The sequence below is a fragment of the Talpa europaea genome, assembly GCF_964194135.1.
Source record: "Talpa europaea genome assembly, chromosome: 15".
In the NCBI taxonomy this organism is placed as follows: Eukaryota; Metazoa; Chordata; class Mammalia; order Eulipotyphla; family Talpidae; genus Talpa; species Talpa europaea.
Genome location: NC_140083.1, coordinates 60,059,396 through 60,183,590, shown reverse-complemented (window position 1 = coordinate 60,183,590; position 124,195 = coordinate 60,059,396). Strand labels below are relative to the sequence as shown.

The 124,195-nt window shown below is 36.5% G+C and overlaps 1 protein-coding gene across 3 annotated transcripts; it reads right to left on the bottom strand.

Annotated features, from left to right (window-relative positions):
* Positions 1-2,574: 2,574 nt before the first annotated feature.
* On the bottom strand, positions 2,575-62,978 carry EPS8 (EGFR pathway substrate 8, signaling adaptor; the record flags this gene model as incomplete). Of its 3 annotated transcripts, none has more annotated exons than XM_084255375.1 (21): positions 2,575-2,688; positions 4,279-4,408; positions 5,238-5,418; positions 12,839-13,061; positions 22,250-22,393; positions 23,201-23,309; positions 25,035-25,165; positions 29,649-29,832; positions 32,534-32,682; positions 39,631-39,705; positions 40,027-40,115; positions 41,278-41,404; positions 42,997-43,070; positions 46,236-46,372; positions 46,903-46,985; positions 49,396-49,545; positions 51,823-51,984; positions 53,591-53,658; positions 54,980-55,030; positions 61,097-61,173; positions 62,908-62,966. In XM_084255375.1, the coding sequence occupies 21 exons, from the start codon at positions 62,964-62,966 to the stop codon at positions 2,575-2,577; spliced, it is 2,517 nt and encodes an 838-aa protein (XP_084111501.1). The 3 variants fall into 3 exon arrangements, with proteins under 3 accessions (XP_084111501.1, XP_084111502.1, XP_084111503.1); XM_084255376.1 differs by lacking the exon at positions 54,980-55,030 and adding an exon at positions 21,183-21,218; XM_084255377.1 differs by lacking the exon at positions 54,980-55,030 and having other exon boundaries at positions 62,908-62,978.
* Positions 62,979-124,195: the final 61,217 nt, after the last annotated feature.

Here is a 124,195-nt window from a genome sequence, read left to right as displayed (position 1 = left end):
CCAGTGGGTTCTAGTTCTGTTTTGTGTGTCCCCACATTCTCAGAAACAGCTTTATGGGGCCCTCTCAAATTCAAGTGCCAGGTAGCTGACAAATGCCTCAGAAGTCAGGTATAATGTGTTGGAAAGAATGAGAAATAAAAGGTGAGAGACTTCTTATCCCTCATGATTTTGGGAAAATTAGCCCCAAGGAAGCTAAGTCTCCTCATCTATAAAATTCCACTCATATGACAAATATAATTTATGTGGAAGCACTAAGTAATCAAGTGCTATACAGATTTTTTTTAATAACGATAGCCAATTGTTATCAGGTAATAAAAGGAAAAGATGATGAAATAAAAGAGGTAGGTGGAAAGAAGAGAAAACACTTTTGAAAAAAGCACTCTAGAGTAGTTTCTACACTCAGAAATATGCTGGTGCATTTTTGGTATCCCAAGACCAATTTCCAATGGTGGTGTGGACAGGACTTCCCCTCACCAACAAGCAATTCTCAGACACCAGCAAGAGGCCTGAGAATTGAACACAATTCTGATAATTACCTACCCACAATAAAAGGCCCAATTTCCCAAGACAGCCCTTTACCTCAGACACAGGCCTCAAGCCTCAGGCAGTTACCTGTGCTACTGTCCAACTGGCTGCAGACTGTAAATTTCCAGGGTGCCCTCCTCAGACTTCAGGTCTCCATAGAAGCCTAGATTACTGTCCATGCTATTGGCTGCAGTTCCCAGAATAATCTTCTTAGGTTTGATTAATCTGCTAGAATGGCACACAGAACTCAGGAATCACTATTAATTACAAAGGTCATGATTCCAAGGCCCGGGGGGAAGAGATGCAAAGAATGATGTATGGAAAAAGGGCACTGAATTTTATGCCCTCCACGTGCATTATTCTTTCCCCAAATCTCCACGTGTTCACCAACCCAGCAGCTCTCCAAAGCCCTTCTTTTTGAACCTTTATGAAGGATTCACTATGTAACATGGCTGATTAAGTCACTGTTAAGGGCAAATGAAATCAACTTCCAGATCTTCTCTCCTCCCAAGAGGTCAGAGGGCAGGAATGAAAGTTCCAACTTCTAATCACGGGGTCAGTTCTTCAGGAAACCACACCCCGCACCACCACCACCCTCAGGTGCTAGTCCAAAGTTACCCAATTCACATAACAAAGACCTTTAACACTCTCTACACTTAAATCTCAAGATTTTGGGAGCTGTGAGTCAGGAACTGAGGATAAAAATCAAATGTGTATGAAAAAAATATATTGTGGTCACTCTAAATGATGACTAAATATGTCCTATAAATCAAATATCACAAGTAGCAATCAGTTAAAAGTGGTCTTTTTCCCATTCCACCCATCCCGGATCCCCAGTCCACATGCCAAAAATCCCTTTTGTCAATGAGACAGCGGCCATTTAATAACATACAGCAAATACTGTTTATTGCAGACTTTTTAGCTGACTTGTGAAAAAGGCACTATGAAAATTAATGAATCTAGATAATCTCTCTAAATGGATTTATGTTAAAATATACACCATTCTTACATAACATCTATTTTATATATGTGAAATAATATAACATTTAATGACAAAAATCGTGTTCCAAAAATAACATTTGTTGAAGGTTAAGCATCTTTCTCTATCTAGAATCTTTCACAGGATTAAAATATGTGTAAATTAAGTGTTTCTTATTATTACCAGAAAAACTTGACACAGATAAACACATAAAATGGCCCCAATTTCCTTTTAACTACTTAAATCACTATTTGGAACTGAGGCTTTCATTAAGCAAAATACTGTAACGCACGCCAATGCAGGTGACTTCCTGTGACAAATTTTCAATGTATATGACCTCTTTACCACTTGTGCTTTCCAATATATAAGAACACGGTATAGATACTAAGCAGAATATAAATGAAATCAAAATACAAGCTTTACAAGGAATCGTGGTCAACAGAGCCATGACAAGTAAAATGCCTTGGGAACACTTCATGGGTTTGTATTTGTATGTTCAAGGCCTTGTTGTATCATACAGTTCATTAAATGGTTTAGTTTTTAAAAATCTGTTGGCATTAAGAACTCTAAATAAATCCAAACTTTCTATCACTGAGTATGTGAAAGAGGAAACCCAAGTAAGCAGAGGCAAGTCTCAAGTAAGCTATACCCTGATTATAGACACCACAGTCAAAACTGTGGTCACAGGCAAAACTGAAATCACTTAGATATTGAATCATGGGCCAGATCTTTCTTTTGGTGCAGGAAATAAATCTGCCACTGTCAAAAATGCCTGCTTATCCACTGAGGTGGAAAGGAAATAATTAACCCAATAAAAGAAATCTTATCTTGGAAAAGTATGAAAAATATTGCCCAAGGTCAAAAAATTGTATTTAAAAATTGTCAGCTTTAATAAAAATCATGGGCCCAGAAGCAAGTTCTCTGCTTACTTATTAGTTTGTACTGTCTCTTTATGGCAATAAATTAAGTATACCAAGAAATAAGAATCTGACATTCCCTTCATGGCTTCTTAAAACAAAGCACGTTGGAATAATGCCAAGAATAATGGAGTTCAAAAACAAATAAACAAATTAGTGACTGCTTCCCTCATCAAAAGATTCCACTCCTGAATCACTAGCAGCAGCACTGATTTTCTCCTGTCGCCTCCGCATGATTTCTTGCAACTCGGAGCTGCCACTGTTATCCTGAAAAATAAATATGGTTCAGACAAACTGGTTGCTGGTGTGTAGGCTGCAAATCATATCACAAAATGGCTCAGGGTGACATTCCCTTGTGTTTTTCTTCTACTATCTCTTGGGGAATGTGTGACATTTCTGGATTTCACAAACATCACATTTATAATTTTTATATTTATAAAGTGTCTTAAGGCAAATTCATTCACACAACTGATAAATCAGTGATGCATGTAGAATGAAGTGTGTTCCCTGAGAGAAAGAAGAATGCAATGGGGTGCTACATTATCAAGCAATCCTCTTTTGGTATAGAAACACACTCATCTGCATTTGGGGGATTCTAAATCAGGCTCTAAAATCAGACACTGAGTTTCCCTCCATATGGATCTGAACCTCCCACATCCCATTAACTCTTCTTTCCATGTCCCATCTCCGATGCCTGTGTGCTGTCCTTATTCCACTCTCATCAGTGGAAGCCTCTGGCAACATAAGTGAGTAACACTGATCTAGATGCAAGAGAAGGGTGTGGTGTGAAGGCAGGTGGGGCAGGTGAAGGACCTCAGTTAATCCACCTCTGCCTCAATGTACACCCAGAGAAATAGAGACCAGGAGGATGGAGGAGGGGAAAGTCAATGACTATAATAATTAGTCTTAGGAATATGGAACTTTCCATCATATCTTTAAGAAGCAATGTATGCATTCTCAATAAAATTAGAATGCATAATGGTAACAAAAGTGCCTAGCAAAAGATAAAACCTTATTTACTGTCAATATACAATGGCAATCAATGTCAAGGAAACATTTCCAGGGTGAAGGTCATTTCTCTTGACTCAGAGCAGTTACAGGGTTGTATGCATGAAGCTATTTTACTGTTGTTTAACTGCTAATTTATAATATACCTGCTAGAGATAATTAAGTAGTAATCTCCAACCAAAGTCTATATTCTTTCATTTCAGCCCAAGTATAATTTGCATGAAAGCTAAAAGCTGTGTGTAACCACCGAAAACTACTACCTTGCTTTGCCCATTTTAGGGAGAGGAGACTAGCGCAAGGTTATCTCATCTAAAAAATATTTACTTCCCTGCTTTCACACGGATACTTTCACTCAATAATTACCCTTCTGGGCTTCCTATTTTTGATGATCCCTACCTAGCATTTGTCCTCTGATTATTTAGATGTATAACTAGAACTGAGACTCACACAGTCAAGGTTTTATGACCTATCATCTCTAATGTACTAGAATCTCTAAACTAAGGACAGGCAGAAGAGTTCCAGACACTTAACACATGTTTATGCTCTTAAAAGTGAAGGTCCATTATTGTGTCAAAGTTAGAATTCCTAAAGCAACACTAAACACCTATAAAAAGAACATTTGGCTTTTCATTCCATTTCTCAAAGTACTTGCTCAAGCTTCATGTTACAAGAGCATTTACAATAAATAAATCTTGCAAATGGTCATTGATGGTGTCTAGTGACAAATTACAAAAGCTGAAACAAATACAGTTTTTCATGAAAGTGAAGTTGACCAATGTGGACAAAAACAGTTAACTAATTACACACTCTTAATTAATGCAGAAAACAGTACAGATTAACTTATCATACCTCTAATGCAGCTTTTTGTACAGTAATTTGGCTAAAGACTCGAGCCCCTTCAGGGCAGACTGTCCTCAGCTCATCTTTATTGAGAGAGAAAAGTTGCGCACCATTTAATACTCCAAGACTAGTGACAGTCCTAAAATAGAAAAATACAAGGAAAAAAGAGAGCATTAAAAATACCACCTGGAAAAAGAGAAAAATGTCTGGTCTGGCTCTGACTCTTTTGCAAGAGGTCTGCATGCTGGAACCGCTATGTATTCAGAACAGAGGCTAGGACCTTTCCTGAGGATGACTTCATAATCAGGCTGAGTGATTATGAATTATGGAAAAGAAGACAATTGATTATTATATGGTACTAATTACTAGAAATGTGGTGTTTCACAGAAGGACTAGGTAACTTTCTAGTTAACCAGGCAACAGACTAGTCAGTGTAGCTCAGTTTTTCAGTCATGCTGGGTGAGTTTATCATATGGCAAATTCTCCTGACTGCACATTGATCAAACAGTTCACTGGATCAAGTAACACATAAGATGTTTTGATTACAGGTATATTGACTCCTGACCATGGGTTTACCAAAGGAAAGGTTCTATTAGATATCTAGTTTTTTATTTGCCTGAGAATCTCTAGCCTGCAGCAGAAGAAAAGATTATGCTATAGAGCCTCTATGGTCTGGAAAGTGTAAGCAGCCCATCATCCTAGCCCCGTTGAAGCATGATGGGAGAGAATGAAAGCTATCAAGCTTCAAAACTGCTGAGAGTTCGGTTGGGATGAAAAGACAGCGCCACCTGAAAATCAGGTTAAATGATAGTTCTTTTTGCATCTTCCAATTCTTCTATCATTACCTGAGTGAGGTACAAAGCAACTGTAGACTGACATTTTTTGAGTCATTTGTAACATTTTAGCAATTAAGTTGCAAACAATGCAAGTTTTTCACACATAATTGTAAAGTGTTCTGTGACACTTACACAGGGTTGAAACCTTTTGACTGTAACCATGTCTTCACATCCTCTGGTGTGGAGTCGTAAGTGATGTTGATAACTGACATGTTCTGCCGTGGCACATGGAACTTCTTCTGAGCAGCGCTCCGGCCAATGGTCAGTCTGTGGATGAGCTCATCCTGTACCTCTTCCATCTGAGATTTCCTCCCTAGACACCAACACAGATTAGTTTCATTGTGAAAATTACCTAACACTTTGCCACTATCTCTGGATTCCCAATGCAAATAACCCTTTGACCCCAGCTGGACTTAAAATCTATATATCTACCATCTTTCCTCACTTTCATCCTTACCCAGTATAAATTCCATGATCAATTATTAATATCACTTCCTGGCTCGTCTCCTCTCTCTCCATTGTACTCACTTGGAAAAACCCCATCCCTTATCAAATCTGACTTTCTGCTTATTCTATGCCTGCACCTGCCTCCTGAGTATAACACAACAACACTGAATGATCTCATGTTAAATTCATAAGTATGAACCTCAACTGGGCTGTTCATGCTCCCTGACAATCACACCATACATCCTTAGGCTGGTGGTTCTCTACCAGAAAAAAATTTGTCCCCAGGGGAAAACTGGCAATGACTGGGATGTCACAACTTGGGGATGTCATAACACACACAGGCTAGTCTCCTACAACAGAGGATTCTCCAGGCCCACATGTCAACAGGGCTCAGCTTGAGAAATCCTGCCTCTTGACAAGGTAATAGCCCACCGACCCAGGCAACATCTTCTTTCTCTGCAAAACACCATCTATTCCTCAGTTCTTAGCCTGAGCTGGCGATCTTACGATCCTAATTTCTGAATAAAATAAACAAGTTAGGAGAGACCCTCCATAAGTTCCCCTAGCAGTTCTTACCAACCCGCACTACCCTTCCTCCTGCCCTCCCCACCACTGCATCTGAAATGCATCTTCCATGCTCCTAAAGCCAGCGCTCCAGATATGCACTAGACCTATATCCTCAGCCCACTTAAATAAATACCTTGGCAGTGATTTCTCTTCTATTATCCTATGTTACTAATTTTCCTCTTATACTGAATCAGTTCATCAGCACAAAAACATGCTATTATTTCATTATTATTTCCCCCACCTTAAAGCCAGTCCTTTCTTGCCCCCAAGTCACCTCTCAGCTGTCTATTTCTCCTATTCCCTTTTGGCAAAACGGGGAAAGCTGTTTATATTTGCTAACTTCAATTTCCTCTCTCCAATTCTCTCTTTAATCCATTGCAGTTAGGCTTTTGGTCCCATCCCTCTACCACGTCATGCTAGACCCCAATGGTCAAGTCCCAGTCCTTGTCTCATTTAATCTACCAGCAACATCTGAAAAAGAAACAGATATGTTGACTCCTGACCATGGGTTTACTAAAGGAAAGGTTCTATTAGATATCTAGTTTTTTATTTGCCTGAGAATCTCTAGCCTGCAGCAGAAGAAAAGATTATGCTATAGAACCTCTATGGTCTGGAAAGTGTAAGCAGCCCATCATCCTAGATCCAGTGAAGCATGATGGGGGAGAATGAAAGCTATCAAGCTTCAAAACTGCTGAATTTGACAATATTTGCTTATATTGTCTAAAAAATGTAAAAAATGATAAATGTTAAAATTTAAAAAATCTAAAAAAAATAAAATTAAGTTTTCACTATAAAAATTTTATTTATTTATTTATTAAAAAAAAAAAAAAACACTGCTGAGTTTGGTTGGGATGAAAAGACAGTGCTGCCTGATTTTCCTCCTGTCTCACTGGCCTCTCCTCCTTTTCTGAGTTTGCTCATCTCCTAGGTACCATTGAAGGGCTCCAGGGCACTGTCCTGGGACCTCTTCCCCACCTGCACTGGCTCCATCAAGAAGCACTGTGACTGGTCTCATGGTTTTAAATGCCATTTAAAAGCTATGACTGTGCAATCATTTCTCCAGTCCATGCTGTTTCCTAGAACTCAAGGTCCATACATGTCAACTATGCACTTGACATACTCATTTACATGTCTACTAGAGATCTCTATAACACATGTCAAGTCTGAATGACTTCCTGATGCTTGCTTTTCTGTTAGAATTCCCACCTTAGTTCATGGTGATTCTATTTTTCCAGTTCTTCTGGCAAAACATCATGAAGCTAAGCTCTATTCCCCTTTATTCTCTACTACATCCAACCCATCAGCAAATTGTCAGTCCCCACCCCCCCAAAAAAAAATAACCCTCAGATCTAACTACTTCACTCTCTCTTTCCTGTTACCAGCCTAGTCACAGTCTCCCTGTTTCTCCAACATGCCATTCCTTGCTCTTCATTCCTGTTTCAGAACAATAGTCAAATTACTCCCAAGAAAGGTGACTACATGCCCTCTGCCCCTCTCCAGCCCTGCTACTCTAGCTCACGGTGGTTTCCTTGGTGCATTTCAATGTGAGAACTTCTGCCTCAAATGCTCTTCACATAACTACATGGTTCACTTTCCCCAACTTGAGATCCCTCCCTACTATTTCCAGTGCAACCCCTTCCCATAATGTATTCCCTATTCACAAGGCTTTATTAGCCCCCATACTACTTATCACCCCCTACATTCTCTAACAACTGATTATCTTCTTTCATTAAAATGAATGCCTGAGGAGCCAATGAATTTTAGCCTGTTCTGTTTACTTTACTTGGACTACCTGGAAAAGTATAGAGCTTCAATCAATAGTCTTTGAATAATGAATGAGAGAGGCATTCTTCTGTTTTTTTCACTGAGAGACTTTGAAAAGCATCATGCACAAAGCCCTAACATAACTAGCTAGGAAAATGGAGGCCAAAGAGGAGAAATGTCCTGTTAAAACCACATTGTTCATCTGTAATCTGTAGCAGAATTTAGCTAGATCTGTGTTTTTAACACTCAATTCACAGCTATTTTACAGCCAAAGTAATTCAAAACTACTTTTGATCCACTGACTAAATCACCTACTATCCCTCTTCCCTACCCATTTTATACATAGGGTAAAGATGTACATATAAACTTTTATGTATAAGAAAAATAGTACAGAAATGAACATACAAGAAAGGGAGGATGCATGAAGGTGTGCATACACACACAAATATATTAACGTAATTGCATATCACCTTTAAGTATTAAGCACAATGAACTAAAAAAATATCTAATTAACTAACTTGGCAAGCAGCAATGCTGTGGTCACTCAGGGAGATTTTTGTGACCAATATTCAAAGAATTTTTTTTCAAGGAGTTTCTGAAAGTGGGAAATCAGTGAAAGTAGGAAATAATAAGATAGTGTATTTCAGCCTAATTTTTTTAATGCCTGAAACATTCAGGGAACCTTTTGAGAGGAGGTCAGAAGGAAGAGAAATGAGAGAAAAAGAGAGAGGGGGAATGAGGAGGCAGAGAGAATAAGGCAGGATACTGATTGCCAGATCTAAGTAATATCCACACGTGCATTTCATCAGTTAAGTCTTTTTAACCACTATATCATACTGCCGAAGACCATGAGTACATCTCAAAGGAAAACAACAAAAAAGTATCATCATGCTGCTCTCACCACATCATTTGCTTATCTACTGATTTACCTAGTGAATAATCACCTCTAGTCCCCAGCACAGTCGCCTTCTGTGAGGACAGAAACCTTTGCTCAAGTACCGCTAGGTTTGGGTTTCTATTCTCAATGTTCTAGCACACAACAAACCAGACAAACTTTATACCTCTTTCTAAAATAAGACTGATCACAAAAGATCAGACACAAATGAAAGGACTAATGTTTCAAAGGAAATAAATGAGAATCAACCAAAGTATCTTCAAACATGGTAAGAAGAGACCCTTTTGGAACCCTGATGTTCTGAGCTGTGTTTTTTTTTTTTTTTTAAAGATTTATCTATCTATCTATCTATCTATCTATCTATCTATCTATCTATCTATCTATCTATCGATCTATCTATCATCTATCTATCTATTTATTTATTTATACAAGCACTGGGTACAGTCAGAAGTGCGGGAGGGTGAGAGAATTCACCAGAGCCAGGGCGGGGAGCAGAGCAGGCAGAAGGACCGAAGTACACTGCTGAGGGGAGCAGCAAGTAGCAGGAGAGGTCTGCGCGCCATGTGAGACCCTCCTCTGGTGGCTGGGGAGCAGCCAGGGATCGAACTGGTGCTGCAGAGGCTGCGGGCAGCTTCGCAACCCAGCGCTCAACCGTTGCGCCACCGGGGAGGCCCTGAGCTGTGTTTTTTAACTTTCAGTTCACAGCTATTTTAGCTAGTTCACTTAATCTTTGAATAAATGAATGAGGAATGCATTCTGCTGAACAGCTTATGTGACATACGGCTGCAAGCAGCTAGGCAACAGGCCATTATGCTTCAGCCACAGGCGTCTGCTTTTCCTATCTGCTGTGTATTAATCACACATGTTGACCCTTGCTCCTTGTTCATGGCTATTTGGTAACATTTCTATGAGTGAGCACTCATTTTACAGTCCTTTAATTATTCTCAGCAGTCTACACAGTAAGTGTAGAATGTAGTCAGCATAAGTAGCCATATTTTGAAAGAAATCCAGTTACCAATAAACTTGTATATCTAGTTCTAAAAGACTATAGAGAAACTCCAGCATTCATTCAGAAAAAAAATATTTTCCAAAAATGTACTCAAGAGAAAGCTATCAAAAAAATCCTATTTTGGGCCTCCCTGGTGGCACATGGGTTAAAGACACAGCACTATTAAGCTATTGCCAGCCAGGGTAACATCCCCGCCAGGGAGCTAACCCACATGGTACAGCAGACCTCTCCTGTCTCACCCACTGCTCCCCTCAGCAACGTATTTCATTAGATCTGCCTATTTTGCTCCCCATTCTGTCTCTGGAGAATCCTCTCACCCCCTACACCTCTGGCCTACATCCCAGTTCTTATGTGCATAAATAAAACAAATCTTTAAAAAAAGAAAATCTTATTTTATAAAAAAAAAACTCTTAAAGTTTATGCTATAATTCTGAGATATCTTTTAAAAACTTTATGTAAATAATAAAAAATAGAATTCTCTTAAGGAAACAAGTATGTGTGTTAATCTGGGGAGAGATGTTCATATTTTATATACCAATGTCATCCTTGTACTTGAGGAAACAAATTTGAAAGTGATGAGTCGCAATTATCAGGAGAGTTCTCTATCTTTAAAGTATTCTAACTATGCCTCTTTCCCATTCTGTTATTCTTAGTTTCTTAGACTAGGACAAAGAACAAACTGTCCCAACCCACAGACTGTTCCAGATGGGAACAGGGTGCCTATGAACTCTGATCCTAGGGATGGAAAAAGAAGGGACACTGTGTCAAAGATTACTATGCTGGTATATCAAAGGAGGAAATGTTACAAACTTATGGTAAGAAGGAAGGAAAAAAAAAATAGTCATTTTTAAGAGGGAAATGTTCCTTAGGGAAATAAAAAAAAAATATTTATAGGACTTCCTCTTCTCAAAACTATGTCTTTGGCACCTTTGAAAAAAATCAAAGTATCTTTTTTTTAAAAAAGAATTTTACATTTAGTAGCATATTATTTGTACACATTCACATTCTCACACAAACACAGAGTTTTTACTGCATAGAAAGACTTAGCTGTTTTCCTAAAACTTCCTTTTTCCGTTTTTTTTTTTTTTTTTTTGTAAGATCAAGATGTGGATAAGAAGATGATTTTAATTGCTTAGACTTTGGGAGAGGAAGTATAAAATAAGCTTACACTTATTACAGTTAGTCATAATTTCCAGAACTGAGTAGTCATAGTTTTACTGTCTTTTTTCAATTTTTCAATTTATGATGACCACACTGAATAAATAACATCGTAACTATGATGACTTATTGAGATGAGAAAACAGGGAAAAATGAAAGATAAAAGATTCAATGATTGTAAACTCAAATCTCAAACATCCATTCTCAGCTATAAATTTAGTAATTTAATACATGTATTTGGTGTTAGAGATGAGATTTGATATGGAAGAGTGTTTAGGAGGCACTCCTTTTCCCACAATATAGACTGAACAAAACAGAAACAGATTGATCAACTGCAGGTAAAGTATGTTTATATGGAGGAAAAAACCCAGAACTGGGCCTCCCCTGGTGGTGCAGGTGGTTGAGCGCCACACTGTGAACCTGTCCACAGCCTCTGCAGCACCGGTTCGATCCCAGCCAGCCAGCCAGGTTCCTACATGGCCTGACAGACCTCTCCTGTTGCACCCACTGCTCCCCTCAGCAGTGTATTTTGTCAATCTGCCTGTTCTGTTCCCCACTCTGTCTCTGGTGAATCCTCTCACCCTCCCGCATATCTGGCCTATACCCTGGTTCTTGTATAAATAAATAAATAAATCTTTAAAAAAAAAAAAGCAACAAAAAACCCAGAAGTGAGCCCTCAGAGAGGCCCATATTGAAAAAATGAAAGAGATCATTTTCATACACACACACAGAGCACAAGAGATACCCTTTATATACTTCTTATATTGAGGAAAAAGATTCCTTGGTCAGTATTCACAGAATTTTTATATATCAAGTATAGGCAGACCACAGTAACTTCACAGCAGTTTAAAATCATAATTTGAAGTTTAAACAGACAAGCCAAATTCTGTAAGGTAAAGCATAATAAAAATTAGAATTAACCTAAGTTTTCATTGATATATGCTCTTATTCCCAATACTAATAAGGCTAAAACAGAATTGGCCATGCTTATTTACTTGTAGCTTATTTAAATCTGGTTTTAATAAAACCATTCATATAAAAAATTTAAGTTTAAAATATGAAGTTGAAGTCTAAATCACATGAAATCTGAATATGGAGGGCAATGAAACTGTTACTGGCAGGGATTATACTGAGCTAGTGTGACTAAGTATGTACATGAGAATAACAAATATGAAGAGGAGGAGCAGGAAAAGGGAGGTGATTTGACAGTAGCAAATATTTATTCACTGCTTAAAATGTATCATGCTGGTCAAAGCCAATCAGGGTTTCTCAACCTCGCCACCATAGTTATTTTGGGCCAGATAAATCTGATTGGGAACTATTTGCTTACTGTGAGGCATCACTAAACATCCCTGGCTTCTACCCATTAGATGCCATTAGCATCCTCCCATATGTGATCAAAACATGTCTCTAGACAATACCAAATATCCCTGGAGGAGAGGGGGAAATTCACTCCAGTCAGAGAACAACTGGTCTAATCATCTCATTAAATCCTCACAATTACTCTAAAGCACACCCATCTTTCATACCTTGAAATATAGATAGGATTATTAAATTGGTGAAAGCCTGAACCAGTAAGTGATGTTTCCCTACACAAACTGAAGTACGTCTGGTTCCAGAGTCTGCAATCAACCACCCCGATATACTGAAATGTATATAGAGATGCACACAGTAGGGCATAAAAAGAACTTGTTTCATAGAACTACTTGGACTTGAAAAGTCAAGTGAAACCCTTGCAATCTATGAGGTACCATGCAAGTATAAAAAACTACTATCTATGTTTAATCACCTTTAATGTGACTGGACTCAGTCATAAACACTGTTCTACTAAGCTGTGCTTTTAGTCAGTGCTTGGAAGAAATTGCATGTTTTTTGCCTCCCTGGGAAACTTACGGTCCACGGGAAGTTGCTTGTGTCTCTGGCTATCACGTGCAATGCTGCCACCACTGTCACTGGAGCTGCTGTTCTGACGGGTCACATTTGCCGGGACCTTCGGCACAGGCACAGGTGCTGGAGTAGAGGGCGGAAGAGGGACAGGAACAGGAGCTGGTGTCGGAGGAGGTGATGGAGCCAAAGGGGTATCAGTAGGTCTGGGACCATACTCCATCCTTTGTTTCTATAAACAGACAAATAAATAATTTGAAATTTAAGAATAATAAACCTAGGCCAGGAAAACAAATTATACTTTGACATGCTGGTGTTGGCCATTTATTTGTAAACTTGCTTGCAAATCCATAGTATAGTATGTGTATGTAAGTACACATACACCTCCAATTTAATATGGTATAAGAATCATTAAATACTCTTTTAAATAGGCTAAGTATTTAAAACCAAAATGTAACTTAAGGAGTGCTAAGTATCTATCAATAGCAAACAGCTGTATGTAGTAACAAATGCCAAGAAAACTAAATTAAGGCTTGGAGTCACCCAAGACCAAGGTAGGACTAAAGATGCCTGATCATAATTCCAATAACAAGGATTTCTAACATAATTTTAGTTACCCCTTATTTTAAGTGTACACTATATTCAAAATGTTTAATTCTGCTGTTTCCAAGAAATCCATTAAGAAGAGGGGTGGCAGTTCTCTAAATAAAGCACTTTGCTTTAAAAAAGCAAATAATTTTAAACTGTTTGTAAAAACTTTTCAAGTCATAAGCCTTCTGCCATCACCTTAATGCTTATGCATGAAAAGTTGAAATTCTTGCTAAAATGGGAATGTTATAGGGTAGATGGTGGTGACAATAATGATAGGACTTTTATTAAATTTGTATGACTGCAATTCACATACATATAGTAGAAATGACATTGTAGGGATTCATATTTTTAAAGGAGGATGTGATAGAATACACAGTAGTTTTTAAAATTCTACATCAACCATATGTATGCATTTTCCCTATTAAACAACACAAAATAGGGGCCTCCCTAGTGGTTTAAGGGTTAAGTCTCAGTGCTATCACTGATGGCCTGAGTTTGATTCCCAGCCAGGGAGCTAACCCACATGGCACAGCAGAACTCTCCCATCACACCCGCTGCTCCCCTCAGCAGTATATTTCAGTAGATCCACCTGTTCTGCTCCCCACTCTTCTCTGGTGAATCCTCTCACCCTGTACCTCTGGCCTACACCCCAATTCTTCTATGCATAAATGAATCTTAAAAAAATAAACAACACAAAATAGTTAAAACTTTAAGCAAAATACTTTTGAATAACAGATAACTGCATCATAACAAACTCCAAATTCTCAAAAGGCACTTTGGGGGATTGACAGGGGTTACTGATAGGATTAAAGATATAGAGCAATGACTCATAATCTAGGTTAAGTTTAGATACAGCACTGACACAATTTTAATTATCCTAAAGGTCAGGATTAGCAAGATAAAATTCAAAAAGCTGGCCTTTTGGTAATCTGGTCCTTTGGTTAAAAAAGTATTTATTTTTAATTTCTAAATTGGCCCAAATATAAGTGTGGAGTGATTATAAGAAGCCTCCCCAATTTCCACAGAGATCAAAAACATAATACACACCACACAGACATACACCTGTTAATTAAATCATCACTCTAAATCAGCACATCCACTGACATCACAGTGGCCCCCATGGGAAATAATACTGTGAAAATCAGCTGGGTGGGGAGCCCTGGGACTTATAAAGCTACCAGGCAGCAACCCATGGGTGGAGAATGATGAAAGGGTGTTGAGCAAACTTGGAAGTAGAACTGAGAGAAGCATCTGTAAAGTTGCTGGATATTGGCGGGAAGAGGTGGAGGTAGAAGGAGCAGAGAGAAAGGAAAAGAACAAGTACAGGGGCTAAGATCCAGAGAACAAGCTGTGACACAGATGGGAAAGAATCAGACTGCTACCCCTTCCCCAAACATTCAAGGCCTAGAAACATTTCTAATACACTCAATAAGCTTATTGGTTTTATCGCTATAGTAATTATTATCCCCTACAAAACAATGTTCCTATATTTGGGCCAATAAAACATCTAAAGCTATCAAAATACAGCAAACATTCACACACAGTACTTAGCACACACCAAAGTTATCTGAACTGGATATACAGTGTTTCCTGGGCATGAATTTGCTTGGCACATCATTTCACGAACTGTTAGTGAAAGCTCACAGGAGGATTTCAAGAGTCAGACTTTACTGTTTTTGAAGCTTAAGCAAAAAATGCTATCCATTCCACATTCCACAATATGATTCATACTTTTTCCCTCTCATAAAAACAAGAACAGCTAGTGTTTTGCTACCCATCCAATAATACTGTGAAAAAATGAATGAAACACACGTGTCATTGTCACATTCAAGCCTGAAGACAGGCTCACCAAATCATCTATCTGTGCCTGCTCTCTGTCACCTGTCATTGCTATAAAATGCAACATTACCAGTGTAATATATATTTGATTCCAGTAAACAGAAAGCATATGAACAATTTTTATAAATTATGTCACTTGCGTATTTCCCTCTTTCCTTGACCCCCTCTTCCTGCCTCATGCTTCCAGTCTCTGCAGTGAGCAGCAGGTAAAAGACCCTCCTTGAATCATTTCAGTCTGTCCTGAAATGGCAACCAAGGCAGCTTTTCCATGGAAACTGATCTGTCATTCCTGCTGTGGAGGAGAGAGAATGAGCACTGACTGTGAAATCACTCCTCTATCCTCTCCCTCTCTTCTTCACTCCCCTTTACCTACACCCAATATCTGCTCTTTCCTTGAGACTTCTGGCTCTTGTGAGAGATAGAAACTGTGAAGGGAAGAGTAGTCACTGGGTGGTAGGTCCACAGCATTTGACTAGTGGGTGGGTTAAAGCTTCTGTGCAGCAAAAGGGACATTAACCAAAACAAGAGACACCCCACTGATTGGGGAAAAAAATCTTTGCACAACTTCTGGTTGGAGTGAGGAATCCTCAACTTACGAGAAGTCATGCTGAGAGGAACTGCACCCTGATCTTTCTTCTTCTGAACTGAGAATGCTGAAGCTCCAAAAAAAAATCCTGACCAACTCTCCCAGTTGGCCTGGGATTTTCCTCAGTATTCTTGAGACTTCTTGAGACTTTCTCAGTATTTGCTGGACTATCAGGAACATGAAAATTCCACCCTACAGGCCTTTTGGTTGAGAGCAAGCTGGGATGATATGCCACCTATGTGTGGACCTACTTCTGTACAGTGACTGTCGCTTCCAAACTTCTGTCTTTTATTTTCCACAAATATATTTAAAGGTGTTTTTTTTTAAACTTTTTCTCTTTCTGAAAAAAATAAGAATTACAAGACCCCATGGCAAACAGACTTTCCTATTGACAATTAAATCAGAATGAGACACTTTCCTTTGGTCACTAAAGCTGAATAGAAATTCTCAAGGATTAAAGAAAGTTATTTAGAGGTAAGGTCCTGACTCATGCAAGATAATGCTTCAGAAGGGGAAATGATGCAAGCAAACCCAACATGGTGATTAAAATTGAATTGTTCTCAAAAAAAATGTAACCTACATAGTGTTTTTCCCCTCTAAATTTTGTCTCTTTTGAACTCTGCAGTGAAAACCAGGCACAGCTGGAACATTTGGAGGGTGTTAAGTCCAGAGACTGAATCCAAAAAAATTATATTAAAAAGAAGTGCCACAAGGGAACAAATGTGGGTTACCTCTGACAGCTCGCCCAGTAATTGCTATTAGGAAAATGGAGCAAACCAAATCAAATGAGAAAACGAACACAGGAGATGGAACTAAAATAATAACAATTATAATTCACATCCAACATCAGAAAACATGAGCAAATTAGATTTTGACAGTAAAATTACCCACCCCCAAATCAACCAGTGAAGGAGCTTACAAATATAATTCATTTCCGTCACTCTGATCTAGCCATGGACAATGAATTATATACAATCACATTACAGTATAAACACTTTAGAGTATTTCAGTAACTATTTGTGCAGTCAGAGCACTGTGTTTTCAAAATATTAAGATTAGGTTTATCTTATTCTTATGACCTATTAAGACGACAACCAGAGCACATTCAATGAAGACTAATTCTTTATTTAAGTTGATCTTACAAAAGGAGATCTGTATCCTGTGTATTTTTGTGAGCTTCAGTTTTGAACTTGTAAACAATCCAAACAAATATTTTATGATCCTGTATATGTGTGTGTTAGGCAGTAATAATACATAAATAAAGGGGGGGATAAGAGTAGGTATTATTCACATTATCATAAGATTATTTGAGAAAATGTCAACATAAAGCAAAATGAACAGCAGCCATCTTTGTCTCAACACTATGTCTCTGATTTATGGATCAATAGAATGTTCTGAGAGTAACTTAAAAAAAAGGAATTTTAGAGAACTGAATATTATCATGCAGTTGGTCTGCTAGAGTGAATATGAAGGCATCTTTAGTAAAATAGTCACTGTCCAGCAATATCTGGATATCTGAATTGATCTTGAAAGAACATTCACAGCATGGGACAAAATGAGTAGTGCCAGAGGTTTGTTTAGTGGTCACCTGTAGAGAGTATTTCTACTTCTAATGCAGGACTATTGAATACATGTGTAGAAAAGAACAAAATTTTATATCCACCCTGGATTGTGTGGCTAATTCCCATCTCGCAGCTGAACAAATTGGAGCACAGAAAAATAAAATGATTTCTTTAAGATCACACAGCTAGTTAGTAGAACTGGGACAAAAATCCTTCTCTACTAATGCCTATGCTGGATCTTTTATAGTATCCCAGCACCTCCTGCTAGGAAATAAAGACGACAGGAAACTTTCTCTTAAATTGCAGGATCTTAATGAGCAGACATTCACAAAAATGTGTGCCTTCATAGAGTAAGACCAGCTACGATAATAAGAAGCACATAGACTCAGTAACAAATAAAAGACTTCTTGTAGTGGAATCTTTGAGTATATCAGAAATAAGGGCAGGGGAGGGGCTGGTTTCTGCTCTCAACACAAAGCCTGAGAATCTACATTGGCAGAGAGTAATGCTAGCAGATGAAGAATCACAGTGCTTCTGAATCAAATCAAAAGAAATATCAGGGAACTTTACATGGAAAGCAGATTCCAGGTGGGGAGAAAGCACCCTGGATGTCCATCTGTTGCCTTGCTCAAAACTACAAAGCCCTGGAATGCTCTACCACATGATTTTCATCCAAAGAGATGACATTTATCTTCATCTATCCATAATCTCTCAAAAGCATTTACTTCCTTTTCCCTGTGGTCTCATTTAGTCTTGTTTTATGTTTCCTATCTTTCATAAATGTTTTACTACCTCCTTTTATTTTTAAAACTTTGCAGATGTCATGAGGGAAACACAATAGGTGGGAATGGCTGTCTTTATGAAGCTGTTAAAAAAATCACTCTAAATGTGAGGATATTAAATGGTGTGGACTCTCAGGGATGTCAGGTGGTGATTTGACATCTATCTGTGACTGCTGCCAGGTACCAGCATCCCCGCCAGCTGATGAGAACCTCTAAACACAAGTAGGCGACCAGGCAAGGGCTGCTCTTATGCCCTCCACCCAGGAACTGCCACCATTTACACTACTTCTTTTTTTATTATTATAAATTTTATTTTTATATTCCCCATACAATTATGACCCCCTTATTTTGACCCCAATCCCTCCCCTCCCTGCCCCCCACCCGCCATAGAGTGTCTCTGGTTCATAGTTATTTGTTGATTTTGATTTTTACTTTCTTATAGTTATTCTTTTTCCTGGACTATTACTCAGCATTCAAAAAAGATAAACACATGCAATTTGCTGCAACATGGATGGCGCTGGAAGGGATCATGCTCAGCGAAATAAGCCAGAAAGAAAAAGAAAAATACTAGATGGTCTCACTCATAGCATTTACACTACTTCTTTACAGGAAAACTAAGTATACAAAAATAAAAGGCACAGCTGTGAGAACTGAAAACTATTTGTGACTTGATGTTTCATGGAAATAGTTTATATCTAATTCCCTTAGTTAACTAACTCCCTCATTTAACATAACAAGATGTCTACTTTCTAAGTAAATCATATAACTTGGGTTATTTTCCTAAATGATTAAGAAAATGAAAGAATTGATGAAATGCAAGGAATGGATGTATATAGGAAAAATCAAACTTGGGGGATGGGGGCCGATCAGATCAACTTTTATCAAAAGACAGGACAATGCAAGCAAAAGCTATTCTTAGAAAATGACACTTTAAGCAATCACACAATGAAAACAGTCTGTCTACAACATGAGATGACCTTCTTTTCTAAACATTATTCCCCACAATAGTTGAGTACATCGGAGTACATGCTCCGATTCCCACAGACCTGGATCCCAATCCTGGCTTAATGCAGCTGTGTGACTAAGGGCAACTTCCTCCTCTGTATCTCAGTTTCCTCACACACCAAGTGTGCCCACTTTCTTGGGTTGTTGTGGGCAATAACTGAATTAGTATTGGTGAATGGCCTAAATAATGCCTGGCACAGCAGGAGCACTGATTTGGGACTGTATTATCACTGCTACTGTAAATGTGAAACACAAGCAATGAATGAATCATCAGACACCTTTCTTCAATATAGTACAGTGGTGGAAAGTGTTTCTCTTAGAAGTTTTTCTTAATTTCTTCAAAATTTGGTATCACTGGATGGAAGACACAGGGTTGAAAGAGGGTGCCGGCCATTACTAATGAGAGCAGGTCTCAGTTTCTAACTCTAAGCACAGAGGGAAGTCCAAAGTCAATGCAGACATCTTAGAGCTTGGGCTGTAGACATAGGCCTTTAGGGAGATCTGCTCAGTCTTTTTTTTTTTTTTTTTTCATCAAGTGTGAGATGTAATAAATTCTGGAGGTGAAGACATAAAACTGCTATTCATATGTTTATAATCCAGTGTTTCTGTGAGGGCTAGGGTGTGTGGCTCACAGGCATCTTCATAAAATGGTGGCAGAATTTTTCTTCAGATATTTTAGATAAAGGTATCTGGTTACACTGCTGCAGACATAAAATTATTGGCATAAACTTCCAAGGATGCTTTTTTTCTTTTTTCTATCTTACTCTATCCATTCGTCGTGTGTGTGTGTGTGTGTGTGTGTGTGTGTGTGCGCGCGCGCGCGCATGAGAGAGAGAGAGATTGAGAGAGAGATTAAGACAGACAGACAGACAGACAGACAGACAGAAGAGACTTTGAGAATAGGAGTCCTTTTAGGTTAGTTTTTCTGCCAGATAGAACACTGTCAAGTTTGCTTATTAAAATTTTGTAAGACTTTGGTGGTTTGTTAGGCTCATTGCCATGTTTTCAAGAAGTAACAAAAATAGATTATTTTTAACACCTTTAAATGTAGGGTCCTCAACTGAAACACTTACACACTCAACTTTTATATATATCTTTGCATATAGTCATTGCATTCAGAGTTGCATCCAGAAAATTCCATGACAGACACTGTTAAAAGAATTCAAAAGAAACTGTCCAAACAGGCAATTCTACAAGTTTCAATTTACATAAAGTAGCAAAAAAAAAACGACAACAACAACAACAAACTCCCATAACTTGTAAGGACTTAAAAATGTTCTCAGTTGTGCCAAAATTGACAAAAATGTAAGGTGAGGCTCTGTCCAAGAAAGGAGGAATAGTTTGTTCTCAAAAGGTACTCTGTCTACCTATGTATTGATAGTTTTGGTTCAATTTTAGACAGAAGCAAACTTTAAACAGAAATGTCAACTTAGGCTCAATTAGGGGATCAAAATTGAAGAAAAGGTAACAGAGCAATAAACAGGAAAAGAGAGGTAAAATTCCTTAGAAAATCTCAGGTGGGGGTAACACTTAAAGTTGACATTATTTTAAGTTCTGGGTATCTTATTTTAATGATGTTTGCCTATTTCTGGCAATCATACACATAGTTAAAAACAAACTCGGAAAATTGGTTTTTAACAGCTAAAATATCAACTCTTGGCTTCTGCTAGTATAGCAAGGGATGTCTTTTGCCAACAGTTCTTATAGATTATCGTGAATTAAATGTTAAAAATAATCTATACATCTTACAGGGACTATGCTCTAACATTGATTATGCACAAATTCCAAGTGTATGCTCGTTCATGCTGATATAAGGCATTCAGTTAAAATCTCCATTGGAAACAACATGAAAAATGGACACTGATAAACTAGAGAAGCCTATATTGTATCAGTAGCCAAACTCAAAATTAGAAAAAAAAAAAGGAAAGAAAAATGTATAGGTACGAAAGTTCACTTCAAAAATCCACGGGAAACAGAATAGACCATACCTTGAATAACTCAAATTCCTTCTTTGGCATCAACAGCTAATGACAAATGATGAACATAAAATAAGTCCATGACAGATATTCATATCACGTCAGTGAAAACACAGCACAGCAAACAGCCCTACCACTTTAAATTATAAGGATATAGCAATTACACACTGATTTTAATAAGACCAAAATCACCTTGGATAAACGCAGGTCCTGTATGAGGCTTGAATGCCCTGAGGAACCAAAAACATGGTCCCAGCAGCTCTCTAGGCTTGGACAATCAGTATTTTATTGAGCTAGAGCTGGTATGAAAGTTAACTATTTCACTGTATATTTTATGTGGCTTCTATTCAAATTTATGATATTAACATGGGGTAAGACATGATCTTTTACTCAAGATTCTGAAAATTAAAAATAATTCTCTCTGGAGGCAGGAGAATGAAGCCACAACAGCATTTCTACATGGGATAGTCCATCCAGTCTGTCTCTACTGGTAGATCTAACTAGAGAGACTATCACAGGCCAAAAATTTTAAGAATTAATAGTAAATTCAGATATTTGGATGAATGCATGAACCAGGGTCACTGAAATACTGAAAATGTGAAAAGAATTACTCACTATTCGATAGAGAAAAAGTCTCTACCTACCATATATCATAAGTTTTCATCTTAAAATGAAGATAGGGAAAATATTATGGTCTTACTGAATAAAATACTCTTGTGTTAGTACAAGTATAAGGTTCATTAATGGCAGGACATTTAAAAGAATGAGGGCAAAGTCTGTGAAGATGAACTCTGAATAGTCCACCTACTATCTCAGCGCCATTCTCTATCAAGAGGAAACCATTCGATAGGTAGGCTATGAGTGAAGAGGCAGAAATACGATTTCTCCAAGTACTGGACCAAAACAAGATTCAAACAGTCACTTACTGGATCTCATCTATGCACCTAAACATCCTAGAAAAAGCTGTACAGCCAATTAAGTCTTAATATAGCTAATACACAAATGGCACGAAAATCCCATTTAAGAGTGATGACTGAAACTCTGTAAAAATTAAATTTTCCTTAAAAATCCATAATTACCTGTATGGTATGAGTATAAGGTGGATCAGCACGCCCTAACCCAGATTCTGGAGGTCTCACAATATCCAAAATGTTATTTGGCACAAATCCAGAGTCTCCATTTGCATTTCGAACTTTCCACCATTGCTTCCTGTCATCAAGAATCTATCAGCATGCAAGAAAACAAAGGCATCATTTCTTTCAATCTATGAAAGAAACTCAATTTTCATTCTTGGACCAAGAAACTGTCTTCACATCTAATAAGTTGATGTGTCATCACTATCTTGGGGGTAGAAATTCTTAAGCATTACAATTTCTAGTACAACAGAACAGGATCAGTGCCAATACTGTAAATCTACCCAAAGCCCAGCCTATTTCCAAGAATGTCTTACTATTTATATTATAATAAGTACTTAAAAGTAACTAAAATGCATCCCTTGGAAAAGTTTATTTTACCTTTGCCAAACAAAAGAAAAGCACAAAAAACTTTTTTTTTTTTAAGAAACCATTGTGACCATCCTTATTATATATATAAGAAAATGAACTCTCAGTAAAAACCTAAGAAAGAGATATGGTGGGTCACACTAGATTATTCCCCAAGCCATTACTCACTCACTGCTGATTACATTTCTTAGAGAGTGCTAAGATAGAAAAAAATCTTATTAAAATATGATGCATCTACATCTGAATAGAAAACTAATCTTGATTCCAAAATTGTTAAGAATCCAGAAAAAAAGAAGAAAGCAAGTCAAAGAAATACAGCCTCATCCTACCCCACAAAAATATAAACAAGCAGATTAAGCAGTAAGGTATAGCTATATATAATATGCTACCTCCTAGGTAAAATAAAAAATACTGAGGAATAATTTCTCAGTGACCTCAGCATTTTTTTGAGGACGGTTTAGGTATCTACCCAAAGAGAAATACAATAAAACTATTTTATTATGAGTAAAAAAGGTAAAATCCTATTACCTCTAAGATATCATCCTTTACAACTGACAGCTCACTGTGGTTCCTTGCCTTAAATTCATACCTGGATTTAGCATATTTCTTGGGCTGTGTTTGGAGTGGCTCATAATTTCTATAAAATGAAAGAAAAAAATATTTTTGGTTAGCTCTTCTCAAGGGATTGAAAAAAAAAGAAGTGAACATTAAGGGTGAAACATTAAGGCAAGTCAATTCCTATCAGAGAATATTCTGACATTATTCAGTTCTTTATTAAATCAATAAAATAAATCTACAAATACTGGGTAACCACAATGCACTAGGTGTGGTCTTAAGATAGAATATGATAAAAGTTTTCTAGCATCAATATGTACTATAACTCTGAACACACATAAGAAATGTACTCAAGTGGTTTTCTAGTCATTCAGCTGTGAAAAACCATCCCTTTTTACTGGAGTGATGGGAAAAAAAGAAAGGTAAGAATTACTAATCTGATTTCTAGAATATTACCATCTAAAACAGAAGAAAACAAAAAAGAAAAAGAAAATATTAGTAACAAATTAGCCCAGAAAAATTTCAGTGGAATAATTTTAAACTTTAAAACTGATTTTTACATTTACTGAAAATTGAATCTATAATGAAAACTTACTTCATATGCTGGTGTTTTCCAAAATGTGTTATTCATTGCTGACTTCTTTTTATATAAAATTTAATACGCTACTGGGACCCTTAGAGTAATACCACTGTCACTATTCCTGACAAAAAAAACATTTTTAATTCCATCTATTTCCGATTCTACTAAGAGTATATAAACAATAAGTAGAGGGCATACAGTACTGGTGCTGACAGGTTTTCAAGTAGGTCACTATGATAAACTTTTCTATTCCATAGGGCTTCCCCGGTGGCACAGCGGATTCAGCGCCACACTGTGAAGGTGCCTGCAGCCTCTGCAAAGCGGGTTCGATTTCCAGCCGGCCATGGAGAAACCCACATGGTGTACAGACCTCTCCTGCCTCGCCCACTGCTCTCCTCAGCAGTGTCTTTGGTCCATCTGCCTGTTCTGCTCCCCACTCTGTCTCTGGTGAATTCTCTCACCCTCCTGCACCTCTGACTTGTACCCCAGTTCTTGTATAAATAAATCTTAAAAAAAAGAAAGAAACTACCTACTCCAATTCATCTAAGGGGTCATTTTCCCACATCACTGTTACCAATATTGCACCCCCTTCTCTTTCTTGCATATATACATGGTTTGGCCTCTGTATAAACCTTAATTGTAGTCACTAGACAACAAAATGAAAAAATGAATCTATTATAATTCCCTTATTTCTCCCCCTATCAAAATTCTCCACCTTTGCTTTTGATGAATTTTCTAAGAGTGAAAATATTAGAAAATGTAAACTGGAAAGTGAAAATAAAATAAGGTGGAAAATAACCCACTGACTGTTTAAATATTTAGTTTATGTTCTTTGAAATATTTCTATAAAGGAAGGATTGTCTGTTTTTGTTGGGGAAGAGAAAGATGGAAATTGTTTCCTTTAAATGTTACAGAAAAGGAAGGATCTTTAGAGACCATCTGTTACAAGCTAACAGAGCTTCAAAACAATTCTTCTTTATTCTAATTCACAGATTTTTGTCAGAAGCATCTTGTTTTAAAAAAGGGAAAGTCACCCAAATCCACTGCATTGTTAGAATTATAGACTGGACGTCCAGACATCTTTTGTTCATAAGAACCAGTTCTCTAAAGGAACAATAGCAGTTTACCAAACAATGAACAGATGGAAAGTTTAAAGAAGTAGTGAACAATGCAGACCTCTATTAGCACTAAATCAGAGACAGTTATCCACCGCGCATGAAATGTTACCTATCTACATGGCGACTGGGAGTTGGCTTAAAAGCAACAGCGGCTTCCCCTTGGTCTAGTTGGGGTCCTTTTGTGTATGCGTTACTGTACGTGTACCCATCAGCTGGAGGATACTCTGCCACACTGGACTGCTGAAAGACAGGGGGAGAGAGGAAAGAATCACCAAAAATACTTGAGAGAGCACTGACATCAGTCAATAAGAAATTTCCACTATATTAGGATCATTTTCACTTTCAAGTTACTTACCATTATGTCAATGAATTATGAAATGGGAGCAATACATTTTTGTCAAAGACATAGTAAGAAAAGTAGTAAGTGCAAAAGGCTAAATCTGAATTCTGAAAATAACCAGGCATATAAGTACATTCTTTCTTCAGGAGTTTCAGTCAAGGTGATTCTGATATTAAGCAGACTTTAACATACTGTATAAAATTAAAATGGTTCCAAAAAAGCAATAATAAAACCCTTAACCTTTGTCCTCTATGTTCAAGAGCTTTACTACTCGAGCAAAGTAAACACAATCACATGAAAAGCACCTGCACTCAATACATTAAAATTATACCACCCTCTCAATCTCACTCTCATTTTTTAAATGTACACAGACACTATTACTGATTTTTTTTTTTTTTAATGTGGCAGCACTATCATCAGATTTCCTACTAGGAGAGAAACAGAAAAGCAGATACACGTTGATTCAGGCACTCACAGTCCAGGAAAGAAAATGTTGGAGTCATTTCTTTTGGCAGGTAATGTAATTTGGACATGGGTCTACTAGATGCTACTAAGAGGAAGGGCTGAGGTCTATGGTCTCACTGAGTACTGTGGTTTTAGATCTATGGGGGCAAACACAGAGATAAAACACCACCTACAGATTTTATAATATTTTCTTACGTAAAATGAAGTATGGGGGATGCACAATGGACCCTAAATTATTGGAACTTTCTTAAGTATTTCAACTGCTTATGGATATACTGCAGCAAAATACTTGAAACTGGGCATGTTTCAGGAAAATATTAGATTATTATAGTTAATTCTAATGACAAGTTGGCAGGAGCAGGGTTGAGTTTATCCACCAATCAACCAATGTTGGTATCAAAATACTCACATTATACTACTCCTCTGGAATATACAACAGGATACTGCACTTAATACAAGTAAACAATTTTCACCATTTAAATGCCTCAGCTTAAACAATCAACAAAGTGAAAAGCAACTTATACAACAGGGGAAGATATTTGGAAATCATGTATGTGGTAAGGGATTAATATTCAAAATATACAAGGAACTCATGCAACTTAATCACAAAAAACCACACACTCCAATAAAAAATAGGAAAAACAATGTGTGATTTCTATAGAAGATACACAAACGGCCAATAGGTACATAAAAAGGTGCTCAACATTACCAATTGATTATATTTGCTGTTGCTATCGTTACAGCTATACAAATAAAATTCACAATAAGCTAACATCTCACACCTGTTTAGGATGGCAATTACAAAAAGAAAAAAGAGAGAGATTACAGTGCTGGTGAGGGGGTGGAGAAAAGGAACTCTTAGTCACTCTTGGTGAGAATGCAAACAGTGGTATAGTCACTATGGAAAACAGTATAGAGGTTCCTGAAACCCATTAAAAAGAGAACCACCATCCGATTCAATAGTCCCACTGAAAGGTATATTAACGAAGGAAATGAAATCAGGATCTCAAAGAGATATCTACACCCAAGTTTATTGCATATTATTCACAATAGCGATGACATGGAAACAACCTAAAGGTCCATCAACTGATGAATGGATAAAGAAGATACACGCATACTCACCTACACACACGCAATGGAATTAGTCATGAGAAAGAAAATCCAGTCATTTTCAACAATATGAATGGACTTGAGGCCGTGGCATTAAGTGAAATAAACCATACTGAGAAAGATAGCAGTGCATGGTATCATTTATATGTAGAAATTCATTAAAAAGTTAAACTCATAGAAACTGAATAGAAAATGATTGCCAAGGGGTGGGAGAAATAGAGATAGATTGGTAAAAGGGCACAAACTTTCAGCTATAAATTAATAAGATCTGAGGATCTGATATAAAACTTTCTGACCAAAACAAAGTTAAACATATGAAGTAATCAATGTGTGAATGTGTAAGCTAATGAGGTGTATATGTATACCATGTATATGTGTATCTACTGAGTCATCAGGATGTATACTTGAAATACCTCATAACTTTGTCAATCATACCTCAATAAAGCTGAAGCAAAAATTAAAATGGATTTAGTTTATCATTTCCTTTAAAGAGATTAGAGGCTCTAGATGATTCAGCTTTTTTTTTTTTTTTTTTATTAAAGGCTGTTACACCTAGCTGAATGTAACAGGGTGAAGCAGAGTCAGAAATCATTGGGTCCTAGGAGTGGCTGCGAACACAGAAAGGGAGGAGCAAAATCACAAATGACTAAGGGCAATGACTACACAACCATGCTTAGGGCACTGCTGTTCAGAAGTGGGAAAAGCTGAGTATTGCCACCCTGTCATTCCACGTCACAAAACCTCTTGGTTCTACACAAAACCACAATATGAATCATCCAAATCTTGTCCTGAGTATATTTATTATAGCAGCAATGAAGTATAATAAAATCTCTCTTCTGGGGATGATTGCATTTCTTATGCATTTTAAATTACCATACTTAGCCGCTTTTCCAACAAAATCTTAAGGCATTAAAGCCCCTGGAACTACTAGCAGGAACTTATCAATTCATCTTGTTTTAAATCACTAAGCCATAAAATGGAAAGAGTTTACAACAGGAAAATGATAACTTATCACAAAGGAGTCTCGATAATTCCTCTTTTGCAATTACTTATTCAGTGAGAGCAAACTTTTACACTGGGAGCCCAGAACACATTCACATTATTCTCCCATTAAACACAAAAACTGAAAAAGAACTCATAGAAACAAGTTTCTGAGGCATACATTATAGACATATTTTCTTATTCAATATATAAAGACTGTAAGCTAGAAATTTCTGTAATTTGAAAATAGCTGTAACTATAGTAATAGCAGGTGTATCAATTTCATATTTGATTATATTTTTCCTTTATAAAAGTTGCCCTCTACAAGGGAAGAAAATTCATAGTGATAAGATCTGAGCTATAAAACACAGATAGGAACATATGCCTGCCAACCAGTTTACAGAGCTATGAGGTCATAGTCATAATCACTTATTTATTTTTTTAAGATTTATTTATTTATGCATACAATAACTGGGGTGTAAGGCAGAGGTGTGGGGGTGAGAGGATTCACCAGAGAGATGGGGAGCAGAACAGGCAGATGGACTGAAATACACTTCTGAGGGGAACAGTGGGCAAGGCAGGAGAGGTCTGCTTTGCCATGTGGGTTGCTCCCACGCTGGCCAGGCATTGAACTCATGCAGCAGTGGCTGGCAGTAGCTTGACAGTGCTGTCTTTAACCCTGTGCCACCAGGGAGGTCCACAATCACACAGTTAGAGGTAAAGATAATTATGGAATCCACCTCTACCCTAATATTTGGCCAGTCAAAAAACAATTACATTAGAAAAAATATTTTTCAAAGCAGTATACTTATTTTTAATAGTTTCAGAACTTAACCAATCTACCATAATATTGTAATTATTGCACAAAAGAAAATTTAAGGAAATTTAATTTACATAAATGTTTCTCCTTAAAAGTGAGGATTTATTCAGTTTTGCTGGTCATTCCTTATCATGTTTACTATAGTAAAACACCTACTATAGTCTGAAAAAACAAATCTAAGGAGTTAAATAAAATGAGCAAGAATTCAAGGAGTCATCATTTACTGTGTCTTCTTCAAACTAAACCACACTCATATAATTCCTCAAGTTTGATCATCATATTTGGTTTGGTTCAACAGAGCTGAAGCAAGGGATAGTTTAAGTGGTGTTCAGTTTTATTTCCTGAAAGAACAAGAAGAATCACAGAAAAATCACTTTTACAGAAAGTGAGGTAATAGCATACCCAGCTTTAATCCTTCAAATATGCTCCCCAAATAGGTTGTACTCTAATTCTTACTAAATGCTTCAAAGACACAATAAATGTGCAGGTCTCCTTGGGAGTAATCATATTTGAAGTGATCATTTGAGCTTAAGGACTGCTATCCAAGAGAAGCCATAACCTCATAGCCATGTTGATATGGCACCAGAGGTTGAGAACCAGGCAAAAATAAAACAGAAATGGGTGCTGGGATAGGCTTAGAGAACCTAGATTCAAGGAACCATCTTGAAAGCCTGACAGGTGGGAGAGAAAGTGACAGTAAGACAATTCCCTGACAAGCAGGAAAGCATTTAACCAAAAAGACGGGTTGCCAAGGCTTGGTAAGCCAGACAGGTGGAGCAGAGATGAGGCAGTCAGGAATGACATGGACTGGGGCTGGACTTCAAAGGAAAAGAACGCAAATGTCACAGTAGTGACAAAGAGGTGAGAGAGGTAAGGCAGAGCAGCAGTCACTGCTCTGCCTTAAAACTGCTTCTAAAACAATCTTCTAAGCAAATGACTGACACCTCACAATCAGAATTAGAAGAGAATGCAGATTTCACACAAACAGGAATGTTAAAAAATTTTACCTCTGGGGATAATCTTTTTGTTTCATGTTTGTGTTGATGTTCTGTTACACTTGCCACAGACTCAGGGAATTGATAAAGATCTTGTTCCACCAGTGGTTCCACGCAATTCAGCAGTGGCGGCTCCCAACCATTGCGGAACCGTGGAATATAGGGTGGAATAAACTGTTCTTTTGGCCACTCTGCTCTGTAGAAGGACATTAAAAAAAAAATACAAACAATAACATTTAATAAATATATTCATGCTCAAAATTATCTTCAGGAAGGTCAGTCACTAAACAATAGATAACAAAAACTATGCATATTTAAACTGAACTCCCCTGACCCAAAGTGGGAAAATAAACATGTTTCCAACTGTGTTTAGTACCAATAAATGGAAAGGAGACCGAATTCTGCTTCCTGATCTGTTTTCACAACATTGTCTCAAGTCTCCATTAATTCAACTTTTTGACACAGATACAGGTTTTCCAAAATTGGGAAGAGAATATGAAAGAGAAGAGGGCTAAGTATGTAGATATGAACCCAGTGGCTGAAACAGTTTCAAATTCTCCTCCCTCCCTTCCTGCACTCCCCTCCCATCATCATGAAACTGTCTGATGGTAGAAATAGCTTTCAGAAGAAACAACAGACCTTGTTTGTCAGGGTTATAATTTCCCAGTCTACGAAGTCTTCCAAAATGAAACAGATTGCCATATGTATAGATTAAAAGTATCTGCTAGGTTTTAATCAGTAAAATCAAATTAGGTAGAAGGAATCTGTACCCATTCATTACTTAATGACTGAGTGAGACTATTTCTACAAACTCCTCATCACTCATGAACCATAAAAATAACCAGAACATAAATCTTAGCTTCATTTATACTATAATATGTAATTTTGTCTTTCACACAATTTCATTGTTCCTATTATATTTCTACTATCTAAAATAAGCCAATTTAGGTAGTCTGTATAACTTCATAATTCTTTTCATCTGTGAGTTTTTAAATCATATACTTTCCTAATACTCGTAATACTTGAGGATCCAAAATTACTGTTCTAAGCACAGAGCTTTTTATTTTATTGGGAAAAAAATCCAACAAGTAAATAAAATAAAAACAAAATACCATCCTTTATGTCGTCTTAACCCTTTCTCTCACCCTCACCACTTCACTGCTGGTAGCAGGTTGAAGTGACTATTTTCACGTTATCAGGAGCTAACAATATTTTTTTTTAATGAAGTTTTTCCAAAGCTTGCTAACTTTCTCATTTTGCAGTAGGACCCAAAACAAAGAGCTGTGAAAGTTAAGGTATGTCTGTACTATGAGACCTGAAAAATTTAATAAGCTTCATGAAATAAAAGCCTAGATCAAAGCTAGGCTTATCTGGAAATCATTACCTGCATAAACCTGACAGATTTAAGAAATCTAAAGCCAATTTTTAAATAATTTATAGATAGTATGATATAATGATATTAACATATAAAGAATGTTATTAAATAAATTTAAACAACATTTTCAATGTGAAAACAAAAACTGTAGTGCTTTTATAGACTTTAATGCTTGGTAAACCATTCAACATGTTAACCATGTTAAAACAGAAGCTGTTGCTGAAGTCCAAAATATAATTGGAAATGGCTTATATGTGTTTCAAGTAAAGGAAAGCAGAAAGGAAAAAAAATGAATGCGCCCATTACTTCTAGGCTAGCTCATTCAAAAGCATTAGAAAGACAACTTCTAAGCGTGATCATACTGAATGGTTTATTCTAGGTACTGAGGTAAACAAAAATATTTGGAAAAGTGGAAAAGTAAAAATTACTTTTCATTGTCATGAAATGTGAAGTCTTTTTTATAAGGCCTTGTTCAGCAGACATTAACACTGCAATGCTTCCACTCTCCCTTTTGACAAGATACAATGCTGAAACATATCCCTTTTCCTTTCCATTCCCACTACCACTGTTTAGTTCCAGAACTTCACCTATACTATTATCATCCCAAGGGCCCTCTCTGCGTCTCATTATTTTTGCTCTGACATCATCAGACTCTACCACCAAACTGACCTCTCTAAAGCAGAGATGTAATTGTGTCACAGTCCTCCTCATCAAGTTGTTGGCTCTCCACAGTCTACAGGACCATGCTCCACTGTTTGGCACAGCCTTCATAACCCAGCTGGGCTGATCTCTGTGTGCCTCATTCAACACCATTCCTGCTCTCTACACCCACTTCCCAAAGGCCAATAATCCATTCTGTTGATTTTCAGCTTCATGCCCTTATTCACACTTCCCTCTCTACTGGGAAGGCTAAGCATTTGTGGCAATACCACTCTTTCTTCTGAAAGCAGCTTAGCAGAATATTTATGAACATGGACTTCTGAGTTATTTTGCCTGGTTTCAAATTCCAGTTCTGAAAATTACAAGTTATATGGCTTTGGACAAATTACTTAACCTCTCTAGACTTCAGCTTCCTCATCTGCAGAAATGCTAAAGGGATAATAATTGTATGTAAAGTGAGTGAGAGGGCTTAGGAAACATTACATGTATATATTCATACACATACATACACAAGCATTATATAGCTTTATAGCATTATTATCTCTTGAATTTAAATACCAGTTCTTTTTTGAAAGCTAACTATCCTGCTCTTTGAATCCTCTTCCTGACTGTTTTACCTTGCCAAGCAAGCAGCATTTTGTTTATGAGTGACTCCTGGGGTACTTATTATGCCTCATACTACATACAATGCTATTTCTTACATTAAATGTCTAAGTTTTTAAGGGTTTAGGCTTCTCCATCTTGAACACTTAAAATTTCATATGTACAAAACCATAAATAAATGTCTCATATTAGACCTAAGCAATAAATAACAATCCTTACAATATTATAGGTATTGAATGCTAAACTTATATATGTTTACCTGGCTTTCATCCAAGTGTCTCCCAGTGACATCCACAATTGCCTTTCATCGTTATTGACAGTATAATGCAAGAAATCAATTGTATCCTTAGTCAATAGAGGGCTGAGTACAGAACTGGCCAGTTCAGAGCCCCCAGTTGCCTGCACCACCTGAAATGACAATAAATCCTTTTTTAGCAAGAAGATGATGATTATTTGTACATTTTCAAAATTTGTATATGAAAACCCATGTTAAAAATAAGCACTCTTTCATATACTCAAATAAAATCTTCATGTTTACAATGCACTGTTGTGTGAAGAACAGCTGGTAAATCAAACTGTGCAGCCCAGAGGAGCCTAATAATCTAAAATGAAACATTAATAGTTTACCAACTTTCACAGCATCTGTCTATTGGCTGCATTTGACTGTACACTCCCTGGAAAATACTAATGGTAATGCAAAGAATTCTATGTCAGTCGTTTTAACTACCTCTGCTTTTTTTTTTCTTTTTAAGTAAAATGTATCTATCTCTATGGGCAAATCTATAATACTAACCTCGAAAAATATGGTTATAGAAATTAATAATATAAAAAAGCAACAAAGTTCAACTTAATTGTCTATAGCTATACCTATAAAGATATTCAGAAATATAAGAATCTAGAGAAGGTGAAGAATAAAAACTGTCCTTGTGTCCCTGAAACAAAAAAAATCAAATATTTGGGAATAAATCTAACAAAAGAGGTAAAGGACCTATACAAAGAAAACTATAAAACACTGTTAAAAGAAATAGAAGAAGACACAAAGAAATGGAAAGACATCCCCTGCTCATGGATTGGAAGAATAAACATTATTAAAATGGCCATCCTACCAAAAGCAATATACAGATTCAGTGCTATTCCAATCAAAATTTCAATGTCATTCTTCAAAGAAATAGAACAATTATTGATGAAATTCATATGGAATCACAAAAAACCCCGAATAGTCAAAGCTCTCCTGAAAAAAAAAGAAGGGAATAGAGGCATCACACTCCCAGACTTCAAACTCCACTACAAAGCCATAATCATCAAAACTGCATGGTATTGGAACAAGAACAGACATACAGACCAATGGAATCGAATAGAAAATCCAGAAATAAACCCACAGATTTATGGTCAACTAATCTTTGACAAAGGAGCAAAGACTATGCATTGGAGCAAAGAAAATTTGTTCAATAAATGATGCTGGGAAAACTGGGTCGCTACATGCAAAAGAATGAAGCTTGACGACTACCTCACACCATACACAAAAATCAACTCAAAATGGATTAAAGAACTAGACATAAGACCTGAAACCATAAAATATATAGAAGGAAATATAGGCAAAACACTACGTGATTTGCACATCAAAGACATCTTTACAGACACATCACCCAAAGCAGTGATAGTGAAGGCAAAGATAAACAGCTGGGACTACATCAAATTAAAGAGCTTCTGCACAGCAAAAGAGACAATAACCAAAACAAAGAGAAACCCCACCAACTGGGAGAACATTTTTGCACCCAACACTAATGATAAAGGACTGATCACAAAAATCTGCAAAGAGCTGATGAGACTCAACAACAACAAAGAAAATAATCCAGTCAAAAAATGGGCAGAACAGCCAAAAAGAAACTTCTCTGAAGAAGAAATGCAAATGGCCAACAGGCACATGAAAAAATGTTCAACATCACTTGTAATCAGGGAAAGGCAAATCAAAACTACCATGAGATACCATCTTACACCAGTGAGAATGGCACATATTAAAAAAACTAGCAACAACAAATGCTGGCGAGGGTGTGGAGAAAAAGGAACTCTCCTGCACTGTTGGTGGGAGTGCAAACTGGTCCAACCACTATGGAGAGCTGTGTGGAGATTTCTGGACCTACCAAACATAGAGTTTCCATATGATCCAGCAATTCCACTCCTAGGTATTTACCCAAAGGACACAGAAACATCAATTCCAAAGAACACCTGCACCCCTATGTTTATAGCAGCACTATTTACAATAGCTAAGCTTTGGAAACAGCCCCAATGCCCAAAAATAGATGACTGGATCAAGAAGATGTGGTACATATATATACCATGGAATATTACTCAGCATTCAAAAAAGATAAACACATGCAATTTGCAGCAACATGGATGGCGCTGGAAGGGATCATGCTCAGCAAAATAAGCTAGAAAGAAAAAGAAAAATACCGGATGGCCTCACTCATAGCAGGAATCTAGAAAACTTAAATAAGGGACCAGGAAAATGAATAACTATAAGAAAGTGAAAATCAAAATCAGCAAAAAACTATGAACCAGAGACACTTTTTGGGGGGTGGGGGGCGGAAGGGGAGGGATTGGGGTCAGAATGGGGGGGTTGCAATTGTATGGGGAATATAAAAATATAATTTATTATTAAAAAATAAAATAAAATATTCACATTTGGAATTTAAAAAAAAAATTAAAAAATGAATAAAAACTGGCAGTATGAATTTATGGTATTTCCCCCCTCCCCAGAATTTAATTCCAGGAAATTATCTTGATTTAAAATGGATACTTTAATGAGTAGCAAAAACAAACAGGTGCAACTGTCTGATAAACAAAGTGATGATAGGGGGATGTACAAAAATTGCTCCAAACTGACTTCTTAGGGGCTAGTTCCTCGCTAAAGAATGGTAGTTATCTCCTAGAGCAGACTCCAGAGCTCTTTTATAAAAATCTCACCTTCCCAGAGATATGGCACAAAAAGAAAGGGATTTTTTTGAATGGCTCCAGACCAAGAGTCAATTTGTCTCCCATTACCCAGGTGTTCTGAGGCTGCTATACCGGTTATACCTCTGCATACATGGACAAACCATTTCCCAGATCCCCAGAAAGCCCCTCCTCATCATTCAGATCTCTTGCTAAGGTACCAGGTCTTGTGGGCAGCATTTCTTCAGTCCACTGTTTAACTGATGCACATCCATGTCCACGAAACAGTTGACGCATATTAGTAGCAAAACACATTACAACTTATGGCTTACTTTTCCCCACCTTGTTTCTTGAAAAGTTACACAGAGACTTGTTTGACTTTTAAGTGCAGAAGGCACAGTGTTTGTTAGGGGAATTAATTAGGATAAACAAAAGAGAAGATGAAGAGTAAGGAAGGTAGGTTGATTCTTAGTTGAGAGCAAGTCTTACCCTCACTGCCTTTGATAGTGATTTTTTTTACTTCTAAGCCATTTCAGCACTTCCAGTGATTATGTTCGAATCACCCATGAGGAATAAAGTATGAAAATAAAGCAAAGGAGTAGAGTCATTAAAATATTTGGTTTGACAGAGGAAAACAGGAAATGAAAGAAAGATAACTAAGAACTATGGGCCACAATTACTCTCAAGAGCATGAGGAGGCTAGTGTGTGTGCTGCGGCTGTGCTAATGTGTACATGCTAAGGCTCAAAGACACTAAATTTCATTAGGCCTGCAGCAGGCCCTAAATAAATGTCCCTTCCCATCTCTTTTGCGCAAGTCAAATATCCAGGGTATGGTAGGCAGATCATCAAATGGAGCAAAAGAAGTACTATGATTGGGGAGACCATTAATAATGAGTCATTCTTGAGAAGAAATAAATCAAAGTAATCAACAAAACCAATTCTTGTATGTGAGAAAAAACAGTCCCATTTTTTTATAGCCTTAATCTATGTCATGATTAAATACTGACTTAGCCTTGAAAGAGTGTGACGAGAATGTGTTAGTGACAAAAACTGCTTTGTAAACAATACTTCCTAATACTTAAAGATAGTAACAAATATATTCAAGAAAAAATAAAAATTGTTAATGAGTTAGTATCCATTCTTTGCATATGGATGGCCTTGATCTAATTTTTAAAAATTTATAAAGCAAGGATTATAAAATAATAGATGTTTAGAAATCTGATGGACTATATATAGCAACAAAATATGGAAGCATTCAAATTATTGACAAGTCTTAGACTCTCATCTTCAAATCTCTGTTTGTCCAGTTCTCTCATTCATGCTTATAATGTTTCTTTCTTATATCTGTAAGGCAATATTCATTTATTTTACTTCAGGAGGAGGAACAAGTACTGGTTGAGGCCTGGGCAATTTCAGTGTTAGAAGAATGGGAAAAATCAGCAAAGAAGTCAGAAAAGATTTAGTAAGTGAGGAGAAGAAAAAACAAGATTCTCATATTCTGGAAGCCAAATGAAAAAAAAGTGTATCTAGTGTCACACTAGACAAGAAGGATGAGATTTATACCTTTCTCCTTTCTGGTACATGGGGTCTCTTCCATTTTTTTTTATATTTAGGTAAAACATATGAGAAATGCTAAAAATGCTCCATTTTTGATAAATATTAATGAACTTAACAGTCATAGTCTCCTTAAGTTCTAAATCAAAGCCTAATCTATCTGCTTCCCGTAGTTATTCTTACTCTTAAAATACATCAGAGAACTGATATCCAGCAACAGTGATCATCACTGCTACCGTCATTCTATAAAGCAACCCTTATAGCCTGTTCACAACACATCACACATTCCTGCCTTATCCCACAGATAGGAAACTGCCCTCCTGGAAATACTCAAAGGGAAGAGATTCTGCCTTCTTTCCCCCCTCTCTCTCATTTGCCTTCTCCACAAAAAGGGAAATGACCTATCAAATTGTGGAACCATATAAAAGGGACATTTTTAGCCCAGTCTCTTTGGGGATGCATTTATGTGTAAGGCCAGTATTGTTCCATCTGCTTTCTATTGTCACACTTTTCCCACAGCCCAGCACTTTTCTTTCTGTACTTTTAAATTATATTCCAGCTAATTCTCTCAGCTGCCCTATAGGGCAGATGGTTACATAGACTGTCAACTTGGTGAAAATCACTATTATACTATTTGCACATATAAGAAATAGAAACCGGGAAGAGAAGAACATTACTGCGCCTATTTCATTACATATAAAAAGAAAAGACATATCTGGACATTGAAAAATCTAAAAATTGAAGATGTGTGTCTTGGATTCTGATACTAGAATAACCCTTTGTTGGATAAACTCATGGAAATATCCAACATACAATTAATGAAAAAATTATTTATAACATACCATTCTGTTAGTTTCAAAAATTATATCTTATATAAAAATATACATGTACAAGTTTTTTTTTTGTTTTGTTTTGTTTTGTTTTTTTAGGGTGGAATGATTGTATTAGGTACAGACCACTGGCCTGTAGCAGATATGCAAAGAACTGCTAACAGTTCCTAGTGTCTATTCTCCTCTGCTCCCTCTCCCTTCTAGACAGAGAAGACCCTGAGTTTTAGCTGGACACATAGCCAATCAGATAGAAGACTACATTTCTTTGGTGTGCTGTGAGATGATATGAGGAAGTTCAGGCCAACTGGATAAGGGAAGAAATAATCTATTTACAACTGGAGTCAAAAGACAAAAGTGTTTCCCTAGACTTTCTTTGCCTTTGTTCAGCTGTTACAGGACATGGAGGTAAATCAGCTTCTACCAGAAGTTCTGACACACTTCCTCAATTCTTCCTCTTGGAAACTATTTTTTCATTTGGTTTCCAGAATATGAGAATCTTGTTTTTCTTCTCCTCACTTACTAAATCTTTTCCAACTTCTTTGCTGATTTTTCCCATTCTCCTAACTCTGAAATTACCCAGGGCTCAACCAGTACTTGTTCCTCTCTTCTTTATTTATAATCACTCTTCATAGCGAAAGAGGCCTCACATGCATACCTCTAAGTCTTATTTCTCCATACAATTCCAAAATCACATAAACAAACAATTCAAATTTTTCCATCTATATATACCTAGATTTTGGCATGTATAAAACTGAATTCCTTATCTTCCTTCAAAAACTCGTATTACCAACAGTCTTTCTCATTTCAGTAATTAGTCCATCCTTCCAGTCTTAGGTCAAAAACTTTACAGATATCCTTGATTCTGGCACAGCACATCTAACCTACCAGGAAAACTTCCACATTTCTTACCACCTCCAATATACCTGGATCAAGCACCATAATCCCCCATATGGATTATATTTAATAGTAACTAGGTACTTTTCCCCTAAATGACTACATATTGCAGCCAGAACAATCTGGTAAAAATCCTTCTAGAGTTTTTCTTATCATCATCTTTATGGACAAACAAAGTGTGGTTGTGTGGTTCTGCTTATTTACATGGACTCACATCCTCATCAAGATCTCCCCTCTCATTCCATTCAAATAAAAGTACTTGCTTATTCCAAAAACATGACTTGTAAGCTCCTACCTTAGAGCATTTACATTAGCTGTTCATTGTCTGGAATTATCTTCCTTCAGAAATCCTATCTTCATTTGCTCAGATGACACCTTAGCAAGTAGTTTCACTAGCCAACCCTATTAGAAAGTGTAGTACTCCACTACACACACACACAGAGAGAGAGAGAGAGAGAGAGAGAGAGAGAGAGAGAGAGAGAGAGAGAGAGAGAACTCCTTCCTTCCATGGTGTAATTTTCCATATAAGATTTTTGTGAACTGTATTTTTTATGCATTTATTTTGGTTACAACTGCCACTCCACCCTAAAAAATAAGTTCCAAAAGGGTAAGACTTTTTGTCTGCTTTATTCTTGACCAGCAACAAATAACACCAAGCACAAGCACAGGGGAAGTTCTCATTAATAACTGTTGGATAAATAAATAAATGATTGCATCTCAGCTCGAAAACAGAAAAATACCTCAGTGAAAATTATCTTGTCTCTGAATAGCTTCCTGGAGTAGGCGATTCACCTAGTTTTAGACTCCTTAAGCCTAGACTATTTTGTGAGAAAGAAAAAAATTTCTGTATTACCCAAATTGCTGTACCTCATACACTAGTGTATGTAGGAACCCTAGAAAGACTTCATCTTTCTTTGCATTTCCCAGCTCTCTCAGAGACATCAGACTCCTCAGGTATAAAATAAAAGGTGTTTAAAGCTTGTTTCAAATATTTAAATTTCACTCTTTTAATAATTATATAGATGACATTATTAAAATAATGCCCATGAAGGTAGTAACAAAAAACTATCTAGATAATCCAGACAGAAACTTAGGGTTGAAAAACATACTAAGAATAATTAGTTTTTTAAATTAATGAACTCTCACCATATTTAATGGAGTAAAGAGAAAATGAACCAACTCTTCAGCGCTAGGATTCTGGATATGAGACTTCAATTTGGCCTGTAACATTAACACACAAACATATTACTATGACATAACTGAGCAAAAGACAATCAAAAAGGCTCACTCTAGATTCAGAGGAGTTCTTTTCTCTAGCTTCACTTCTAGTATATTAATTATATGGGAAAATTTCATTTTAAAAATTAGGAGTCATTATCATCTCTTAGATGTATAGTTTTTACAATCTATTGCTCTAACTGAAGGCAAATCAAAACAGACATACAACAAATTCACAAGAACAATCTCATTTAAGCACAGCCTGGTTAGACTTTCACCTCTTTACTTGTTTTGTTTAATTCTATATAAATAAATTTCACATACCAGAAGGTTAAATCCATGTTTAAATTTTTGGAAACAGTCAACAAATTCATCAGGAGGTGGGGGTTTTGCTCGCAGCGTTAAAACACCCTCTAATAAAATAAACGGGAGAGGTGGTCAAGAGGACAAAGTTCTAAGAAAAAGTATTAAATTAAAAAAAAACATGTATGTCTATAAAGTTTGAAGATCACACCAGATATCATGCTATTTAGCTACCCGACACATCTCACAGTTTGACTGCAAATATGATGACACAACATTTGAAATGTATTCCTCTACCCTTAGACACTGTCACTCATTAAATTCTACTCATTTTATATTATAGGCTTTCTGTGTCAGTTACTGCATTTATCATTTTGAAGACAATTAAAATGTGTAAGTTACAAGCACTGCTCTTTGAGGGCCTCCTTAAAATCTAGTAGATATGAATCAGGTAAGTAACAGAGATACACCACTAATGCAATGGAGACTGCATTACCTGGTTAAGATGGGGAAAGCAGAACTTAAGGTGTTTGATGGGGAAAGCATATTCTAAGACAGGATTTGAAAGGTTTGGTCCCATGAGCCTTGGTAAGAAAAACTAAACAAAATATGGGGAAAGGAAATTGCATGTATATAAAACAACACAAAAACAGAGAAACATGAGTGGAAAACAGCCCAAGGTTAGACTGTGGATGACTTTGAGTGCCAAAATGAGGAGAGGGCCTAAAGCAATAATATATTTCAACCTATACCACTGTATTGCATAATTATAAATTTATATATTTCGAGGCCATTTAAAATAGCTGAATTGCAGCATACTTCAAAATCACTTGCATGTGACTGGAATGTACTGTTAACAGAGTTCTGTGATAAAAATTTCAAATCAACTGACATTTTGAACTATATTAATGAGAAAATTCAATTCCTTTATTTAACAAAATAATGGAGTCCTAAATTTAAAAGAATGGAGTTACGACTTTGTTACATGGGCATTAAATTTATAATCATGAATGACAAAATTATACAGATGACCACTGGCTGAGACCCCAGGGCCTCTGTGACTCCAGTGATGTATCCCAAAGTCTTCCTTTACTGTAGACAACTCAGAGCCCAAATGGACTCTTCCCTGGGCTCCTCTCAGTCTGTTTCTGAATCCCTGGGATCTTCTCAGCACCAAAAAATAAACACCAGTGCATTATTATTAGAATTCAGCTGAAACTTCACCCAGCACTCAAGTCTATATAAGATTAAAAAAAAAAAAATCCAACTCACCTCCTGGTCCTTTCTTTTTACCTTTCTTAGTTTTCTTCCTTTTAGAAAGCTCAGAAAATGCTTCAGCTGCTTTTTGGAGTTTTGTGATAAAAAATTCAATATCATCCAAAATGTGATTTAAGATTTTCTGAAATTAGAAATTACAGAATAACATATAAAACAAAAACTATTTTTGCCTTGTCTGTATGCTGCAAGTTAGTAAAGGACAATCAGAAAGTTAAAAAAAAAAGAAGAAAACAGAAAACACCTCCAACATGCTAATTTCAAGTTTATCACTAATTCTGACAGACAGAATTGAACTAAATATACCTGTGGCTAAAATCTGACATTTGCATTTTTCTTTAGCTAAATTGTGCTCTTATTTTTTTTTTTTTGCCTCAAATCAATGTATTAATAGTTCACAGGTTAATGAATTAAAACAAAATTAATCATTTTAATAAATGCTGAAAATAAAGCTGATAAAATTCTATATTCATCCCAGGTGAACCTATTGACAAATTAAGAAAAAAAATATAGAAAGTTTAGAAAAAAGAAAAAAAATGGATATACTAGTCTTTTTATTGCTCTATATGTTACATATTTTCTCTCCAAAATATATTTTATTGCTGCCTTTATTTTTTATTATTATTAATTCTAGCCAAGGATCCAATAAATGTTTATTCATTGCAATTGTGCTCTTATTTTAATGCCACTAAGAAAGCACTCACAACGTCTCTTCAGAATCTGAGTTATTTCCAATTACTCTAATTTTCTCATAGTATTCTCCCACACAGACTGGGGGAAAAGGGAAGGGAAAAGCTAAGAACCATTTTATTAGAAGAGCACTAAGTATTTTTATTTTTCTGATAAGGTCCCAATCAGACACTGACAGTATTACTTCATAGAACTGAAGGTATATAGATTGTTGTGACTGTCAGATAAACACATTATCTAATAGGTATAATAAGAGTTTCTACATGGTAAAATAGAACTATTAATGAACTATGCTGTCAGCTATCATCAGATCAATTTTGGTTACCTCATATACCACAGTCTTAATTGACTTTAACAGTTAGGAAACCTGGCATTCTTATAGTTGAAGACCAAGCACTGGGTTAAAATCAACTTTTAAGCATACTAAGTAACAGTGTGATATAAAAATTAAATTCTAAACTTCAAATTCCTCTAAGTAATTGTATCCAAATAAGCTGAAAATATTTGTATATTATAAAAGTAATTAGTTGATATGTTTAAAGATTACAGCACAGAGCACTGTCACGCTGTAAGTAAATTATTATGGGGAAATAACAAATACAGCCATATCCTTTAAAAGGCATTAACATTTACATGTCTACCCTTTAAAAATGCTACTTAAGTTTTATCTTTAAGACATTATAAAATGTTACCTAATAAATACCAAGAAAACATACTAAAAAGATATTTCAATTATGAAATATAAACTCTGAGAAAAGAAAAATACCCTAAATCTGCTAATTTGGTTTAAATTCTTTTGTAACTAGTTAATATGCTAGTTCCTTTATCACAGCCCAAGTCTACTCATTAAATATTGTATAAAGGCAAAATGTTAAGAAAAAACATAATTCAAGTGCATACAAACACTGAAAAAAGAAAACAGTATCCCCAAAACATCTTTATTAAATCAGCTTTATTTTCCTTGTGGATATGCATTTTTCCTTTTTAAAAACAATGCCAATGACATATAGAGGTGAACATCCTTACCACATCTCTGTCGACTCGGGCTGCCATCATCTGAGGTGTTTCTTCCTGCTCATGATACTGCCTGGACTTCTCAACTAAAGAAAGGAGAACCATCAGCCTTCCAACCTTTGTTTAAGTGATACTCACACAGGTAATTGAATATGAAAACTGACTAGAAAGGAGCATCATATGCAGAAGGAACAGCTCCACTGAATACACCATCAGAACTGTGTTTACCCATGCAAAGCATCTCTGTACCTCTGATAGAATCACCTGTTCAGGGCTGCACATTGGCCTTCCCCATTGGCAATGCTGATTTACTCCATTCTCCCTCTTCCCACTGTCAGATGCCTGTGGAACCAACCCTACCTTAGCACTCTGTGCTTCCTACCCAAGAAAGAAATATAAACCATCATTTCAGCACCTACTTCATAAAATGGGACCAATGAAGTTCTATGCAACAGAGCTTCTCACATTGATACATTCCAACAGTCTGGTTACAACACAGCTTTAAGGATTCTTATAGTAAAGTGCTTGCTAAAATTCTGGTCATAATTAAGTTAACAACCCACAATGTTGGGCTCATTAATTTTAAGTCATATGCTTTAAATAACCACAGGAATTTGAAAATTAAAGAATAAAATGTCTTAGCAGCATTCCGATGTTAAGTTAGCTCAGTTGGCTAGAGCAGGATGTGAATCATGAGGTCATTATCATGAAGCCTTTTCTGGCACAAGTCAGTAAGCCCTACCATTCAGCACAGAGAGTTGTACAAAGATTTCATGGCAGATGAAAGAATAATGAATGGATGAACAGTAGAAATGTATCAACATGAATGGAAATACGTAAAACTCACAATACAACACCATGTCTCAAGATGTTCAATAAAGACAGATGCAAAAATATACTGAAGACTATATTGCTATGTGTCCTCTATGCCTAACTTGACCTGTAAATGGACTACTTGCCAAAAAAGGAACAAGAAACCATGGGGTCTTATGTAACTTAATTAGTGACTATTAAGCACTTTAGGATAATTAAAATTTATATATTTGAAATTTTGCCAATTAGCTGCTGTTTTACACAAGATTAGCTGCTATCTTCACTATATAGTGCTACAGAAAGCAGTAAGTTGAACTTGAAATAAAGCTCTTCGGAATTTCAGGTTGGTCCCCAAACATTATTCGGGGGACAAGGTAAGGAACATATGTGGCACTTTTGTAACTTCTTTATGGTCTGTGGAACTTCTAGGACTACCACTTCCACCATTCTGTAGTCACATCTGGGGAGCAGGGTAGAGCTCCAGCAAGGACAAAGGACTTGCTCAGCCAGTCCCTTCAGACAAAATAGAAAAATACACCCTTTAAGAGGCTTCCCAACTAAAAATTGGCCTGCATTCAGTCAGAACCCTGACATGTTCTTTTGGCCTGCTACTAAATTAGAAGTTCTAAAAACCTATCTTCCCAGAACTTTAATAAAAGAGACTGCACAGAGTATTTCAGACAGTATCTTCTAATGAGTGCAGACACCCCTGGGGATAAATTTTCTCTTTGTTGTGAAGTACACTGTTCAACACGTTTTTACAAGTTTATTCACAATGTCTGTCAACTCGAGATGTCTTATCCTTTCTCCACCTTAAAGACATTTTGATCTCTCAAAACATAACCTACATCCTCTTCACCAAAGCAGTTAACAACAGCAAAAACACCAGGCTCAAGTACATAAAATGTAGAAAACACTATAATGAACTGCTAATTTGTTTTTTATTTATTTTTTAAAGATTTATTTATTTATTTATACAAGCACTGGGTACAGTCAGAAGTGCGGGAGGGTAAGAGAATTCACCAGAGCCAGAGCAGGGAGCAGAACAGGCAGACTGACGAAGTACACTGCTGAGGGTAGCAGCGGGCCCTGCAGGAGAGATCTGCATGCCATGTGGGACCCTGGCCTGCAGCCAGGGATCTAACCGGTGCTGAAGAGGCTGTGGGCAGCTTTGTAAGCAGCGCTCAACTGCTGCGCCACCGCGGGGAGGCCCTGCTAATTTGCATTTTAAAACACTAAGTTTTTTTTTAAATGGATCACTAGAAATTTATAAAATCCCTAAAAACAGAAACTTCTATAATGGTAAATAGTAATTTTGTTGTCTTATTTGTGAAAAGTAAATACTTCAAAGATTACTTTCTTTCATCTGTTTGGTAGTTGGGCTGACAGGTTATACTCTGAAAATACCTTTCAGGATATCAGAAATCAAAATAAAATGGAAAGCAATTCAGAAAATCAGTCAATTTGGCAAAAATGAGAGCCACCACAGATTATGCTTACTTAGGTGTACTAGGTACTGTTATACACTTTATTTGCTTTCAGGTCTCTCACAACCCATGAATTATCTTCATTTTACGAGTGAGGTTGAACTGAAGAGCAGACAAAAATGTCCAAGGTAGATCTAGGTGTGGTCTGGAGCTCAATTCTGGACACACCAGACTCAGGGTGCAATGTCACTGTGCTGGCAAACAGGGGTTGTTTAACTATGCTACCAGAACTATTATGTAATTACTGCTTTGTTAGACAAAGGATTGGTGATACAAGATCTCCTCAAACCAGGAGAGAGAAGAGAAAGGCTTCTTGAGTGTTCATCAAATTCAAACTTGCTGATCACAATTTATTCACCCTAAAAAGGACAAGACTGAACCAAACACACTGGAAGGTGCTTCTCAGATGTAAAAAATTCAGATTTTGTAAAATATTCTCAGTGTAACAAGTCACAGTTCTATGCCATGATTTATTTTGTAAAAGAAAGTCAAGGTAAAATGACTGCACACACAGAGAGTCCATTTAGCAAGATCAACCAGATGGAGAATGCCTGCTAGGCCTTTTCCACTGTCCTGACCTCCTTCGGAGGTAACCAAGGCTAATCTGTCCAAAAGAGGAAAGTAGCATGACAATAGTGGAAAGAATGTGAAGAATAATCTTTGAAACAACCCGATAGTCTCTTCCTTGGTACACAATGTATTTTATTACTATCCTAGTAATTATTTGTCAAATCAAATTTCTCCCTCTAGTCTTAACACCACGTACATTTAATGACTTGTCTGAACACTCATAGATAATAATTGTACAGTGGCTTGATTTACCCAAGACGTTATTTTTTTTTTAAGCTAAATTCAAGCTTCAGCTCAGAAATGAGCATCAGAATCTGAAAGTCAGAACACTGTCACAAATCAAAATAAGCATTTTTTAAGTACGAAGGTGTAAATACTCACAGTCCCCTTGGTCAGCTGCCCATGCAGACCAGGCTGCCACCCGACTTCTGACATCCACCTGGGTGACAGTTCCGGGGGGAACAGGAGCAGGAGCTCTGGGGGGAGGTGGAATACCAGGGTCAGCTTTGGAAATCATCCTAAAAAAAAGATGAAAACAGATTAAATTTTACAATCTGTAACACATTAATTCTCCCAATTTATGGTATGCATTTTTCAACCTCGAGAAATGTCAAGAGGAAAATAAGGATTTTCTAATCATTTTATACTATGTATATTTGTAAATGTATATAGAATACAAAAAATAGAAAATTTTAATAAATTCAGGTTAAAACAAGGTTTACTTTTTTTTTCTAGTTGGCCTGTGATTTGAAAAGGGTGTGAACCCCTATATTCCTCATATAGACTGGTACTTTCTGAGGTTCCCTGCCCTTAAAATGTCACTCATCTTCCCTGATCCCTGTGACACCCAGTGGGAGAAGCCCTTATCTAGACAAAGATGAGTAGCATGGAGGAAAGGTGCACACACATACTAATGAGATTACAGGCTGTAATCTATAAAATGCAATGATACACCTTCAGTGAAAGTAATTTTTCTAAATCTTTGGAACAAAAAAGATTAAAAAAAAAAAAATCAATTCCACCCCTTAGTTCCCCTTATTGCTTTTACCTCAGAGCATCAGGCCGCCTCTTCTGTTTCCCTCCTTTACTATCGCTGACCGCACTCTCAATATCTTCACTGATTAGGTTTGCCTGAAATGAAAGACTAGTTATCTGGGAGGTTACTGATCTTATTTTTTTGTCTTGATATGAGGTCAAAACAGAAAGTGGAATTATGTTCCTATCTGAATCGGTATGTTCAATGCAAAAGTATGTATTGGCTTTCTGTTTAGTAACATGAGTCCTCTATATTTTTGAGGGTGAGCATTATAATGACAGGATTCAAAAATTTAAAGAATTTTTAAAGATTATTCAATCTAGATTCCTTTAGTTTTCTGGTTGTTTGTTTTTACAGCTACCCTCGCACAAAGGCAAAGAGAAAAAGGATTTGCAAATGCTAAAAGGATAGTTATGCTGAAAATGTAACTGGGTAAATTTCTCTGCCTGTGAAGACATGAAGGAACTGGAAGGAGCAGGTTGATGTAGAGTGGAGTCCTTCTCTTCCTCAGATGCAGAATACATGGGCACCCATGAGTCACTGAAACAAATCACCCAGTCCCAGCAGAGCCATGCCCATGCAGGCCAAATCCACTATAACCACCAGCTGAACCCCAAAGCCAAGCTGTGACCTTTTTGATGACTACTTCATTTTGTCATTGGAGGTAAATGACAAATGATGACCTTTGCCAGTACTTTTCCAAAAAGAATACCTGATTCCATTTTCTTGGGAACCAATATGAGATTAAAAGCAAAGTTATTTTATTTGGCTATGAAGTTCATTTATAGCCAGAGATTATTAAATGCTTATTTTATAATCATAGAGTTTTACTGCAGAAAGGACACTTAGAGGATATCTAATCTGCTCTTGTTTAGCAGTTAATGAAAATAAGCAATGATAGGATGATGGCTTGGCTAAGGTCACAGTGTTACTTCTTCAAGACAGCCCAGTGTCAGGAAGACACTACAAGCATCACATGAAGGCTTTCTATGCAGGATATTAAAACTGAAGATTACTAGAAATGCTGAACTTCATAGAAATGCTGAACTAGAAATGCTGTGATACTTAAAAGAATAATTGTACTAGACTTGGGTGGCAACTCTTTTACTCCCAAAACTGAAATTCAGAAACACTTTTCTTTTTTCTTTTATTAAATTTTTAATTTTCTTACATTGTTATTCATTTTTGTGCAGTATTTGATTTCTCCTCTTAAGTGAAGTTGCCTTAAATATCCCACCATAACAACTATGAACCAGCACCATGGATTCTTGTGCTCTTATCACCCCTGTTTTGACTGCTTTTCCTCCCCCCCTTGCCTGCTCTAAGTCTCAGATGTATAGTTGCCTATTAGTTTTGTATTTTTTTACCTTTGTTGAATTTCCCTATATTCCTCCTATAAGTAATATCATCCAATATAAATGTCTTCCAGCCTAACCCTCTGTTTTGTAAAGTGATTGAATTAAAGTTCACTATATTTTCAGAGAAAAGTATTCACGTACTCACTTTAAAATTGATACAGAAAATCTAACCATGCAAAATTTTTAATATATTTTATAACTTCTAACAGGCACTACATAGAAATCTAATGACTATCACATATACAAATTACCCAGATGCCACAGTTCTTTTCAAGTAAAATTTTTAGAAAGTCATCTGTGACATAAATGAAAATAAAATATACTAATTGTATAAGTAAATAATAAACAATAAAATTGAATGACTATAGTCAATCTTAATCAGTCATTTTTCAGTGTCAAAGAAACACAGAAAGGATCAAGTGAGACTTTACCTCATCTCCAAGAATTTGTTTATAAAATTACCCATCTATTTCATAATAAACAATCATAGCAATAAGTCACTGCTTTAGCTAAGTTCCAAACAACTCAGCACAATGATTTCCCTTTTGGAGGAGTAAACCCATGAGATAAAGACATTCAAAGTTGAAGATAACTTCCAATGTCCAATCATCATCTCAAATTATAATAATTTGAAAATGACAGTATCCTCAAATCTTTAGGATATAGCCTATTGTTACCAGTAACTATGTTCAATTATTTTTACATATCACTTGTGATTACAAATCTTGAACAATAGTGATCACAAAATTAGTGAACTTTAAATCAATACACAAAATATCATGGATCATAATCCATCCCACATGATCAGTGCAGAATATAGCAGGATGGCAAGATTACTTACTGTTCATGAAACATGATTTCTGAAAGATCAATTTTTAACTATAAATCTAAGATACTCAAAGAACCATTTATTATCTATACCTTTTTATAATTATTAAGGCTGTATCTTTTTTTTTTTAACATTACTCTTTCTCCTCTTCATATACGTGATCTAGAAGCACCAAAGGAGATAGTAAGGAATTTGTTTTCCTTACAAAATTCCAAGAAGCTAAAAATCTAATATCTATTAGTCATATAAGTGAAGTAGACAATTCAAAAGCTACCAGACTATCTACTTAAGAGGAAAGAAAGTTCACTACTCGTTTACCTTAATCTCATCACACTGGAAAAGATGAAGGTCTGGCTTGTTCTGAGTTGGCTCCTTGCACACCAGGGCAAGAATTGAGTCATAGTTACAGGAATGCATCATGGCTTGGCAGTGCTGGATTGTATTTAAAGGAAAATTCTCCAGTTCATTCTATAAATAAAGCAAAAAAAAAATAGGACTACCTTATTTTTTATTCTTCAAGAGCTCTAAGCAGTGTACAAATAATTTTTAAAGTGTACCAATCATATTGACAATGAATACTAGTAGGTACTACCATGGATATGAAGGATGAGAAGGTACAAGGTGGCAGCATAGAAACAAGGCTAGGCTTTGGGATAGATGGGGGGGCGAGAGCAAGAGGTACAAAGAAGCAAGAAATGATGTTCAGCAAAAGAACACAGCTATGTTCTTAATGTATAGAAGTAATATGGATCTTAAAGAATTTTACTCATTTCCTTGGTAGAGATGACAAGGTTAAGGGCAAAAGAAATAAATTAAACCCCCTTTATAAAATTATTCACCATGTAATGGTTTTCGTCTCTCTCTGGCTATGCTGTGTCAGAATTTCTTTTACTTGACTACTGAACCTTCAAACTCTTAGCTTCTACCTTTACTGATCACAAATATTAGGCTATGAATAATATATCATTCACTTTTTTTTTGCAATGAATCTCTCAGATGAAAAAATTCATAGATATACAGATTCCAAACAAAAATGTCAAATGGCAGAGTTGGAAGGCTCTCACTAAAATTACATTATTGAAAATTATGAAGATATGTGGCAGTATAAAACTAAAGTCTTGTAGAAGCATACAAATAAAATTTAAGTGCTTCTAAAAAAAGAATGTTCAGTTCACAATTAGAATTCAATGGGACAATTTAAGGTGTTATCTTGACACTAAGCACCTTATGCAGACAGTGAAAGGTACAATAATGTAACTGAGGAAACTGATTTGTTTTGAAGAAACAAAATGTAATACAGCTGATAATTAGAACATTAAAGAGCAGCAATCTTTACTACAGACAGCACATATACATATACATCATACCATAAATGTATTCTAAATAATAATTCTCTGGGACCCAGCAAAGGCAAAACACATATGCAGGTTCCACTAAGATAGAAAGAAATTTCTAGGCCATAGCAGAAAAACTTGCTATTTTTGTAAAAGTAAATTAAATAATATCCCTTGTCTATTATTACTTGAAACCAGTAGGTTTGGTGGCTGTTAGCCACAGCATACAATGGATGAAATGAAAGAAAGGGCACATTTTCCCTGACTCCTATCAGAATACTCCAACATGACTAAAACCATGATTTTCTTTATCTTAGCAGTTCAAATGCTTCTTAGATGACAGAGCTCAGAACAATCCTTTTGTAAGAGCTCCAGTGTTGTGTGTGTGTGTGTGTATACACATATATATATATATATATATATTTATATTTATATTTATATTTATAAAAATAGCCTAAAGAGAAAAGGGCTGGGGGAGGCCCACTGTGGTGCTGAAAAGTTAACACAAATCCATTCATTCCAAACCACCCATTTACTGGGGTTTGGTTTGGTATACCATGTAATTAATATATGTCATACATGGACCTCCCTGGTGGCGCAGCAGTTGAGCGCTGGTTTGCAAGGCTGCCCGCAGTCTCTGCAGCGCCGGTTCGATCCCCAGCCGCCAGATGAGGGTCCCACAAGGCACACGGACCTCTCCTGCCGCCCACTGCTCCCCTCAGCAGTGTATTTCGTTGGTCTGTCTATTCTGTTCCCTGCTCTGGCTCTGGTGAATTCTCTCACCCTCCTGTGCTTCTGACTGTGCCCAGTGCTTGTATAAATAAATAAATCTTTAAATATATATATGTCATACAAAATAATGCCATATTTGTGCATTATTTTAACATTATGTAGTTTTTCCTCATTTCTCCCATCTCATAATTTGTGGTTAAAAAATAAAAAAAAAAACACTGGATCCCTTCATCTCTAATTTAAAAAATTGATTTAATGTACTTACAGCATGTTTCTTCAAAACAAGTAACAAAAATGGGCCTTTCTGGTGAAAGGGGTTGAGATGCAACCTATGAATCTGCAGTCACCACAGTGCGAGTTCAATCCCCGCCAGGGAGATAACCAGATGGTGCAGCAGACCTCTCCTGACTCTCCCGCTGCTCCCCTCAGCAGTGTATTTCCATCAATCTGCCTATTCTGTTCCCCATTCTGTCTCTGGTGAGTCCTCTTATTCCCCGCATCTCTGGCCCGTACCCCAGTTCTTGTATGCATAAATAAATAAATTTTTAACAAAAAAAAAAAACTATTAGCAAAAATATTTTGTTACTATTACCCATTTCAAACAATTTGACCTGACTATAAGATTATACATTTGTGAAATTGTATTAAAAATAAAATAGTATGAATTTCAAGAACTTGCCTTTGATTCTAAATCAATCAGGCTCACAGCTCTGTCATCTACCTGAAGAATCATATCTTGAGTCCATACTTTGCCTTTGGCATCAAGCAATTTCAGCTTCCGTATTCCATCATCAACAGTAATCATAGCATCTTTCCGATCCAGAACAAAGGTAGTCAAATGCTTAACATTTGCAAAAAGGGAAAAATATTGATCACACAAAGATCCGAGACACACTACCCAAAGAAAGCAAAGTTAACTGAATTACTGTCATAGAGGAGAGTACAGCAGAGAGGAGAGGGGAAAAACAATCTAGAACTTCATGGTTTTCTCCCTGAGAAAGTTAGGCAGCTTTTTGTTGAATAGAGGAAATCATGCTTGGATCATAAAATATGTAAATCTGCTTAATAGTCATGTTGAACTACATAAACAGGATATGAAAACAAGTTCTAAACAGCATAAATAAGATTTACTGAAAATGAATCCCCTCCCATTTTATTCCATTTTGGTTATGCAAATATTGAACAATGGCAAACAATCTTCATGGCAGCTTGAAAACTGAGAGTAATGACAGTCAATTTTAGTGTGTAACAACTGTCAAACTTTTCACTCCACAGAAACCACTTGCTAAACCAAAACTGTTTAATTAAGTAAGCTTGAGAGAGAAAACTGAAAATAAGAGCCATTTAAAAATTATTTCCCTGGGGCCTCCCCGGTGGCGCAGCGGTTGAGTGCTGGGTTCGAAGCTGCCCACAGCCTCTGCAGCGCCGGTTCGATCCCCGGCTGCTCCCCGCCCACCGGAGGAGGGTCCCACATGGCACGCAGACCTCTCCTGCTGCCCGCTGCTCCCCTCAGCAGTGTACTTCAGTCCTTCTGCCTGCTCTGCTCCCCGCTCTGGCTCTGGTGAGTTCTCTCACCCTCCCGCGCTTCTGACTGTACCCAGTGCATGTATAAATAAATAAAAATAAATCTTTAAAAAAAAAAAAATCTTAAAAAAAAAAAATTATTTCCCTGCTTAAATATTTTCCATTGTATGTGAAGATCACTGAAATAGACTCCAATTAAGAGCAAATATCTTAAAAGATAGTAGAGGCAAAACTAATAAAGAAACCAATGTTTAAATAAAACTAGTAATGACTTTAGATAAAACAAAACCACTCACTGAAACTGTCAAAGGCTTAATTTCAAGACGATTCTATAGGGTCTCCCTGGTGGTGCAGGAATTAAAGTTTCAGAGCTATTTCCAGCCACTGTGACATGACTTTAATCCCCGGCCAGGGAGCTAACCCACATGGCACAGTAGACCTCTCCTGTCCTGCTCACTGCTCCCCTCAGCAGTGTATTTCAGTAGATCTGCCTGTTCTGCTCCCCTCTCTGGCTCTGGTGAATCCTCTCCCCTTCCTGTGCCATTGGCCTACACCCCAGTTCTTGTATGCATAAATTAAAAAAATCTTTTTTTAAAAAAAGAAGATACTATAGTACAAAATAAAGGTTTTTGTCCTATTAAGAAACAAAGTTGATAATGATAAAGGAGTTATTGTTCTTCTTTATTTTCTATGAAAACTAATCCCAAACTAATACGGTATTTTTGTATCTTGCTTTTACAAAAAAAGTCAATACAACTTATAATGTATCACAGGAATAATTTGGGATCAATTTTCTTCTAGAGTACAAAGGTATAATTACTTGTACTATATAATACAAGTTAACACAAATTCTGATTTTACTACCAATTTTTATTTTCCCTTAAGGTTTAGTCTAACTTTTGGCAAACATGGAAGCATCTTACTTCAACGCGGTACTGGGATATGTCTGACATGCTGCTGATACTGTCCCGTGCATAGTTCTTCCTTTGTTCTGAAAGAAAAGTTTAAAAGGTCATTAGTTGCACACTCATAAGATTAAGTGCATATCTGGGTGTCTTGTGGAGATCTCTAAAATGAGTCTATCTCACAAATAATACAGTAGCTGACAGGACACCATATTGGCTGAAAATGCTCACTATCCACAGTAAGTGAGAATGTCATCAGAAAGTTTAAATCATATGCAAGAGCAATTTGATCTGAGGTAAACTTTCAGAGCCTCAAAGGTAAACATGATTATTAATGTTGTATTGGGGGGAGAGTTATTTTGTCTGAAGATTTTATTAATCAGGAAATTCCTATCTGCTCAAAAAGATAAAAATTGGCTTGCAAATTTCATCTGTTAATATTTTAAGAAAAAACAGAATATCAAATACTGCCACAGATACTGTTTTATATGAGTTAGACTCCATTATTAAAATGATAGGCATTACAAGGAACATTTCCACTCACAAAACCCCAACTATGAAGAATGTTGGAGGAGATGTAAAACATGATTTAATCACACAGATAGCCATGAAACCTTAATAATCTTCATAGAACTACAGAACACACAAATGCCATACTCAGAATTGTGGATAAAAGCAGTTAGGAAAAACTAGAAAGTTACTGTACCAAATTAACTTAAAAACAGAAATAACCTTCAGTATTCTCTTGTGAAATGCTGCAAAACCAAAATAAAATATAAAATATGCAGAAGCAACTTTTTTGTATTTACTTCTAGTCAAACAACTTGCTTATGTGCAAATTCAGAGTTGCCCTCTTTCTTCTAAAGGAAAATGCTATGATGCAAAAAGAACTCCAAGTGGGAACCCAATTTTTGATTCTAGTTCTGGCTCTGTGACCAAGAAATTTGCAAGACATAATGCAAATTTGACTCTTGACCTTAGCAACCTCACTGTAAAATAAGCGCTAAATATCCCTACAGTACTACAAAATATTCTCTTGTTCTCTCTTCCCTTAGTTTTCCTGCAGCCCAATTTTTCCCAAATATTAATGTTTCTTTTAGCTAATATAGAGACTTTCAGGAATTCTTTTAACAGAAGTGGAAATGTACTGCTAAACATAAAAAAAATAAATAAATAAATATTAAGCACATGTATAGATTCGGAGTGTTAACACAGAATTTTTTGGAAACTTATATAAACTTTTGGTACATAATGCAAATGAAATTATCATTTTTCTATTTACCTTAAAACAGGTAAAACTATCTACATGCCTTATGTCACTGATATCATCCTAATATATTTTATTTTTACTTTTGCAGCATTAAAATCACTTGAAAGTAGACACACTACAAAATCATTATATGCTACCTTTCTTTTTTTGTTTAGATGATGACCTGAAGAAGTATGATCCATCTGGTCCTACCAAAATAACATGATCAATAAAAAAAGATCTTGTTTCACCTTAAATTTTCTATTTTAGTTGGAGAAAACATAAACCTTCATTTGTATGATGATATTCTACATATTTAAGAAAGTGAACCACAATTTTTCTGATTATTAGTTGTGGATTAGTTGACATGTGATATTAACAAAGGGATCACTGTTCCTGGGAAATCCATTATAACCTTTGAAAGACATATTAAGTCAGAAAGATATCTGAGCAAAGCATTTTATAAATAGTCATTGTTTCAGACTCTGGTCCAACATATTCTGACCCAACTCTCCATGCAGACTGGTACCATGAGGGTGGTTCTGTTTCCTTTGGTCTGACTCAGGGACAGCACAGAAAATGGTAATGGTGCATGGGATCCAGTTAAGATGAGGCAACTTGCTTGTCTGAGCCTTTCAGCTAAGTGGCTGGCAAACACAGGTGAAGGTGAAAAATACAGTATGTTTTGTAATTAAATATTCTCCTTATGAAGTAGTAAGAATTACTTCCCCCAAATTTCCTAATAACTACGTTTCTCAATCCCACTAAAACCTACTTGACAGAAGTAGAAAAACATCGATAGTATCTATAAATAATACAGCACTAACTGATGGTTATGACAGTGAAGAAAAATGGTGCATTTCAAATATCCCAAATTAAGAATCCATTTTAAGAACTCCTTAGCTCCTTTCTTGCCAATGCTATAATAGAGTTATATGAAATTGTCTTCTAAAGATCCTAAAAATGCCACAAGATGGATTTATAGATAAACTAGTAGTTCCAGTGATTTAAGCCAGTGAGTGGAGAAAAGCTAGTATTAACATTTTAATAGGAAATTTCAGGAAAAAGTTCCTAAAAAGGCACTAATAGACCATTTCTTTTCTATGCAAATCATGTGTACTCTAGACTACAATTGTAAATAGTAATTAAGCTCCTAAACTTAAAAATCTCACCAAAAGCCTTAAAGCACTATGAAAAATCTAAATAAAATCTCATAGATACTTAAGATAGAGCTTCTAATAATGTTCACCACTTTCTCTAATGATGGGTTTAAACCTCAGCTGCACATTAGAACAAACTTTAAAAAATACTGCCTGGGTTCCACTTTCCATATTCTAATGTAACTGGTCCAGGGCACCAGTTGGGCATTGGGATTGTTGTAAGTGTCCCAGGCAATTAAAATGTGTAACTGAAGTTAATAAGCATTGCTCCAACATTTGTGCAAATGCCAACCAACCTACTTATACATTTTCATTAAGCTGAACATTTTCCTTACAAATTGAGAATGTAAATAATGGTCAAATGGTGTATGAAACAACAACTAAATAAATTTGTCAGTAGAGTTTTGGGATTTATGACCATTAGCTACTCAACTACCAATATAAGAGTCAATGTCTGTGTGTCTCCCCTACCCCACCTCCAATCAGAGTTAGGAGCAAACTTTAATTATACCATTGCTTATGATTCATTATTTCTCCAAAGAGCTTTTATTCCATGGACCATATCATACAATTATAAAGAGATGGAAATGGATGAATTCAGTAACGAAAGATAAAAATATTTTACATATCAAGTTAGCATTATAGATTTGAAACCCTGCTGCTGCAAAAAAAAAAAAAAATGATATTCAATTTCCAGATTAGTAACAGCAATGTCAGTTTGCAGGGACTTTGGTGATTTTGATATATCAATGTAGGTTCATCAGTTGTAACAAACATATGACTGCAGTGGTGGATGTCAACAGTGGGGGAGGCTATGCATGCATATGCAGGAGGGTATGTGGGACATCTCTGTATCTTTCTCTCAATTTTGATGTGAACATGAAAGTGCTTTAAAACATGAAGTCTTAATTAAAAAATAGCTAGGTTTCACTAGGTCCTTGCAGGTTGTAACTAGTACAGCAACAATGGTGACAACATGCATGTCTCTGTATTTAAATTCAAATCCCTTTTTCCGCATTGCAGCTTATGTACCATACAGCAAGATTTAAAATAACTAATATTCAGAAATATTTGTTTCCTCTTTCTCTGAAAAGTGTTGCTTAGAAATAATTGACATTTGAAAAGATAAAAATGAAACATAAAATCAGCTGCTGAGTATCTGTAATTAAACAATGGACTATATAGCACAGTACTTTACACTTAAAGAACTTCCGAACACATAAAGGCAAATACCTTCTCCATTATCTTTAGTGTATAATTTCCATAGAAATGAGGTGCATCATGGGAACCAGTAAGGAGCAGTAATAACTACAAGCTCTTGCAATCAAGACAGTACACCAATAGACACTTCTTTAAAAAAACAAAGTATTTTTTATACTATAAAACTACATTATCTAAAATTTAATTTTACTAGCCTGCTCAACAAATAACTAAAATAACTTAATCCATGAGGAGAAAAGAAGTATTAAAATTTTTAGTTAAGTTGGAAAATTGCCAGACCATCTTTTTCTGACTCACAAATTCTGACACCCTCTATTAAGCTGGGCCTGACTCTACCGTCACCCAATTTCCTGATAATACATAAGGATATTTACTTCTTAAGAATTTTTTAAAAAATTCTCTTAAAAAAGATGTTAACTTTTTTTTTCTCCAAGTAAAATACACATTGTAATAATCAGGATGGAGAAGAGAAAGGGATAATGTTGACAAAATCACTACATCACAAACCTCTCCCTTACTAACATTCTAGATGGGAATAAAAAGTTAATAGTTTAGCTCTCCTGATCCCCAAAATTTGCATACCAGGAAGCTAAATATTCCTGGTGTTATCTAAATATAGTTTAAACTTCAACCAGAATTTGTTTATAGAAAAGTTTTGTTCAAGGGCCTCCCTGGTGGCACAGGGGGTTTAGCGCAGCAATGTGAGGCTGTTCATCGCCTTTGTGGCGTGAGTTTGATGCCTGGCCAGCTAAGGAGCAACCCACTTGGTGGGGCCGACCTCTCCTGTCTCGTCCGCTGCTCCCCTCAGCAATGCATTTTGGTACATCTGCCTGTTCTGTTCCCCGCTTTCTCTGGTGAATCTTCTCACCACCTGCGACTGGCCTGTACCCCACTTCTTAAAAAAAGAAAAAAGAAAAAAAAGGTTTGTTTAAAACAAGAACATATTTCTCCACTGTCACTCATCTACCTGCTCATTCATTTCATACACATTTATGGGGAACCTGGTAGAGAGAAGACATTGCATGTTGTGTACAGTATGTGGGGAGGGAAGGGTTGGGCACTGGATTCTAAGAGGAACCCAACATTATCTGCAACTTCAAGGAACTTAAAATCCACTATATTTCTAGGCCCAATATCTTGCTCAGATATCTTTCTTCCTTACAAATGTAACCTCTTGTTTTTACCCTCTACTAGCCCTCTCTTTATACCTTCTGTTTTACCAATAAGCTATTTATTTTCATCACACTATACAAAATTGTCATATTTTCTTATTAAGATTTTTAGTTATGAGACTGACAAATGACTTCATTTTTAAAAAAAGAGTTCAGTTTGTTTTATATGTAAAAAAAAGAAAATAAAAATGTGCTGCCTTAATAACTAAAGGTCTTCAACTCTTAGATCTATGATTTTAGGAAGTTGTTGCAACACAAAAGAAGCACTAAAATTTACATTTTATCCAGTATTCCTGTCTTAGCTCTCCAAAAAGAAACTTTGGATCTGAGGTATTTGTGAGAGGATTTTTTTTCTCCTTACCAAAAGTCTCAGGGGTATTTATATGTCTGGTGGACCTGTACTACTTTGCTCCTGATTCACCTATTTACATCATTATGCATCAAATCCACCCTCAATACTGCTACTAGAGACCCAAGATAAATATGATCAATTAAACACCTGATTAAGGGCCTCCCCAGTGGGGCAGCGGTTGAGCGCTGGGTTGCGAAGCTGCCGCAGCCTCTGCAGCACCAGTTCGATCCCCAGCTACTCCCAGGCCACTGGAGGAGGGTCCCACATGGCGCACAGACCTCTCCTGCCGCCCGCTGCTCCCCTCAGCAGTGTACTTCGGTCCTTCTGCCTGCTCTGCTCCCCGCTCTGGCTCTGGTGAATTCTCTCACTCTCCCCGCACTTCTGACTGTACCCAGTGCTTGTATAAATAAATAAATAAATAAATCTTTAAACAAATAAATAAATAAACACCTGATTAAAACACTTCAGTAGTTCAACATCTCCTACAAACAATGTCCACATTCCCTATTGTGATTTTTCCTAATACAGTCCATGTTTATTTCTGCAATCTTATTTGGCAATGAATGCCCCACCTTGTACCCTCCAGTTAACACACTGTCTGCAGATCATTAACTCATCATATTCATTCTGCAAATATTTATTGAGCATAAATTACATATTAATCACTGTGCCGAGCTAGGGGCTCCTGAAGTAAACAAGGCAAGCATGGTCTACTTTCACAGTGCTTACAGTCTAGCCTCAAAAGGGGTTCATACTGCTGTAGACAGTAGCTACAGCCTAAAGATCACTATTGACCTTTCATAGTTCTGCTCAAGACTCAATCCTCTATGAAATCCCTCCTGACTGTCTCCCCCACTGACACAGAAACACCTACTCCCTACACACAGTCACCCAGGTCAATTTAACTCTGTATTATAACATGCAATTTATTTACCAAAAAGGTGAATAAACAATGAACATCTTATTAATCTTTGAAATAAATGAAAGGATATGGAAATAAAGACTATGGAGATTATAGCCTAGCATACAGAAGTGCTTCATAAAGATCAGCCTACAAATGAAAAACAAAGAATTTTTACAAAAAATATACCCTTTTTCATTTTCTTCAAGTCATCCTCTAGACCACAAGTCCCTGAAAAGTCAGGAGCCATGAATACATTATGGTCTCTGTTGTGAGAACATATTAATTATAAAATAATTATTTGTTGACTATACTCCCTAGATCTGCAATTCAGAATTATGAGGCCATGGTTAAGAATGTCACAACAGAATCCTCCAGAAAATCAAAACCAACACTAATCAGATATTGACAAGACTATAAGGAAATATATCCATGTATGGTATAAAATCTACTTATGAATGTGTGATTTGAGTCCCAAAGCCTTGTCACTGAACATATAGACAGAACAAGAATCTCAAAACCTGAAAATTGTTTTTACCACAGCCAAAACAATTTACATCTAGATAAATTATAAATCTTCAAAGTGAAAAAATGTTACTGATTCCTATAATAGACAATAATATTAATGATAATCTCAATAATACTAATGGCAAATATAAAGTTTCTTCTGCTTCCCAGGTACTGCCCTAGGCAATTTACATGTACTAACCCATCTCGTTCTCCTATATAGGTAAGTGAAAGAACTACAGACAGGTAAGGTAATTAGCCTAAGATGAGTCAATTAATGAATTGTAGAACGGATTTGCACTAAGAAAGTCTGGTTCTAGAGTTTTTGCTCTTAACCACCATTCTGATTCTTTATTTTTGTACATTAATAAAAGCCCATGCAGACCCTGTAAAACAAATGCTTTCCTAAACATGTGGTATATTTCAGGACTCCTCATTTCATTTTAGTAATAACATCTATCTTAGAACTTTTAAAAGCATTCTATAAGAAACAATCTATAGAGGAAAATGAAAGTTGGAGAAGATCAGGGAGAAACTGTTTATCTTGCAGAATAGAAAGAAATTACAAAGCCTTGTTGGTCATATTGTTACACCACCCCAAAAGTTCAAGAGCTTTGAGGAAGAAGTTCTGTTAACTGTCAGCACACATTCAACTGCTCCGTCACCAAGCAACAAAACATATCACAAATAATTAAATGGGATAATCCACCTCAGGCATTGGTATCATGCAAGGACTTCTTAGAAAGCATAACAACACATTTCATTTTTATTTCTAAACTGTATAACAGCAAGCAGAGTTCACAGTTTTGGTAATTTTTGTAAACCCTCTTTATAAAAGAATACTTTTCTATATATAGCTACTTCATTTTGAAGAGTATAAGCAAAGCATGGATTCAAACTATGACACTGGAAATGTACTTTGTAAAAATTAGAATTATATCCCACCAAATAAAGAAACATACCATAAAGGGCCTTTGCACTTGTCTTTGAACCGTGTTCTCTGTCCATCTGAGAAAATGTGGGTGATGATCCGTAGCCACTGTAATAAAACGCAGTCATTGTGCCGGTTAAAGTCCATGGTAAGCAATAAAAATTCAAAACTGAAAATAAGTACTCCAATACACCACAGTCACCATGTGTCATGAGCAAACATACTGAGTTTATTCGAACTGGATGAAATGGGCCAGATTCTTCTCAAGAAATAGAATACCAACCACACTACCCCAAGGAGAATCAGGGTGAGTAAGATGACAACCTTCTCTTAAACACCAAATCAGAACCAATTATGAAAATTTAAGGCTGAAATTATCTTAGAGGAGATCAAGTTTGCTCCACTGGATTGAGTTCTAAGCAATAATCCAGCCATAAAATATTCTTGGTGAATAAAGCTAATGAGGGAATAGACCCTCTTTTCATGAATACTTAAAAAGCAATCCACAAAAACAACACTTTATCATTAAATTTGATCAGCTTTTCCCTGTATATGAAAGAGTGCAAAATACAGAAAAGCACATTAGATTAATGAAGTAAACATTAAATTAATTTTTTATATGTTCAGTAAACATTTAAGCCCTAAAACCTTGAAGAACAGGAGATACAAATAGGTAGAAGGGGAATGGTATACTACTAATTACGCAAGTAAAAAGACAGTTACAGCAGAATGTAGCATCTGGGTAAAACTAATAGATATAACATGTAAGATCAAAGAAGGGCTAACTAGTAATCAGGATGACTTTACCACCATGTGGACACTTAAGCAGAATCTGAAAGAATGATAGACACTTTGTGGACTGGTGGAGAATTAGCATGACCTAGCATATCTGAGGGAAAATGCATCTAAGAGTGTGCGCCTAGAACAGATAAATGCCTATAGAAGGAGTGAAGGCACAAAGAGAAGTTAAAATCTGTATTCCTTAATACACTAAAGATTTTTATACAGAGATGTGACATGATTCCCCACAATTTTAATGATGATGATCCAGAAATTAAAAGACAAGGTAGCCAGATACAAAGCCTATAATAATATACAAAGGTTATAATAATTCAGGGGCAAGACAAAGTTCATAAACAGAGCTAGAACTAAAAGAATAAAAGGAAGGGGTGAGACAAAAGTTCTTTAATAGAAAAAGAAACTGATATAAATTCATGATTAAGTAGATATTTGTTAAGAAAAGGGGGGGGGAGCAAAGGTGTGACAAAACTTTCTGGCCTGAATAACTAACAGGCAAAATATGAATGATCCTGACCTTCCCTCCTGTCTCTTAACTGATCCATATTAAAGGGTTTTGCAATAGTCTGCAAAGAGAAAAGGTGAAGCATAATTCTTTATGATTACACCTGGAGCCACAGGAGTTACTTGGTTTGTTTGATTTTTCTTTTCTTATTTCACACCATAGTCAATATCTTGATATAATAGATTAAATGTCACTGAACTCTACTCATGCCAATACTTTAAGAAGAATATTAGAAGAAAGTGCCAGAGAAGCTGAATGCTCTGAAGTAAAGTATGTATCAACTACAGGAAGTAATAATATGTAAAATATCAGAATGAAAGGTCTTCTATTATATCACTATCACGAGTTAATACTCCTTAGCCATCTTTTTCTTACCAGAACCAGTAAACTCTTAATGACACACCATCTTAATAACAACATATTAATGTTAAAAAGACATTATATATCACTGAGGAATGAGGCTCATACACAGAATTAATCATTTCAATAAAAATATAAAAACAATTAAAACATCAAATTCAATATAAAACATTCCTTACTTCATTTGAGATGGATACATTCCAAAACCACCAGAATGATTAGAAAGATGACCATTCATTGTGGCTTTCACTCCTCTGTTCTGAAAAAAGGAAGGAACATAGATTGAAGGCTATAAATATGCCAAGTCACCTCACAATTCTTTAGTATCAAAAGTTATTCATTCAAGGAGAATGTGTCATTGCTTGGAATTACTCCAGAAATACAAAGATAAAGATCTCCACCCTCTAAGAGTTCAAGTGTAGATGGACATATAAACAAAGATCCAACTGACGCTTAACATTCATATACCAAAATCATATGCAAATTTAGGTGAATAAAAATCTAAACTACAGCTCTGAATCCTCTAAGTATACAGGCAGTTTAATTATATGTCATGCCCAAACTCATAATCAAATGTCATTTTATGAAATGTTACTTTATTGTTTTATTAATATAAAGACCTCAGAAATATGAAAGAGTGCAAAATACAGAAAAGCACAAAGCCCAGAGCCCCATAATTTAATCAAAACCACAGCCTTATCATTTAATAATAACCATTTAACAGTACATCAATTTCCTTCCAGTCTTTTTTCCTGCACATATTTTTCTTCCTTCCCTCCTCCCATCCTTCCTTCTCTCTCTCTCTCTCTATACACACACACTCACACGTGTATATACAACTTTTTCTTAAGGTGCTCGTTTATACACTCCTTTTACCTTTCATGAAAACCAATTTCAAAAATTAACATTAGAATTTTTTAAAGAAATCACCACATTTCTCTTTTTCTCTAATTTCCTAATTCATGTTCCAGTTTTTGTTATGAACAAATTTCTTTTAATTTAAAATTATAACACAAGATTACATGCTTATAAAACATTAAACACATTAGGTATTTACCTTCAAAAAACCTTTTTAATGTTTCATAAAGTGAACAAATTTACTTAAAATGAAGTAAAATTTCCTTATTGCCAAATCAAATGGTCTTTTATTTTATTCCCTAGAACTCATTCATTTCTATTCTCCTGGATAATCTGTTTTCCCTGGGTTCTGTGGCAATAAATTATTCTGGATATTGTCTTACTTTTCTGACTTTTGCCTTTTTATCAAAATTATATTACAATGTCTTCTCAATAACCTATCCCAGCTTTTATTATTAGATCTTTATCTAATAGAAGTATTCACAACTACTGAGTGTTGGATATTGATAAATACTGGGCTTATTAAGGTAAACAGGCAGGCAGGGTCTAATATTATTAGATCTTTATCTAATAGAAGTATTCACAACTACTGAGTATTGGATATCATGATAAATACTGAGCTCACCAAGGTTAACAGGCAGGCAGGGTCCCAGTTATAGAGCCAAGAGTCTAATAGGGAAAACAAATACTATGTAAGTAAATATAGAATTAGAAACAGTAAATATTAAATAGCTGTTACTATTACAAAGGGACAACACAGGGTGATATGAGGCAGGTAAAAGAGAACTTTATTCAGATTGGAAGGGCATAGAAAGCCTACACAAAGAAATGATATTCAAGATGTACTAATTCAAATTAATCCCTTCTCATTCTTCAGATCTCAGCTCAATCTCAGTATCTTGGGAAGCTTGAACAGACTTCCAAATAGGTAAAATCTCCCTGAAGAGAGAAAATCCTCTATCAAGCACTCTTAGCACTAAAAATCATTTTCCAGAGACCTTATCACAGTTATAAATTTTGTGTAAATTAGTTTCTGATTGTTCACTAGACTGTAAGTTCATAAGAGCACAGACTTGTTTGGTGACTGCTGTTTCTGAAGCAGTAAAAACAGGACCAGGCATACAACAGTGTTCATCCAATATTTAATCAATGAAATAAGATGGGAAAGCCCACATCCCACTCTTCTCAAGGAGACAAAATTAAGTCAAGAAACATATAGAAAATAATTAAGTCCCAATGTGTTTGACTCTATTTTAAATCTATTAGTGAGTTAACCAACCAATCAATCAATCAATCTGTCCACTAGAGGTTTGGAGACAGGAAAACCATGCTAACTACTATCATAATTTGTGCAAGGGCTGAAACTTGACCTAGTTCTAAAAGTATGGATATGATTTTTTTAATTTATTTTATTTAAATAATAAATTTTATTTTTATATTCCCCCATACAATTGCAAACCCCCCATTCTGATCCCAATCCCTCCCCTCCCGCCCCCCGCCCCCCAAAAAGTGTCTCTGGTTCATAGTTTTTTGTTGATTTTGATTTTCACTTTCTTATATTCATTTTCCTGGTCCCTTATTTAAGTTTTCTAGATTCCTGCTATGAGTGAGACCATCCGGTATTTTTCTTTTTCTTTTTGGCTTATTTCACTGAACATGATCCCTTCCAGCGCCATCCATGTTGCTGCAAATGGCATTGTTTATCTTTTTTGAGTGCTGAGTAATATTCCATGGTATATATGTACCACATCTTCTTGATCCAGTCATCTATTTTTGGGCATTTGGGTTGTTTCCAAAGCTTAGCTATTGTAAATAGTGCTGCTATAAACATAGGGGTGCAGGTGTTCTTTGGAATTGATGTTTCTGTGTTCTTTGGGTAAATACCTAGGAGAGGAATTGCTGGATCCTGTGGAAGCTCTATGTTTAGTAGGTACAGAAATCTCCATACAGCTCTCCATAGTGGTTGGACCAGTTTGCACTCCCACCAACAGTGCAGAAGAGTTCCTTTTTCTCCACAACCTCGCCAACATTTGTTGTTGCTAGTTTTTTTAATATGTGCCATTCTCACTGGTGTAAGATGGTATCTCATGGTAGTTTTGATTTGCATTTCCCTGATTGCAAGTGATGTTTGCATATCAAAGGCATCTTTACAGACACATCACCCAAAGCAGTGATAGTGAAGGCAAAGATCAACAGCTGGGACTACATCAAATTAAAGAGCTTCTGCACAGCAAAAGAGACAATAACAAAAACAAAGAGAAACCCCACCAACTGGGAGAAAATTTTTGCACACAACACTAATGATAAAGGACTGATCACAAAAATCTGCAAAGAGCTGATGAGACTCAACAACAACAAAGAAAATAATCCAGTCAAAAAATGGACAGAGGAGCTAAAAAGAAACTTCTCTGAAGAGGAAATGCGAATGGCCAACAGGCATATGAAAAAATGTTCAACATCACTTGCAATCAGGGAAATGCAAAAGTATGGATATGATTTAAAGTGAATTCAAGGGCCTCCCTGGTGGCACAAGGGGTTAAGCACCATTCTATGATGCTATCCACATCCTCTGCAGCACGAGTTCAATCCCCGTTGCGCCAGAAAGACACCCACATGGTGAAGCAGATCTCTCCTGGCTCACTCGCTGCTCCCCTCAGCAGTGTATTTCAGTCAGTCTGCCTATTCTGTTCCCCACTCTATCTCTGGTGAATCCTCTTGCCCCGCCATCTCTGGCCTGTACCCTAGCTGTTGTAAGCATAAATAAGTGTTTAAAAAATAAAATGAATTCAAAACCCAAGTTTAATTCAAGTTTTCCCAATGCCTTTGTCTACTTTTGTTCACAGCTAAGTAGTAAATTTACGAATTAGGGCCTCCTTGGTGGCGCAAGGGGTTGAGCACTGCACTATGAAGCAATCTGCAGCCTCCGCAGCATGAGTTCGATCCCCGGCCGGCCAGTGGGGAAACCACATGGAGCAATAGACCTCTCCTGCCTTGCCTGCTGCTCCTCTCAGCAGTGTATTTCAGTCAGTCTGCCTGTTCTGTGCCCCACTCTGTCTCTGATGAACCCTGCATTTCTGACCTGCACCCCAGTTCTTGTATGCACAAATAAATAAATCTTTAAAAAAAATTATGAATTAACAAATATTAACCTCTACTTTAGATGAGTACAGCATTTATAAAATTACATTGCATTTTTTAAAAAATTTATTTATGCATACAAGAACTGGGGTAAAGGCCAGAGGTACAGGGGTAAGAAGAGATACCAGAGAGAGTGGGGAGCAAAACAGGCAGATTGACTGAAATACACTGCTGAGGGGAGCAGCGGGCGAGTCAGGAGAGGTCTACTGCACCACATGAGTAGCTCCCTGGCTGGCAGGAGGCTGCAGAGGCTGCAGATAGCTTCATAGTGTGGTGCTTAACCCCTTGCACCATGAGGGAGGCCCACAATTACATTACATTTAAATAATAATGTTTATACTGTTTTTATTACTTTGTTTACTGATTTCCTTCTTCTATTCATACTTTGTACAATCAGTGGTATATACACCAGTAAGACAATTCTCTAGGGAAAAATAAAACCCTGGTTTGTAATGCTTAAAGACATCCATGATACAAATATCCCTACTATGGCCTGTTTCAAGCTATCAGTGTTTTAACAGCAGTTTACAGAATTCTTAAATATTTCACAATTGACTTTCACATATCTCTAGGGTCCAGAAAGAACATTTCACTGTTGCATTCTAGAATCTGGGCCAGGGCAGAGGCCCAGAGTAACATCATGAATCTAGAGCTAATGGTTAGTACACAGGCATTCACAGAGAGAAACCTGGAACTCTAACACTATTTCTGGCATTAACAATCCTAGGGAAGTCAATGAAGGCTCTGTCTCAATTTTCTGTTCTGTAGCACAGAGATAATTTTTGATCTTTCTAGCTTATCAGACTAGCAAAAGAACAAATAAAGAGAGATGTGTGAATTTCTTCCAAAGTTTGTTAGTCGTTTTTTGTTTTTTTTTAAAGAAGTGTTCTTTCAAAACAAACTGGTTCATTCAGTATATAAATTAAAACTCTGAGTTTGTACTGATTTCGATCTGGTTTGCATTTTAAAACCACAGCAGCTGGTTTTAATGAAATGTGATAGCTACAGCACCTCATCTTTCTCATGTTTAATTCTTCATAATAGTCAAATAAATGTGTGTTTTTTTTATATAGTGATCTGTCAGAATGAGAGAGCAATGGAAAAAGGAATAGAAAATGTCGATTTGCTAAATTGAATTTTAAATATAGAAACTTTTCTAGTTTGACAGTAACAGTTTCCCCTGTCACAGCTGCACATGCAACAGTGGAGGTTTCAACTACTTAAGTTCAGCAGTTAAGATACACACCTTGCAAAGGAAACTATTACAAAAGCCTGCTTTCCTCTGGGCTTTTAAAAAACAAACCAATTTTATACCTGCAGAGACCATATAGACAACTTAGTAGAACCATCAGCTCTTATTGAAAAGTTAGATACTTTTATTAACTCTTAGGCAACACATCTTGAAAACTAAGGAACTAAAGTCTTTCTTTTCCCTTTAAGGCCTTTCTTTACTGACCTAACTGCTTAATGCTACTAGAAGTAGTCAATAAAACCATTCTTAGAACTTCAGGAGACTAGGTTCCTCTTTTTGTTAATAACAAAAACATTTTTAGGCTGTTCATAAGTTAGGACATAATTCGAGGAGAAAGTCTGTTTAATTTAGAAGTGCTTTTAGCTTAATAAGTAGCTGAAGAAAAATATTCGTTACTAAAATATAATAATCTATTAAAAAGAACAGTTTAGCACAGGGCCTATGTTCAAATCAGTTGTGATTCATAGGAAGACCTGAAACAGAGAAGAGTCATCTATACCCCATCACTGCTGCTTGAGTTTCCCCTGTGATTCTTGTTGCTATGACAACATTATCAACACACAGGGACTTTGGATGTTATAGATGGAAAAAATGACTAATATCGCAGTTCAAAACATTGTTAGTATACTAATTTATTTTTAGTATGCTAATTTAAAAAAGAAAAACTATTTATTTACTCTTCACCCTATGAGTATTATACTAAATGTCTTCAAAAAAATTACAAAGCACTATTTTCTATTCTCAATTCACAGATGAAGAAATTGAGCTGTAGACATCAGTGCAGTATATTGAAACTTTTTTAAAAGTCTTAAACCATGTACCAATAACCAGTAATGTTCTGTTTCTCAGATGAGATATAAATACAGCAGAGAACAAAGGAGTAAAGGACATTCTGAGAGTCTCACTTCATGTGACATCTTAGAAACCTCACCTTATCCCATCCATACCACGACCTTTGGATGCAGTTATCAGCTCTATCCCATACCTGAGGAGAACAGCCTCTAATAAGGTAAACCAATACTTCATTGTGAACACAAGAAGTTGCAATACAACCAGATTCAAACTCAGATCTGGCTGACTGGTCCCTTCCCAATAAATTGCATTGCTAGGGGGACCATTATTTACTCTTGAAACATTCTCAGTTCTTTTCCTTCCTAGTGTTTCAACGATCATCTTTGTTTCAGTCAACAATGTTTCTTAAAATACAAAAAAAAATATAGTTTTTTTGAAGACTTATACTGTGCAAAACGATATTAGAATGGTATTGGTGCCACTATCTTAAGAAATGGCTCTGCTGCTTCATAAATATGCTTTTCACTTAAGAATGTAAAATAAAGCCATCAGGTCTGAAAACCCCACATATTTAAAACTACTTTTAATTATGATAAGGAAATGGCACTAGTTGGACTGAATCTAGTAATAGTCAATTTTTCACTAAATAGCCAAATATTTATTTACATTACTTTCTTGGGTTAATTTTCATTGGTAGTTGGCAAAGCTTCTAATTATAAACACGGGTTTTTTGAGAACTTCAGCCCCATGTAAGTAGCATATACAATCTATAAATTAACCTCGATTGTTTGCATTTCTTCCATGACAGTTAAATACATATTGAATGGGGGAAAAGGAAGTAAGTCTCTAGTTTAGTTAGAATCTCCTAACAGCACCACCAAGAAAATATGGGAGAAAAGGGAATGAAATGAGGAGAGAAGAAATTATCTCAACCTCTACTACCAAGACCTCCTGAACCGGGCCTCCCCTGGTGGCGCAGGCGGTTGAGCGCTGTGCTGTGAAGCTGTCAGCAGCCTCTGCAGCACCAGTTCCATCCAGGCCAACGGGCTAGGGTCCCATATGGCGCACAGACCTCTCCTGCAGCACCCGCTGCTCCCCTCAGCCGTGTATTTCGTCGGTCTGCCTGTTCTGTTCCCCGCTCTGGCTCCAGTGAATTCGCTCACCCTCCCGTGCTTCTGACTGTACCCAGTGCTTATATAAATAAATAAATAAATAAATCTTAAAAAATAAAAAAAACCCACAATCAAGGTGTGAGGATTGCTGAGCTCTTCTGAAGGACAAGGTGGGGAAGACCTCACCTTGCTTCTGATAGTTGCTAGAGTTCTTTGGCTTTTCTTGATTAATAGCACAACATCCAATCTCTGCCTGTCATCATATGGTCTTCTCCCCTGGGTGTCTGTGCAAACTTCTTTCTTATAGGGACACAAGTCTTTAGCTGAGGGTTCTCCCTAATCCAGTATGACCTCATTTTCACTTGATTTCACTGGCAAAGACCCTATCCAAAGGCAATCACATTCACAGGCACAAGGGGGTCAGACTTAAAAATATTTAGTGACATAATTCAACCTGAAACAATGAACTTGACAGTTTTTAAAGGAGGATAGCATTCTGATATTCTGTAAAATGGCTCTTATTTCAGGCTTATCTAATGCTTTTCTTGTGATTATAGGCTTTACAGAGAAAGGTATGACAGATGCAACATGCCATTCTCATCACATCATAGCAAGAGTGCATGGTATTTGCATGACTTACTACTGTTTATGATAACCTTGATCACTGATTTAGCCATTTGTCTGGTGTTTCCACTATCAAGTAACTTCCCTCACAACCAATAAACAGGTCTTGTTAGAAGGTAGATATTATTTCAGTCTATACTTAATAGCCTTCACCTCCTTGAAGGGAGAGTATCTGTATAAATTATTTGGAATTCCTCTGTACGGGGAATAGTATTTTTTCTGCCATTTATTTTTTTTCCTGTGTCGTTTTTTATGGAACTGAAAGCACAGGGGGAAGAGGTTCAGATTTATCAGACAGAAATTCCTGATTATTCACTCCCTGAAAAATTCCTATTTCAGGTGGATTAGATAAGAGATGAGTTAAACTTCAGTTCTGTGCTGGATATGAAATAGCGCTGGGGTTGGGAGAGAGATGGGGAAGAGAATACAAGTGAAATCAGGGCATGAGAGAGATCCCAGCTCTTAACAAAGAACTTTGGGCAATATCATGAGATGATCAGAATTTTAAAAAGTCACATTATCTAAGAAGTTAAAATATTCCCAGAAATAAATGTTGAGTACAAATTTTCCGAAGAGGCAAATCTTTTTCTGTCAATTCAGTTCTCAGTAGGACATTGCAGAAAATAACATTTTGGAACAAGAAGTAGAGAAAATCATCCCACCTACCCTAGCCTGTCCTTACTTCCTAGGAATTTTTTTTCAAATCTCTACTTTTTTTGTAAATCAGCCTTGAGAATTAACATGTACTAATAACTCTATGAGCCTTAGTGGAAGAGATCCAAAATTAAACTTGTGTCACTGACTTCTGCACAACAAAGACACTGAGTAAACAAGAATTTTCACAAATGTTTATTACTAGATATTCTTTCTCCACAGCAGTACCACATACTAAGAACAATCCAAAATATTTTACAAGGCAAATACAGAAAGAACTACCCAGGCTTCATGTAGCTTGTGTAGATAGAAAGACAGAAAAACTGGCTGCAGATTGTATTTAACAAAGTTGCAACTATTGAATTCAAATTCCATTGTGACGTATTAAATGCTGCTAAAAACAGTAAATCATAAAAGCTTACAGATAAAATAAGGGAGTTATCCCACAGATGACATATACCATATTAATATTTAACTACCCTATTGTCAAATGATTACTGTCTGTATTATCTATAGCAAATAGCATTAATCAGTAAACCAAATATTAACAGTGATTCACTCTGCATTTTCAGCATAGATCCTTTAGAGGATAAATGGATATAAACTGAACCATGTATTTTTAGAAATGGGTATAATCCGCCACATGGGAAGTGTCACCTTTAAGCAATTGTGTCAAATTAATACCATTTTTCTAAATCATAACTACATCTCATTCAGGTTACTACAAGTATAAACTACACTGGGCTTTGTTTTTAGTAGTGTAATTCAGTTTAAATGAAGGTGAAATAAAGCTTTCTACTGCATTATTATGTGCATGCCTACTTCACACCCAAACTGCTTCTCAGATATTTAACAAAGATGCTGCTTTTCATGTGTCAATCTATGCCAACATTGATTATTTTGATAAGACAGATATCATATCTTAACAAGATTATTCATTCCTTTAAATTATCTATTCTCTTTTAGCAAGACATGGTATTACAGATTGAAATACCAGCATAATGGTTACATGGGGCCAGGTATTTGTTCTAAAAAAATACTTTGTCTACTGCTTTAGGTACCAGAGTAAACCAAGTTTGATATGTACAGTTTCATAAGCACATGAAAGTTCCTTAATGGACACATAAGGCAAAACTCTAATTCTTAAATGTCCCTTATACATATTATTTAATAGCACTTAACACTTCATTGATATTAAAAAATGTACTCCTTTCAAATGCTAATTTTCACTTATCTTCAAAAATAGAGGCAGTACTAATATGCTGAAAGAAGGTGATCCAGCAAAGTACAGTCAAAACAAAACAAAAAATCCATTCCAATAGTTATCTATACTTGGCTGAATACCAAAGTAACTGGTTAACAGAAGGTACTCCTAAAAAAACAAATCTCAGGTTTTGTCAAAGGACAAAACCTGCCTTGAAAATTTTCACATCTTGGGCCTCCCCAGTGGCAGAGTGGTTGAGCGCTGGGTTGGAAAAAGGCATATTTAGAAAAAGAGCACATTACAGATGATGGAGGAGAGCCTAGAAAAAAGTTCAAGGGAAAGTGCATGGGCATGAGGGGGGCCTAGAGAACAAAATCCCCCTTAATGGAGGATAAAACCAAAGAAAGCAAGATAAATATCTTCAGAAATATATGGTAGCAAAGGGGCGGAGCAACATGGCGGCGAGGAGACACTGCGAGTAAGATCTCCCATTAAAGAAAGTTAATAGGGAGGAAAAGAGGCAGGTCCCAATGAGAATTGGGACACGGAAGATAAACAGACGACTCCAGCAAACTACCTGAAGAAGAAAGTTGCCATAAAAGAGGACTAGAAGGGAGGAAAGCGCAGAACCCTGCTCTCCTCCCCCACCCACAGAGTCCACACTCTCCGACCGGCAGAGAGGAGGGAAACAACAAACTAAAACGACCAACAAGAACAAACTATGCATCAAGCGGGACTGTGAGTGGAAAGGAACTATTGCAGCCACCACACCCCGTGAATTGGAGCCATGGAGAACCCTGCAGGATTCCCCGCTGCGGTGAGCGAACGGCTCCAGGCGCCATTAGAGAACAACAGACTCTGGAGACCCACACACAGCCCCGGGCCAGCCGGTAAGCTTGCGTGGAAAAGCGCGCGCTTGAAAAGCAAACGCGGATCGGGATCTCCGCTGCCCAGGTCCCCGCGCCTGAGACCTAGGCTTGCAGGGAGACGCGCGGAGGCCCTCACTGAGGTGAAAGTCCCGCACCGAGTAAGCAGGAACCAGGCGCCCAGGCACGGGAGCGGGGTGCAAAAGGCGCCATTCCCGTGCCACTGAACTGGGCTACAGCCCACGTCCTGGACCTGAGGGCTTTGGAACTGAGACCCGGGGCACGAAATTCGGGGCGTGGGTTCTCCACGACGGTGGGGCACAAGGCAGACACAGCACCCCAAAGCCGTTGAGGTTTACACTATCATTCCCGCTCTGTTCCCTGTCCCACAGGGTGGAGGGGCAAAAAACAGCCCCCCAAGGACAATAGGAGAGATCTCTGGCGCCACCTAGCAACCAGAAAAAAAAGTCACTAACACCCCATAGAACAGGGAAATTGTTTAAGACTGCTTGAAAAGGGCAGAAGGCTCCCAGAGGAGACAGTGGCCAGCTGGGAAGTTAGCCCACGCCAGGCCCCTTCCGACCAGCAGTCTGAGCCCACAGAGGGAACAGGCACCCAAGGCCAGGGCAGACCGGGCGCGCAGAAGAGTGGGCCTGAGAACGGATGCACAGGGACTGAGTCCCGCGTCGCCATTTTAGAACAGGGACATTTCTTCAGTAAAGACTGCCTGAAACCAGCAGAAAGCTCCCTCAGAAGCTCCTGGAGGAGCCAGAGGGGAGTGGAGAAGTTCACCCAAGATGCCGGCCAGTCCAAGCAACACAGTGTCCCAATGCATACGACAAATTAGAAAACAGACAGTAGGGAGTAGAAGAACAACACAACCTAACAACTCCTCAGGAAACACAACCTAACAACTCCTCAGGAAAAAAGCACACCACAAAAAGAAAACCACCCCCCAGATTACAACGACAGTAACTTAGAAGAACTTCTGAGACTTCCAGAAAGAGAATTTAAAATTGCCATGATTAAAAAGTGACAGAAGTCATAAAGGAAAACAATGATATGAAAAAAATAATCAATGATCAGAAGAATGAAATTGAGTCCCTAAAGAGGGAAGCAAAAGAAACGCAGGAGATCAAAGAATTAATGGAGGAACTAAAGAACTCTGGGAAAAGCAATGAAAGCGAAATAGATGAAATGAAAGAACGAATAAGTACTCTTGAAGACACAGAAATAAAAAGAACCAAAACAGAAAAGGAAAGAGAAGTAAGAAGGAAAAAGAACGAAGAAAGACTTCGGGAACTATCTGACTCCATGAGGAAAGGAAATATAAGAGTTATAGGAATTCCAGAAGGAGAGGAGAGAGATGTAGGAACAGAGAAAATATTCCAGGAGATAATTGAAGAGAACTTCCCAAATGCGAAGAAGGAGCTGAAAATTGATATACAAGAAGCAAGAAGAACACCAAACTTCCACAATGAAAGGAAAAATACAGCAAGACACATAATAGTAAAGCTCCCAAGAATCCAGGACAAGGAAAAAATAATGAAGCTGACAAGAGGGAAGAAACAGATAACATTCAAAGGAAAACCAATCAGGCTGACATCAGACTTCTCTGAAGAAACAATACGGGCAAGGAGAGAGTGGAGGGACATAGTCAACAGACTCCAAGAAAACAGATGCCAACCAAGAATACTCTATCCCGCAAAGCTCTCCTTCCTCTATGAAGAAAGAATAAGGACCTTCCCAGACAAACAGAAACTCTGGAATTTCATTACGACTAAACCAAAATACTACAAGGAATCCTAAAGCCAGAACCTCAGAGGGATGAATAACAACGAAAGAAGGCCAAAAAAAAAAAGTTATTAAAAGAATAAATAAATAAAATCAAAGGAAAGACAAACACAATGGCAAATACAGATGCTAACATATCAATATTAACTCTAAATGTAAATGGACTAAACTCTTCAATAAAAAGACACAGAGTTGCAGCCTGGATTAAGAAACAAAACCCAACCTTTTGCTGTCTCCAGGAAACACATTTAGCGACAAAAGATAAAAATAGGCTCAAAGTTAAAGGATGGAAAACAATCCTACAAGCAAATGGACCAAAAAAGAAGGCAGGAACAGCTATACTCATATCAGATAAAACAGATTTCAAACTTAAAAAGATAAAAAGAGACCCCAGTGGTCATTACATTATGATCAAGGAGACAATACTTCAAGAAGAAATAACACTCATTAACATATATTCACCAAACGAAGGAGCACCAAAATATATCAGGCAACTATTGGCATCTCTGAAAACAGACATCAGAGAAAACACATACGTAGTGGGAGACTTCAACACACCACTATCAACAATGGATAGATCAACAAGACAAAAAATAAGTAAAGACACTAAAGCTCTAAATAAGGATCTAGAGTGCTTGGGCTTAACAGACATATATAGAACACTAAACCCAAAAAAATCTGAGTATACATTTTTCTCAAGTGCACACGGATCATTCTCTAGGATCGATCATATACTGGGGCACAAAACAAACATCAACAGATACACCAAGATTGAAATCACACCAACTATCTTTTCTGACCATGAAGGCATCAAACTAGAAATAAACCATAAAAAGAAGGCAAGTTACTCTCCTACCTCGTGGAGATTGAAACCCACACTACTGGAAGTCCACTGGACTAACGAGGAGATAAAAGAAGAAATTAAAAAATTCTTTGAATTGAATGACAAGAAGGACATCAATTTCCTAAATGTATGGGATGCAGCAAAAGCACTAATAAGAGGAAAATATATAGCAATAGATGCTCACATCAAGAAACAAGAAAGAACTCAAAGAAACAACCTAATCTCGAAGCTCAAAGATCTAGAAAAAGAACAACAAAAAAACCCCAAAACCAGCAGAAGAAAAGAAATAATAAAAACCAAAGCAGAAATAAATGAAATCGAAACTAAAAAAACAATCCAAAAGATCAATGAAACCAAGAGCTGGTTCTTCGAAAACATAAATAAAATAGATAAACCCCTAGCCAGGCTCACAAGGGCAAAAAGGGAGAAAGCACAAATAAATAGGATAATAAATGAAAGAGGAGAAATCACAACGGACACAGCAGAAATCAAAAGAATAATTAATAACTACTATGAACAGTTATATGGAAACAAGTTCAACAATCTAGAGGAGATGGACAAATTCCTACTACTCTACAATCACCCAAAGCTACATAAAGAAGAAATAGAACACCTAAACAGACCAATTACAATTAGCGAAATTGAAATGGTAATCAAAAATCTCCCCAAAAACAAAAGCCCAGGACCTGATGGATTTACAAATGAATTCTACCAAACAATCAGAGAAGAATTGGTGCCTATCCTTCACAAACTCTTCCAAAAAATTGAGAAGGAAGGTATAATTCCTAACATGTTCTATGAAGCCAACATTACACTAATACCAAAACCGAACAAGGACAACACAAAAAAAGAAAACTATAGGCCAATCTCCCTAATGAACACTGATGCAAAAATCCTCAATAAAATTTTAGCTATCAGAATCCAACAGTGTATCCATAAGGTAATTCACCACGACCAAGTAGGATTCATTCCAGGGACACAAGGATGGTTCAACATCCGAAAATCAATCAACGTTATCCAACACATCAACAAAAAGAAATATAAAAACCATATGATAATATCAATAGATGCCGAGAAAGCTTTCGACAAAGTGCAACAACCATTCATGATAAAAGCCCTTGAAATTCTTGGGATACAAGGAACATACCTCAACATCATAAAGGCCATATACGACAAGCCAACAGCCAGTATCATTCTCAATGGTGAAAAGCTGAAAGCATTTCCATTAAGATCTGGAACAAGACAAGGATGTCCACTCTCACCACTGCTTTTCAATATAATACTGGAAGTCCTAGCCAGGGCAATAAGACAAGAGAAAGACATACAAGGAATCCAAATAGGAAAAGAAGAAGTCAAACTATCACTATTTGCAGATGATATGATAATATACATAGAGAACCCCAAAAACTCCATAGAAAAACTAATTGAACTCATCAATCAGTTCAGCAAAGTGGCAGGATACAAAATCAACACGCAAAAGTCAGAAGCCTTCCTATACACTAACAATAAATCTGAAGAAGAAGAAATGAAAAAAACCATCCCCTTTATTATCGAAACAAAAAAAATCAAATACTTGGGAATAAATCTAACAAAAGAGGTAAAGGACCTTTACAAAGAAAACTATAAAACACTGTTAAAAGAAATAGAAGAGATACAAAGAAATGGAAAGACATCCCCTGCTCATGGATTGGAAGAATAAACATTATTAAAATGGCCATCCTTCTAAAAGCAATATACAGATTCAATGCTATTCCAATAAAAATTTCAATGTTATTATTCAAAGAAATAGAAGAATTATTGATGAAATTCATATGGAATCACAAAAAACCCCGAATAGCCAAAGCTCTCCTGAAAAAAAAAGAAGGGAATGGAGGCATCACACTCCCAGACTTCAAACTATACTACAAAGCCATAATCATCAAAACTGCATGGTATTGGAACAAGAACAGACACACAGACCAATGGAATCGAATAGAAAATCCAGAAATAAACCCAGAGATTTACGGTCAACTAATCTTTGACAAAGGAGCAAAGAAAGTTTGTTCAATAAATGGTGCTGGGAAAACTGGGTCGCTACATACAAAAGAATGAAGCTTGACCACTACCTCACACCATACACAAAAATCAACTCAAAATGGATTAAAGAACTAGACATAAGACCTGAAACCATAAAATATATAGAAGGAAATATAGGCGAAACACTATGTGATTTGCACATCAAAGACATCTTTACAGACACATCACCCAAAGCAGTGATAGTGAAGGCAAAGATAAACAGCTGGGACTACATCAAATTAAAGAGCTTCTGCACAGCAAAAGAGACATAACAAAAACAAAGAGAAACCCCACCAACTGGGAGAACATTTTTGCACCCAACACTAATGATAAAGGACTGATCACAAAAATCTGCAAAGAGCTGATGAGACTTAACAACAACAAAGAAAATAATCCAGTTAAAAAAAAGGGCAGAAGAGCTAAAAAGAAACTTCTCTGAAGAGGAAATGCAAATCGCCAACAGACATATGAAAAAATGTTCAACATCAGTTGTAATCAGGGAAATGCAAATCAAGACTACCATGAGATACCATCTTACACCAGTGAGAATGGCACATATTAAAAAAACTAGCAACAACAAATGTTGGCGAGGGTGCGGAGAAAAAGGAACTCTTCTGCACTGTTGGTGGGAGTGCAAACTGGTCCAACCACTATGGAGAGCTGTGTGGAGATTTCTGGACCTACTAAACATAGAGCTTCCATATGATCCAGCAATTCCACTCCTAGGTATTTACCCAAAGGACACAGAAACATCTATTCCAAAGAACACCTGCACCCGAATGTTTATAGCAGCACTATTTACAATAGCTAAGCTTTGGAAACAGCCCAAATGCCCAAAAATAGATGACTGGATCAAGAAGATGTGGTACAGATACACCATGGAATATTACTCAGCATTCAAAAAAGATAAACACATGCAATTTGCAGCAACATGGATGGCGCTGGAAGGGATCATGCTCAGCGAAATAAGCCAAAAAGAAAAAGAAAAATACTGGATGATCTCACTCATAGCAGGAATCTACAAAACTTAAATAAGGGACCAGGAAAATGAATAACTATAAGAAAGTGAAAATCAAAATCAACAAAAAACTATGAAACAGAGACACTTTTTGGGGGGTGGAGGGAGGGAGGGGAGGGATTGGTGTCAGAATGGGGGGTTGCAATTGTATGGGGAATATAAAAATAAAATTTATTATTTAAAAAAAAAACAAATGTTAGGGATTTCTTTGTTCTAATTCTGTGAAGAATAACATTGGGATTTTGATAGGCATTGTATGAATATGTAGATTGCTTTATGGATAATGACCATTTAAAAATGTTAATTTTTCTGATCCATGAGAAAAGTATGTTTTCCTATTTCTTTGTCCTTTCTGACTTACTTCATTGCTGTCATAGATACTAGTGTGTGGGTGTTTAACCCACTGATTAAACTTATCCTAGGTGAAAAAAAAAAAAGAAATATATGGTAGCATGGGGAGGAAAAGACATCAAAAGGATCATTCATAGTACAAAGGGGCAAGTAGAAATGCAGAATGCAAGGTGGCACCTCCTGCTGTGAGGGGAGGACATTCAATTTTATTTTTTTCAATTTTTATGTATGTATTTTTAGCATTATTGTTCATTTTTGTACAATGTTTGATTTCTCCTGTCAAGTGTAATCCACATAAAATTACCACCACCAAGACACACTCAAACTGTCACCATAGTCTCTTGTGTTCTTCCCTCTCCTGTCTTAATCCCTCTCCCTCATCCTCCCTTGCTGAATGTCTACAATTCATAGTTTGCCTGCTAGCTGCTAGTTTTGTCTTTTTTTTTTTTTCTGATCCCTTGTACGGTTTCCCTATATTCCTCCTATAAGTGAAATCACCTGATATTTTTCTTTTTTCTTCTGACTTATTTCACTGAGTACAATCCCTTCCAACTCCATCCATATTGTTGCAAATTGTAGTTTATCTTTTTTGATTGCTGAATAGTGTTCTATTGTTTATATACACCACATCTTCTAGAGCCAGTCATGTTCAGTTTTTAAAGTTTCCTTCAGGATGCTGCATGAGTTGAATAAGCCAGAAGAGAGAAGAAAAGAGGGCCTCCCTGGTGGTGCAAGGGGTTAAGAAGCAACCTATGATGCTATCGGCAGCCATTGCAGCATGAGTTCAATCCCCCAGCCAGGGAGCTACCCATGTGGCACAGCAGACCTCTCCTGACTCGCCTGCTGCCCCCCTCAGCAGTGAATTTCAGTCAATCCGCCTGTTCTGTTCCCCACTCTGTCTCTGGGGAATCCTCTCATCCCCTGCACTTCTGGCCTGTACCCCAGTTATTGTATGCATAAATAAATAAATCCTTTTTAAAAAAGAGAGAGAGAAAAGTGCCTAGACAAGAGACAGCTTGCACACTGAGGAAACCCCCAGCAGTTCAGTTTTACTAAAGAATAGCTTAAAAGGTAGAAATAACAAGAGATGAAACTAAAAATTAATATCACAGAGGGGAAACGACATTTCTTTCATAGCTAGAACTTCAGTGTCTATTTATTTAATGCACTACTTAGTTTACTTATTGTGTCCTATAGAATTGCTATTCACAGTTCACTAAGACTAACTGTATTTCCTTTTTTTTTTTTTGGTCCAAATTTTGGTCTTTAGGGTTAATCATTATCTTACCTACAGCCTTCAGTTTCCCTATATACCTTTATTCACATTAGACATGAAAGTCTCTTTTTCAATACATTTAAATACAATATATTCTATCATCATCATCTTTCTGCAGGCATCTCTCCCTGACCCCTCTATTTTCCTGTTCTAATCAAAATTGATTACTCTGCAGGCTTCCTGCACAGCTTCATCATGGGATCCAAATTCAATATTTTCGGTTCATTCTCTCAGTCTTCTTCCTGCCTTGGAATCCTTCTTAGATCCTGGTCCTCAAATTTCTTCTTTCACTTGCTTTACTTTTTTTGCTGCTCTGATGTCAGGAACTATCTGTTTTTCTCTCTTTTGTACATGGCTTATTTTTTTCTTTCTGAAGTTCTGGAAGTTTAAGATCTTCATTTTCCCACCCCCCCCCAAGCTCTAAAATATCATAAATAAATACACTAGCATAAATATACTAACATAGGTTGTTGTTTTTAATTCAATACCTTGGAAACAAAATGAGCTTTTTCAATTTTGAAAGTCATGGTTCTTAAATCTAGGAAAATTTCTTAGCTGTTTCTTTGATAGTTTCTTCACTACATCTTTAAATTTTTATATTTCTAAAAAAATCACTATTCAGAATAGGATCTCCTGGACTGAGTCTGTTATTTTATCTGTTTTCTTTGCTTTTCACTTCCTGGTATTTTTGTTGGACTTTCTGAGAGACTTCCTCAAACTGTATCCTCAAAAATTTTTGTTTTTTTAATGTCTTCTATCAATTCTCAATTTCCAAGAGCACATTTCTGTGCCCTAAATGTTTCCTTTTCTTATCAACCTGTTTTTATCTTGTGATTGCACTATATTCTTTAATCTTTCTGAGAATATTGATAATATTAAAATTTTTATTTTCTGTTCGTTATCTCCATTTCTGACAATTTCCTGTTTCCTTTCAGGTTGTGGTCTCTGAGTTTCTTCAAATGTCTGGTGATCAATGGTCACTACTCACAAAGCAGATGGAGCACTGAAACACTGATTAGAAATTCTGTATAGATAAGTGGGGTCTGTCAACAGGTGGGGTGCTCCACTGCGAGGTCCCAAACATCTATAGCCATAGGTCTTTCGCACAGACAGATCAGATTCTTCAAATAAGCATCTTCCCATTTCATGGAATTTCATAGAGAATATATATCTGACAGCTTACATTTTAGAGGTGGAAAAAGTGTGTTGGGGTTGGCTCACCAACTTAGTAATTCATTTTCTCCTCCACCTCACAACTGTACCTTGCCACCTTCCCAGTCAAGAGTTCTCCAGTCCATATTCTCCATAGAACATATTTCCAGCCTTGCAAGAATGTAGAGAGGTCTTTGGGATCCAATAGCACCTAACCCTGCTTTCAGCCTCACTCTCACTGTTGAGCCTTTCTGAGGTTCTAAAGTGAAAATGAGGTTGCTTCTTAACATCTCTCACTATCAGCTTAAGTTTCAGCTTCTTAGGAGGTAAGATGCAATCAGTCATGGGTCTTCCACTGTGCTTCTGCAGGTTTAAAACCCCTATATTGTCATTTTCTGAAGGTAAATATAGGTGCTTAATCTGACTTTTCTATAACAATTTCATTGTCTAAACATTGACAAATATTTTGTTAATGAGTAACACAGGAGAAAAATTCAAGTCACCTCTAAGATGAACTTGAGAAGTTAAGGTGGGCTATGAAATATGAGTACTAGTTTACACTAGAAATAGCAGTACCAAAACAGCAGATTTACCTTACAGAGTCAGCTGATATTTTGGTAGTGTATGTTTTAACTATTATTATTATAACAACAAACGCTGTTTTCAAACCCCAGAAAAAAAAGACTATTATAGTATGTAAAAGTGAGGCAATATCCCCAGCAGGCATTATTATGAAAAATGATTTAAATCTATACAAATCAAATCATATATGTAAATGAACAGGTACCTAAAAAAACCCACAAAATTCATCCTTAAGAAATTTATTCATTTTAGTTATTTAAAATGCTCACATTTTTTCCCAAAGAGAAGTCTACTTCATGTAATTGGAAACAAATTCTTTGTGAGCAACCCCAAAACAAATCAGAGAGATGCGTATTAGTTTTAAATTTTAAGTGGCCTATAAAAGTAGTATAGAACTAACTGAGAGGTCAGATATTTACAGTCATAAAGATTAAAGGAAGAAAGAAACTAAATCCAAAGGAAAAAAATTAATTAAGAATATTAAATTTCATACTTAAAATATAGTAAGTAAATCTTTGAGTAATAGCTGCCAAATTATAACAATAAAAATCCTCAAAAGTAGCATTAAAACTCCTCCTAAACCTAAAATTATCCATTAACTGAGGTAATGTTAGACACATCCCTGTTCACTTTTATAAAAACAACAATGCTTGCTTAAGTATTTTAGTGTCAACCACTATGCCAAGCATTTTATGTGTATTATCTTATTTATTACCGTACGAAGCTATAAGAGCTTATGATCTCCATTTTAATGAATAATCTAGGGCTTGTAAAAGTTGGAAATAAAGATAACTTGGCCATGAAACCTACATCTATGAGGCTAAGATCTGACCCACTATTTGAACCATTATTACACACTTCAATGATAAATCCACTATTTTCCAGTTGGTTAGAGAGAATGTCAACAGGGATGAACAAAAAGTCAAAATGAACTACATAAATATTAAGATGAAATCCATTCAATATTAATTTACGCCAGTCAATATTAATACTAGTACACTCATTCAACAAGCATGTACAATGTGACCATTACGTGTCTATCAGAGCTCTGTCATAAACGATTCTGTGAGGATGAAAACGTACTCTCACCATCATTCCAATAGTCAAGCAAAAGTGTTGCCCCCTGAACTGTGGTTCATGCCACTGAGGAATTGAAATTGTAATTTTATTAAATTTAAATTAGTTTTATTAAATTTAAATTAGTTTATGCTAAAAGTTAATAGCCACATGTGGCTAATGGCTGCAATACTGAACAGATTAGCTCTAGATACTGAAGTGCACAGTTCACAAAATAGACATGGTCCTTACCTCTGCAGTGCTTATAGACTAGCAGGCACACAGTGAGAAACAGGTAAAATAATAAACACGAGGTTACAGCACCTGCTAACTGTTTAGAAGAAAAATTGTAGAAGAAAAATGGTAGTCAAGATAATGTTTGTGAGGGTATAAATCAGTCTGAGTCAAAATTAGCTATGAACTTTTGAAAAGCATGGGCTTGAGATTCACTCTCCAAATGTTATTTCAGGATTTTCTTGTTTAAAATCCAGGAATGTTAGCGAATCATTAAAACAAAGAATATGCATTTTTTGAAACCACTTTCAATGTTTCGTCTGATGCACAGAAACTGCCTTGTTGAAATAATTCTAGACAAGAATGTTCCTTTTATCCTATTTCAGGTAACAATCAGAATTTAAACAAAATGAAATGAAAGATAGGGTAGAAAAGGCAGAAAATATAAAACAGTAAGCTCAATACGAGTCTAAACTTCAGGAACTTCAAGTTTAAAAATCTGGTTTTGATAAATGAGGAAGTGAGAAAAACAACTGAACTACTATTTCACTCTGGGAGAAATGGGACTATTTTCTAATAGCAGCATGCCCACTTTGAGGCTTGTGTCGATTTATAAACTAAAAAAAAAAAATTGGGGGGGGGGCAGGAATTACACTCTTGGATTTGAGCACCTGGAAATGAAACAGAACAAACACAACTCTCTATAGTGAATTAATATGTGAAAAAAGGCATTTGGAGCAGATGGAAAGGGAGACTCACCAAAACACTTAATGTTCCTGGATCATACTGTGTGGATTTTTGTTTGGGAAGATGGATTTGTTTGGGTAAGTAGGCTACCTGAGGTCAGAAGGAAGAGTACATTTGAAGAGGGAATTATCACAAGGCCTGGTAATGCCACATTTGCATTTCTTTCTTTCCATTCCCCTAATTTCTATCTCTAAGCAACTGGAAAATGGCTGAGGCAGAGAAAATTGAGGGGAGCAGCACATATGATTTAATTGATATGTGTTGCTCATAAGATCAAGTTTACTGCAATGTTTCTAAAAAGTTCCCCAAGTTAATTTCAGTGCTTTATTAAATAAACTAGAAATTACTGAGCTAGCATCACAGTAGTTTGAATGTGCCCCATTTCAAGCCAGTCAATTTGAAATCAATGCACTAAGAACTAAACTACTATTAGGGTCTGCTAACAGTAGTGAGGAGGAAGAGAGGCAGCCGTATATAGCAGTTAACATTTCAACAGTAATGTGTGCCAGCAAAATCCTAAAAGCTTTACATGCTTCTATCTGACTCTTACTGCCACAACCCTGAGGTAGCAACCATTAAACTACTTTTGATAAATTTACTTATAAAGAAGAAAGAAAAGAGGGCCTCCCCGGTGGTGCAGCAGGTTGAGCACTGCACTGTGAAACTGGACGCAGCCTCTGCAGCATGGGTTCGATCCCCAGCCAGCCAGGGAGAAACCCACATGGCATAGCAGACCTCTCCTGCCTTGCCCGCTGCTCCCCTCAGCAATGTCTTCGGTCCGTCTGCCTGCTCTGCTCCCAGCTCTGTCTCTGGTGAATTCTCTCACCCTCCCGCGCCTCTGATCTGTACTCCAGTTCTTGTATAAATAAATAAAAAAAATCGAACAAAAAGAATCTGGATTCTGGATGTTTATGGAGTAAAGGCAGGAAGTGTGAGTACTGTGAGAAACAGTCAAGAAGAGAAAGGCAAAGGCAGTACCAGAAGAAGGACAAAGGACCCCGGGCTTCACAAGGACCTCAGGTGTCCAGGAGCAGGGTGTCCTTGACTGTTGTTACGCAGTAAGTGCTCATAGCTATCTCAGGGTACTCCTCTGTGGAAGCACATTTCCAGTGCATGATGGCAGTCAGCAACACTACAACTGACCTTACATCCAACTGTAAAGCAACATAGGCTTTTATAAACATGAGGGCACAGGAATTGTTATGAAAGAAATATGTCAAAAAAAGGAGATTTATGAAACTGTAAATATATTCCAATTTACCTCCATTAAACAGAGTGTTATGAAGTGGGTACTTTTCCTCTAACTATTGTAGAAAATATATTCTCTCAGAAACTTCAACAAATCAACTTAAAAACATTTGCTGCTTTTTCTAATACAATCTAAACCAGTTTTACAGAGTTTGATAGGGAAAAGACTTAATGGCTTCCCTCAAGTTGCTAAAGCCTAATGTCAGCTTAGCTTAAACTCAGCCACATTTCAAATAGCTTATTATACTCCCAAAGAGATACATGATTGTCTCTGATAATATATACTTTCTTTTATTTGGTCTTATTTCTTGGTCTTGAAATTCATATATTTGTGTTATATAAGTAGTCTAAATCTACCAATGAAGAATATCAGGATTTAAAATGATTTTTTGGTCTTTTGATGATCTAAACTGGAATCATTTCATTATAGCTAAAATTTGAGCCAATCTAGTATTACTACCTTCTAAAACTTAATTTTTTATCATTCTTCTATATAAATCCAACAAAAGATCCCAACTGCCCTTCAGAAAACATCTAATCTTATGGCATAGCATAGTATTATAGTATTCTTCTTTCATCAGGCCCTTACTTGTTAAACTGTCCTGTCCTACCTGCTGTCCTATTACATCCCCTGCTCCCTCCCAGGATGCCCCAAGCCCTCCGTGCTAACACAGCCACCCTATGCCATCAGCAGACCCTTGCCTTCACATTATATCCTCTACCTGAAATATCTTCTTACCCAAGAACCTTCCTGCCACCTTCACCTGACCAGCTCCTGCTCAAATTTCAGCTCTCAGCCTTGGAAGCTTCTCCCTGGCTTCTCCCCAGTAGAAGGGATGCCTAACACTAAGATCACACAGTATTGTGGCTTATCACACAGTATTGTGGCTTCCTAATTTCTTGTTTATACTCAGGATTATCAGTTCCTTGAGGTCAGGGGCTAAGTCATTTCAAGGAACTGACAATTACCAAGTGGTAAGTAAGACACTCAACATGCGATACTCAATATTTATTTAATGGATGAAAAAAACTACGCCTACCGTAATTTTTCACTTGGCCAAATAAAGGTGTTTATGCCCAATCTTTTTACGAAAAGACAGAATGAAATAATGTATGTTCTAAAATCAAGAAAAACTTAAATAGAAATATTTAACTAGTGGGCCTCCCTGATGGTGCAGCGGTTGAGCGCTGAGTTGCGAAGCTGCCCGCAACCTCTGCAGTGCCGGTTCCATTCCCGGCCAACGGGTGAGAGTCCCACATGGCGCACACAGACCTCTCTTGCCGCCCACTGCTCCCCTCAGCAGTGTACTTCATCAGTCTGCCTGCTCTGCTCTCCCCTCTGGCTCTGGTGAATTCTCTCACCCTCCTTCACTTCTGACTGTACCCCCTGCTTGTATAAATTGAAAAAAAAAAATTTAAAAAATTAGAAATATTTAACTAGTTAAAGAGTTAAAACCAGAAAATATTTAGCACCACTAACCTCCAACAAGAGGCAAAGAAAATAGCAGACCATGTAGACTTTCCTTCCAAAACCCTCTAGTCATTCCCACCCACACTGTAACACATACATCTTCCTCCTCCCGACTCTCCATTTCGACCTCTTATTGCCAGCTTCCTTCTTTATTTGCTACCTTTCTTATATTCCCCAAATGGAATGGAAAATAAATCTTCACATAACTGTATCCTCGCACAGCTCCAATTCTGTCACCTCTCTATCAGTAAGCATCAGCCCTACCAGAATCCAACTACCCTGTCTGAGCAAATATCCTCCTGCACTTGCCACTGGAAATTTCTAGATTGCAACCAGATTTAAGTTGCCATGACATCAGAAATTACACAGAGGGCCTCCCCGGTGGCACAGCGGTTGAGCGCTGGGTTGCGAAGCTGTCCGCAGCCTCTGCAGAGCCTGTTCGATCCTTGGCTGCTCCTCCGCCACCAGAGGAGGGTCCCACATGGTGCGCAGACCTCTCCTGCTGCCCGCTGCTCCCCTCAGCAGTGTACTTTGGTCCTTCTGCCTGCTCTGCTCCCCACTCTGGCTCTGGCGAATTCTCTCACCCTCCCGTGCTTCTGACTGTACCCAGTGCTTGTATAAATAAATAAATATGAATGAATGAATGAATGAATGAATGAATGAATGAATGAATAAATAAATAAATCTTAAAAAAAAACAAATTACACAGAAGTCAATACTATTCCTTGCTTTTGCTGATACTTTCCTATCTTGGTGCACTTGGACATGTGACAGAAACTTACCCATTCCCAGTGGGTACTGATTAAGCTGGCACTAAGTGATTTCCAAGAATTATTTGCAGCAACAAAGTCCAGTGTCTTAGGTCAGTGACGGGAAACACATTAAGCTCAGTGACCTGCTTCGTGTTGTATAAATGTACCTGTGCAGACCACCTGACCGAACATAGCAGAGGGATCCTGCTTTCTCATTTGTTGCGAGAGGGGTGAGTTATATCAGTAACTTTGAGGACTGGCTATAAACTACCCTGATAAACCCAAGTCTGTCTACAAAGAAAGCACGTGAAATGAGGCATTTCATCTCTTTTTTTTTTTTTTTTTAAAGAACTTAGCTTCTCAGAAGTTCTGGGAATAGCACACAGCAGTACATGTGAACTGGTTAGCAGGGAAGATAAAGATGAAGCTTCATGTTCTCCCAAGAACTGAGCTATTCCATTCCAACATGGTACAGGAGAAACTTTCTAGAAAGCCAGTGTTTGACTTTCACGAGCTAGAGACTCAACATTTGTAAGAGTGATGCTTCATCTCAACTACCACTGTTGTTACCTCAGGAAATAAATGTTTTGCCATGAGCCACTTAGGCTGTTTCCCTACCATGAAGGAAATGGGGTGAAACTGAGTGGCATACTTTTGTAAGGACTATAGGTGACAAGTCAGAAAATCAACCTCCAACTGGTCAAGACCCAAGTGCTTATGACAAAAGAAGAAAGTGGTGAAAGATTTATAACCAACTATCAATCTACTAATACAAATGGGCAAAGAATCCACAACAGGGATCACCACTCATACACATGATGCCAAAACACCTATGACTACCATACAAACCTTACAGAGGCTCAGATGATAATAATTACTCTTAGAAAACAGAGATGGGTCACTGTTGCTCCTTGAGGGGAGGCATGAGCAAGCTTGCCCATCGGGCAATTCCTTAGCATTCAAGACATCTTTTCTGTTCCAGCATCATTATTATCCAAAAAATAGTATCAACAATAATTCAGAGCAATAAAAATGCTTTGGAAGTGCTTTTTTCAGAGGTGTTGAAAACAATATAAACTTACTAAATATATTCCCATTCTAATGCTTTATTGTTTGTCCCCATTCCAATTTTATTTTGGGACTGTGGTAGAGTAAGAAAGTCTATGAAAGCAGGCAGCCTGAATGTAAATCCTGACACTATCATCTCCCTGTGAATTTGGACAAATATGAACCTCTGTCTACTGAACTGTAAAATGAGAATAAGATTATGATGATTATGTGCAAAAACACATTCAGATCACTTAAGATATACATTTACTTTTATCTCTCAGTTCCTGTATTTTCTTGAAGAATTGTATATTGGAGAGCAACATAGAGACATTTTCTTAAAATACTGTTCTAAAAATGAGATTCACTGATTAAAAAAAAATGTTACCATGAAATACAACTGAAGAGAAATAAATGATAATCAAAGTAAAGAATGTTACCCAGTAAGTACTCACACATATAAAAAGAAAATTCCTTGATTTGCCATTCAATCCTGCCCTAAATAATTTCTCTAGTCTCCCATATTCCTCCAGCACTGACACCTATAAATCTCCACTACCATATACTCCTCCAGGCATACCTCTACACTCATCCTAAACTTCTACCCACTACTTTATACCTTCCATGTAGCAATTGTTCAATTCCTCCTTTCTTACCCCTTTATTAGAACATTCCTTGACCAACTCTGCACTAACAACATCTAGCATTAGGCAACTATTTATCGGAGTTAATATTCTTTAATTTGACTATGGAGAGCGCCTGATTTATTCCTTTATTATCTCTCGCAGCTGCACATGTGGAAAATGAGTACAATCATTTACAAAATTTGTGGGCCAAAGTTTTCCTATAGAGTCTTACATGTGTGTGTTACAAGAAAAGTCACAGAATTTTAGTGACCGAAGTAAATAGTATCACCAATATAAATTTCCTCTAAAATTTACACAAAGGACCTCCTGACACAAATAACTCCTTAAGCAAAATTAATGTAAAATAGAGACTAGTTTAGAAATGCTGAATTGAGTTCTTTATATATAAACTGAGTATATTCTTTAAAATATAATTTATCTAGCAGACTCTACAGTCACAATTAGATAAAACTCTCTGTGTTAACTGAGTAGAAACCGCAGAGAGGGTACTGCTATTGGTGTGGTCAGGATCAATGATGATTTTACATCTGACCTGAAAAGCAGAACTTTTGGTAAAAGTACGCTTATTTATATCAAGAAGGTTCAGTACTGACTCAGAGGAAAAAGTGTAATCCTCTGACTCACCAAGACCACTTCCTGAAACACCCTGTGTTTTACTTGGAAGAAAGTCAATACACAAGTTACCATTTCTTTCAAACACTGATTAGACAAAATTGAAGTGTAACACAGAAATGGATAAAAGACATCTATTTTCCAAAGTCAACCAGATTTCAAAGTAGAGCTCATTCCATAAATACATTTAATCTGGTCATGAAAGAGAAGACTAAGTACAGCCAAAAAGAGATAATTCAAGGTAGATGATGATGAATAAACCACCTATAATCTATACATATCACTCTTTATACCATAATCTCTAAATAATAAAGGAACAACTTTACAATTTTAACCCACAAAAATTAACTCATGTGTTTGGCTTCAAAACAGTTACTTTTCAAGGTAATTCTTTTCTCCTCTCTGAATCAACAGTCTGGTGAATATTTAATATATTTTTTAAAAATAACGTTCAAGTATTTGCACACACCAAATATTATTATAAGTTCTTTCCAGGCATTAATTCAACTCGCACTCACAACTTCTTGAAGAGACAGATACTAACATTAGCTCTGTTTTAAAGATGAGGAAACTGAGGTAAAGAACAAGGGAGTACCTTAGTTCAGTACATCACAAAGCTTCAAATCCAGGCAGAGCTATGTAAGAGTTCAACTCTCAGTTTTTGTGCTAAGTCTGAGAGTTTGATCTCCCCACAGCCCACACAATACACACAATTATACATCTATAGATATGGAGAAGCATTTCACATTTACACAATCTGTGCTGACACATATATCTTTTTGATACAATAGTTTACAAACCTTAGCATGACTATTATTATCAATGGGATTTGAGTACAAATAATACTGAGTCTTTAATCTAGAATAACAATTACTTAGATAAGCTTTGAAACATTCCACTGTCCAGATACATTTATGTCAGTCTCACTTGTTTTTTAGTCCTTGAAATATTGGAAACATCTCACACAACTATAATAACACCATAATGATACTGCCCTGGACAAAAACCTTGGGGAGAGAAAAAAAATGCATAACATTTCCTTCTTCAAAATAACAAGCAATTAAACTGAAACTTGCTGTTTGTTTCCTCTTGAGTAATCTGGACTGGAAGAAATTCAAACATCTGACTCTCACACTATTTTGCTTCCAGTGGAAAGATTATATGTAATGTCAAATCAGCAAGTAAGTGGTCACTCCTCTCTGTAACTGATTCACAGAAGATATTTTAAATATTAAATGATTGTATATCTCCAATCTAAACATTTGGAAAAAAATTCCCAGTTATTTAAAGAGGCAGAATAAGTGCTATGAAATAAGTCACACTTGTTGACCTTCAGATTATAAAGAAGCTTGAATAGATGGCAAATTTACCCCAGGAGGTTAAAGCCCTTAAAGTAGCTTGAGGAAACAGGATATTCCTGGTGTTAACACCATTCTGGAATAACTGTGATTCAGAGGTGCGCCTCAAAGCCTAGCTGCCCAGTGTGATTTTAGGGCAAAGAGGGTATTATGCTAGTATGTACCACTTACCCAAGTGACAGAGTAAGTGAAATTCTACCCCTGGAAATTCATTCATTCTTTTGAATTGAACATTTTCTTCTCTAGGAGCCACTTTTAAATCCTATTTTAGGGATTAATGATATATAACATAATAAACATTTAAGTTTACGATGGACTATCACAAAATTGCTACTAGGACAGGAGAAACCCAGAGTAATGTCACAAAACCTAGGAAGTCATTTTGCCCTGATGAACAAGAAATCTGCATAGAAAAAGTGGCAAGCTACTGAGAAAGAAACTATGCCTTCTAGGTTCTTTTTTTCCATGAAAAGATATACCCAGTATATTAATAATTACTGAAATTATGGTTAGGTCCATCTTATACATAAAATGATTATTTATTAAGAGTCAAACATCCTGTAATATATATTAAAATGAGCAAAACCACACAAGAAATTCATTCAGCATTTTTTTTAACATTCCAGGTCTGTCCATTGTATATGTTATAACAAATCTTGGAGGATTTCTTTCCTCCAAGAGCACTCAGTTTAGAGTTCAGACAGATATGCAAAGAGATGATTAAAATGCATGGCTACTGCCATGGTATAAACATTGTACTATATAAATATCTTGCTAGAGCAGCTGTTCTTAGGTCTCACACAGGATGTGAAAGACAAAGTTTGTCCATTATACTTGTAAGACCTCAGAGAGAGCATTCCAGATCTATGCAAAGGATGGCATAGGGAAGAGCATGCAAAGAGTGATATATGCAATGTGGCTGCAATATCAGGTATGTGAAAAGATGATGTGGTAGAGAAAAGTCTGATGCCAGATCATGAAGGGCCTGTAGAACATGTAAAGGAATTTTGGAAATAGCAAACCAATAAAGGGAGTAGCAATCATAATTCTAATTTTTGATAAAATATCTATGGGGGCATTAAGAGGATAGGCACAAAGTCAACTAATTTTGAGATAATTTTATGTTTCTTTCATTCCTACAGGACTCTTTCCAGTTTTATTCTACTCTGCATATTTTTCAGAAAAAAAACTAAGAAAATTTCTTCCAACTCCTGTGTTCTTCAAACAGAAACAGGAAGATAGTTTGAGTAATTTTAAATAAGCCCATCAATAACCTATAAGGACACACCACATTTTCCAGAGTTATCAGCTCCATAAGTAATCCAATGATACTACATTCATCCTATTGTAGAAAAGTTCATTTAAAAATGCAGAGTCTAAGAGAGTTGAAGGTTGGTTTGCATTTGTTTTTTTCATTTAAAACAATAATGATGGTTCCTCAAAAAATTAAACATAAGCTCCAACAATTCCACTTCTGGATGTTTACCCAGAAAAATTGAAAGCAGGGACTCAAATAGGCACTTGTAAACATGTACAGCCATGTTCACAGCAGTATTAATCACTAGAACTGAAAGACAGAAGCAAATCAGGTATACATCAGCAGGTGAATGGATAAGCAAAACGTGGCATACACAGAGGATGGAATATTATTCAGTCTTTAAAATGGAAGGAAATTCTGATAAACGCTACAATGTTGTGAAGAAATTTCTACTAATAAAATAAGGCAATCACAAAAGGACAAATATTGTATGATTCTACTTATCTGAGGAAGTCAAATTCCAATGGACAAAAAGTAGAATGATGGTTGCCAGAAGCTGGGAGAAGAGGGAAGTGGGAAGTTACTATTTGGGCAGAGCTTCATTTTGTAAAGATGTAAAAGTTCTGAAGATGAATGCTAGTGATAGCTGCACACCAATGTAAATGCACTCCATGCCACTGAACTACACACTTAAAGATGATATGGTATGCATATTTTACAACTATGAAAAGATTAAGTGAGGAATGAATAAACCACAGAATGTCTGGAAAGTCTATATATGTGGCGACTAGATCTGTAATGTAGAGGCTTTAGCTTATTGCAGCTGCTGCTCTGTGGAGGATGGCCCAGAGGCAAAAACATTTTGTGGCAAATACACACACACACACACATATGTGAATATATATATATTTTTATTTTGGACTAAATTAGATTATCATATACTTCGATTTAATAAAGACCAAGGGACATAATCCCTAATTTACAAAAGCAATAAATTGAGCTACATTTTAAAAATTAAAGAGCACCAGCTTGGGATCCTGCTCTAACATTATCTTGCAGTACTTCTTACAAATGCCATTTCTCACTGATCTTTAATTTTATGTTTAGTCACATGGACTCAAAGTCTCAAGGTTCCACCCTGACAAACCACAGCATATTAGGTGGATAACATAAGCAGAAGATATATTTATAAAAAGTACTTTAAAAATACAAAGGGGTTTGGAAAACACATGCTTCTTTACAAAAGGATCATATGACATAAAATGACTCAGAACCTGTGTGAATTTCTTTTCATTTATTTACTTTTCAAGATTTTAAAGCAATCTGACATGCATATAAACTTTGAGGTAACAATCCACAGAACAAAATAAAATACATTAGGATACCTAAGGGGAAAAATAAATACACATATGTATGTGTGGAATATGGAATATTCAGTAAGATGGCTTCAAAGGTCAAACTTTTAAAGTGGTAAGAGAAAAAATTTTAGATTTCATAATGAATTAGTCCTTTGCTAAGCTTGTTGCCAAATAGCAACAGGAATTACAATATGATGTTAACAAAAGTTGTGAAGATTAATTAAAGGCATAACAAACATGTCTGTAACTTTAAGAAAGACATTGTTAACCTGATATCTTAAAGCAAACCAATGGTTAACTATAGTAGTTACAACTCCAACATCCTCTATTCCCAGAAACGAGCCAAGTGACACTGACACATCTAACTCAATAACTTTAATACTTAGAATTTGTTTAAAATAAACAAAAACTTTTCCACCTGCCAGTATCACCAGTCTCCCTCCCAACACACCCTTTGAAAACTTTCTAGTATTTTGGGGGGTAAAGGAACATTTTTCTCATTGATCAGAACAGAACTGACAACTCTTAGAAAATACCTGCCTTATCTATGAGGCAGCATTTCTCTCTGTATAAGGAATGGCCTTACTAATAACTACTAAGAAAATCTTCAAATGGCATATCAAATCCTTAAAATCTGATACCATTGAACTGAAGTTTGCCAAAGTTTAAGCTTAAGTAAAATACACACAAGTGTCATAGTGAAATTCATGTCTAATCAGCTGTACCACTGTGGTTATACCACCAGCACCTATTTTTTAAACTTAGAATAATATTTGAGAATAACCTGATAATGTTTTCTTTCCCTCTCTCTCCAACTCCCATTTACCCTTCCACCTAAGAGAATCCACTCTTTCCTCTTTTCTTCACCTCTAATTTACGGCAAATATCTTAGAAAATAGTTCTTCTATAGCTACTACAACTTTCCTTCACAGACTTGGGAAATATGCAATTATCTCTCCCTCTCTTTCCACTTTATCAATTCCTCAACGTATGATACCTGTAATTGAAGTTCTCTTCCTTCAGAAGTTCCAGTCTAAAGTTGGAGAAATAAGCTCCACAAACAGGAAGTGATTGGGTGTTTAACTTCTTAATTAAACCGCTACACCTGATGGTCATGTAATGTTTGGTGACCCAGGGATCACCCAGAGAACCTCAAATCATGAGTTCTAGCACAAAGGATTTTACTTGATGGGACCACAGGCCTTTTATGTCTCTACTTTGGGGCTTATTCATTTATTTCCATAGGTAAATTTATGTCCCTCATTTTTTTTTTGCACAATAGTAACTAAATAAATTCTTTCATTTTGCTCTGTTGTACTGTGTTCCTCCTTATAGAGACTATTCAGTGTCTTAGACCAAAAAAGAGGGAGAGGGAGGGCAGAAGTAAAGGAAAGACAATGAGAGATTTATCAGTTCACACTCTGTATGTTATCAATCAGCACAGTCAGTTCTATTAAAATGTGACTTTATTCCTAAAAATCATGATATGCAGAATCACATCATTAAACCACAGTAGCTATAGGATAAGTGGGATTGGAGGAAAAACCAGAAAAATCTGTCCATGACACGTTAAAAAAAAAGAACTTAATGAAGGCCACAGTATAGTTTTGCATATGCTAAAAACTATAAAAATATGGCACCTCACCTAGAATTAAAGACCTGCTATCTGCTTGTGCAATCGGGTATCCAAAGGGTTACAGCTCAGTTCAAGTAGGTAAAATTTTCTATGTTCATTTATTACATCTCAGATAAAAATCACAACTACTATGAAATTTATATTATATCCAAATTATTCCCCAGTATCAAATATTATGGGAATAAATTCTCATTGTCAAAGAAGCATTATAGCAGAACTGACTGCACTGATTCTCAAATGATGAAATCATGAAAAATATACTCGTCTCAGAACTGTAGTTAGTAATCTACAAGCCTATATTACTCTTCAATTTCCTTTTAGCCCAAAATCTTTACTGAGAGAAACAGTTATTGCTTTGTCAGCACTGGACCCCTAAAGTGATGGAAACATTTAACTGTATCTCTAATTCTTCAGTTTTCCCGGCTGGGGATATCTCTGCTTCACAGTCAAGCATACTTGTCTAGGTCTCTCCTTGATCCCAAACCCCAAATACTAACAGAGGAGTAAAATGTCATTTGTCAATTATTGACTGTCCTGTCATTCCAATTATGCAGCCATCAAATATTTATGTGAGCACCTACGGAATACAAGGCAACACAGCATATACAAGGTAAAAGCACACCCAACCCCATAGTAAAAGACAGAGACTTAACTCAGTGGATCACTTAAAATCAGTGTTACAAAGGCAATGTAAAATATCATAACACACTTAAAATAACACACACATGATAGACCATGAAGCACCTTAAGAAAATGCAGAAAGTATGAAACATTACTTTCAATGTGGGAAGAGGGAATCAGAATTTCAATAGGGGTGACCTTAAAGATAAAGCAAATTTTGTATAAGAAGAGACTTTCTTAATGATGGCAGAGTAAAGAAAAAAAAATTGGGAGATTTCAAGCATAAAGATCAGAATCTTAGGCCACAAATTAAGACACATGACTAGAAATGACAGGCTGTATACCAGAGTCTGAATTTTATATGATGAGACATGAGAAAGCCACTGGCAATTTTTAGCCAAAAGAGTACAACATCAGCTATGAATGAGCAACAGAGTCCAACAGGACTTCACAAACCCAGGCTCTGAACAAGTGAAGAGAATACATTCAGTCTTTGGAATGCAGGGCCAGAGCAGCAGGAAGGCTTTCCCCAGGGACAATTCCATGCTTTGTGTCCACAATTGATATTCACAGCTCTACTTAATGAACCCTAACTGTGTCATTTGGTCTGACAAATTATATAAAATAGTGAAATAAAGAAAAACTACCTGCAAAAGGACAGATTATTTTTAATAATGAAGGCAAAGAATATAATGCATCTGAATAGTAATAATAATGTCAGCTAAATCGCATTAGGATTACACAAAACAGGGTAAATGATTAAAAATATGTAATCTACTTCATTATCCATACGCACAAAATTTTTATACAAATTAACTAAGTTAGTCTTTAAAAATCTAAAATATAATAAGCTGATTAGTGTCTCCTTAAAACTCCAAGGCAGGTTCATTAAGTAAACTTTATATTGTGAGGAAATAATGACATATGATTTCACTGAAAGAATAAACTAAAAAGACAACTTCTCTATATGATTTATTTTAGAATTACTGACACAGGAAATGAATCTAAACATATTATCCTCACCACAGTCATTTCCTCTTGGATCAATTTACTTAAACTAAAATAATTGTCTTCAAGTCTTGATGCTGAAAAGCAGCAACCTATCTGAAAATACTCCAGGTACAGTAGGTGTGAGGATAGGTGGGTCAAAAGTACATTTTACATACTGTCCATAGGGCACATGTGAGACATACTCAACATGAAACTGATACTCACCTTGGAATCTGGTCTGTACAAACTAACCAAAGCTTTGCAGCTAGGGTAAGAAAAAAAAAAACAGGACATGAACATCCCAAGGAACCTCGCCTATTTATGCCTCTTAAACCTGCATGCAATGTTTGTATGGGTAGCTAAAATTTGTATAAATTTATAATGTTCCTTAGTGAGTCCTAGGGCAGGTTAGGGATAATTAGGCAACTTCAAGGGCAGTGCAGGGACTTCAGGGGAGTTAAGGAAGGCTCCAGAGATAAGGGCAATAAATTCCAAAGGGAGCTAGTCAAATATCACAGAACTAGAAGCCACAAGGGCAACAGGACATTCCAGGATCAAGGACGAAAAAAGATAAGGGATGTGATGTAGAAAGATCCCAAGTATAGAAGCAGATTAAGTGAGACCACCACCGAGCACCAGCCAATCACAAAAAAATTGGTGGAGCTTTAGAATCATCAGGGAAGAAGGCGTATATTCCCTAAGGCATGAATCCACTTCAGCTTCCTCGCCCCTCCCTGGCCTGGTTCCATTGCCCTGGGAGTCCCGCTTTATTTCTGTTCTTTTTTTCTCCCTAATAAACTTTTTCTTTCTTTAAACAAATTTGCCTCATCTTCTTGGCTTGCCTGAGCATCAAGCAAAGTTCCTGCTGTGGCTTCCTGAGACTCCAACCTATGGTGGTCTAGTGGCTGGGACTCAGCACTGCCACCACAGCCTGGGATCCGTGCCTGGCTGGGAGACTAGAACTAAAAGCCTGACATTGTGGTATCATTGTGACTAGAGTCTTAATAAATAATATACACATAACAGGAAAATAGCATAGACAAGAATGTATTTGAAAAGGATCAATACAGCCATTACCATAGCACTTGAACTTGAAAATACACCAAAACAGTGATGTAAGCAGTTTTTACTTTTGTTCTCTAGTATATTATGATGCAGTATTATTAACTTGTGTTGTTTTTAATAGTATATTCTTAGTTTTGCAATTAATTACTAGTAACAGAATAACAAAAAACCTTCTGGTGAGTAAAATTATATCTAACAAATAAATTTATAATAACAAAAGTAGATCTCCATATATGAAGAATTATGCAGATTTGTCACTTAAGTTCAGATTTTAGATTTAAAACATCATGCTTTCAAAATTGTATTTTTTGAAACAGTTGTTCTTTAAAAAGTCCTATTTTTTACTATTTAAATGTTTACAAGATCCATTAATATACCTGGGTTAAAAAAAAGAAACTTAAAATACATATATTCATTACATTTTGGGTCCCAAGCAAAATGTTTGCACAGAAATTTGGCAGTGTTAGATCTATGGACACAGAGCCAGTAACAGCCTATGAAGGCTGAACTTGGTTAATAATCAAATTTTCACAGCACATCTTACATGGCATACACAATCCAGAGCAGTTAGTATTTATAGACTAATCACAGTATTGTGCATATCAAATTAATTTAAAAGTAATTTTTAGAAAAGATGGCATATTATGCCTATGCTTTCCCAACTGTTAACAGTCAACAGGTTTCTTCTTGGCTATAATTTGGCAAGAAAATTTACTCTCTTAAACACCATGATAGAAGGGAAGGAAATCCTTTAAATTCCCAGCTCCATTAGCAAGAAGCCAGAAGGCCAGAGGCAGTATCTCCTGAAAGCTAGGCTACTAATTTCACCAAGTTCTGAATCAACCTGGGACACTGAATGGGAATTTAAAATACTGTCAATAGGCTTATTGGGACTGAAAGTATTACTAAGTGTCTCAAGGTCTACAAAGAATCCTCTATAATAATTATGCCTTTGAGAGGCCTCCTTAGCAAAGAAAATATTCACAACTCAAACTTACCTGCTCTCACAATCCAGGCAAGACTCCTCTAGGCAATCCTCCAGGAGATGAGAGGACATTCCTTTCATTTCACTGATTTCACTGTAAGTGCCAAGTGATCTTTGGCATATTCACAGAAAGGGTGGGCCAGGGCTCCTGTTTCTGAACAAAGTTTCTCTTCTGGTTTCTCCAGGGCGTCAACTAAGACTTCCTCTTCTTGTTAAGTAAGTAAACATAACCTCTACTACACTTCCAACTCTTCCCTATGGCGGTAAAATAAAGCTTTCAATGGTACAAATAGTGGCGAACACTGACTGGGAACTTATTATGTGTTCTAAACAGAAAGCCACTATTACTAGTCCCATTTTTAAGAGGGGGGAGCTGAGGGAGAGAGAATTATTAAGTAATTTATGGGAATTCCAGGTATAGTAATATGATCAATTGAGCTAATGAAGAAAACTTTCTATTTTTCTATCTTTTCTATAAACATATAGAAAAGGTGGAAAAAGAGTACAACAAAACTAAAAGAAAAAATATGTATCTTTAGAGGCAATGAAGAAAATCCCCTGATGTCAAAGCAATGGCTAATTTCAAAATGCTAAGCACAAAAAGTAATGCTGTAAAGTGTGGCTGCCAGGAATGACAACTGGAGTCTCTTTACCAGTCAAGTTAAACTGCCATGGTCAAGGAGGAGAGATGAGAAGAAAGCATTCTCTCAAGAGAGCGGAGTTAGGCTAGACTTCTGGACCTCTTTTTTCTTCCACACAGGATACAACCTGTACAGGTGTAAGCAGCGGCCTGTGGAGGGACAATGGTCTTCAGTGCACAAGAACAAAGGGAAGAGGTCCCTCCACAAAACCAGAGCTGTCTTTTAAGGGCTGCAGTCCCAGGAAAAAAGGATGAGGGGCCAGCACTAACCCATCTGTCTCTTAGGAAGTCTTCAAGGAGCTTGTCGGGAGAATACGAGTCAGAGGGTGGAGGAAGTGTTACCAGCAGACATCAAACCTTAAGCCTGTGTCACCACAGCTCTGAAGTATGAGTCTTATGTGTATGAGACTCACCAAGCTGAAAAATTTAGATAAAACTGGATCCTGGGCTAGTGATACCCCTGAAGTAAGTGGAAGAAACATTCATAAAACCAATTTGAAGTAGAGAAGGCCGCATGGGATTTCTACAGCTTGAAAGAGCAAAGCAAACCAAAACAATCCCAGAGGATTTTATAATTTAGATATTAGAAAATGAGGGAGAAGATGACTTATGTACTGTGATTGGATTAAAAGGTACACCCAACAGAAAATTTTGCACTCCACTAATTTTTTTGTTAGATGGATGAGGGGGAAAGAGAGCCTATAAAGAACAGGGAAGTGAAAATAAAACAGGTAGGTTTTGCATAGGGTATCCAGAGTTTTTATTGGGCTTTTGTATCATTAAAAGGGAACAGTAGCACTACAGCTCAATACAATTTTTAAAACTCACTTAGAAAAACAATAATCAATGTCTACCCTCAAGTATCTGGCACATACCAACTTCTCTACCATCTCATGAGGTCCTGCCCTCTCTGCCCTGTGATTCCTCACACTCGATCATTCTAAAATTCATATCTCAAGCCATTCTGAGTCATCTCTTACCAAACAAGATGGAAGGGAAACTTGATGTGGCACCCAGATCTCCTTTCAGGAGTGGAGGATTTATTCCACAGTAGCTGTAGAACAGGTAGCCAACTCAGGTATCAGTTCTCTTGAGAACGACCATGGCCAGAGTCGCCTCACACAAGCTCATGTTCCCTTCACAGGAAAGCCCCTGGCCAAAGACTGGTTGACCTGGGAATATGAGGATGGCCCCTCTGCCTACCTAGAGATAAGGATGAAGGGATATTCCAATGTGACAGTTCCCCATGGGGTCAAGATCTCCTCCAAGAGCACAATGCAACCAAACTTCCCCATTGTCCAGTACTGCTTTCTTCCTCTCTACAGAGTTTGATTCTGTGAGAACTTTCTAATAAACCTAATAAACCTTCCATGCACACTAATTTCTAACTCAGAGTCTGTGTCCTGGAAAACTCAGACTGAGACAGAACAGCATCAGGGAGAAAAAAAGACAGGATGTGGGGCAGCACTGTTAAGAGAGTGAGAGGAATAATAAGCCTTGAAACCAATGGGGAGAATGGTGCAAAGTACTAATAGAATCTCTTTGGTGAGGAGAGCAGTAACAGAGAGAAAATCTTTTTCAAAATGAATAAATTCACAAAATCCCAACACAACATTTCAATGTATCGCTGAACTTGAGACCCAAAAGGGATCTTGAAGGAATTCCAATTTCCAATCCCAACTCCTGTTTTGTTTTGTTTTGTTTTGTTTTGTTTTGTTGTTTTGTTTTGTTTTGTTGTTTTGTTTTGTTTTGTTTTGTTTTCTGTGGGACCCTCACTGGCGGCCAGGAATGAACCGGCGCTGCAGAGGCTGTGGGCAGCCTCGCAGCCCTGCGCTCAACCGCTGAGCCACCAGGGGAGGCCCCAACACCTGTTATTTTTAAGATAGATTTTCTTAGGTCCATGGGTCTGCTAACTATGTTGTTTGGATAGGGGAGTACAGATTCTTCTAAGACAGCCATTTTTCTAATAACAAGTTAACAGGTATATTTAATATCCTTCTGTTAATATAACAGAATTGATAAACTTTTTAGTTTTGAATCCTCACGTAAGATCTTAATGACAGCTTTATAAATGGCCAATCTGGCACAGAATGGAATATGAACTCATTTTCCAGAATTCTCAAGAAAACAAAAACAACAACAAAATAACCCCACAGACTAAAACTATAGCCATTCCCACACCCTCACAATCTAAGCAAGGTTCACAAGTATTTGTTGATTCCTTCATCCTTCTAAGATAGGACAGTTTACCAGAAGCAGCCACAAGAAATACTGTATGTTTGAACATAAGAGATTTGGTGACCTCACATTTTTCCATGACTCCAGAAGGAAGCTGGAAATTGCATGTATAATATCTCTGCTGGTAATCCTACCTTATAGTCCACAATTTACCACAAATGTAGACAGGCAAGGTGACTGGAGCAAAGCCTAGCAACTGAGACTACCAGGTCCAAAATGATGTGAGGTCATTTATATCAATTGTTAGGACACCCAAGCAGAATGGGTCAACAGTGTCATAACTGATTCACCTTGGAAATAGTAGCAGGCTTCCCTAAACTTTTATATAGATCAACCTCAGTTCCTCATTCTTTCACCCCTTCCTCTTCTAAGATTCACAATGTGCTTTGCCCTTTCTAAATCAACTCTTTTCCTTCTAAGGTGAAAATCCTTTTTTTTGAACAGTTGTATGAAACCAATGTGCTACTAATATGAGATTCTTAGAAAAAAAAAACTCTAAACTGCATATTGCCAAATCTCTTACATACAAGCTAAGCTACAAAAATTCATACAGGTAGAATGATCAGCCAAGTGCTTTAACAAAATATATAGAGAAGGAATAGAAGAGGCAATATAATTCCTATTTGTGTTAAACGATGTCCAAATACTAGCTGATTATAGCCATGCAAAAAAGGCAAACATACATGGCAGGTAGTTCCTCAATGTGCTCCAGTCACCTTGCCTGTCTACATTTGTGGTAACAAAGGTAGGATTATCAGCAGAGATGTGATGCGTGCAATTTCCAGCTTCCTTCAGGAGTCATGGGAAAATGTGAGGTCACCAAATTTATTATGTTCAAACATAATGACAGGTAGAACTAATTTCTACCCATAGGAAAGATTAATTGTTCCTATAGGAAAGATTAAATGAATCACTATGAGTTTGGAGCTACTGTTTGGTCATAGAATCTGGATTAATGGTAGAATGGGACTTCTGAGAGTGAGTAATATAATAAACAGCAGGACCAGCATTATTCATTCTTTTCCTAAGTGATTTAGAAGAATATGATCATAGTTAAATCTTCAAATCTAGAGTGGGCTTAAGTATCTTGAAAGTTAGGGAAATACATATTTGAGAAAGATGAACTACAAAATGATGCAAGAGTATGTACAAGTGAACAAAGTGGTCAATTTCCCTTAAATTGGCAAAGGTCGAGTGTATACTAGGGGAAACACCAACAAGCACTTGCTATGGATCTCAAATGCTATTTTCAAGGAATCACCATATAGTTCCAATAAGTCAACAACTTGACAATTATTAGGCAATTTCAATCAAAAAATTCAACAATGTTTTGAAGGAAATGGTGGGAAAACAAAGAAAAAAGTAATTTATCATTTCTATTCATGAAATAAAAACAAGACCAATTTAAGAGTAAAGAACTCAGCATTAAAAAGCCAATGACTTCCTTTTATACACCAAGTCTGACACTTATCCTCTCTGACTCCATTTCCTCACCTGTGAAATTAGATCAATAAAACAAATTTGTAAAATCTCATTCAGATCTAATATTCCTTGTTTTCCTACTAAAATTTAAAAAGGCAAAATCTTTGATTTTAGTTAATTGGGAGTTTTATGATTTCCAATGTAAGATGGTAAATTTTCAGAAAACTAAATCACCAAATATTCAGGAAACCTAATAATGAGGAAAAACAATCAGTTGCTATGAGAACATCTCCAAATTCACCTCATAAATTATCAAACAATGTTTTTATAGCACTTCCAGCTTCTGAAAATTTATCGTTTAAATATAGACTCTGCTGGAACACAATTGGTACAAAGAATTTCTGAGAGGCAGAGAAAATGAAAGCTTTTGGCATGTGATATCAATATTTCCTATCATTATTAAGATTACACTTAAAATTTCCATCATTTCACCTCAGAAGCTGTTAGTATTCCAACTAATTGGTTTGGTGGATGCATATCAAAACAACTGACAAGCTGTTCCTTGTAAAACAGCACTTTTAAAACTTATGTCATCCCTAAAACCTGTCCTTTCCACAAAAAGTTAAATTCTTAAAGAAAAAAACAGCACATTAAAATCACGAGTGTTCTGGCTTCTTAAATACCTTCTGGAAAGGAAATGGCACCTCATACAAAAGTACCATTGCTTTATAGAATATTTTCACTTAGCTCTGTAATACAGTCAGGAAATTATCAGACAGATAATGAGACTTCTCCCTTTATATCAGGGGTGCTGTAGCACTGGAAAGGAAGGGAGGGAGGAAATAGGGAGGAGACAAATCAGCAAATACAGAAAATGCATTGTGAATGTTGATAAAAGTACTACTTTATCAAAAATCAGAATGAGGAAGGTTAATTCCCAAACATGTACTTACTGAAATCCTGCAAAGAATATATATACACACACATGTATACACATAAGATTTTTAACAAGCTAATATTGAGCAAGCTGCCTTGAAAAATTAAATAAACATTACAATAAAGATAATGAAATGCCTGTTTGCAGAGTAGCCATTTAAAAAAGCTGTGTAAATAGCTGTTAAAATGATACAGCTTATGTCATCCTTCTAAAATAAAATAGGCAATTAAATTTGCACACAAAATGATCCTTGACACTTCTATGTTAACAATGAATAGAAGCTGCAGAAGGGGCTTAAATCAGACTATGGCAGCAACACAGAAGTATGGTAGGAGAAAGGAAAGTCATTCCAGCAACACTTCAACACAAATTCAAATGAATGTCACTGGGTAACTAATGTTAAATTGCCAGAGGGTAAATCAATTTTAAAAGCCACCAAAATACTCTGAGTATCACTGGACTACAGCTTGCCCAAGCAGCTGAAATACTACTGGCTTTTGGCTAAAAAGTATAAATACAATGAAGGTTTAACTTGGTTATACATTAAGAATCACTTGCATATTTAGTCTGCAGTTTCAAGACCCTCTGATGACAATTGTAATGCTAGTGTCTAATTCCCTTAGAACTGTACCAGGGATTTTGAGGACATAGAAGGAGAAACTTGAAAGAGATGTGGGTAAGGGACCTATGGGGAAGCTGACAATGGCAGGCTTTATCTTGACTTGTGCTTTCATTTTGCTCTTTTCCTTCCAAACTTGCCTGGCCCCTTCTAGTTCCCCACCAGAAAGTGCCTTAGACTTGTGGAATGCTTTTGGGCCTCAGTGGCCCCACTTTGAGCCAACCCTGTTACCCAGAGGATGGTAACTTTGGGTGCTTCATTTGGAAATTATATTCTTTCTCTTCTCTCTATTGCACACTAATTCTTTTTTTTAACTTTTTTAAAAAGATTTGTTTATTTATTTATACAAGCACTGGGGTACAGTCAGAAGCGGGGAGGGTGAGAAAATTCACCAGAGCCAGAGCAGAGAGCAGAACAGGCAGACTGACGAAGTATACTGCTGAGGGAAGCAGCGGGAGGCCGGGGATGAACCAGCGCTGCAGAGGCTGTGGGCAGCTTCGCAACCCAGCGCTCAACCTCTGCGCCACAGGGGAGGCCCTGCACACTAATTCTATTAAAGTTCTCTTCTATTGAAGGTCTTATGCACTAAGAGAATATTCATCTTTATGCAGTAGCTAGCAGAACCCATTGAGAGCCTGCAGGTTTGGGGCTCCTCGAGGTGTTCATTCTGCCTGCTAAAGGTCACAATATTAAAAGAGCTAAGTTTTGTTTACAACTATGTAATCTTCTGTATTTGCCTTTAGAATCTTTTCACTTTGGTTACATAAATAATTATATATTATTTCATAATGACCTGTGCTCTCAAACAAATGTCCAAACCTTTTGATATTTTTGAAAAAATTCCCAAAGTCAAATTTTAAATACGTCTTTTTGACCTCAAACTAATCTTGAGGTTCCCCAGTGGGGCCCCAGAAAATCTCAAAGGATTTGTCTTTTATCTTGTAAAAAGATAATCAGGTTTATTTGGATATGTTAAATTCCATGGGAAACACTGTCAAGTAAGAAATAATGATACACTTTCAAGGTAAGGTATGTATGGATTTACCTTGTTAATACAGGATTCCAGAAATCATATGAAGTTTACAGACATTTGTCCATACTCTTTTTCTCCAATTATTACATTAAATTGTTATATGTAACAGAAACAGATTTCCTAATCAAATGAACTCTCATCAGAACCTTAACTCTATTTTTAAATCTTCCATAACATAGTTACTGTGTTACTCGGATTCTCTCCTGAACGTGTTTTCAACTGGCCACTGCGAGAATATGCCACTCAGGCATTGCTTGAGTAACACAAAGACCAGTGAAATCTTCCAGAACTAAAGAAGAAATGATGGATTCATTGTGGAACCGAATAGTTACGCGCTTGACCATTGTTTCACCATTTTGTATGTATAACCACCATTTTAGAATTTTAGGTTTAAGTTTTGCTTTCCTGGAAGATGATGCAACATTCTTGAACTATGTCTCATCCTTGCCTCACCTTCTCGGACCACCCTGGTGGCCAATGGAAAGGGAGACAACCAAATAAGGAGACCATGGCATCCCTAGCCAATCAACTGACATTGGCATCCCTAGCCAATCATTTTGCGCCCGCGCCAAAAATGCCTTTCAGTAACCAATGAGTAACTGCCAGCTTGTTTTAAAATTTAAGCCTGCTTGTAACCCTATAAATATCTTCCCATTTCCCAGTTCGGGGCTCTCGCCATCTACCGCTGTGTTGGTAAGTGTTGTGAGTCCAGACTCGAGTCTGTATTAAACTCCCTTTTGTGCTTGCATCAGCTGTCCATGATTTCTTGGGGGCTGTGTTCATCGTTCACGGGCACGACATTCATAAAAACTGCTGACCAAAGAGGGAGCAAAACAAGCATTACCTATCTGGGGCTGAATGGAATTGATTTGGTTCATTACAACTTTTATGACTTCTGTGAGAATCACTTTTGGGTTCTTTAACATTTTATCTTTTCAGATTTAAGGAAACATTTTTCTCTTTTCTCTTAAACTACCTGCAACTTATAGCAATTTGGTAAATGACACCTTTAAAGCAAATTGAAGCATTTATCTTCTCTCTCCTCCTATCCCTCCAGAATTTAGAAATTTTTAGTGAGCACTCTAAGGAACCAAGCCTGACTTAAGAAGCCAATGCTCATAAAGCACCCCTTAAAAAAAACTGCCTGGTATCTTCATTACAGGGTTTTCATTTAACAGGTAAATAAGATTGCTTCCTGGTCAACCCAGGATCCTGAGGATATTTGGGAGAGCTTAAAAGAGAGGAATTCACCAAGTCTGTATGTACTGCAGGCAAAATCTGATGTATGTCACTGGTTTGGCTTCCTAGTTTTGAGAGTCTGGCAAAAGTCTAATCTGAGATTCATTATTAAAAGTTCCAGCAAAGCCAACTTTAAAAGAGCCTATACGGTCAATCAGTATTCTTACTGAACTGCTATAAATAATCAGGCAAGTTTAATGGAGACTTATTTTGCAAACAAACAGCCATGCTTAGATTATATTTGATAATCTCAGCAGTGACTACAGACAGCACCTGTATTTCCATGGAAAGAAACACCCTGTGGGTATTAAATTCTAGTCCTATTCACTGTCTGTAGAGTTTTGTTATCTACGTGCAAGTGAATAGACTGAATTCTTCTAGTCTCTTCCGATATCTAAGTACAACTCTCCAAATAAATGTTTCCTATATTCCTCCCACCCTTCTGACTTGGAAATACTGACAATTAAAACTTTCCCAAAACCCTACAAGTGAACTGGACAACTTGATATAAACTTCAACACAACAGCTCATGTATGGACAACCTTCACATCTGTCACTGTGTGAGCCACTCAGAAAATTCACCAGAATACCTGATGATATCATCTGAGACATTCAAACTACCAACCAGGAGAAAAATGGCATATTGCCACCACCTGATCCACTGTCCCTGAAGCCTTTCAGTCCAACATCTAGAAATATTCTCAACATAATATTCTCTACACTCAAAAACTGAGTTGACAACTTGATCATTAACCTTTTTTACCCCTTTTGTTTCCAAAGAAATGTCCAAGACTGAGAGAATGGTTCAATGGATCATGGGATATTTATTAATTCAGTGTCTAGACTTTGAAAGTTCTTGGGGACATGTGACACCGGGGAATGAATGGAAAGGTTCAGGATACACTGTCCCCAAAATATGGGACCTTGGCATACTGAATATTCTAAGATAAAGGAGCTTAAGAAAACAGTAGAAGCACATAGGTCACTCTGGCCATTCTCCAGCCTTGCTCCCCTGAAACAGGTCATAAGATCCTCACATGAGAAGTACCCTCCCTAGACCCACAGGAAAGGAACATACTTATCATCAAGGACAAAGGGACACTAAGAATGCTAACCAACAGGTTTTGCTATATCTTCTACTTTACTACTCTTATCTCACATTTTTTAACCTATGGTATTCATCCAGGATTGTGCACTCTTCAGCAAACTTAGCATAAAAATTCAGGTCTACCATTTTTTTATTTCTTTAAGGAAGGCTCCTTTGTCACATAAAACCTTTCTTAACTAAATCTGTATGCTTTCTCTGTTAATCTGTCTTTAGTTTGCAGATCCAGTTAGGGACCTTAAGAGGGTCAAGGAAATCTTTTTCTTCCCCTGTACTATGGAGATGTCCTACTCTCGCCAGCAATTCATGAGATTTTATTCTGTTTCTCACACTCTTAACAAAATTCCTGTATGTCATTTGTTTAAAGAAAAATTCCAATTTGAGAAAAAATTCTAACACATCTCTTGATTAGCATCTCTTTAAAACTATTTTCCCATAACTTTTTCAAAATTTTCTCGCAAATTTTTCAACTTTTTTTTTCTTTTAGATCACTAAAAGTCATTCTTTCCATTTTCAGCATGAATTTTTTACTGTGCATGTATAAGGCATAATCATAAGAATTTTCCTCTAGACAAAAATAAACATACATCTTGGATTTATATTTTCAAAGTCAACATCTAGTTTAGAAAATCTAATGTAGACCTAGTTCATATCTATACCTTAAAAAAAAAAAAAGAAGATATCATATTAGGCCTTTCTGTACTCTCAGTAGTATCATCAGACCTCTAGCCCATAAATTCATATCCAGAATTAAGTCTAAATCAACAGATCTTATACTTACCTGTTAGATCTCTAAGCCAATATCTACTCACCTATGGGTACTGCAGTAATTAAAGCTCAACAGGCTTTAATCTCATACCAGTAAAGCTGTACTACCTAAAACTACTCTGATATTAAAAAAAAAAAAATGTGTGTGTAACATATACACACATTATAACATTTACACAATACTGTACTCATATTATTCTTCTCCTATTTTTGTTACCTTATCAATAGTAATAATACAATAGGTCACATCAATGACTTAGTCATATAGTGACTCACCCACCCACTCAGCAGCAACCTTGGACATCAGACCAAAGAAATCTCATTGCGACAGCCCTGAGTCAACCCTGACCACAAAGAGCAGAGAGGCGGATGAATGAGGAAAAAGTATCTATGAGAGGAAAGATAAGAAGTTTAAAATTCATAAGTTCTGTCAATAAAAAAATGTATTATATATTTACTAGATGTGTATTTCTTAAGCACTTATTGATATTTGTCTCATATCAGTATGCTAACTGGTTCATAAAGAAGATGTAGAACTTGCCCTTTAGGTTAATCTGTATTACAGATAAAAATACCCATACTAAAGGCATACAAGTAGCACTGGTATGTGTATAAGCAAATATTGAACACAGCATTGATATAATAAAATCATACTTAAGTAAAAACAAAAGTCCAGAAGACTTGAATATGATGTCCAGTGAAGGCTCAGTCAGAAATTTGCTTTAGGAAACAAATTGCCACTTCTGTTCCACTAAGGTTACAAAGGCTTTGTGCGAGCTGATAGATGAATATTACTTCATGAGAGGAATTAAAGAGCCTGATAAGGCAAGAAGGATTTAGTGTTTCTTGCACACGAAAGACTTATTAAGGAACAAATAATATAAGCAGAACAACAGCAAAAAACAAGAGGGAATGTTATTGTCAAGGATGACAGAGTAGTGGAATTCGGAGAGTGGGCTAAGAAATTTGTATTCATCTACGGGATAGGAAATTCAAAACCTGTGGTTGGCAGGTTTTGAATTAAAAATAAATCATCTGAAGAAGCCAGCACTAGCTCAACAAAATTCTTGTATATGCCCAAGTACAAGCAAAAGAGCTGGCCAAAAATCCTACAGTGTTATATGCAGGTGGATTTGTGAAAAATAGTCAAGAGAGAAGTGCCAAGTTTTGTCAAAAGTCTGGATGTCTATGGATTGACAGTTAAGAAATGTATGCATGTACATGTACGTACGCGCGCGCACACACACACACACACACACACACACACTGCTTTCTTGCTGGAGACTTTACTGATACAGTAAAATTTCTCAAAATAGTGATACGCCAGTGAGAGGCAGATTTTGAAGTGACAATCTATAGCTTTACCACTTATTTTAACGTAAGCTGGTGATTATGCTTCCCCCATCTGCCTCCTGAAAGAATAAAGATTTATTGAATACCCACTATGTGATACACTGTCAGGTATAAATGAAATCACATAGTCATTCTAGAAACAGAAATTATCATACTTTTATTAATGATGTAAAAGTAATACAAAGGGGGAAATCTCTTCAATTTAAACTAATTAAATGGAAAATTAATATAATCACCGAGTTATTAGTTAAACAACAACCAGAACTGAACTAAAACCCTGTTATCTATAACTCCTTAAAGTAACAAAAAGGTAAAAATCACTGCAATGCAGTCAGTGGTATTTGCAGAGTGGAGGGACTGAGGAGTTGAAATTCATTAACTCTCCTAAATCATCATTTCACTCATGTGGGATACTGATTGTTTTCCTGGCTGATTCAACATCTAAACATGTAAGACTGTGTGCAGCTGGGTTGCCACAGCAGCTCTAACCCCAAGTAGGAAAGTCTTATTATACCCTGTTTGACCATTAGGCATATAGTATTTATCTGCATATCAACAACTCATTTTACTACCCAAATTCATCAGTTTATGTTCCTCCCTCTTCATTCTTCATTACATTTTTAACCTAACTGAAACATCTTAACATTCCTTTTAATGTATGTAGCTACCAACATACATTAGGTTTAGCTTTAAGACAACTTTAAGACCCACTGCCACAGCTTATGTAAATAGAGTAATATTGATTCATTAAAATCAAGAATGCTTAAGTCTGGTTTCCTTTTTGAAGATTCTGTTGTCAGTTTTCCTCTCCCTCCCCCATTATGCTTCAATAAATGATGAAATTTACAACTACAAATTAAGATACTAATTCCCACCAATTTTGATTGCAATGGAAAGATTTAAAGCTATGTGAAATGAGTAAGTGCCTACTAGTTAACAATGAAAGGAAATAATCAACAGACTAAACGTATTGATGTAGCTAATTCTACTAAATCACTAGTGTTGCATTTGAACTACTTGTTTTTTTAGTGATGGAAATTTAACTGTTGCCCAAAGTATGGGCAACTGGTAATAAGGAAACACAGGTGACCTAACCAGGAAGAATCATGCCAACCATAAAACTAAGCAACTATTCATCACCATGGTAATAACTCTTAAAACAGACACAGAAACCAATTCATATATTCCACTTTCAAACCAGGAAGTGATTTGGGGATGTATATATATACAATTTACACAGTGTTCTGTGCCAAACTAATAACAGATGAACAGATGAAGCTTAAAGAAATTACATCAGCGATCATTTTAATAATATTGATTCCTGATACATGTAAAGGCAATCTGTTCCTCATGACAAAGAAACTTAGAGGGTGTTACAAAAACACAGCAGCAATAATTGGCAACATCCTCCTGGGTGCTGAGTCATTGGTTAAATTTCAAAGGTCAGACATGACTCCTAATGGAATGGATCAAACCCAGGGAAACTGGGTTGACCTGGTCCATGGTCCTCAATCACATACTTCAGAACACAGGACATAACCCAAAAGCAGACACACAATGAGAAATAGTAGTAACAGGATTTATTTACATAGGGAGTAAGAAAATGGAAAGCAGAATAAGAGAGAGAATATATAAGCTTGTATGTGGCCAGATGACATCTGTTGAGCAGAAACCCAGGTCCAAGCCAAAGTCACACATGGCGAGCTGATAGCTTCTACACAGACATCACTCCTCACCACTGATTTAGGGGCCAAAAGTCCCACCAGCTTACCTGCCAAAAGTCTCAGCTCTGCCCCATTTTCCCCATCACCTGTCCCAGGGGGTGGAATTTGGAAATCTCCACTTTCTATCATCAGATTGACTATGAGTATCATCTACCCACTCAGTGGTTGCTCCTCACTGTTCCTCTTAAACTAATACCACCTAACTATGTGGGGGGAAAAAGCACATTTCTTTTGCATGAAAATACAAGTTCAATATTTATGCTTTGACATAAAAAAAAAGAACATCAGCATCTAACATTTTGAATAAGCTTAACTAAAAATGGTCATTTCTGATATAATATTTCCAGAAATATTTAAGTACATTATATTTTGGTATCAGATTTTAGTAATAAACTATCTGAGTCAATGAAAATGTGCCAAAACACAAAATAAATTAAATGTAAAAGCCACAAACTAGAATATCTACAAATCATATTTCTTTCAAGGCAATTGTACTGGCAACAAACTCCTAGTTGTGGTGGTGGTGGTGTTTTGTCTGAGAAAGTCTTTATTTTTCCTTCATTTTGAGGAGAAATTTGCAGGATACAGAAATCTAAGATTGGTGATTTTGGTTTTGATTTTCCCACACTTTAAATGCTTCACTTTCTTCTTGCTTACATGGTTTTCTGAACAAAAATCACTGCAATTACTCTATAGGTAAAATGTGTTAACCACTATTAAAAAAAAATAAAAGCACAGCCTTTTTCTTTAGCACTTGATTCCAAACCGCCAGTTTCATTTAACTAATAACATATCAAGCAGTGAACTAGGTACCTAAAGACAATCTGCAAAATAAAGTTTCAGTAAGATATTTTGGAACTAGACTGTTCATGTCTGCAGGGAATTTAGGAACTTAGGGGCTTTATGATAGAAAATTCTAATTTGTAAATGAAACTATGAACTTTTGAGGACAGGTACCTTATGTTTATCAGAGCTACTACATCTCCAACTTCTCTATATTTATTTCCTGTGTACTAAGGAGAATTAAAAATGTGAAAGTTAGGCAAACTACACATTATGTTAGTATTAGTTGGTCTTTGGTGCTCATCAAAGCTTTTTTTCCTGTTTCCACAACATATCCCCTGTAATAACCTATTGTCAAGGCCCTCTTCTCCTTCATTCCTCCTCAGAAAACAACTGCATTTCTCATATAGCCTACATTATCTCCCTTAAGAAATTTCTAATTGCACAAAATACGTATTCAATATTGCTGAATATTGTTTTTCAAAATAGATTCCCAAATGACAAACTTTATTATGACATTTAAAACATTCTACTTACTCACTTCAGAAATGCATCTCACACAAAATTTTTGGGCAACAATATCTTCACAATGTACTTTTTATGTGATAGGAAAATAAATGCTCTTTGGATAGAAGAATCAAACTATTCTGGGCAACTCTTATCCCAAGTATTTACATGATTTAATCAAACGCTCTAAACAGAATCCTCACCATCTTGAAAATGTTTCTTCACTTTTCAAAGTATTTTGAACAGTTAAATGCAGAATATAAAGCTTTTTCATCAGCTTTTTATTATCTCATGTGAACTTCACAATGAAGACTCAAAGAGCTAGAAAATTTTCTGAATTAAAAACATTCTTTTTTCAGTATTCCTGCGCAAAAGTATTTTATTTAGTTTTCACTTGAGAGTCAGCAATTTCAACTATCTCCAAACTGACAGTAGGACACCACTTGTGCTGTTATCCAACCCCTACAGTTTATAGGCTCACACTTGGAAGTGAAAGGAGATTGATAAATTGTATGTGTGTGTGTAGGGCAAGGAAGCTGGATGAGATATTCTGGTTTTTAAAATCTGATTTAATGGTGGAATTTTTTCATCTTAGACACAAAATAGAAACACACAGTGAAAAGGTAGATTCTATTTTTCAGTTGCTAGTATTTTTTCCTATTGTTTTTGCAAAGGTAGATAAAAAACTGCCTGCTTCTGAGAGCAGGTATATGTGAAATTAAACCATGTATTTCACAAAACACTACTCCCAGAAACATCTCATTAGTGACCACTTAACCCATTTCCATACAGCTCTAGTAATTTCAGCCATATAGTTTCACCTATCCGTATGCTTGGATTTGACATCTTAACAAAAATGATTATGATAAATCCAGAACTATACACCATTTCTCAAGGTCATATTCTGAAATAACAAGAGACCTTAATCAACTTTGTGTATGTGTCTGCAAAATAACATAGAAGAACTGGGGTGTAAGCCAGAGTTGCAGGGGTTGAAAGGATTCACCAGAGGTGAGGGGATGGGGGTGGGGAGCAGAACAGGGGATTGAACTCAGCTCTTAGAAGTGATAGTGCTGAGACATAACCTGTAGGCCATCAGGGAGGCCCTAAACTTTGCATTGTTTTGAGCTCACCTGTACAAAAAGTCCTTTGGAATTCACCACATAATCATAACAGCAATGAAGAGGAGAAATCAGTAAGGAGGACAATTACCTAAGCACATATTTGCACTTCATACTGTGCTAAGCACTCCTGATATGATTATCCCATTTAATCCTAACAATTCTACAATATAGGTAATCCTTAATGAAGGTAATCAGCTACAAAGTGTGACGCTCAAAGAGAACACATGCCCCAAATTCTCCAAGTATTAGCTGGTCAAGGCTATGAACCTTGACCTTGCAATAGCCTATATTTACCATTTAAATTTAACAAACACTGGGAGAGTTCTCCAAAACTCTGCTTCCTTAGACTAGTCAATTACTTTTGGGGGAAACCAAAGAAATAAAAGTGGAATTAAATAAACCAACTGCTCACTATGAAAACATTTCTTAAAACTATAAACGAATCTGATTTGCAAATGTATAAAGAGAAAATTACTTGCTAGATGACTCAATCGCGATTAGAGGTTAGAGTGGTGACAGGAGAATTAAAACTGTTGATCTAGTTCTGAAGAAGAAGGGACAGGTCAGGCATCATTTTGAAAGGCCCTGAACACAACCCCCTCAGTCAATTAGCATGGAACTGAATTAGTAAATTGTATAAGGAAAATATAACATTTTTCTCTTAGACAATCACAGAGATTCAGCGCCTGCAACATTAGACAAAAGACATCCAAATCATCTAGCTAGAGTACTAGAAGTAGATCACAACAAAACAACAGGACTGTAAGATGGTACTATTATTACCATCTGACCAGTATTTCTTTCCCAAGTTAGAAATACTCTCAAACCATAGTTACTGGAACAAGAGATAGTACATAACCATATTTGCTAATTAGCATGTTGGCACCTTAAAAAAGTCTAAGTACACATTTTACAAAACCTCAGTTCACGAATAACACCACATGTGCTGGGGGAATTAAAAAACAAGAGGAATAAAAGAGGTCAAATAGAAAACCAAAAAACAAAAACTGATAGAGACATTAACACCCATTCAGTTTTCACTGAGCCTCGGCATTCGCCACACATCAAGATATCCAGATGAGTGGCTACAAGTCAAGAAAAGGAAAGAACAGAACTACTTCTCCCGCCCCCCTCTGCCTGTAAGAATGCAATATATTGAATAAAAAGTGCAGAAATTAATATAAATGGGCTTTTAATAAAAAATACACTAAATAATCCACAGATTATTCATTTCTTCAAATATTTCCTAGTAAGTAAAGAAAAGGTAGTTTTGAGAATTCTAATACTTTCAAGAACTTCTGATAGGTTTGGTTTTAGTTTTCTTCTTTCTGCTGTTGATTCTTCCTCTTCCTTTTATTGCTTGCCAGTTTTTTCAGATATAACACATAAGATGGCCCTGCCTTACCACTATTTCACTGGTAGGCTACAATAACTTTTTGTAAATATAAGCATAAAAATATTCTCTGCTTGTAATTTTTATTTTTTTTAATTTTTTTAAATAAATTTATTTTATATTCCCCATACAATTGCAACCCCCTTATTTTGACCCCAATCCCTCCCCTCCCGCCCTCTACCCCCCATAGAGTGTCTCTGGTTCATATTTTTTTGTTGATTTTGATTTTCACTTTCTTATAGTTATTCATTTTCCTGGTCCCTTATTTAAGTTTTCTAGATTCCTGCTATGAGTGAGACCATCTGGTATTTTTCTTTTTCTTTCTGACTTATTTCACTGAGCATGATCCCTTCCAGCGCCATCCATGTTGCTGCAAATTGCATGTGTTTATCTTTTTTGAATGCTGAGTAATATTCCATGGTATATATGTACCACATCTTCTTGATCCAGTCATCTATTTTTGGGCATTTGGGTTGTTTCCAAAGCTTAGCTATTGTAAATAGTGCTGCTATAAACATAGGGGTGCAGGTGTTCTTTGGAATTGATGTTTCTGTGTCCTTTGGGTAAATACCTAGGAGTGGAATTGCTGGATCATATGGAAGCTCTATGTTTAGTAGGTCCAGAAATCTCCACACAGCTCTCCATAGTGGTTGAACCAGTCTGTACTCCCACCAACAGTCTGCTTGTAATTTTTAATTCCCACTTAACTCACTGTGACAATCCATATTATTAATTCCTCTAGTTTGCATTTTTCTCTTTTATAATTTTGGGGAAGTAACATTGTATTACAACATTACATAAATTTCAGATGCGCATCACTAAGAATTAATATCTGATATTTTCCTGAACAAAACACACAGCTATAATCTCAATTTATTCTCACACATAATTGGAAGGTAAGCAGAACTAGTAGTCTCATCATTCCCATTTTTAAATAGACAAAATGACACCCAGGTAGAAGAGCAGAACTCAGCCTGGGGCTCCTACTGCCACTCCCCATTTGCAACATTCCAAGGATAACTGTACCATTTCTCTGAGTAATGCAAATTACAAAATTTCCTAAGAAACAGCAGACTACATTATTAAATATAGCAATTTTCCTACAAATGGACTCACCTCAGAAATGAAAATAAGTTCCAATTTTTCTCCACTTCAGTCCAGTGAGAGCCGTTTTAAAGATGCCCTGCACATAAAAATAAATAAGTGAATTATTCATTGTTAAGCACAGTATATGAGCAAAATCTGCTTTTGTTTAATAAATACATACACTTTTGCTTATAATTTTCCTTCTCCTTTTGTATGGAGAAGAGATAAAAAGGAAAGAGATCATGAAGGACTGAATTAATCACCGGCCATGCTATCTGATTTAATCCTTGCAGTGATCTGAGAAGCACTGAACACAAAGATTCTAAGACTTAAACTAGGATTTAAATCTGTATGTAATCCCAAATGCTTCAAAGGTACTTTGTTTTGCATCTTTTTAACATTTCCCAGCATTTTACAAACTGTCAGAAAAAAACAGGCATATTCAATTATTGCCTATACATAGTTGAACCTTATATTCAGTTTATGGCCTATAAACAGAGCAACCAAGGTATTTAAAAGACAGATCCATATCCAATATGCATATTCTCAAATGACCTATAACGGTGTAACTTACAGTGTTGCAAAATACATTTTGAATATATCCCTATCCAAAAGATGTTAAAAAAAAAAGTCAAAAGTATGAACATTTTTTGAAAGCTAGATAGGCTAGAGAAAATTGACAATTGTTAAAAGGACAAAGAGTTTGTATTTCAAATCAAAACAATCACTAATACTGTATCATGTTAAACAATTATAATAATTACCACTGTGATTGTCACATGAGTCTACCAGCACTAAAAATGGAATTTGAAGGACAGGAGACCTGAATTTGAATCTCAACCCCACAAATTAACATAGATCATCATAAGGCTCTAGGCAAGTGTGCCTAGAGCCCACGCATATATGTCAACTTCAGTAATGTAGTAAAGAAAATTTTAACATCATATTGTTAAATAGCTGCCAAATTGTCAATGTGCTAAACTGTATTTCACTCTCATGCCACCCTCCAGCTTGGTTTTAATCTTTTTCAATATTATTTTAGAAAAAGTTCTAATTATGTTGGTAATCAAATCTGTAGCAGATTAGGAGCACTGCCTAGAAGAGTTAAAATTTAATTTGGGGAGCTAGGGCTGCTAAAGGTAGCAGAGAGAAACAATAGCATAAAAAAACTGGTAGGTTACACAATAATGACATGAGGTACCAAGAAAAGATTTTCAAGACATCCTGGAAAAATCTGATCTAGAACCATACAACCATGTGTGTATTAAAGGCTTCCAAGTATATAAGCCAAATAAACAGTATGCATAGTGATGAACAATAGAAAGTGCTTGATGTTTGTGAGAAAAGTCACCACCCTAATAGTTCCAAAATAAATAAATAAAATCCTAACATTTAAAGGATTATACTTTGATATAGTAGATAGCTAGGAATATCACTTCTGTGAACTTAAAAGCATATCATAAGGTAAACTTCATAAATGTTAGTATAATTACTAACTGGGGATGAGACCTCAAAATAATGTCAAGCACAATATTAGACATGGCAGTTTAAATAAACCTCTCCGTTCAAAAAGCTAACAGTTCAATAGAAACCACCACCATATTATATAAACTTCAATACTACTGAGGTGTGTAAAAGAGACATAAAGCAAGAGTCAAGTAATGCCTGACTGTCTCTTTTTACAATGTTGCCAGCCTTTGGTGTGCAATGCTTAGATACTTTAACTCAATAGGGTTACAATAGAGACTTCAAGAAGACAAGAATAAAGGAAATGAAGGAGAAAAAGATGTATCAAAAGTAGGACTCAGTAACATGAATAAAAATAAGCATCAGAAGTTCCTTCCCTCCTTCTTTCTACTACAATAGCAAGGAGAATAATGAAGCAGTTAACATTTAGTCAGAGTTTGCTATGTTCCAGGCTCTGCTGTTACCATGTACATACTCATTCAACCCTCAGCAACAACCTATGAGAGAAGTTATCTTATAATCCTGATGTAAGAGTTGAGAAAATGGAGGCAAAGGGACATTAAACAACTCGACTGAAGTTACAGGGGTAACTGAACTCTTCACCATCATTTACATAAGAAATGACTAAAAGCTTCAAGATGTCACTGCCCTGTAAGAAGATAGTCTTCTCAAAATATTACATGTTGGGCCTCCCCAGTGGCGCAGCGGGTTGAACACAATGCTGTGAAGTTGTCCGCAGCCTCTGAAGCGGGGGTTCGATTCCTGGCGGACCAGGGAGAAACCTATATGGTGAAGCAGACCTCTCCTGCCTCGGCCCGCTGCTCCCCTCAGCAGTGCTTTCGGTCCGTCTGCCTGTTCTCCTCCCCACTCTGTCTCTGGTGAATCCTCTCACCCTCCCATGCCTCTGTCCTGTACCCCAGCTCTTGTATAAATAAATAAAATCTTTAAAAAATTATTTTAAAAAATCACAAGTTATTGACATTAAAACTGTTCTATATTCCTTCAAAACCAATTATCTCCCAATTGTGCTCATTTATCAATACATGTATAGAATTTGGTACTGTGACTATTTTCTCTTCTCCAGGTGTTTTTATAAATATATTAACATTTCCCCCCAAAGATCCCCATGGCTAAAACCTCAATAGCTGAAAAGTAATCAAGCATTTATCGAAATTTTTTATTCAAACTTTATAATTAGCTAAACAAATAGCAGATGAGGGGAAGATTTTCTTTAAGGAAGTATTCCAGGTAACAGATACAGACAAGGGACAACTGAAATATCATACCTTGCAATTCGAAATGAGTAAAAAACACAGATGAAAAGAAAAAAACACAGATGTTTCCAGAGGGAAAAACTGGCCATTCATACAGAAGTGAGGAAAGGATGGGAAGAGAGAATGGAAGAAAAGAAAGGGGGACATTGACATAAAAAGAATCTGATGACTGGATCAAGAAGATGTGGTACATATACACCATGGAATATGACTCAACAATCAAAAAAGATAAACACATGCAATTTGCAACAACATGGATGGCGCTGGAAGGGATCATGCTCAGCGAAATAAGCCAGAAAGAAAAAGAAAAATACCGAATGATCTCACTCATAGCAGGAATCTAGAAAACTTAAATAAGGGACCAGGGAAATGAATAACTATAAGAAAGTGAAAATCAAAATCAACAAAAAACTATGAACCAGAGACACTCTAAGGGAGGTGGGCTGCGGGGAGGGGAGGGATTGGGGTCAAAATAAGGGGATTGCAATTGTATGGGGAACATAAAAATAAAATTTATTAAAAAAAAAGAATCTGAATTTAAGTAAACCTCTAGATCCTTCTAACCACTTTATGAAAAAACACACTGGACAGAGACATGATAAACCACACCACACAGACAGAATCAGTATTATCTAGTTTGGGGAAATTCTACAAAGCAAATTATGCAATTTCTTCAACAAATAAATTATAAGGAGAAAAAAGATGAAAGGGATTATCTATATACTAAGAGATTAAAATAAATATTAACCAATCGTAAAGGTTTTATCTGAACCTTGATGCAAACAAAACATGAGACATTATTAAACCACGGGCAAAGTGAACATTTTACTTAACATTAAATATATTAAAGAATTATTAACTTTGTTTTAGTGATGAAACTTATGGATATGTCTTTTAAAATGCAGTTTTGTCTTTCAGAATATACTGAAACATTTGCAAATGAAATGGTATGTCTAAGATCTGTTTACTTCACAAGGAAGAGAAGAAAATTTGGGAGACAGATGAAGGCAGATTAGCCAACAGTTAAATACTGAAGCCAGACCATGCTTACGTGACAGGTTCATTATATATTCTGTCTACTCTTATGTTTGAAATTTTCCACAATACAGTTTTTCAAATCTGAGGAAAACAGTAATCCAAAATATGCCATATCAAGTAATGTAACAGTACTTTTAAGAACAATTTAAAATTAAACTGCATGTTTCTATAAGAAAAAATATTTTGTTTAATAATAACATCTCCACTAATAGATATTTGTCTCAACTGTTAACCTAAAATGTTATTAGTCATGACTGATCTCTTTATTAAGTATGGCCAATACACTAAAACAGCAATTTCTTTGAAAATGGAAAATAATGACTAAAATATAAACAACCTCCAGACTTTGGAAATTTTTTTACTTCCAAAGAGTCTGTTCACTTCAACTGCACTAGAAAGATTCAACAATGCATTAGAATGGCAGCATAGGGCCTGCCAGGTGGCACAGCAGGTTGAGCACAGCACTGTGAAGCTGTCCACAGCCTCTGCAGCACGGGTTCGACTCCAGACCCACCGGAGAGCAACCTATATGGCGCGGCAGACCTCTCCTGTCTCACCCGCTGCTCCCCTCAGCAGTGCTTTCAGTCCATCTGCCTATTCTGCTTCCCCTTCTTTCTCTAGTGAATCCTCTCATCCTCCCACATATCTGGGCTGTACCCCAGCTCTTGTATAAATAAATAAATCTTTAAAAACAATGTTAAAAAAAAAAAGAATGGCAACATAGATTCAAGCTCAAATCCAAGTTTGGATAATGCACTTGTAATTTAAATGACTGTACTATGAGTACTGTTAAGTGATAAACAGTTGTATTCAACGTAACAGAGGTGAAAAGAACAAAGGTTTTAAATTCAATTTTGGTGCTAGTTCCTTTACTGTAAAAGGGGAAAATAATATCTTCCACACAATGTTGAAATATATAGATTTAAATTGTAACATACAAAATATATTCCATATATTTCAATATTTTATGGAAACTACACTGTTCCTGTTGGAGAATGTTTAATACACAGTAGCTAGTATTCTAATTGTCAAGGTCCACTCACTCTGCTAGTTAATATTGTTGTGTAGCTAATATTAGACTCACTTCTCCCCAAACGCCAACATATTTCCCGGGAGGTGTAATGATCATTCGGAAAACACATCCACTTAATGAGTTAAAAAATACTTTCATACATTGACTATATGTAATCAGTAAGTAATCAATAAGAATAACAAGCAATTTTTAAGTAATCAGAAGAACAAGAATTTGACAATATTTTCTGTTTACCTAAATTGTGAAGATTTTGGATAAAAAATATTGTTAGAAAAGTTTAAAGTTAGGTTGCTGTCAATTAAATAGCCAAATTTAGGCTACATTTTAAGTATGTATAACCTGTACTGAAAAAAAATTAAAATAATTCATCTGACTTACTGATACTAATAATATTCTACTATAAGAAAATGCTTACCCTTGAAGATAAAGTATCAATAAAGGCGTCTTCCTTCCAACTTATCTGACACCACAGGGCATTTGCCTACACATTAAAGCATTTACCATGACATAAATGCAGTCATTTCTTCACGTATTTGTCCCTTAGTTGCAATAGGTGCTTCAAAAAGATGGGGGCAGACTTAATTTCACTTTGTATCAGTAGCACTCAGATAGTGCCCAGAGTAAGCAGGTGCTGAAGAAGCATTAGTCAGGTAATATGTCTTCACTCTAAGTACGGTTCAAGATCAGATCACTAAGTATTTCATAGTCAAATACTCTGTAATGGAGGTGATGGAGATGAGTCAGCCAAACTTGGGATGAAGACCTCAAGAGATTTTCACCGTGGTCTCATCCTTACCCCTTAGTCCATGGAAGGTACAACTACCGCCAGTCAGAGACTAGAGCCTTGGATTACTTTTCCAAGCCTTGCCTTCATTCTGTAATACCAGCGAACACTTTCTGACAGCACTCTATATCCCAAGCTCCACACTGAACACTTACTTTAATAACCTAGGAATTAGTACTACTATTATTCTCACTTTACAGGCAAAGATACAGAGGCTAACAGATTATAAAATTTGTCCCAGTCCCAAGTCATAGAGCAGAGGCAAGATATGAGCAGGTCTGCCTGAATGCAGTCTATATTCAGAATCACTGACTTCCCTGTCCAGAAGATTACTAGTAAACAGACCAAAGACTCTAACAGTCCCTTGAGGTTACTTTAGATGTTTTTAATGAGCTTTTAAAAATCAACAAGTTTCCTTTAGGAGTCCCTCATTTTTCCCTCTCACATTCTCCACCACACAGGCATCCATCAATATTATCAGAAGTTATCCAAAGGACAGGAGAATTGAAGATGTGAAACAGGCTCAAAGAAATCTGTCTAGAAATTTTGTGGACAAAAGGCTAAAAATATATCAAACTCACAGAGGCAGAATCATATTGCAAAAAGCACTAGATCTGCATTCATGACTAAAATTTGTATAGAGCTTGAAAGTCATGGAACACTTACCAATACACAAGGTAGTTTCCTACATGGGAAGTTCCTAAGGGACAAAGCTGCTCCAGAAAGTAGGCTGTCATATAAGTTTGACACTAAAATTTTCATTACAGCAGTGAGGACAGTAGAGGATAAGGAATGTGAGAGTCTTTCACCAAGTTTCAAACAGCTTTTCCAATTATTGCATGGCTTTAGGAAAGGTACTTATCAACCACTCTGTGCCTCCATTTCCAGATAAGTGAAACAGAAATAGTTCTTCCCTTGTAGCAGAAGAATTTGGGGAAAGCAGTTAGTGCTTTTTTATTGTCCAAAACCATTACACTGAGCACATCTATGGAGATTGATGATGATAGGAAAAAGGAAACATTTTCTTTTTTAATGGTGATTTTAGAGATTGCGTATGTCAAAACGTAGCAGGTGCATCAAAGAACCATACAATGATAAGCTGTCCTCAAGCTTGAAAACCCAGACAGAACTGAACTGTGCCCACATGGGGGACCTCCTCCAGAAAGGTGTCTTGCACTCAGAAGGGCTGGATCTTCTTCTGTGATAACTGTCTCGAAATTCTTAATAACTTTATCTTTGAATC